The following is a 144179-nucleotide window of genomic DNA, read 5'->3' as shown; positions in this document are numbered from 1 at the left end:
AAATCTATGCTCCCAATAACTATGAAAAAAAGTTTTTTCAGCCAGTGATCCATTTTCTTCTCAATCAAGCACATGTGGAGATGATAGTGGGTGGAGACTTTAATGCAGTCTGGGACCCCTCCCTAGATAAATCAGCCCCGGGTACTTCTTCGACATATTATAACAATAAAGGCCTGCTACAGTTGAGCCAGCTGCTTGATTTGACGGATGTCTGGCAGGTGCTTCACCCGGGAGTGAAAGACTTTACCCACCTCTCGAGGGCTCATTCGACACAATCCCGAATCGATTACGTTTTAATATCACGCCAGATGTTTGGGGAGGTCATAGCGGCAGAGATTGGGCCCTATGCGGTGTCCGATCACGCGTGGGTAAAGGTGGAATGGCAACCACGGGATCAGGTCCAAAGGGGCAAGAGATGGCAATTCCCGGTAGAGTTATACACAGACTCAATCTTAAAGGGGCGTCTGCTAGCCTGTTGGGGGGCATATGTTGAACACAATCGCAAACATCAGAATGATCCGGTTCTGTTCTGGGAGGCAGCGAAGGCGGTGCTTCGGGGGGAAACAGTCATACCCACTATGTTCGGGTGTCGCGAGACAGAGATATTCTAAGATTGAGCAAGCAGCTCTGTCGCGTGCGACAACGATTTGCAGAGACACATGCGGCGGGCCATAAACAAGTGCTGGACCTGCAATCAGCACTGAATGAGCTCTTACATGGCCGTGCTCGGAAATCTCAGACCTACTATAGATACATGCTCTATAAGCATGGGAACAAAGCGGGCCAATTAATGGCTAAGCTACTTAAACCAAAGGGAGGCATTAGGAACATTCTCACACTTCGGGGAACAGGGGGTACCCTGCGAATCTCAGATAAAGGTATCTGTAATACATTTCAAGCCCTGCAAAGCAAGATTGGGTCTGACTGGGGAAACAGATTCGCCTACCTACAAATTAAGCATTACCTGCAGACATTAAATCAGGCCGTCTTGGGAGGCCATTTGGAAGACAGGTTACGGGATTTTTTTTTTACTAAGGTAGCGTTAAAGAGACATGTGGTGTCTGATTCATATGGGGCCCTGGTCCGATGTAGGCCGGCCTAACGATACGAGGGTCTCAAACTCAAATGGGAACAAGACCTAGGTCTATCACTAGTGTCATGGGATGTGGCGGCCACGTTGTGGGGGATCCGGCAATTGGTCATGGATGAAAGACAGAGAATGTGGCTACAGAACGGTCCTACGGGGCTATATGACCAAAACACAGCTGGCTCACATGCAGGGATCAGAGAATGCCAATTGTTCCAAATGTGATGGTGGCCCAGGCTCCTATTATCATGTACTTTGGCAATGCCCAAAGGTGTGTGCATTCTGACAGCGGGTTCGAGGATTCTTGATAAGGCTGGGTAATAAAATTCAGGGAAATGAAAGGCAATTTATATTAGAGCAACCCAGAGCTTTTGCCCCCTTAAAGTCGCATGCAATTCTTCTATGTAGAAAGCTGAGTTTGGTAGCCCGCAAAAGCATTATGTAATATTGGACCTCCACAGAGGCACCATCCTACTGGCACTGGAGAAACCAGGTACACTTGCTGGCTTCTTGGGAGGCTCGAGATGCAAAAAAATCTGCTAAACGCAAAAAGCAATTTCTTCAGGTTTCGGCCCTATACCTGCAACAGCTGAGCCCTAAGGGGCGAAGCCTGCTCGTCAACACCTGTTAAATTTTATAACAATATGTCATAAGCTCCCGAGGATGCCCCTAATTAGGTTTGGCTTGCTAAGTAAGGGAGGGGAGGGAAGGGTAGGGAGGGGAAGGGAGGATGGGGGAGGGTAGGAAAGGGAGATAGGGTTTGGCAGGGGAGAAGGAAAGGGGTAAAGTATTACCAAAGCTCTTGTCTGCATTGTAATGATGTTTGAGTCACTGTGTTGTTTGCATCATGGTTTGTAACATGAAGTGCCTGAATACCAGACAGAAAGCAGATATAACAGGCAGCTAGAACTTGAGGACACAGGGCACTATAAATATAGCAGTTGGCATTTATTTGATTGGTTTTCACCACAATGATGTTTTCCAAATAAGTTTATTAGGGGAAATGTTTCTAGTAACAGGCCATAAGAAACAAGGCCCTTAGAGATATATTCTAATCTTGTAGTTTGCCCCGAGTATTATGTTTTCAGTTGCTTTGTGGTTGACTTTTCCTTCTGTATTGAAAATTTAATAAACAAATTTAAACATAAAATCATGTAACGACTATATCATAACAACACTCTGTAAGCCACATTGAGCCTGCAAAAAGGTGGGAAAATGTGGGGTACGAATACAATAAATAAATAAATACACATGCAAAAGATATTCTGCAATGTGACCATAGTAATTTTTCTGAGTGAACACAATGTTCTCACCAGACAAACACAGCAATTTTTGTAAGCAATCACAGCATTTTCACAGGACCGCATCATTAGCAGAATTTAACAATTGAGCATTGCAGAACAGACTGCCTGTATTATTTAGGAGGCACCTGAATTAGGATTTTTGTATCTACATTTTGATTTTGTGTCAATACGGGGATGATTTTCCTTCTTTTTGCTTTTGTTCAAGTATTACTTTGGTTTTGATTTTGGTTTTGACATGCCAAATGCGAGTGTTTGGCGTAGCATAACGTCACAACGCCAGGATCCACCCCTTCGGGATTGTCGGGGGGGGTTAATTAGCAGAGGCGCCATTTTACATGCCGGCTTCGGGTCAATTTGTACTTTCAACTCCCAGGGTACAAGCGGACATCATTTTCGCTGTACTACTGTGTTCAAAGTTTCGGAGTGCTGACAGTAGTTTTTGCTTTGTTTTTTCAGCTCCAAAGGTCGGACGGTGAGGACCCTTGAGAAAGCAGATGCGAAATGGGTCTGTCAGGACCTCACTCATACGGCGTATCCGCAGAGCAACAAAGCACTGACAGCACAGATTACACAAAGATAAGTGACTTTGAATTATCATAGGTGGTTTTGAATTACTAAATACTAATACTACCACTGCCAATACTAAAGCCTAGTCTTCCTCATCCCCTATCTTATCCACATGTACTTAACCCCCTTTTAATTTGTTGTATCCGTTCCCTCCCTAAATTGTAACCATTTGTAAAATTTGTAAGCCACATTGAGCCCGCTCTTGTGGGATAATGTGGGGTATAAATGTACCAAAATAAATAAATAAATCAAACCGTTTGATGAGAACAATGAGAGGTTTTTCCCATGATTACTTTTTCACTGTGAGCCAATAGTATTTTTTGGTTAAATATAACTGGACATGGCCACAGCAGTATGAGGTTTTCCTCTCGTTAAACATACAAGTGTATATACACAGCAGTTGCGAATGTGCAGGAGAGATTCACTGAGTGTATAGTTTTAGAACAAAGGGCGTGAATCGGATCTTTTTTGAAACATATAAGTGTATTTTTGGTCTTTAGATCACTATGTCCAATTCTTGGAAACAGGCTTCAGCTTTTCAGCCGATTCAATGTCAAATTTGTTGGGAGACAGTACATTTTTTGGTTCCTCCTCTTTGGGAGTGGGTCTCCAGGAATGGGAAACCTTGCTGGTGAGGTTCAAGAACGCCTTCAGACTACAGTTAAACAGTTCTGCTCTCATTGAATATTGCAAAGTCGAGCGCATCCCCAGGGGTATGAGAATACAGAAAGCCCCATAGATCTTTAGAGAGGATGTTGAATTTAAAACAGATAGAACATGATTTTGAATAAATGTTCCTTGGACTTGATGCTCTTGGTGATTGAGAAAAGTAAAACCACTTTGGAAGTGGAGAAAGCTTCCCTTGATGATGAAATTAAGAATTGAAGGATAGTTGTGATCTCACGGAGTTTGAAAGACAATTTGTGCCAATTTCGCGAGTCAATACGGAAAAACAAGCTTAAAAAGTTTGACCAGGATGCAAGAGATTACACGGAAAACAGAGTGTACCAGTGGATGTGGAAGGACAACACAGGTGCATCCACGGAATTCCATCAAACAAACACAGTGGACCGAGTGAGCAGTGATGGTTCATCTTCTGGCAGTGACAGCAGGGATTTTTTAGAAGAGGGTTCTTATCGAGGACGAGGTCAAAGAAGAAGGAGAAGGAGAAGAGGCATAAATCAGGCCCCCTCGCGCCCATGGACCAGATCACAACGTCAGTGGTAGTGAATCTTTCCTCCAGACCCCTAAACCAGGAAGACAAGAGTTTATTTTCCAGGGGTTTGTCCTTTGTTCCTTCCACAAAAATTGATTTATTTCAATTCCAGATTGATCTGAAACGTTTCATTCATCAATTACAATTGTGCATTTATTTTTCAATGAAGGAACCAACAGAGGAGCAATCCAGAATACCCATATGGTCCACTTGGACTCCACAGACACCACTAGATCCAATCGTAAAGATCATTAAGGAAGTTCTATTAAGGGAAGTTAAATCTTTCACACATGCGCAGAAATGGACAAAAGACAACCTAACTAAAGATGAGCGGAAATCTTTAGCACAACTGCGCACGGATGACAGCATTGTTGTTCTTTCCCACGACAGCCTCACACTAGTTTATAACGTGATCCTAAAATGTGTGTAATGCTTTTATTGTTATTCTCAGTTCTAAGAACTATCATTGCTGCAGTTTCTCACTGCAAAGATACATGAGCAATGCACTGTGGGTAATGTAGTTCACAGGCAGTGCAACCACACTTGCTTGGCTGTGTAAGAACTGTTGCCACTGGTTGTGAGGCTGCCCAGACCTCTTCTCTCTCTCTGCCAAGCTTGGCTCTTCTGTTTTCCTGCTATCATTTACTGGTCATTCTCACTATCTGTGTCCTGGGAGGTCAGCCAGGTATGACCTTTCCCTCCAATCGAGAGCCGTCCTCTAGGACCACCCCTTGCTACCCGATGGCAGGCTCTGTCCCCATTGGTCTCTATCTGCTCCTCCCTGAACCCACGTGAAGCCTTAACACCTTTGTCCCTTCAGCCATGAGGCTTTCCCACCACCTAGCCAGAGACATGGAGCATGTACCATCTTATTCCAGGCAGCTCTGTCCTGCTGAAACTCCCTGTAACGAACCTGTTTTTTTTACCTTGAAAATATCTCCTCCCTAATGAGATATCGCACATTCCAGTCACCCAGCTTTGAACCATTTCTACCTGTTCAACTATCCTTCCCCCCTCCCTGCAATATATCTACTTCTCTTCAGATCTCCACCCCCAACAGCTCTCAGATTAAGGAGTCTCTGTGTCCTGGAGCAGCACCTCTGAACATCTATCTGTGAGTAAATTATCTGTGATTTATTCAATAAAAGAGACGTCATAAAAATAATAGAGACTTCGGGTGATTGGTGTGCCAAAGTTATACTCCAAGATATTGGGGCCTCAAGTTATCAAGCCTCAAGAGTCTTGATAATTGTCATCAAGAAAGCCGACAAGGGCGGTGCAGTAGTTATACAAGACAGAAGTGGATACATTGCGGAAGTGAAGCCCCAACTATCGGACACTAATGCGTATGTTTGTCTGTGGACAGATCCCACAGAAGAACTACAGGAGGAAATCAAGATTGTGACTGGTGAAGCAGTGGAATCAGGTTTCCTAACCTTAAAAGAGTGGCGGTTTTTGAACAACAAACATCCAAGAACTCCAGTCCTTTATGCCCTCCCAAAGATACACAAAAGTTTATCACCACCACAAGGGCATCCCATTTTGTCCTCTCGGGGATCTCTCCTGGAACAGTTATCTCAATTTGTGGATTACCTCCTCAAACCTTTGGTGGTAGGTTCTCCTTCATATGTCAAAGACACTACACATTTTTTAAATATTCTGGCTGAATTCAAATGGGAATAACACCAACAGATATTAGTTACATTAGACATCAAGTCTTTATATACCTCCATTCCCCAAGATCAAGCACTGGATGTAGCGCGGGAAGCTTTGGACTTGAGACATCGGCCCATGGAGGTGCCCACTGAGTTTTTGCTGGAATTATCCAAGTTGGCTCTAACTTGTAACTACTTTTGGTTCCGGGATGAACTTTTTTTGCAAACATCAGGAGTAGCAATGGGGGCTACTTTTGCTCCCTCCATAGCCAACTTGTACATGATGGACTTTGAACGGAAGTGGTTGACCGACTTTCCATTCAAGACACACAAAGTTGTGGAAACGGTTCATAGACAACGTCTTTCTCATATGGGATGGAGACCAGCACACCCTATCCAGATTTATGGAATGGTTGAATGCCAGGAACTCCTGCCCTCATATTTACCCACGAAGTGTCTGAAGAGCAGATCCCTTTTTTGGATGTGTGGATCCACACGCAAGATGGGAGCTTTAAGACCAGAGTGTTTAAGAAACCAATGGACAGGAACACCTTGCTACAATTTCAAAGTAACCATCCGATTGCTTTAAAGCCAAGTTTACCATTTTCACAATTTTTGAGACACAGACGGATCTGCAGTGACATCAAGGACTATAAAATCCAGGCCGGAGACCTGTTGACAGCATTAGACACTAGGGGATATCCAGCCAGGCTTTTGAGAAGCTCGTACACAAGACCTTTTGTTAAATAACAAACTCCAATCCACACGAAGGGACCCATGTGAGACTTTTGTGATACGATATGCGACGGGAGGGGAGGAGGTGGCTAATATCATACGCAAAAATTGGGACATCATCCAAACACATCAAGTATGAACATATATAACTCCTCCATATATATTCAGAACTGTCTTACTATATCTGCTTGTTATACTACTATCATGTTACCCAAGATCCTTCTGTACCAGTAACTGTATATTTTCTAACTGTATTTCCACTTATCACGATGTATTGTAAGCCACATTGAGCCTGCAAAGAGGTGGGAAAATGTGGGATACAAATGCAATAAATAAATAAAATAAGTGTTTGAGAATCACCGTCTGCGCATTGCGTTTTCACGAGGCAAAAATTTGAAGGAGATCATAAGCCCAGCAGATCTATTGGACCACAGTAAGAATGACAGGTGGCCATTTCAGATGTGGTTCCTGCCTGTATTGCAACACATCCATTGAATGCAAGGAATTTGTCAACCTTTTTTTTTTTTTTTTAATTTTTATTGTCGCCAACACAATGTATAAACACTTGTCACAGAGAACAAAATGATATTATTAAATACAAGCACATGACATTCCTGATAACAATACCAAGTAAACAAGAAATCCCACAACATAATCATTCCGTCACCATATTTGCATCGGCTTTTCAAGTATCCCTCATCTATTCATCTCATGCATACCTTTCATTTCCACACCTTTACACACCAGCCATTTGCGCATGCACTCCTGTCCCTCCCTCTACCCTTACCCATCCCTCCTCCTCCCTTAACTGAGCCTCTGTAAGCAGTCTGTCCACACCGTCGAGTATTGCTTGTTGCCTGCTTTTAGAGATTTGGCATAGATCCTGATCTCATGTTTACCCACTTCACTCATTCGTGCCTTCCAAGCTCCACTTGGTATACTCTCAGAGGATGTTCAAAATTGTAAAATAGTCTTTTTGACTAACAATAAGGTCATGTATATAAATCGCCTGTACGGTTGCAATACCCCCTGTGCTTTCAAAAGAGTTTGATCTCCAAGGAGCAGTGTTGCAAAGTCCCATTCTAGCTGTTTTTTAGTAACTCCCTGTATTAATTGGAAGGCCTCATTCCACACTGAGAGGCTCGGACATTCCAGGAAGGAGTGAAGAAAGGTTCCTCCTCCCTGATGACATCGTGGACACTGTCCATCTCCCCATAAGCCCATAATTGCCCCTTTAGCCTTAGTGATGTATGCTCTGTGCATTATTATTGTGTTTCCTGCAGATCTGCTACTTTAACCATGTCATATAATGTGGAGAAAAGCTTGTTAAACATTTGGAGTGTATAGGTCGTACCTAGTTCTGTGTTCCAATGTCCCACCAGCCTCTCCATGCCCCCTTCTGGGCTATGCATTTGGAATTTGTCAACCTAAGGGAAAGGCGCACCTACAAGCAGCAACACAGGACGTCATGTATGTTGGAATATGTGGTATATGTGTTACAGTGTCCTTGCTTGAAATGGTATTTGGGCAAGACATAGCATAAATTTTCAGTGAGACTGGGTGAGCACAAATCATGTATAATCAATAAAAAGCCAAGAGCACTGTTGGTAGCCCACTGCATACAGCTTAACCATTCTTTTGAATCCTTCAAGGGGTGGATAATTGACAGTGTCCCCGCAGGTAAGCGAGGGGGGGACCGCAACAAAGCTTTATTGCAGTGTGAGCAGCACTGGATTCACAGATTGGACACCTTGGAACCTAAAGGATTAAATTCTAGGATTCATTGGACTGCTTTTTTCACATAAAGAGACTACTTTGTGTTTTTTTCTAAAGGATCACCAGATACACATGCAAAAGATATTCTACAATGTGACCATAGTAATTTTTCTGAGTGAACACAATGTTCTCACAAGACAACCACAGCAATTTTTGTAAGTAATCACAGCATTTTCACAGGACTGCATCATTAGCAGAATTTAACAATTGAGCATCGCAGAACAGACTGACTGCCTGTTATTATTATTTAGGAGGCACCCGAATTGGGATTTTGGTATCTACATTTTGATTGTGTCAATACGGGGATGATTTTCCTTCTTTTTGCTTTTGTTCAAGTATTACTTTGGCTTTGATTTTGACATGCCAAACGCGAGTGTTCAGCGTAGCATGATGTCACGACACCAGGATCCGCCCCTTCGGGATTGTCGGGGCGTTAAATAGAGAGGCAACATTTTGCACGCCAGCTTTGGGTCAATTTGTACTTTCAGCTCCCAGGGTACAAGCGGACATCATTTTTGCTGTACTACTGAGTTCAATTTTCGGAGTGCTGACAGTAGTTTTTGCTTTGTTTTTTCTGCTTCAAAGGTCGGACGGTGAGGACCCTTGAGAAAGCAGATGCGAAACAGGTCCGCCGTGACCTCACTCATTTGGAGTATCCACGGAGCAACGAAGCACTGACAGCACAGATTACACAAAGATAAGTGACTTTGGATTATCATAGGTGGTTTTGAATTACTAAATCAAACCATTGATGAGAACAAGAAGAGGTTTTTCCCATGATTACTTTTTCATTGTGAGCCAATAGCATTTTTTGGTTAAAGATAACCAGGCATGGCCACAGCATTATGAGGTTTTCCTCTCATTAAACATACAAGTGTATATACGCAGTAGTTGCGAATGTGCAGGAGAGATTCACTGAGTGTATAGTTTTAGAACAAAGGGCGTGAATCGGATCTAATTTTGAAACACATAAGCATCTTCAAATCTAGGCCAAAAGCTCACCTTTTTGAGGCTGCTTTTAACTCCTATTTATCTGTTCAGTACTCATGTCCGATTTATCATTCCCACCTTAATTCCCTTATTTGTCCTATTTGCCATTCTTGATTAGATTGCAAGCTGTAAAGCAGTGACTGTCTCTTACATGTCTAGTGTACAGCGCTGTATACATCTAAGCACTATAGAAATAAGTAGTAGAAGTGTCACCATATTTTTTTATGATGAAAATCACTGACCATTTTAGTAGCTGCCCTTTGGACCGACTCCATTCTGTGTTAAATCTTTTTGAAGGTGTGGTCTCGACTCGTACAGAATATTCTAAATGAGGCCTCACCAAAGTCTTATACAGGAGCATCATCGCCTGACCATTCCTCTCCCTATGCACCCAAGCATCCTTCTAGCTTTCGCCATTTCCTTTTCTACCTGTTTGGCCACCTTAAGATCATCACATACGATCATACCCAAAGTCCCACTCCGCTCTTCTATTGTGCACAAAAGTTCTTCACCCCTTAAACTGTACTGTTCCCTCAGGTTTTTGCAGCCCATGCATTTTTTTTTTTTTGCATTAAATCATAGCTGCCAAATTCAGGACCATTCTTCAGGCTTCACTACATCCTTCCTCATGTTATCCACACCATCAGGGGCATCTATAAAAGGTGGCATATCAAATTCATGACCCCTTACCCTATTGCAGATTTTAATATCATCTGCAAAGAGACAAACCTTACCAGTCAGCCCTTCAGCAATATTAAGAACCAGCCCAAGAACCAAACATTACAAACCACCACTGGTAGCATCATTTTCCTCCGAGTAAGCTTCATTCCCCACTGCTGTCGCCTTCTACTCAACAAGTTCCTAACCCAGTCAGTTACTTTAGGGCCCATATTGAGGGCACTCAGTTTATTTATTAGTCATCTATGTAGAAACATGTCAAGATGAACCATGTCAAAGGTTTTGCTAAAAATATTTCACATCTAGTACTCTCCCTCAATCCAGCTCTCTGGTCAACCAGTCAAAGGAATTAATCAGATTTGTCTGACAAAACCTGCTTCTAGTGAAACCATGTTATGTTGGGTCCTGTAATCCATTGGATTCTAAAACTTTATTCTTTGCTTATCACAGAAGTCAGATAAACCAGCCTGTGCTTCCGCTTTGGTGATCATTTCTGCCCTTCTTCAGTCTACCAGGACAATGGCCAACTCCACAGAAGCATTGAAAAGGTCTGCCAACAGAGCTGCAAGAACTTCACTATGTTCCTTCAGTGCCCTCGGATGTATGTCATCTGGCCCCATTGCTTTGCCCACCATATTTTAGCTAGCTCCTCACATCATTCAGGGTCTACCACACCTCCATTCAGATTTGTGTTTGCCTTCCGTAGTCCTGCTCCCAGCGGTGAACAGAACAGAAATATTTGTTAAGCAATTCCGCTTATCTTTATCATCAGCATCTACATATTCCTCCCCTGCACCTTTGAGGCTCACAATGCCACTTTTGCACTTCCTTCTATCACTAACATATTTAAAAATGTTTTGTCTTGCATCTTTGCTTTCCTGATTACTCTACCAGCTTCTTAGTTTTTCCAGATATTTTTACCTTTCTGCTATCTTTTGTAGTGTTATGAAGGCTAACCTCTTTTTACTTAACTTTTCAGTTACTACTTTTGGAGAAACAAATTGGCCTCCTTTTCCTCTTATTTTTTTTAAACTTTCCTTACAAAAAGGTCAACCATCAAGTATTTTATATCACATTCATTTTTGATATAACCATATTATTAGCATTTGTATAGCGCTACCAGACGCACGCAGCGCTGAACACCTGATACAAAGAGACAGTCCCTGCTCAAAAGAGCTTACAATCTAAATAATACAGACAGACAAGACAGTTACAGGTGAGGGAAGTAATGGGTGAGAAGGGAGGAAGGGACAAGGGGAGGGCAATTGTGGCTAGGAGCTAAAAGCAGCAGTGAAAAGGTGTTACTGTTGGGTAGACTAGATGGATCCTTCAGGTCTTATTGTGACATCATTTACTATGTTACTATCTAACAATTTGGATTAGATTTACACCATATCCCTAAATTGGCTTGTGACTGTTTGATATCAAGTTGGATTACAGATTAACTGGTTTTGGTTTGCCTGGAGTCATGAGTCCAGACACCAGTTTATTCTTACAGGATAAGAAATCATGGGGACAGGTGATAATGGATGGTTTCCAAAATTGGGATCATAAATTTCTTGTGTGTCATGCTATGTGATGCTTTGTTCACTGTTACTTCATTATCCTTGCCATCAATTGTCAAACTTGCTATATGTTATTGTTCAGAAACTTGCCGTGTTTTTGTTTTTTTTTTTTTTTTACTTTTTTTGGATCCTGAATAAAAATGGTTAAACCTTAACTGGATCTGGTTCCAAGAGGTTTTGAGCTCCTTGTTGCAGAGTTCAGTAAGGTTTGGCATAAAAATATCATCCTTGGCATGAAGAGTGATCTTTGGAGTGAGGTATGGCTCTCAGATTGGTGAAAGACACTTGGTGAGACGTGTCTTTACACCCTGTATAGCCTACCAGAATTTCTGACCCCAGCCTCTGCCCAATCTTGAGTGAGAAAAGAAAGCTGACTTATTGGTTTTGCGGCTCAGGTCAAAGGGGTGCCCAACGCCGAGAACTAGTTGATGCAGTGAACCCAGGTTACTCTAGAATGCCTCATTCTGCCCACACTTCCAAGTTTAACCTTATCCTTCTAGATTACTTTTCCAAGTAAAAGGCTAGATTACAATGCTGTGAAGTGAAGCACAAATTAACAAGATGGTGCTTTCTATTTTACGGCTCCCACTACATGGGATAATTAACCACTTAATATCCGCATGGCTATTTGAGCAAGCTTTTTGACTCTCAGGTTTTTCTGTAAAAGAACGTAATTCTCCCTTTGTTGGTTTGTTTATCCCTTGAAGCCTTCTTTAATTGCTGATTTTAAATTTGTCTCCTCTTACTTGTTTATTGTCAATTAGTATTTATCTTGTGTGAATGTTTTTCTATTCTATGATTATTGTAGTTCCTTTCTTGTTGCTTTAAAGATTTGATTGTACACTGCCCTGTTCTGCGTGTCAGTGTGGGCGGTATAGAAAGTATGAATAAACTGTAAAGACCCCTTGACCCCCCAGCATTGCTCAAATGAGGAAATCTCTGTGTTTCTAAGTAGAGGCAGCTGCAGGGCACATTTTGTTTCTAGATGCCTTTGACCTACTAATTAAAGTCAGGGTAATTTAAAGGCTGCTCAGCTCTTCACTGCTGAGTTACAGGAGTTATAGGAGGCTATATATTTGTGCACCCCCTTATGCCACCATCATTTCAACTCTCCAGAAGTAGTAGTGAAAAGTGCATATCCTAGCTGTGGGTATGATAGCATAATAGAGACTATGCTAGCCCAAGCTTTGAATGGAGAGGCTTAATGGTTAGAGCTGGAGAGCTGCCAAGTTACCCAGTTCTAGGAAGGAAAATTCGGATCCCTGGATTTCTGCAACCCTACCCTGGCACATTATGGGATCTGAAATGCTGATTTCAACTGGTGGTATCACATCTTACATATAAAACACTACTAGAATATAAGGTAAAAAATAGGGCTGGCCAAAAATGTTGTTCTGCTGCAGTGGGCAGAGAACCAGGGAAGCTGAGCATGGGCAAGTCATTATCCCTCTCCATTACCTCTGGTACAAACCAAAGATTCCCAGGGTGCACTGTCCCAAATAGAAAAAGCAAAATATTTAGCTTTTTTGGTGCCCCTGAAAGGAGAGGAAGAGTGGCCTTATGGTTAGTGCAGCGGGCTTTGATCCTGGCAACCTGGGTTCAATTCCCACACAGCTCCTTGTGACCTTGGACAAGTCACTTAACCCTCCATTTCCCCAGGTACAGAAACTTTGATTGTGAACCCTCTAGGGACAGAGACAATACCTGCATATGTGTACAGTGGTACATACATCTAGTAGCACTGTTGAAATGATTAGGAGTAGTAGAACATAGGCAGAGAGGAGGCAGTATTAGGACAATGTTCAATGCCCAAATTGAGTAAATTCCCAGGTCTGAAAACTTTGCTTCACTTAGTACATGCACAGTGAATTCTCCATTTCAGCCCAGATATGAGACACAAACATACACAAGTGATTGAACTCTAGCTCTCTTCTAATGCTGTCCTGCTGCTCATGTACTCATTCATCCAATGCCCCCACCAGGTCTGCCCACCAGCATGTAAAGTTCTTGCATTTGCTTCCAGGTGTTTTCTTCAGCAGACCCTTCATGCTTTCCCCCATTCCTGCTCCTTTTCAACAACTCCCTTCCCACTCTCAGTAGTTCCACTAATTCTCTCCAAAAGACCCTCAGAGCTCAGGGGGGCTCCTGCAGCTCAGACTCTCCTTCCTGGATCTTACCACACAACCTCTGCACTGGAAGGGGAAGTATGTAGAATTGTAGTGAGCTGAATTCTGAAAAATATCCACACACTTAGCCATCCTTCTGGCTTTAGTTTACAACTGTTTAGAATTCTGACAAAATCTAGGCAGCTGGCAATCCTAACCTCTTAAAATCCTGAGCATATTTGACTGGGGCCCCCTAAACTTTTGTAACAAAGGCACATGCCTATTTTGCCTATGCCTTAATCCTGTTCTGGTTACAGGGTATCCCGATTTCTTTGTAAAAACATTGGAGAAAGAAGGGTAATATAGAAACATCCCCCCCACCCTACCCCCCCCAAAAAAAAAATTGCCATAGGTTAGCTAGCTTTTGGAAGAACTGCTTACACTTCTACAAGCTATGATTTGTACTGGCGATGAGAGCAAAACAGCACCCTTCCCCCTACCATAGAAAACAGCTGAACCTAAAAGACCACAATAGGAGGAAACTGTACTACTACTACTATACCAAAGTAACGCCATCACCTTACTTCAGATTTGGGAGTAAGGAAAAATAAAATAGTTATTTCTGTTATACTAATTAGTTACAGTAACATAGGATGAATTAAGTAGATTAAGGTTAGGCCAGAAACAGGAGGCAGGTAAATTTGCAGGTAAAAGATTGCAGACTCAACCTCTCTGCACAAAAGATAAGAGTAAGGTCTTGCCAAACCCCATACCTACAGATGACCCGAGGCCCAACCTGGGTTGGGAGCACAGTGGTCAAGAGGGCAAGTACTAACCACCTCCTAAGATGATGTGCATTATTAAGATAACTAACACCTACAAGTTATTACTCTTGGAATGTGCAGATAGCGGGTAATGTTCATTGTTGTTTATTGTTCTATTCTGATACAAGGATTATGTTAAAGACAGTATTAAAGGGGGGGAAGGGGGGAATTGGGAAGGAAATTGTAAATCAAATTTGATGATAATCACCGCGGATGGGTGTACATATGACTGACAAAGTTTAAATTGTTATGTACTTAATCAAATGATTGTGATAATCTGTGGCATCATCAATAAAAACTTTGAAACATAAGATAACTAACACCTGCCAGGGGACACTAAAAGACCAGGATCAATCATGTGTGACAGGTAGGTGACATGATTTTTTGTTATACAAGATGGAGAAAAACGTGTATTCATCAGAAGTAGGTTTGATCTGTCAGACTGCTTCTCATTTGTGGATCCACATACTAATTAATGAATTAAAGCTTCCCCATTCTGGTACCTTGAATATTGTTTGCATTGAATTTGTTTATTGCTGTGACTAAAGTTACCAAATTTGATTTTTTTTTTTTAATTCATCAGGAGTGAAAGAGTTGAGGGAGGCTGTGGACCACAGCTCAGAGCATTTGAATTTGGTTTCTACACAAGGGTAACCCAACTCCATAAGGGACCTTAAGATTTATGCAGGGCATGCTACCCCCAGCACGGCAGGTCTGCAAAGTGTGGTATAGAGGCTTTTTCACATAGCAGGCTGACCACTGAGCATACAACTTTCAGCTCCAGCAACTACCTGCTTCTTGCCAGCTGCACAGTGGGGAAAGCAAACTGGGACTGTTTAGTGCCAAGACTAGCTACAGTACATAAAGCCAGAGCCTCTTAGCACTGCTTGCAAAGTGCCAAGTCACTTGAATCCATCTGAAACCCTTTTCTTGTATATTGAGTAAATTACCACAACTGACATTATTGGTAAATTAAATGCTTTTCCTGTGCTGAGTCAAGAAGCTTCATTACTGATGCTGATGGGAGCCTTAAAAAAAAGGGGGGGGGAGGGGGCACTGCAGACTTAACAGTACACAGCCAGACCCTTTGCTTTAGTAATTGCTTGTGTTCTGCCCCCTTTTCCATTTATGCTTTTGTAGTTCTTTACAAAGTAAACTACACAGCAATCATTGTTCAGACTTTTGCAGGCTCAGCTCTGGAGCCTGTTAACAGATTGGATTCAGGGCTCCACTCCTTTTTACCCTCAACACCTTAATTGCTTTAGGATCCAGCTCAAGTTACAACTGAACCCCAGGAGGGAGAGGGAGGGGGGATGAAGGTTATTAATTCAACCAGTTTACTCTAACCCTTAGTTTTATCTTGACAAACCAGTTACAGCAGATTGACGCTTTAGGAGAGTTTGGAAAACTTTTCTCACAGAATATTTCCTTAGTAAAATTACTTGAGAGAGATATTCACTTTAAATAAAAGGTAACGTTTGAAAGGCCCTATGGTGAAAGAAAGCTGAGCCCTGCAGCTGCCTGAGTTGGAAACCTCCCTTCTCTCTGCTGGTGTCACTGTATAAAGCAGCACCTTAAAACTAAAACCCCAGTCTGGAAGTTAACTAAAGCAAGCCAAGTTTCCCATTCTCAGGAGTCCAGAACTTGGCTACCTGATAAAGATTTTTAAAGTGAATGCAATACATAGTTTACTTAATCCAGAGCTGCAGACAGCCCCCACCACCACCTCAGAAACAGGATCCACAAGTCTGAAAAGCACCTAGTCAGGTGACTAATTAGAAACAGCTGCCTGCTAATGAGACCCAGAGATAAGACTTATGAATAAGGAACTGCCATTTGAAAGAAAAAAATATTAAGATTTATGTCTGCTTTAGTTACTAGTGCGAATACCAGCACATACCAAATATTAAACTGGGAGAGTCCCACATGCATTTGCAGCTTTAAGAAAGCTAAGACATGTACAGTTGAGGTTCAAAAGCAAAATTAATGATTACTTCCTTAAAAGAAAGCAAGCCTCTGCAGGCCTTAAACCCTAGTGAAAAAAAGTCTAGGAATATGGAGTAAGGCTCCCACTTCCCCCACTCCTTATATCTCCAAGGAGGAGTTTCTCACAGCTCTTTAGAAGGTTTGATAAATTGAAAAACCCAGTGCCTATATGTGAAATGTTTCATACTGCATCTCTACACATGCATACTGTATAAGTCTTCCAGTGTTATGAGCTAAACCTAACTTTCTGAAGTTACACTCTGGGCTTACAAAATTTTCTTTCTTGTGGGGGAGGGGGGGAGAAGAAAAAGGAAAAACCTTTTTCAACTTCTGAACCATAAAGAAAGCCTCCAAAATAAACTAATCAGCACAAAAAATTCTTTAAAAGCTTCCATTTTTAATTTCATAAAAACAAATGTTTAGACTTTAGTAAAAAAAAACAAAAAAACTTAATTAGCACCAACTTTATTATATTAAAGCCTAACAGAACAAAACCCCTCATAACCTAAAACAAAAAAACTAAGGTGTTTCCCACCTGCCTCTTATAACCTGCAAGTCATCAATGGGGTGGCAGATCTTTGGGGGGGAAAAAAAAAAAGATGAGCACCCAATCAGGAACAAGTCTCTTCAACTTCTGAAGCACCACCTAGTGCCCGGGAGGATTTATGGCAGCTCTGGCTCAGAGGTACCTTCTCTCCCTGTATCTCTGATTTCAGTCTCCCTTTTTTCAGCTGTATTTCTGATCACATCCACAAAGGGCAATTCTATAACTTGTTGCCTATACTAATGTGCATAAATGCATCAGGTGCTGTTCTAAGGACTGTAGCACTTAATGCAAGCAGGGAGTATAAGTAAGTGGAGCAGGGCAGGCTATGGATATGTCTCCAAGTAACAAGAGATGATGTATTTGATCACATCCATTTACGCCTGCCATTAGATCCAGGAAAAGGTACCTCTGATGCCAGTCTCCCTTTCTCTCCTTGTACCTCTGATTCCAATCTCCCCTTCTCCAGCTGTATCTGTGATCCCAGTGAGTCTATCCTTCTCTCCCTGTAACTCTGATCCCAGACTTCCCTTCTCCAGCTGTATCTGTGATCCCAGTCTCTCCTTCTCTCCCTGATCCTTCGATCCCAGACTTCCCTTCTCCAGCTGTATCTGTGATCCCAGTCTCTCCTTCTCTCCCTGATCCTTCGATCCCACACTTCCCTTCTCCAGCTGTATCTGTGATCCCAGTCTCTCCTCTCCCTGTTCCTCCGATCCCAGACTTCCCTTCTCTCTCTGTACCTCTGATTCCAGTCTCTCCTTCTTCAGCTGTATCTCTATTCCAGTTTCCCCTTCTGTCCCTGTATCTTTGATTCCAGTCTTCCCATCTCTCTGTGTACCTCTGATTCCAGTCTCCCTTCTGTCCCTTTACCTCTCATTCCAGTCTCGTTTTCTCTCCCTGTACCTCTGATTCCAGTCTCTCCTTCTCCAGCTGTATCTCTATTCCAGTTCCCCTTCTGTCCCTGTATCTGATTCCAGTCTTCCCTTCTCTCTGTGTACCTCTGATTCCAGTCTCCCTTCTGTCCCTTTACCTCTGATTCCAGTCTCGCTTTTGCTCCCTGTACCTCTGATTCCAGTCTCTCCTTCTCCAGCTGTATCTCTATTCCAGTTTCCCCTTCTGTCCCTGTATCTGATTCCAGTCTCCCCTTCTGTCTGTGTACCTCTGATTCCAGTCTCCCTTCTGTCCCTTTACCTCTGATTCCAGTCTCGCTTTCGCTCCCTGTATCTCTGATTCCAATCTCCTCTTCTCCAGCTGTATCTGACTCCAGTCTTTTCTTCTCCAGTTATACGTCTGATTCCAGTTTTCCCTTTTCTCCCTGTACCACAATATCTACAATATTAGCAAAATTCGCCCCATCCTTTCTGAATACGCTGCCAGAACCCTTATCCACACCCTTGTCACCTCTCGCTTGGACTATTGCAATTTACTTCTCACTGGTCTTCCGTTTAGCCATCTCTCCTCTCCAATCTGTTCAAAATTCTGCGGCACGACTTATTTTCCGCCAGAATCGTTATACCCACACTAGCCCACTCCTCAAGTCACTTCACTGGCTCCCTGTCTGCTTCCGCATTCAGTTTAAACTTCTTGTACTGACCTTCAAATGCATCCACTCTGCAGCCCCCCATTACCTCTCCACTCTCATCTCTCCCTACATTCCTCCCCGTGAACTCCGCTCACTGGACAAATCTCTCTTGTCGTCCCCCTTCTCCTTCACTGCTAACTCCAGACTTCGCTCCTTTTCTCTCGCAGCACCTTAGACTTCCTGGACCTATACGTCTAGCTCCATCTCTACCTGTTTTCAAATCTATGCTGAAAACCCACCTTTTCACTGCTGCTTTTTAGCTCCTAGCCACTACTCAATTGCCCTCCCCTTGTCCCTTCCTTCCTTCTCACCCATTACTTCCCTCACCCGTAACTGTCTTGTCTGTATGTATTATTTAGATTGTAAGACCTTTTGAGCAGGGACTGTCTCTTTGTATCAGGTGTTCAGTGCTGCGTGCGTCTGGTAGCGCTATACAAATGCTAATAATAATAATAATAATTCCAGTCTCCCCTTCTCTCCCTGTACCTCTGATCCCAGTCTCTCCTTCTCCAGCTGTATCTCTTCCAGTCTCTCCTTCTCCAGTTGTACCTCTGATTCCAGTTTTCCATTTTCTCCCTATACCACTGATTCCAGTCTCTACTGCTCCAAATGTATCTCTGATTCCAGTCTCCCCTTCTCTATCTCTACCTATAATTCCAGTCTCTCCTTCTTTCCCTGTTCCTCTGATTCCAGTCTCCCTCTCTCTCCCAGTACCTCTTCAGGGGCGTAGCCAGACTTGACATTTTTTTTGGGGGGGGGGGGGTCAGATTTAACATGGGGGGGCACTAGGCATATAGGTGTGAGTACTGCTTGGTATACTCCTAAATAATGCATTAGGGTGAACTTTATGATGGATTTCTAAGTAAACAATCTGTTCTGCATCAACATAAACCACATTCAAACTAATAGAAACTTTGGAAACACTGACATTTTTAAATATCTTACTTCAATCACTCACAGAATACAGACCAACCCTCACTAATTACAGAATAAAGGACCCAAAATTAGAAGAGTCATATTCTCTATGAGCAGTACAGCATAGGAGAAATAAAAATGCATAATCTAACATATATAGTAACATAGTAAATGATGGCAGATAAATACCTGTACGGTCCATCCAGTCTGCCCAACAAGATAAACTCATTTTACATGGTATGTGATACTTTATATGTATACCTGAGTTTGATTTGTCCTTGCCATTCTCAGGGCACAGACCGTAGAAGTCTGCCCAGCACTCTTCTTGTACTAAGTTCTGAATCTAACGTCGAAGCCCCTTAAAATTTACACTCCAGCCCATCCCTATCTATTCAGTCACAATCAGGGCATAGACTATAGAAGTCTGCCCAGCACCGGTTTCGTTTCCTAATTACCAGCGTTGCCACCCAATCTCCGCTAAGATTATGCAGATCCATTCCTTCAAAACAGGATTCCTTTGTATTTATCCCCATGCATATTTGAATTCCATTACCGTTTTCAACATGTATCTTGTGGAGTAAGACCAGAGATTTTTTTGAAGGGGTACTTGGGGATACTGAGTACTGGCACCTTTTCCATTGTCTGCTAAAATTGACCCATGGACCACAATTTTAATGAAAGAGCTCAGGCTCTACACACCAATTCTGCCTTGTCATAGATTCTGTGACTGGTTGCATTCTGTGACTGGTTGCAGGGGGCCTGCTTATTGTGGGGTGGGTCCCTCAGTGATCACCCCACCCCTGAAGGGTGGCCTAGCATTTGAGTTCCGGCACCTTTTTAGCTAGAAAAAACGCACTAAGATCAGCTAGATGTAATTTCCTTGATGTCCAAATAGCTCTGTGAGAGGGAAAAAAAAAACATTGATTGAAGATAGCTCACTACTGAAATAGGCTTTAGGACTGTAATCCATATGGATTGAATTAAAGTATCATCAATCTTGAAGTTTGTGTCAAGTTCCCATAATGAGCATACAGAGGTTATTTGAGTATATTTATGTTCAATCATTATTTTGTAACTTGAGGAGGCGATGTCTTTTTTTCTGAAGATCCTCTAATTGAGAGTTGATATTTGGGGTGTTACAGGATAAGTTGCACAGTAGTCCTGATTTACTTAGACAATGATTCATTTGCATCCATCTATAGTACTGCGAAGGAGGAAGGGAGAAAGATTTCTGCAAACTATCAAACGAATGAAAGGTTTTGGTGGATACATTACAGATATCTGAAATAGATATTATACCTTTCAAAATCCATTCTTTCCAATATAACATTGAGTTATTTACCTTAATTTGTGGATTATACCAAAGTGAGGAGAATATTGAATTGTGAATAGAGTGAATCATAGATTTATCTAATTCCAACAAACATTTTTAGGTATTTGTAATTATAGTGTTGTCATTTTTTGAGTTCGGCAAAGTTAGGAATGGTAACATTGATAAAGGAAACGGTTTTGAAAAACTTTGCTCCAATTGCAACCATAAGGGAATATATTCTTCAGAAGGAGAGAACCAATGACAACCTTGTTGTATGATGAAGGCCTTATGATATAAAAGGAAATCTGGGAACATCACACCAAACCTTGTTTTAGGTGCCTTTAAGTTTAGTCACGAAATCCTGACGGGTTTCTCTTTCCATATAAATGCAGATAATAGCTTATCAATTTGCTTGTAGAATGTGTTGTGAAACAATAAGGGGATCATACTCAGGATGAAATTAATTTTTGGAGAGACCATCATTTTGATAGCCTCTAATTTACTCCACCATGAGATGTGGAGAGGATGCCAAGAGGAGAGGAAAGTTTTAAGAAAGGTCAGAATATGATCTCCGTTATATTTAATGAAATCCATTATGTCAGTATGTAAGTCTATACCAAGATCCTTCATTTTTTTTGGAGCCCAGACAAAGTTATATGGATGTATTAGGTCTGAATGGGCATGTATATTTAGAGGCAAAACCTCAGTTTTTCGATTGATTTGTATCTAGAGAATTCTGAAAAGCTGTTAAAGATAAAAGTGTTGGCAAGGAGATATTTGGAGAAAACATATAAAGTAAAATATAATCTGCAAAGGCAGTTATTTTATATACTACATTGTTGGATTTTACCCCTGATATTTGATTATGAGATTGAATTGCCAATATGAGTGGTTCAAAAGCTATATTGAAGAGATAAGGGGAGAGGGGACATCCTTGACGGGTACCTCTTTTCAGGGAGAATGTTTCAGATAGGTGATTATTTGCTATAATTCTGGCAGTAGGATTGGTATATAGGAGTTGATTTTGTCACTATATAGGGGGTGAAAACCAAACCAATGCATGACATGAAAAACATAGGCCCATTCAACTCTATCAAAAGCATTTTAGGCATCTAGCAGTAAAGCAAAGGCAGGTGTAGAGTACTTTTTTGCTAAATTTGATAAGTGGAAGAAAAAGTCTTGAATTATCAATAATTAATCTTCCTGGCATGAAGCCAGCTTGGCTAGGAGATATCATAAGTACATGCCATACTGGGACAGACCAAAGGTTCATCAAGCCCAGCATCCTGTTTCCAACAGTGGCCAATCCAGGTCACAAATACCTGGCAAGATCCCCCAAAAAGTAGAAAACATTATATGCTGCTTATCCCAGAAATTGTGGATTTTCCCCAAGTCCAATTTAATAATGTTCTATGGACTTTTCCTTTAGGAAGCCGTCCAAACCTTTTTAAAACTCTGCTAAGCTAACCGCCTTTACCACATTTTCTGGCAACGAATTCCAGAGTTGAATTACACATTGAGTGAAGAAAGATTTTCCCCAATTCGTTTTAAATTTACTACTTTGTAGCTTCATCGCATGCCCCCTAGTCCTAGTATTTTTGGAAAGTGTAAACAGACGCGTCACGTCTACCCTTTAATTAGGGCATTTTTTTCACCACAATTTATACTAAACCAACACCTAGAAATATGTTCCTTTATTTTTCTACCATGTATTCTCATCATTTGAACTCAGCTGTACCTTTTTCACAGTTTCGTCACTACCATCGTATTAGTAGTACAAATGAAGGGTATAAAAATGTTACAAAGACTTGTGTAAAACTTTTTTTAGCTTGAGGTTATTCCCAAAGGGTGGTGAAAAAAGACAGCTAAAGGAGTGTTTGTAATCAACAACTTTTGAATTATAATGTTTCTTTGCCAGACATTATCAGGCTTATTTTCGAAAGAGAAGGACGCCCATCTTTCGACACAAATTGGAAGATGGGCATCCTTCTCACAGGGTCGCTCAAATTGGCATAATTGAAAGCCGATTTTGGGCGTCCCCAACTGCTTTCTATCGTGGGGATGACCAAAGTTCACGGGGGCGTGTCGGAGGCATAGCGAAGGCGGGACTTGGGCGTGCCTAACACATGGGCGTCCTCGACCCATAATGGGAAAAAAAGGGCGTCCCTGACGAGCACTTGGGCGACTTTACTTGGTCCATTTTTTCTTAAGACCAAGCCTCAAAAAGGTGCCCGAACTGACCAGATGACCACCGGAGGGAATCGGGGATGACCTCCCCTGACTCCCCCAGTGATCACTAACCACCTCCCACCCCGAAAAAAACAACTTTAAAAACTTTTTTTGCCAGCCTGAAATGTCCATCTCAGCAGTATGCAGGTCCCTGGGGAGGGGGGGGGGGTATGTGTGTGTTAGCGGAGGCATAGCGAAGGCGTGTACGTCCTTCTATCAAACATTTTGGACGTCCTGAACTGCCCCCCCCCCCCCTACAGGGATGGCCAAATTTCAAGGGAGTGGAGTGGAGGAGTGGCCTAGTGGTTAGAGCACTGGTCTTGCAATCCAGACGTGGCCAGTTCAAATCCCACTGCTGCTACTTGTGATCCAAAATCCAAATAAATAAAGGGGGTGTCAGAGGCATAGCAAAGGCATGGACATCCTTCTCACAGAAACATCCAGGCATGGGTGTCCTTCTCACAGAAACATCCACATTTTGGACATCCTCAACTGCCATCGTAGGGACGTCGGCATAGCGAAGGACGTCCTTCACCCATACTAAAAAAAAAAAAAGATGTCCCTGACAAGCACTTGCACGTTTTCACCTGAACTTATATTTTTCTAAGGTTGTAGATGACAATTTATTTAAGGTTGTAGACGGCTATTATACACGCAGCTTGTCTGCATGTATGAAGCCATCTTTGGCATGCGCAGAGCAGCCATGAATAATGCTTGGCTGCTCTGCACTGGCTTCCCCTCCTTAGGAAGGAAATCGTGTGCAAATGAGCTAACAGTGAGCAGCTCATTTGCATGTGATTTCCTTCATTCATGCCCGTTCCTTTCCGAATCGCTAAGGGATCGGGAAAGGCTTTTTTTGTTCAGTTAATGCATCAGTTAGTCCACTGCAGTGCCCCCTAGGGTTCCCAGTTGGTGTCCTGGCATGGCAGGGGGACCAGTGCACTACGAATGCTGGCTCCTCCCACGACCAAATGAGTTGGAATTGGTTGTTTTTGAGATGGGCGTCCTCAGTTTCCATTATCGCCGAAAACCAGGGACGACCATCTCTAAGGTCAACCATCTCAACGTTTATGTCGACCATCTCTAAGGTCGACCTAAATGTTGAGATTTGGGTGTCCCCGACTGTATTATCGAAACGAAAGATGGCCACCCATCTTGTTTCAATAATACAGGTTTCCCCACCCCTTCACGGGTGCGTCCTGCGAGGACGCCCTCAGGAAAACTTGGGCACCCCGTTCGATTATGCCCCTCTTTGTCAACATCAGGTGAGGAAGCATGATAGTGCTACATTGGTTGATGTAAGAGATCATCGAAGTAGCATTATGATTTAGTTGGCAGTTTATATGGATGCTCATGTCAGGCATGACTTATACATTGTACTCTATCAGTCAGTAAATGTAATTTCGTTACTGTAATGTCTGTGCAGGTCGCAGTGTGTCTGACTGACTTTAAGGGCGTTGAAGACTAGGTTGATAGAGCACTAGCACTGCAGTTGAACAAAACTAGAATTAGAACCTTTGGCAACCCATTGTCCTGAAAAGAATCATTAATTTGAATCTTTCTGTTGCATAGTGTTAGAATATTTGCAAGTTTCTTTACACTGGTGAAATATACATATTTTGTTGTGAGAAATTGAGTAAAAATGCATTTATAGTCTTAATACTGTGGATCCTTATGGGTTGTTATGTGACAGTGGAATGGATGGTGTTTAACTTCATAATGGTGAGCCTTTAAACGTTAAGTACCAAGGACACAATGCAGTACTAGCTAGAATAGACGTAGGTAACCTAACACATGAAAACAGGTTCTAGCATAGGCGTTTCAAAACAGCTGTAGCACTCTTATCAGACTAAGAGTAAGGGAGAAAAGCCCTCATAAACCTTAAGACACAACATCTTTGGGTTTTGGACACTATGACACAACTGATGAATGTTCAAGTGCCGATTTAATCATAGGGCATAAAAACTCCCGGTTATGTCTTTATAATGTTGATATTTGAGCAGATGCAATTGGTTCTCATTTAAGAAGCTTGCTGAACTCAAAATCATCACTGGAGCTTAAAGCTAAGTGCTTTCTTAAATCTCACATACCACAGAGAAGAGCTGAATAGAGTTTACTGCTATAGAGCGAGCTTCTTAAATGAGAAACAATTGGATCTGCTCAAATATCAACATTATAAAGACACTAGTAAAAAAGGCCCATTTCTGAGAAATGAAACGGGCGCTAGCAAGGTTTTCCTCGGAGTGTGTATGTTTGAGAGAGTGTGTGTGAGATTGACTGTGTGAGAGAGAGGGAATGTGCGAGAGTGTGTGTGTGTGACAGACAGAGTGTGACTGGGTGCGAGTGTGTCTGACAGTGATAGTGTATGTATGAGAATCAGAGTGTGTGCCAGGGGCCCGGCCCATCACTCCCTCCTCCCTCCCAGTTCCAGGGTCTCCCTCCCCCCTCCCTGTGCACTCCAGCTGTCCTTGTTAATCACCCAGGGCAACCACTCCAGGTGCCTGAGAAAACAACTGTGGCAGGAGTTAATTGCTTTACTTGCAACTCTCTTTTCCTTTGTGTACTTGCTAAACCAGATATCTATGCCACCTCAAGTTTCCCGTTGGAGGCTTCAATTAGAACGTTGGAGGTGCCTTTTATATATAGAGATAACCAGGAGTTTTTATGCCCTATGATTAAATCGGCACTTGAGACATTCATCAGTTGTGTCATAGTGTCCAAAACCCAAAGACGTTGTGTCTTAAGGTTTATGAGGGCTTTTCTCCCTTACTCTGTTAAGACAGTGCTACAGCTGTTTTGAAACGCCTATGCTAGAACCTGTTTTCATGTGTTAGGGAGCCTTTAAACGTTGACATCTTTTCCCTAACAGCCATGTTGGAAGCTGATAGCTGGAGAAGAAGTGTGGATAGAATGCCCTGATGCAGCTGCAACATGAATACAGGGAGGCCCTGTTGGGAATTTGATAGTGATTATATATGAGCCCCTGAGCTGTCTGAAAGTGACTGTGTAATGGAGCTAATTTTTCTCCACATTTTTGGTATATTCAGTGCTTTTTTGTAGAAAAAAGGTGCCGGTACTCATTATGGGCGGGGCCACCACATATGGCTCCACCCATATGGTAGCCACACCCACATTAGCCACACCCCTTATACCAGCCATGGCGCATATAAACAGACATCATTGAAAATACACTAGTATAGGAGAAAAACAACAACTTGTGATTTTTTTTCATTATAAATCATTTCTGTAAGATGTTACAGCTCCAGTACACCCAGTGCAAAATAAGACAGCAGATGTAAATTCTCAAATTGGACAAATTCCAAACACTAAAATGAAAATAAAATGATTTTTTCTACCTTTGTTGTCTGGTGACTGTTTTCTATCCATACTGGTCCAAGTGTCTGATTCTGCTGCTCTCTATCTGTTCTCTTAACTCCGTTTCCAGGGCTTCCTTTCAATTTATTTCTTTACTTTCCTCCTTTCTTCTTCCATGTCCAGCATTTCTCCTCTCTCCCCACCAACCCCTCCATCCATCCATGTCCAGCAATTCTCCTCTATCTCCTGCTCTGCTCTCCTCTCCATCCATTTCCAGCATTTCTCCTTCCTCCCCTGCCATCCCATCCATGTGCATCTCCTTCCTATCTTCCCTCCCCTCCATCCATGTCCAGCATGTCTCCTCTCTCCCCTGCCCTCCCCTCCCATGTCCAGTGATTCTCCTCTCTCCCCTGCCCTCCCCTCCTCTCCTATCCAAGTCCAGCAATTCTCTCTTCCCTGCCTTCCCCTTCCATCCATGTCCAGCAATTCTCCATTCTCTCTCTCCTCTGCCCAGCAATTCTCCATTCTTCTCTCTCCCCTGCCCTGCCATCCCATCCAATCCATGTCCAGCGATTCTCCTCTCTCCCCTGCCCTCCTCTCCTATCCCTTCCTATCCAAGTCCAGCAATTCTCTCTTCCCTGCCTTCCCCTCCCATCCATGTCCAGCAATTCTCCATTCTCCTCTCTCCCCTGCCCAGCAATTCTCCATTCTCCTCTCTCCCCTGCCCTGCCCTGCCAACCCATCCAATCCATGTCCAGAATGATTCTCCTCCCTCCCCTCCCCTCCATGTCCAGCGATTCTCTTTTGCCCCCTCTCCTCCCCTCCCTTCCATGTCCAGTGACTCACCCCAGCCTCCACCTGCCCCCGAGATCATTCAAACCCCAGCCCCATTTGCCCAGTCCCCCAGCCCCACTTGCCCGCACACACACCCCCAGCCCAATTGCCTACACACACCCCCAGCCCCACTTGCCCACACACCCCCCAGCCCCACTTGCCCACCCTCCCCTGCCCGCTCCCTTCCGTTTGCTCCTGGCTGTGTTCCCTGCCTTACAAAACTTTTCTTTTTTACCAAAGTCGCAAACTGGCAGCCTGAAGACTGAAGAAAGCAAACAGCAGGCAGGCTCGCCTCCTTGCATCGATTCACTTCATTTCCCTGCATTCTCAGCGCGTCCCGCCCTCGAGGAAAGGAAATGACATCAGAGGAGGGCAGGATGTGCTGAGAATGCAGGGAAACAAAGCGATGCAATGCAAGGAGGCGAGCCTGCCTGCTGTTTGCTTTCTTCAGTCTTCAGGCTGCCGGTTCGCGACTTCAGTAAAAAAGAAAAGTTTTACAAGGCAGGGATCACGGCCAGGTGCAAACAGCAGGGAGCGGGCAGGTGAGCCCCCCGGACCCAGAAAAAAGGTGCCCGTACGCCGTACCGGCGCGTACCAGCACAAAAAAAGCACTGGGTATATTACTCTTTAGTAAACAATAATTTTTTTAGAGTTGGTACCCCCACCACACAAATAAAATTTTTATAACCCTGTTTTTTTCCCCGATGCAGGCCAGAAAGATGCCAGAGTATACCACTTATTTTCTATTCACAGTAGGGCCCTTTTATTAAGTTGCGTTAGGCGCAAACCACACCTAATGCAGTTTAAAAGGGCTTACCATGTAATGCACTCAGATGTCCTATGGTAAGTTTGATATTACTGTGTGCAAACCACTTGCAAAAGAATTTTGTATTTTTTTCCGTGGAGGGGGCATGTCGGAGGGAGTGTCTGAGGTTGGTGGCTCCACCACTAAACCTAATCCTCCATAACTACCTCTATATTCTATGGTCTCGGCCAAATTAAGGGGCCCTTTTATTAAGCTACGATAGGCTCTATGCGCGTGTACCATGTAATGCACTCAGGTGTCCTATGGTAAGTTTGATATTACTGTGTGCAAACCACTTGCAAAAGAATTTTGCATTTTTTTCCGTGGAGGGGGCATGTCGGAGGGAGTGTCTGAGGTTGGTGGCTCCACCACTAAACCTAATCCTCCATAACTACCTCTATATTCTATGGTCTCGGCCAAATTAAGGGGCCCTTTTATTAAGCTACGATAGGCTCTATGTGCGTGTAGCGCATGCCAAAATTAAACTACCGCCAGGCCAGTGTGCCCTCCTGGTGGTAATTTTAGATTTGGTGCATGCCCATAATGCTTGGATGAATTATTTATTTCCTCCTACACGCACCAGTTCCGCCGGTAATTGGCACATGGCGCACATTAACCGGTCACCGCGTGTGTAGCGCATGAGCCTTTACCACTAGATCAATGGGTGGCGTTAAGGGCTCAGGCCAGTTTTGGGTGCACACTGGTTTCATTTTTATCATAGGCCCTTTTCCCGTCCCATTATAAAAACCCATTTTTTGTAGATTCAGTAAAAACTGGCCCAGCGTACACTTAGTGCACATGCCTACACTACTGCAGACTACTTTTTACCGCGGCTTAGTAAAAGGACCCCTAAGCCACTGGCAAACTTCGTACATACTTTGTGCCCTCTAGGGAGGCGCTGTTGTTTGAAAAGAATGTTGGTCCCAATAACATTGCACGTTCTTTCTTGATAGAGTACAAATGCACGATGGTTCATTAGAATATAAGAATCACCATACTGGGACAGACCAAAGCAAGCCGAGTATCCTGTTTACAATAGTGGCCAATCCAGGTTACAATTACCTGGCAAGATACCAAGATCCTCTCAGAAAGAATGTGCACTAAGTGGACACGGTGTGAACTCTTTAAGAAGACTGTGTACTATAAACTCCATTTATTCAGAACTAAAAAAAAACGCAAACAAAACCAACCCCAAATATTTTCTGGCTGCCCATCCCTAGTGTCCACATGTTTAGGGAGACCCTGTGAGATGTGCTCAAGACCCAGGAGGTTAGAATGGATGGCCAACTGTCAGGCTTTTTCAGAAGTCATCAGAATGTTACACTGATGTTCAGAAGGATAGGCAATATATCTGGACCTTTTTCTTTTCTTGTTCCCCTACCCCCACACCCAATCTTGTGAATGAACTTGCACCTCTCTACGTCTATTATCAATAGAATGCAGGAAGTGCGGGTACTCACAAAGCACAGCAAGGGAGTGAAGAAATCTGTGAAGGCCAGCCAGTGTCCTTCAGCTTTGGTATCCTGAGCCATTGCCTCACTGGCTGTTCCTTAACTCGACCCTGGTCAGTAGTTGGTAATTCTCTAATATAAGCCCAAACATTGATGCATGTGTTATGCGTGTAAATAGAATACTAGCACTTGGATGCAGATCTGCATATATATATACATGAAAATTTTCCACCTAAGTGCTATTCTGCAAATATACATGCATTTTGCATACCATGTGTTTGCAAGGGGGCATCCACATGGGCGGGGTCTGGGTAGAGTATGGGCGGGACTCGCATGTATCATATACTTATAGAATGATGTAAGATAAACACATCTCCAGCACTTTTTATTTATTAGGCGTGATCATTTATACCAGGTCCGCTAGTGTAAGTGATCATGCTTAAGTGCAAATGCGCCCATCTAACATGCTTTCCTTTACAGAATAAGCTTCTACCATGCACCTTCTGTTATAAAATTGTCCTTTGGTGATTCCTCTAGACCAGGGGTTCTCAACCCAGTCATCAGGGCTCACCTAGCCAGTCAGGTTTTCAGGATATCCACAATGAATATGCATGATAAATTTGTATGCACTGTCTCCATTGTATGCAGACCTTTTTCATGCATATTCATTGTGGAGTTACATGGAAATACTTTTAAAACAAATAGGAGGAAACATTTTTTCATTCAAAGAATAGTTAAGCTCTGGAACTCATTGCTGGAGGATGTGGTAACGACGGTGAGCGTATCCAGGTTTTATAATGGTTTGGACAATTCCTGGAGGAAAAGTCCATAGTCTGGTATTATGTTAGACATGAGGAAGCCACTGGCATCGGTAGCTTGGAATGTTGCTATTATTTGGGTTTCTGTCAGATATTTGTGAGCTGGATTGGCAAACAGTATACTAGGCTAAATGTACCATTGGCCTGACCCAGTATGGCTCTTCTTATGTTCTTATATTCTGAAACCTGACTGGCTAGGTGTGTCTCGAGGACTGGGTTGAGAAACCCTGCTCCTGAAGGTCAGTAGGAAGTAGGCAATTTCTTTGAAAGGTCAGTAGATCACTACTGAGTTATTTGGAAGGTGAATTGGTAATGCATGATTTCTCTGGAAGTTCAGTAGGTCATCGGTGATTTCTCTCTATGGAAGTTCAGTACGTTGTCAGTGATTTCTCTGGAAGTTCTGCAGGTAGTGAGTGATTTCTCTAGAAGTTCAGCATATGATCAGTGATTTCTCTGGAATGCCAGTAGGTAGTGTGTAATTTCTCTGCAAGGTTATCAGATAGTCAATAATTTCTCTGGAAGGTCAGAAGCTTCTCCTTAGTACTGCAGAAGGAGGAGAAATGTTGGATCCAGTGATATTTTATGAAAAGCAGTGAAGACTGCCAGAGTTGTATATTCCACTATTATTCAAACAGATGGTAATGTTAAATATCTCTCATTCTTTCTCCTGTTTTCTTCTTTTTCAGGTTTTGACATTCAAAGTGTCTCAGCAATTAGACCTGAGGTGAATATAAATTTACGTTACCCACTGCCCCAGTGACATTCCTGATACCTAACCTCCCTATCCTCACATTCCCAATGCTCAAAACATCACCCATTCCCCAGACGTTTATTGTCATAAGAACATAAGCGTTGCCATACTGGGACAGACCGAAGGTCCATCAAGATTGTAAGCTCTTTGAGCAGGGCTTGTCCTTTTATGTTAAATTGTACAGCGCTGCGTAACCCTAGCAGCGCTATAGAAATGTTAAGTAGTAGTAGTAAGTCCAGCATCCTGTTTCCAACAGTGACCAATCCAGGCATCAAGTACCTGGCAAGATCCCAAAACAGTACATTTTATGCTGCTTATCTTAGAAATAAGCAGTGGATTTTCCCCAAGTCCATCTTAATAATGGCTTATGGACTTTTAGGAAGTTATACAAATCTTTTTTTAAACCCAGCTAAGCTAACTGCTTTTATCACATTCTCTGGCAATGAATTCCAGAGTTTAATTACATGTTGAGTGAAGAAATATTTTCTCCAATTTGTTGTAAATTTACTACTTTGTAGCTTCATTGTGTGCCCCCTAGTCCTAGTATTTTTGGAAAGAGTAAACAAGCGATTCACATCTACTTGTTCCACTCCACTCATTATTTTATAGACCTCTATCACATCTCCCCTCAGCCGTCTTTTCTCCAAGCTGAAGAGCCCTAGCCCTCATAGGGAAGTCGCCCCATCCCCTTTATCATTTGTGTCATCGTTTCTCACCCTTCTCTGTACCTTTTCTAATTCCATTATATCTTTTTAGAGATGCGGTGACCAGAATTGCACACAGTATTCGAGGTGTGGTTGCACCATGGAGTGATACAAAGACATTATAACATCCTCATTTTTATTTTCCATTCCTTTCCTAATAATGCCTAACATTCTATTTGCTTTCTTAGCCGCTGCCGCACACTGAGCAGAGGGTTTGAACGTATCATCAATAATGACACCTAGATCCCTTTCCTGGTCAAGAATCTATTTTCCACCAAATCACCAGGGTTCATGGCGGATTACATTCAAACATCCCTAAGCAATACAGTACAATAAATATATGATTTATAGCACACAGATAAATATAATTCATAGGCACTGACAAATAAACATCAGAGCACCAACGTCATAGCCTATACATACATAGCACAACATGTGCAACCATGCACAACACAAAAACAAAGGATATGTCACTATAAATGTCTTATGATAGTCCTATAGATTCAGAAGAGAAATAGAAGAACTAAAATCTTCTACAGGAAGCAGAAAAAGCGGAGACAGCCAAGGGAATAAGGGCATCACTGGAGCCACTTCATGTTAATAATGTATCGATGACCTAACAGAGCCGTGGGATTTGATTATAGCAGGATTGTTTGAGATTTTCTAAATGTGTAGAAGGCATGGCCCTGATACTGAACAAAATCTGAGCTGTGAAATCTAACGTGCCCGCCTCTAGGAAAGCTTTTAGCTGTGCCTGTTAAGAGCAGTGCCCACCAGTGGCCAGCAGATGGCTGCATAATATAGCTATGAGAATTGTAAAAAAAAAAAAAAGGACATTTCTGATTGTATTTTGGCTTGTTCAGTCTTCATCTCTTTCTTTCTCTCTTTCTTTTATGTTTTAAAAGCAGGTTCGGATGGCAGCACTCTCATACCGATGGCAGCATTTGGTACCAATGCAAAAAAAAAAAAAAAAAAAAAATATATATATATATATATCTAATATAATAAAACGCACCGTGAACGTTCTAATGAGGACAACGTTCTGAAGCTATCTGACGTCACTCCCTGAGTCCCTGGCTGTAGGGTTCGTGGCGTTCGTGGCGTTCGTGGCGTTCGTGGTGTTCGTGGTGTGAAGCCATCCAGCCGTCTCTGCCCCGCCCTCGCGTCTAAACAAACAAATCCGGAAGCGAAGCGTCAGGGAAGGAGGCGGCGCTCCCGACGTCTACCCTTCCCTTCGCTGTGTTCCGCCTTCAAAACAAGGCGGAACACAGCGAAGGGAAAGCTAGACGTCGGGAGCGCCACCTCCTTCCCTGACGCTTCGCTGCACGAACCGCCACGGAGGTAAAGTTAAAAAGAATAAAAATAAAAAAAAAAGGGATGCATGGATGCGAAGGGGTGGGGGGGCATGGATGCGAAGGGGGGGCATGGATGCGAAGGGGGGGGCATGGATGCGAGGCATGGATGCGAAGGGGGGGCATGGATGCGAAGGGGGGGAGAAGAGGGCGGGCCAGGCTGGGACATGGGAGAGAGAGTAGCATTGATGCGAGGGGGGGGGTCATGGAAGGGCGAGAGGGGACTTGCTGGAAAAGGATGAATGGAGGCGGCAGGGGACACAGGAGCATGGATGGGTATGGATTAGGAGGGCAGGGCACAGGGAGAGAGGGGAATTACTGGAAATGGATGAATGGAGGGGGCAGGGGACAGAGGAGCATGGATGGCCATGGATTGGGAGGGCAGGACTCAGGGAGAGAGGGAAATTGCTGGATAGGGAAAAATGGAGGGGCCAGGTGACAGATGAGCATGGATGGGCATGGATTGGAAGGGCAGGACTCAGGGAGAGGGGAATTGCTGGATAGGGATGAATGGAGGGGACAGATGGGCATGGATGGATATGGATTGCAGAGCAGGCCTCAGGCAGAGAGGGCAAATGCTGGATAGGGAAAAATGGAGGGGCCAGGTGACAGAGGAGCATGGATGGGCATGGATTGGAAGGGCAGGACTCAGGGAGAGGGGAATTGCTGGATAGGGATGAATGGAGGGGACAGATGGGCATGGATGGATATGGATTGCAGAGCAGGCCTCAGGCAGAGAGGGCAAATGCTGGATAGGGAAAAATGGAGGGGCCAGGTGACAGAGGAGCATGGATGGGCATGGATTGGAAGGGCAGGACTCAGGGAGAGGGGAATTGCTGGATAGGGATGAATGGAGGGGACAGATGGGCATGGATGGATATGGATTGCAGAGCAGGCCTCAGGCAGAGAGGGCAAATGCTGGATAGGGAAAAATGGAGGGGCCAGGTGACAGAGGAGCATGGATGGGCATGGATTGGAAGGGCAGGACTCAGGGAGAGGGGAATTGCTGGATAGGGATGAATGGAGGGGACAGATGGGCATGGATGGATATGGATTGCAGAGCAGGATTCAGGCAGAGAGGGGAAATGCTGGATAGGGAAAAATGGAGGGGCCAGGTGACAGAGGAGCATGGATGGGCATGGATTGGAAGGGCAGGACTCAGGGAGAGGGGAATTGCTGGATAGGGATGAATGGAGGGGACAGATGGGCATGGATGGATATGGATTGCAGAGCAGGCCTCAGGCAGAGAGGGGAAATGCTGGATAGGGAAAAATGGAGGGGCCAGGTGACAGATGAGCATGGATGGCCATGGATTGGAAGGGCAGGACTCAGGGAGAGGGGAATTGCTGGATAGGGATGAATGGAGGGGACAGATGGGCATGGATGGATATGGATTGCAGAGCAGGCCTCAGGCAGAGAGGGGAAATGCTGGATAGGGAAAAATGGAGGGGCCAGGTGACAGAGGAGCATGGATGGGCATGGATTGGAAGGGCAGGACTCAGGGAGAGGGGAATTGCTGCATAGGGATGAATGGAGGGGACAGATGGCCATGGATGGATATGGATTGCAGGACAGGCCTCAGGCAGAGAGGGGAAATGCTGGATAGGGATGAATGGAGGGGGCAGGTGACAGACAAACATGGATGGCCATGGATTGGGAGGGCAGGGCTCAGGGACAGAGGGGAATTGCTGGAAAAGGATGAATGGAGGGGGCAGGGGACAGATGGCCATGGATTGGGAGGGCACGGCTCACACTCTCTCTCTCATATACAATGTCTTTCTGACTCTCACTCTCACACAGTCTGTCTCACACAGTATCACATTCACTCTCTATGTGCCACACAGTCACTCACACACTCGCTTGGTGTCATACACTCACTCTCACAGAGAATCTGTGTCTCACACACACTCTCTCTCTTGCCCACACACACACACTCTCTCTCACACTGTGTCTCACATACACACACTTTCATTCTCACACACACTCTCTCACAAACACACTCACACTTTCACTCTGACTCTCAAACAGTCACTCTCACATACTCTCCCAAACATACACACTCCAAGGAAAACCTTGCTAGCGCCCGTTTCATTTGTGTCAGAAACGGGCCTTTTTTACTAGTATATATATAATTTTATAAATATTTACATATTTACATATAGACGTTTCAGTTTGTGGGGCCTCGCCGGTCGATACATGAAGGCAATCCAGACAAGCTGAGTAATGATCAATTTTGTTAGTCTATCTTTTCCAGATATACCATCTCAACAGTCTAAAAGACCAGTGTCAGTGGTCGGGACAAGCAGACAAGGGCGAAAGACTATGAAACAGCAGAATGCGGCCAAACAGAAGAAATCATCGTATGAGCCCAGAGACAGCCCAAGAGCCAGAAAGAGATAGCATGGAGTGCAAGAACAACCAGCCACAGACCTAGATCTTATGGCGGAGCTGAGCAAGCTGGTCTAGCAGCATGGCACACCAGCAGCAACTGGGCAACTTCAATCCTTAGGAAGCTTAGCAACGACTTCAGCACCGCACATACCCAAAGCGGTTATGGTACCAGGGTTAGAAGCGATCGCGACTAACCATGAGTCCGCACGGGGTAAGTCAGCAGACATGGCTAGGGCTAATGCCCCCATACAGCCAGTGCCAGGCTTATCCTCCCCCCCACTCCCGATACCCTCTTAGGGAACATGGCGGGGTATGGTGTTGCGTGATACCAACCACAGCCTCCAGTGGCGCAGGCGAAACGAGAGACGCGATGGGCAGCTTGGAGTGGAGATATCCCACATCAACAACAGCCTCAGGTATGTCCAGCAGGTTTGAAACAGAGCGCAACGCAAAAGTTACTGTACATGAGGGTGGTGAAGCTAGGAGGGTAGCAGGGCATTGGGACATGCGCGCCCATGATACGTTACATAGATCAAGGGAGGATAGGGCTCATACACGGGGATGTTAAATGAGAAGGGGAGTCAAAGGATGCCCACAACAGACAACACGAAGCATATTGGGGGGCAGGACAAGAAAAAAAAAAAAAGAAAAGGAAGCGTAAAAGAAAGAGGAGGAAGAGCCATAGGAGCAGCTCGAGCAGTGATAGCAGCTCCGGTACGTCACCCTCACTGTCCTCTTCCTCATCGGAGGATGAGGGAGGGGCACCGGGAAGCGCAAGGGGAAATGAACTGACGTTGGGCCTTCCTCAGAGTGATAGATGCAGCCGGTCACAATGACCCAACACAGTACAGCCCTATGACGGCTTACGCCCACAGCATAATGCAGGCATATAAGGACTATGAGGGTTACAGATGGTTGAGAGACGATGAGGAATACAGGGACAGGATAGAGGAGGATGCCTCGCTGGGATGGGGTCAAAGGATGTCAACCTTTGGTTGTACTCCATGACCAACAGAGGGGCGGCGAATAGCGCACAGGGCAGGCCCTTTCGACCAGGAGGGTTCAATGGCACAGGGAGAGCAGACGGGGACGCAAGATGGGATTTGTTGGCGTTTCAACAAATCCACCTGCTCAATGCCAAACTGCAAATTCAGGCACGTGTGTGCCACTTGCGGAGCCCCTCATCCTGCCAACAAGTGCGCTAAGAAAGCCACTGACAAGCATGGCCGAGAGGGGGGGGGACAGGGGGGACAAAATTCACGGGGCCTGGGCCTCCAAGGGGGCCCGGAGTTGCAGTCCCACCCGCCACCGGGTCCCTTCCACCCGAACCCCCACTAGCAGAAGTGCTGTCTTCTGTTCTGACTCCGGCGTGCACGGCCCACACAGACGCGCTCCTCTCAGCTGATCTTCACTGTACTGTGCAGCACTTCTGCTGGCGGGGGTTTGGGTGGAAGGGGCCCGGCCCGGTGGCGGAGGCGGGTGGGACTGTGGCGCGGGGCCCCCTCAGAGGGGGCGACGACAACCTGGGGGGTGGCAGTGGGGGCGGGGCCGGGGGCTCGGAGCGGCCTTGTCCCGGGCCCGGCCCAGTCTCTTGGCAGCCCTGCTGACAAGCCTGCCACCCAGCTGTAAGACCATTAACTCATATAAAGCTCCCCCCCCGGTCAACCTGACCGCTATGCGGCCGTGGCTGTCACAATGTTAGGAACGCCGTATTGGTGACGTGCCTTCGCCTGGTGGCTCAGGAGGAATCATGAAGGAAGTGAACCTAGGAAGGATAGTGGGCCCCTTCCCTAATCAAACTTTGAAAGATTCATAGTGTCCCCTTTAGCAATTATTCCCAAAAAGGATCCAGGCAAATACAGGCTCAGGCCACAACCTCTCTTACCCGTCAGGAGACTCTGTAAATGAATTTCTCCTCCCCCCCCCCCCCCCCCCCCCCCCGAAGCTGGCTTAGTACAATATGCCTCTTTTGACATGGCTGTGCAATTGCTGAGGCACGCAGGACATGGATCCCTCATGGCCAAGGCAGACATCGAGTCGGCCTTTCGACTCCTGCCTGTGCACCCAGACAATTTCCCCATACGGGGCTTTAAGTTTGAGGGTCAATACTGTTATGACAAGTGCATGCCCATGGGTTGTTCGGTGTCCTGCTCCCTGCTAGAATGTTTCAGCACATTTTTGCACTGGGTAGTAGAACGAGCCTCGAGGAGTAAATATCATTCACTACTTGGATGATTTCCTATTCGTGGGTCCGGCCAACAGTGACACATGCCAGTCCACGCTTAACCATTTCTGTGCTATAGCGGAAACATTCCGTATTCCCCTAGCGAAAGAGAAAACTTTGGGTCCATGCACGTGACTGCAATTCTTCGGCATTGAGCTGGATTCCTGTGACATGGTGTCTAGGCTCCCACTCGACAAGCTCAATAAGCTAAAAACACTCATAGCGTGGGCCTTGGATAAGGAAGGTCACACTACAAGAAATACAATCATTAGTGGGTAACCTTAACTTTGCATGCAGGGTGATCATCATGGGTAGGACATTTCTGTGCAGGTTATCCAGTGTTATGTCAGGGGTACGAAAGCCATTCCAGCATATTAGGATGACTAAGGCAATGAAGGACGACCTCAAGGTATGGACAATGTTTCTCAGCAACTTCAATGGCAGAGTAGTGTGGTTAGACGCACCGGTAACCAATGCCGACAGCTGTTATATACCGATGCAGCCGGAGGCATCGGTTTTGGGAGTTATTTCCAAGGAGCCTGGTGCACAGGGGAATGGCCACAGAGTTGGAAAGGAAGTCCCTTCACGAGAAACATCACAGTCCTAGAACTCTTCCCGATAGTCGTAGCGGTTTCCATATGGAAGGAGAGGCTAGGCAACAGGGAGTAATCATTTTGGTCGGATAACAGAGCAGTGGTAGACGTAATAAATAGGCAAACAGTGCGATGCCCCGGGGTGGTAGACTTGATGCGCGAGTCGATACTGTTGTGTTTATGCAACAATATTTTGTGCCGCGCTAAGCATGTCCCTGGTGCAAGCAATCCAATTGCCGATGCTCTTTCTCGATCCAAGTGGGAAGTGTTCTGGAAATTGGCCCCACATGCCAAGGCAGAGGGAGAGGCTATTCTCGAATACCTTTGGAGTTTCGGAGCCCCGAGGCCTGGTGACTGTTGAGACATTCCCTTGCGCCTCAAACATGGACGACCTATGCATCAGGATTCCAAAGTCAGCTCCTTCCTGTCTACTACTACTACTATTTAGCATTTCTATAGCGCTACAAGGCTTACGCAGCGCTGCACAAACATAGAAGAAAGACAGTCCCTGCTCAATGAGCTTACAATCTAATAGACAAAAAAATAAAGCAAGCAAGTCAAATCAATTAATGTGTACAGGAAGGAGGAGAGGAGGAGAGGAGGGTAGGTGGAGGTGAGTGGTTACAAGTGGTTACGAGTCAAAAGCAATGTTAAAGAGGTGGGCTTTCAGTCTAGATTTAAAGGTGGCCAAGGATGGGGCAAGACGTAGGGGCTCAGGAAGTTTATTCCAGGCATAGGTTGCAGCGAGACAGAAGGCGCGAAGTCTGGAGTTGGCAGTAGTGGAGAAGGGAACAGATAAGAAGGATTTATCCATGGAGCGGAGTGCACGGGAAGGGGTGTAGGGAAGGATGAGTGTGGAGAGATACTGGGGAGCAGCAGAGTGAGTACATTTATAGGTTAGTAGAAGAAGTTTGAACAGGATGCGAAAACGGATAGGGAGCCAGTGAAGCGACTTGAGGAGAGGGGTAGTATGAGTAAAGCGACCCTGGCGGAAGATGAGATGGGCAGCAGAGTTTTGAACCGATTGGAGAGGGGAAAGGTGACTAAGTGGGAGGCCAGCAAGAAGCAGATTGCAGTAGTCTAAATAAGAGGTAACAAGGGTGAGGATGAGGGTTTTGGTAAAGTGCTCCGAAAGAAAGGGGCAGATTTTACGGATGTTGTAAAGAAAGAAACGACAGGTCTTGGCGATCTGCTGGATATGAGCAGAGAAGGAGAGAGAAGAGCCAAAGATGACCCCAAGGTTTTGAGCTGAGGAGACAGGGAGAATGAGAGAGCCATCAACAGAAATAGAAAACGGGGGGAGTGGGGAGGTGGGTTTGGGGGGAAAAATGAGAAGCTCGGTTTTGGTCATGTTTAATTTCAGGTGGCGTTGAGACATCCAGATAGCAATGTCAGGCAAGCACGCTGAAACTTTGGTTTAGATGCAAGGTGAGATATCAGGGGTAGAAAGCTAGATTTGGGAGTCATCAGCATAGAGATGGTAGGAAAAGCCATGGGATGAGATTAATGAACCAACGGAAGAAGTGTAGATAGAAAAGAGGAGGGGACCAAGAACAGAACCCTGAGGTACACCGACAAGCAGAGGGATAGAAGTAGAAGAGGATCCACCAGAGTGAACACTGAAGGTGCGGAGGGAGAGGTAGGAAGAGAACCAGGAAAGGACAGAGCCCTGGAATCCAAGTGAGGACAGGGTATAAAGAATATACTGTGATCGACAGTGTCAAAAGCAGCGGAAAGATCAAGAAGAATGAGGATGGAATATTGACCTCTGGATTTAGCCAGTAATAGGTAATTAGAGACTTTAGTAAGCGCAGTTTTCGGTTGAGTGGAGAGGGCGAAAACCAGATTGTAGTGGGTCAAGAATAGCATGTGAGGAGAGAAAATCAAGGCAGCGGTAGTGAACAGCACGCTCAAGTAATTTGGAGAGAAAAGGGAGGAGGGAGATGGGTCGGTAATTAGAAGGACAAGTAGGGTCGAGTGAAGGCTTCTTAAGGAGAGGTGTGACCACAGCATGTTTAAAGGCAGTAGGGACAGTTGCAGTGGAAAGTGAGAGGTTGAGAATGTGACAGATAAAAGGAATAAGAGCAGGTGAGATGGCATTAGGAAGGTGGGTGGAAATGGGATCAGAGGAACAGGTGGTACATTTTGAGGAAGAAAGGAGAAGTGTAGTTTCCTCTATAGTAACTTCAGGAAGGAGGAAAAGGAATGAGGGGAAGGAGGCTGGCGCGGAGGCCCGGCACCTACTGACAAGAGCGAGGTAGGCAATGTGGTGGGACAAATGCTTCAGCTGGTTGGGGATCCCTGCCAGTGAAATCGGGGACCTCTGAGCCAATTTGGAGGGGCCAAGGTCTCTTTGCACCCCCACCACTGCCATAATCCAACCTTAAGAGGTTAGTGCAACAGCCTGGGGAACTGGGTTCAATTCCCACTGCAGCTCTTTGTGACTCTGGGTAAGTCACTTAACCTTCCATTGCCCCAGGTACAAAATAAATACCTGTATAGTATATGTAAACTGCTTTGATTGTAACCATAGCAAGGTGGTATATCAAGTCCAAAGGCCCATCCCCTTTCCATTTATTATGGAACAAAGACAGACCTATATTTGGCTTATAGTTTGGGGGGGGGGGGGGTTGTAGGAATTGCCCTTGCCCCACCTGTAAACACTTGGTATGCAGTTATACAAAGGTTAAAATTGTGTGGCATTTACTATTGTGCAAAATTTTATTAACTTTGTATATTAGGTTACTGGTACATAATCTGCTCTAAAAAGTACCATAAACTTGTAGTTAACTTTAGCTCTTCTGATCAGAAGCTAAAAATGGAAGTATGGAGACGTATTAATCCAGCATATGACCTTGGGATTAAGTACCCTCAATACAAAATTTACCTGGGGTGGGAGAAAGCTATCTAGCTCCAGTACTGGAAACCCAACACCCTTAGGCTTGTAATTAATACGTTCTACAGCCAACACCTAGACACTTGGGGAGTCTCCTTCCACTAGATGATTGGTAAAGGAATAGCTAATTTGTGCATTAATGCTCATTTGTGTTTGCATGTAAGTAATGCAGACCCTCAGTATCTTGGTTGGTTTGTGTTTTACATTTGATGATTTGCTCTTCTAAAATCTAAGCTTAGGGTGAGCTGTAACAAGACACTATATTCTTGAATGGATCCTAAGGAACTTAGCCAAGATTGGGTGGCAGAACCGGTGGCGGGAGGTGGAGATGGTGCTGGGCAGACTTATACGGTCTGTGCCAGAGCCGGTGGTGGGAGGCGGGACTGGTGGTTGGGAGGTGGGGATAGTGCTGGGCAGACTTATACGGTCTGTGCCAGAACCGGTGGTGGGAGGCGGGGCTGGTGGTTGGGAGGCGGAGATAGTGCTGGGCAGACTTATACGGTCTGTGCCCTGAAAAGGACAGGTACAAATCAAGGTAAGGTATACACAAAAAGTAGCACATGTGAGTTTATCTTGTTGGGCAGACTGGATGGACCGTGCAGGTCTTTTTCTGCCGTCATCTACTATGTTACTATATGTTACTATGTTACCTGGCACCGCGATAGTGAACTACATTGTACACACAAAAAAATGAGGGAGGGTCACACGCTTCAGTAGCAAGAAACTTGACTGCATTCTCAATTTTATGAAGATAGCGGGGTGGGGCGACCCAGAGAATAAGTTTGTAGTCAGAAAGTTACTAGAAGGGTGGCGGCGTGAGCGAGGAGCTAGACCAGATAAGAGACTACCAATAACACACGCCATGCTGCTTGGAATTTGGCACGCGCTGGCGGTAGTGTGCCAATCCCAGTACGAGATCAGATTATTCTGGGCAGCCTTCATGCTGGCTGGCCTTCTTTGAGGCGCTGAGGGTATGCGAATTGGAAATCCCATCCAGGAAAGCTTCAGCGGGATGCGGGCTCCTACTTAGCAGGGTTTCGCTATCAGGGAATACCCAACGGTTCGTGACTCACAGATCTAAGATGGACCAGTTGGGCAGGGGGCAGACAATCACACTGGTGCAGGTTGACTCGCTCCAGACTTGTCCGGTAGCAAACATCAAGGACTATCTAGCATGGGGGCCTGCGGGAAGCGAGACGTTATTAGTCCACCAGGATAGCTCCCCTCTTACCCCCTTCCAATTCTCGGCAGTTCTACGCAAATGCTTGATGAGGTTGGGGTACAATCCAGGGAATTTTGGAATACATTCTTTTCGAGTAGGCGCCACCGCATGCGCAGCAGCTTTGGGTTTCCCACCCACATCCATTAAAAAGTTGGGAGATGGAAGCCAGAGGCTTACAGGGCGTACATTAGAGAGGGGTTCCCCGGCCGCCGGGCCTCTGTCTAATTTGTATACCAACCATTATTTCATATTGTAGGGGGCGACCTGGGGACAAAAAGTGTGTGGATTGTCGGGCACTCCTTTATCAATGGGCCACATGCCGGGCGAAGCACGACCGTATGGCTCACATGTGGGCTGGGCCACAAAAGGCGTAAGAATGCATTGGATGGGAGTGGAGGGATGAAATGGGCTCAGTCGGTCCCACTACTCCAGCCTCCCCGATGGCCATTATCATACACCTAGGCGGGAACGACATCGGAACCCCTTCCGGCATCGAAGTGGTCCATGCAGCTCAGCGAGAACTGTCCACAATACATCACCTGTTTCCCCATACCCTCATAATCTGGTCCAACATAATCCCTAGATGGTGTCACAAACACCGGAGGCTATGGGGCAGGCCTAGAAAGAAAGTTAATAGACAAATCACGACATGGGTTATGGCCATGGGCGGATGGCAGGTGACACACGATTGGGCAGAAAAGATGTGCGAAGGCTTCTTTTGGAGAGATGGCACCCACCTATCCGCAATTGGGAATGACCTTTTTAATAATGATTTGCAGAATGTGTTAGAAACTGTAATTTGGCACAACAGGCCGCAGCTGATGGTGGGGGTGGCCCGGGGCAAGCTTTGCTGCCCTGGGCTGGTGGCGGGGTACCCAAGTCTGAGGGAGTAAGCTAGGCAGCTGGGACAGCTGAGCTTACGGTTGAGCTCCCTTGCTGTGTGGCGGGGAGCTCTGTATATGATTGGTCAGTATTGCTAATGGCGGTGGACTGGGTTGGCTCTGCATATGATTGGTCAGTCTTGCTGATGGCGGCGGACTGGGTTGGCTAATAAGCTGGAAGGTTTGATTGGCTTGGGTATACCCAGGGTAATGATGTTTGTATTTAAAATAAAGCTGCGGCCAAGTTGTGCCATGTTAAGAAATACTGTGAGTCCTGTTATTTCAATATCACGAATACCAGTAGGCCCGAGGGGTCTCGGCTGCCTATGTTAAAGACTGGTTAAGGGCTGATGATTGCTGGTGCAGTCTCTGGTAAGCAATAGCTATATATTTACAGTGCTGCCTTTGGGAGCTATTGTGAACTCCCTTATAATACACTTAAAGGAACAAGGAAATGTGTTGACACAGCTGTTTCTACAAATTTATTACAAATATTTCAGAGAAAATCATTTGTGTACTTATCTTATCTTTCTGTAATGCCTTTCCATCTCATGATTACAGGATGCAGGTGTGACATGCTGTGATCTTAAGCTACAATCTTTTCAAATCCTTCATTTTACTTTTCACATCCATGTACTTTTATAACCCCCCCCCCCCCCACCTTTCTTTTTACTTTGACCAAAGAATTTTGATGTCCACCGATTTTCTGACTTCCTCCTCCATGCTCAGATTCACCTCCTTCCAGGTGATTGGTTGCATCAGATATATTTGGGGGAGAGGGGGAATTCTATAGACATGGCACCAAAAAATCAGCACAGAAAATACCACGCTTAGGGCTATTCTATAAACTTGCTTAGAGTTAGGCACGGTTTATAGAATATGCATACGCTCATCCCCTTGACTAAAATTTAGGCACAACCATTTACACCTACTCAAACCTGATGTAAATACCCACTTAGGTGCAGATTGAGCATATTCTATAACTGTGTAATTTTAAGGAATGCCCATGGCCAGGCCCCCTTTTGAGATTCATTCTTTAGAATTTCCGTGCACCACTTTGCAGAATACACTTAGAAAAGTGCATGCATAAATTCTAATTAGTGCCAATAATTGCTTGTTATTGCCCAATTATCAGCACTGATTACCTTGATCAGGCAGCCAAGAGGTGAACCAAGACCAATCCCAACTTCCCCTCTGAGGTTCCTTTGGGATATGGGATATATCCTGTATATATTTGGTTGATTCAAAGGGCCACTAAGAATTGTCATTTAGAAAAATGTAACATTCTTCCTTAATCATTCCACATACTCCTCCCTGTGCTGCCAAGCAGGTAATTTAGAGCCATTCTGTAGGCTTAATTGCTTGAGCTTTGTCATCTTGGAAATCAGGGCCTGAATATCTTGGCTAAGCTCATGAACCAAGATTTCCCTACAGTCTGGGTATAAGGAAATCACAAGCATATGTCCTAAAGTTATTATACACTTCTGACTTACAAAAGATGAAGGCTACAGAATTCCCATAACTCGGAAAGTTAGTTGTGTTTCATATAACATTTGATTGTTCTAGGTTTGTTTTCGTTATTGAGTTTGATCATGAGTAAGAACATGGATTCTTAACTCAGTTTAAGGCCTTTATAGAGGGAATTGCAGTAGCTGAGTTGGAATATGTTGAGTGAGTGGATCAAAGTACTACTACTACTACTTATCATTTCTAAAGCGCTACTAGACGTAGAGCTGAGGAATGTAGGAGAGATCGAATGGAGCGAATAAGTCTTAATCTGAAGAAAGCACACCTTATTACTTGTCCTATTTGTGTCTGGTAGTTAAGTTTATCATCAGTGAGTACTCCTAAAATACGTGTGATCGAGTGCTGTGGGATAAGTGTGTTACAAAGGCAAATAGGCAGACAGGGATTTTGAGCGATGCAGTTGGTGAAGAGCCGAACTTTAGATTTTTCAAGATTCAGGACTAGGCGGTGGTCTTGGAGCCAGTTTGTTACTTTAAGTAGATTATCATTGAGATTTGAGACAACTGTTGGGCTGAAATTGTCTATTAGAAAAAGTAGTTGGATGTCATCAGCATATACTTATAAGGTGACTCCAAGATTGGGTGACAGTGAGTAGAGGAGAAAGGAAATAGTAAATAAAATTGGAGATAATATGGAACCTTGAGGAACTCCTGATGCTGGGGAGTAGGGGGCTGAGACAGAGTTGTTATGGTGGATACAGTACTGACGGTCACTAAGATACGATCGGAACCAATTTAGAACTACTTCTGATAGACCTAAGATATGAAGACGCTGATGTAATATGGAGTGGTCAATTAAGTCAAATGCTGCACTGAGATCTAAAGAAAGGAGAAATACAGAGCGTGATGTGTCTAGATGAGTTTTAATGTAAGTAGTGATGCCTAGAAGAGTGGTTTCGGTGCTATGGTGTTTTCAAAAACCAGATTGATGTGGGTGAAGTGTATTAGTTTTTTTTTATAAAGTCCATAAGTTGCTTATGAACTACTGCTTCTATCACTTTAGCTAGAAAAGGAAGATTTATGATTGGTCAAAACTTATTGGGATCAGAGGAAGACTGGGAAGTTTTTAATTTTGGGGTATACTATTGAAGATTTACAGGGTCTTGGGACTTCTCCTGATTGAAGGCTAAGGTGAACCATAGCGTGAATAAATGGAAGGAATGTATCTAAAAACCTTATAATCAAGTTTGATAGGAGAGGATCTAGTGGGGATGTGGTTGCATTAAGTGACATTATAGTACACCTAAGTTCGTTGATGGACGATAGGTGAAAGGTATTCATAGTACTACAGAGGGTTGAATCGATTTGTTTATTGGGTGAGAGTAGTTGTGTGAGATCTAAATTGCTGATGATTGATGGCGGCAAAGCAGGAAAAGTATTTCTAAGTTTAGTAACATTATCATTAAAGTAGTCTGCCAGCGATTGAGCTTGTAATAGAGGAGAGGAGATGACAGAGCTGATAAGTAGTGATCTTCTTCAGTAGCGAGTATAACATGGCTAAATTAGGGGCTTGTCCATCATAATTCTCTGCTCTACTATTTCCGGTTAGAAATAGAAATGGTAAGGAGATAAACATTAGCATCAATATGGAACCAGAGTGAGGGAACCATAGAGAAGCAGGAATTCTTAGAGGCTGTAGATTTGTCCAGAGTGAAAAATAACCAATGGCTAACCATGCCTCTTCTTCCACCTCCACCCTCACCCTCACCAAATGATGGGGTCCCTACACCAAAAAACCTGCCCTGAACCCACTACCATATCTCTGCCACTTGAGAAAGCATCCGATGAGCCCCATGTCCCACAACTAAACCAGCTTGGTGCTAGAGAACAATGACCCTGGTCTATAAAGCACTGTAAAAAAACGACTTGTGATGACCTGAGAGCACATCCTGGCTGGCAGCTTGAAATCAAGTATGCTCAGGTCATCACAACATGCTCTTCTAGTTATCCCTCAGTTTTCTGTGGTTTGATTTGAAGACTTTTGGGCTGAATAGTCCTGGCCTCATTAAATCTTGCTTCATTTGTTTTGGAAGAGTGGATAATAATTGTTGAAGTGTTTGTTTCAGTTAAGTGCATTGCAATGCACTTTTGTTATGGATATATTTATTACAGAGGTTTTTGCACAGCAAAGATGAAAGACTTCTATAACCCGAGAATACATAAAAGTCCTGGAGTCCTCTAACATACAAATATCTTAAAACTCTGGTGCAAAGGCAATTGACCAGTACCAGAAAAATATTGTGATGCCTGTGCTACATAGATGGAAGAAAAGGAAAATCAGTCACAGAATTCATTAAACCCTAGAATAACCACAAAGGATCCTTATCTGTGGGGGAGAGTGAGGCATAAAATATTGGATAAGCACAGAGGACCCTCAACTATGGGGTAGTGAGGGCAGAGCTTTTTTTGAGGGGGTACTGAGTACCGGCACCTTTTTCATTGTCTGCTAAAATTGACCCATGGTCCCCAAGTTTTAATGAAAGAGCTCAGGCTGTACACACCAATTCTGCCTTGTCATAGATTCTGTGACTAATTGCAGGGGGCCTGGCTATTGTGGGGTGAGTCTCTCAGTGATCACCCCACCCCTGAAGGGTGGCCTAGTATTTGAGTACCAGCACCTTTTTCACTAGAAAAAAATACACTGATGAGGGGTAACGTCTGGAATAAGCACAGAGGACCCTTAGCTGTGAGGGGTTACATCTGGGATAAGTGCAGAGGATCCTTAGCTATGGGGGAATGAGGAATACAGTCTGGGATAAGCACAGAGGATCCTTAGCTGTGAGGGGTTACATCTGGGATAAGCACAGAGGATCCTTTGCTTGGGGTGGGGGGAGAGTGAGGGGTAAGACCTGGGATAAGCACAGAGGATCCTTAGCTGTGGGGCAGTGAGAGGTAAAGACTGGGATAAGCACAGAGGACCTTGGAATAAGCACAGGTGATTCTTGGCTATGAGGGAGTGAGGATCATTAGCTATTTGAGAGTGAGGGGTAAAGTCTGGGATAAGAACAGAGGATCTTTATTGGGGAATGAGGGAGAAAGTCCGTGATAAGCACAGATGATCCTTAGCTCCGGGGAGGGTGAAGACTAAAGTCTGAGATAAGCACAGAAGATCCTTAGCTGTGGGGGAGTGGGAGGTAATCCTAGGATAAGCACAGAGGATACTTAACTGTGGAGGAGGGATAAAGTCTGGGATAAGCACAGAGGATCCTTAGCTGTGGGGGGGGGAGTGAGGGATAAAGTCTGGGATAAGAACAGAGGATCAACCAACCAGGGGCGTAGCCAGACACCCAATTTTGGGTGGGCCTGGGTCCAAGATGTGTGGGCAGAAGAACCCCACCCAGTCCTACAGGTGATTTGGTCTCTCCTTCTCTTGCCTGTATGCCATATGGTCTCAAACATCCCCCCTCTCCCGCATACCTTTTAAATAGCAGATTTTCACTGGCAGTGAGAAGCAACTAATACACACTGCTCATTTTGGCCCTACAGCCTTCCCACTGCTGCATCTTCCTGTTTCCACATAGGCGGGAATACGTCAGAGGGAAGGCTATGGGGCCGGTGTGAGCAGTATGTATCAGTCGCTTGTTGCTGCAGGTGAAGATCTGTTATTTACAAGGTATACAGGAGGGGCAGTTGTTGGGAGTTTTCAGCTAGTGGGGCTTCAGAATCCCTGCCCACCACATCATAGATGTGCTACTACTGGGTGGGCCTGAGTCCAAAGTGCCCACCCTTGGCTACGCCACTGCAACCAACACAGACGGAAAATAAAGTCTTCCAAGGTTATCAAAAAATAAATTTATTGATCCAAAGCTGACAGACTGAACCCAACACAGGCCGTGTTTCGGCACCCAAAGCCTTTGTCAGGGGTTCTTAAAAAAGAAATATAATAGCATAAAAAAATCAATCAAAACATATAAAATATCACTTTAAAAACATAAAATAATAAAAATAGACATTCAAAATTAAAAATGCTAACATTCCAAATAGGAACACACTAGATAAAAACAACAAACAGAGGATAAAACTGATAAAACATATATACAACTAACATACCTGTTGAGCCAGCAAAATATTCACAGAAATGAGTACAGAGCAGATCGGCTTATATAAAAAGCTACAAATAGAAGACAAATGAAGAATAATGCATTACACTGAAAGTTATAAAAATTAACATAAGCATGATGGTAATAGCAATATAAAAAACAACATTGGTAAACATATGTCATAGAATAACGAAGCTGGAGTTACATAGTATGCACAAAAGGATTTCTACCTGATTTAGTCTGCACCCTTAGATTTTCTATTTTATCACATGACATATGCAAAATAATATTAAAACACTGGCTTATATTACAGCAACATTCATGTTTTCAGAATATCAAACCGGTGATTGCTCATTCCCATAATAAAAATCTAAAGAATCCATTGGTACCATCAGTTTTGCCCCAAAATATTATGCCTTCTATGTTGAACACTGGTCATAGTCCTTGTGGCTTGTAAGCACATACTGTGTATCTGTCTTTGTTCAACCTACTTTGGGCAAGGAATACAAATTAAATTTTGAAAGTACATGTAACTCCAGTTTTGTTATATACATTATAATATGCCCATGTAAACTGATTTATATTGGAAAAATGAACAGAATGATAAGAACAAGAATTGTGGAACACAGCAGCTGTATTAACAGACAAGTTAAATCTGCTCCTTTGGTGGAACACTGGATTGAAAAACAACATACAATCGATGATTTACATTTTTTTGTTTGTATTCAGAAAGCTCAACCAAAGTTGGGGTAACTTGGAGAGAGCATTGTTACAGTTAGAACAAACATTGATTTATGAACTGAACACTGTAACTCTGCAGGGCCTCAATCAGGAGGTTGAAATGATTCATTTTTTGTGAAATAAGTCTTTGCAGTATTTACGTGTTTAATATTTAATCAATATATAAATGCACTTTATTCTATCATATGTCCATTTTATGGACTTTAATGAAATATTATTTTTTTGTATTTCATACTTGTATCTGATATTGTAATTCAAATCTTAAATTAAGTTGTCTTGCTAAATGAACAAGGCACAGTGAAGTTTAGATGCACCTGGGTGGGGTTTTTTTTTTTTTTTTTTGTGATTTGTGACACTCCATCTTTGCTCTGCGACTGTTATCAGTGATGCCATTTAATGCATATTGGGATATGTTTATTAAGGTGCGCCTATACATTTCTATGGGTGTGTTAGTATTTAACGAGCGTAAACCATTTACACACATTAAAAACGCTAATGCGCCCATATTGCACCTTAGTAAACATAGGTGATTGATTGTTACTCCATTTCTGTTTTGTGACTGTCATCAGTGATGCCATAGAATGCATATTCATTGTTACTAGATCTTTATTTTGAGACTTGCATCATTAACGCCATAGAATGCATATTCATGAACGTAAGTGTCAATGTATGGTGGGTTTCTGTATTGGTTTAATGTTTGCAGATTCAAATGTTGGCATCTTCCTAAGCATTTTCTTAGCAGTTTCGCTAGATTGAGGTTGGTTTGACTTTTTGTTCTATATGTGCTTCATGTAATGTAGGCAGATAAATCCTTGCACTATAGGGGCTCATTTTCAAAGTCCCATTGTGTACATTGAAATACTGCATGTTTGTAACAGCAGTATCGGCAGCATTTTATAATGGCTTTGATGTCTGCTTTCTTATCTACTGGCGTCTTTTCAATCTTAATGGCTCCGCTGATTTAGGGTTTTTTCCAGTTTTTTCAATTTTTATTTTATAAGATTTATCTTATGCCCTTATATTTATATTTATGGTGTACACAGTGGGCACATAAATTATTGAAAATATGAAGTGTGTACTTTCATGTAAATGTACCAGCATATATTATTTTTCATACCTCTTCTGTCTCTATTGTTTGCAGTTATTTATACATTATTACGCTATATTAGCGGATTAGATGTTTGATCTTTTGTGCGGTTCACATATTCATACCAATATTATGTTAGCACAGGAGTGGTTTTGTTAATGTGCGATTCTTATTTATTTATTTGGCTTCTCTTTGGCTTTCAATTATATTTGTGATAAATACCATAAATACTCCAGGACATACCCTCCCTACCTCGGACAGTTTGAAAATATTCGGTGTCACACTCGATCGCAACCTTACCCTCGAAAGCCAAGTAAACTCTGTAACAAAGAAAATGTTCTATTCAATGTGGAAGCTCAAACGATTAAAACCTTTCTTCCCAAGAGCAACTTTTCGATACCTAATACAATCAATGGTCCTAAGCCATGCAGATTATTGCAACGGAATCTATGTGGGCTACAAAGAACAACTCATAAAAAAAACTCCAGACCGCCCAAAATACAGCAGCCAGGCTGATATTCAGCAAAACATGCTTCAAAAGTGCCAAACCCCTCCGAGAAAAGTTGCATTGGCTCCTAATCAAAGAATGGATCATCTTCAAAATCTGCACCTTAGTCCACAAAATCATGTACGGCATAGTCCCAGGATACATGACAGACCTTATAGATTTACCAATAAAAAACAAAGTCAGATCGTCAAGATCCTACCTAAACCTATACTACCCAAATTGCAAAGGACTGAAATAAAAAACAACTTACGCAGCCGGCTTCTCCTACATAAGCGCACAACTATGGAATGGGCTCCCAAAAGCTGTGAAAACAATCCACGACCACTTGAACTTCAGGAAATCACTAAAAACCTACCTCTTCAAAAAAGCCCACCCCAGTGACCCCACGTAACCCTCTTCACCTACCAACACAACATGGCTATGATCGAACAGGACATCACGCAATCTTCATCCATTCCGACCCTCCACTTATACTTCATACAATCACTATACAACTTTGTATTTGTTATTCACCGACTGAGCAAACGCCTTTGACGGTACTATGTAAACCACATTGAGCCTGCAAATAGATGGGAAAATGTGGGGTACAAATGCAACAAATAAATAAATATGATAGAATTACTTCTTAACAATGCTGCACTGTACAATATGTGTTAGGCGAGAAAATCAATTACGCCTATGTTTACTAAGGTGTACTATGGGTGCATTAGTGTTTTAACATATGTAAATGGTTTACGCACGTTAAATGCTAAATGCCAATAGAAATGTATAGGCACGTTAGCGTTTAACATTCCTTAAATTTAAGGGCGGGTTAGAAACGCTAATGCACCTTAATAAACATACCCCATAATGCGTCAATCAAATCAGGGTGATTTTTATGTTTCAATCATTTTTATTAAAGTTTACACAATCAGCTGTTACATTTCACATTGCATAATTGTTTCCACAATTACTGTTGACATACCATCGTATTTGTATTTTATCTTTTATTCCCCCCTAGACTACTCCCCTTCCCCTCCCCATTCCTTATCACCCTTCCGCCTCCAAACCCTCCTCTCCCTCCCTTTCTATGCCCAATAACAAGCAGATGCAGCGGGAGCAGCAACATCTAGGATTATAGGTTCAGTATCTGGCTCCGGGCTGTTGGGGTCAAAGTTTCCCAAAAGGGTGCCCATCTGCATTCAAATTGTTTCCTCAGCTGAGGCTGATTCCGCACTTCCAAATGCTCTGTACGTAAAAGCATTAGCATTTGAGTTCGCCAGTATTGCAGTGATTGTGGTTTATTCCCCAGCCACGCCTGTAAAATTGCTTTTTTTGCTACCACTGTAGCTCTTTTTACAAAGTCTGTAAATCCTTTCGACGTTGGCTTGCTTAACCTTGGATGTCCAAAAAGCAGCTCTGGATCATAGTTCCATCTTTGAGACCATAGCTCTGTTACTTGCCTTAGGATGCTTCTCCAAAACCAGGCTACTCTTGGACAGGTCCAAAACATATGAGCCAACGTGACCCCTTCTTGATGGCACTTCCCACACGCTCCATCTGGTGATGCTCCAATATGGAACGCTCTTTTAGTTGCCACGTAAATCCTTAATGCGAATTTATATTGCAGTTCCCAGTGCTGTGCCAGTTTTGTAGTCTGCCAGAGTGTCCACACATGGTCCTTGAACATAGTCTCTGTTATCTGGCTTCCCAGATCTTGGCTCTATTTTGCCACATAGCCCGCATAGTCTGGTTCTGGCATTGTATCTCGGATGTGGCGGTGGTGGTAGGCCATTGGTACTTTCAATTGCACCCCCAGCGATAGGGCAGATGCCAGTTCCTCCCTCACATCCTCGGTGAGGTCTGTCCAAGGCAAACTGGATACATGGAGGGGCATAATCGAACGTGAATGCCTATCTCCATGGGCGTCTATGTCCGAAAACAGGTACGTGAAGAGGCGGGACAGACCGTATTTTCGAAAAAAATGGACGTTTTTGAGTTGGGCGTTTGTTTTTTTTAGCGATAATGGAAACTAAAAATGCCCAGCTCAAAAACGTCCTAATCTGAGCCATTTGGTCGTGGGAGGGGCCACGATTCGTAGTACACTCGCCCCCCTGACATGCCAGGACACCAACTGGGCACCCTAGAGGTCAGTGCGGTGGACTTCAGACAACGCTCCCACATGCATAGCTCCCTTACCACGGGTGCTGAGCCCCCAACCCCCTCCCCCAAAACCCACTACCCACAAATGTACAACACTACCATAGCTCTTAGGGGTGAAGGGGGCACCTACATGTGGGTACAGTGGGTTTTGGAGACCTCCCATTTATCAGCACAAGTGTTACAGGTAGGGGGGATGGACCTGGGTACACCTGGCTGAAGTGCACTGCGGTACCCACTATAAGTGCTCCAGGGACCTGCATACACGCAGGCCTCTAGGACTTGTTGCTGCTATATAACATTGGCACACCAGTTGACACCTGAAGACTAATCTCTCCGAAAACGTCCTTTATTGGAATAAGCACACTTACAGTTAACTGCAGATCACAGGTTGTGCCCCACTGGCAATGAGTCTCCCTGGTACTGAGATTAGCAGTAGGTCAGAGCTGGCAGAATGCTGTACAATGCCCTCTTTCAGCCACATTCAAGGTAAGAACTAAGTTCTGTAACGTGGCTAACATGTGAAAGGGATCTAAAACTGACTTACAAAAATGGCCACTACGTCATGGACTACCGGAAACAAAACTGGACACACTCTGACCCAGTTAGCAGGGGGGAAAGCACCATGGGAGTAGAGCCTACCAACTACCAACATCTTGAGCATTTGCCACAAGCTAGTGGAATCACGGAGCCCAATACCCTACACCCACCACAATGCATTGCTGATGTGACTCTGCAGTGCGCATAACAGAAAAGGTGTCACACTCACCCGAGAGCCACATCAGAACCAGGGAAAGGCTGTCACAGGATAGAACACATTCTGCTGTCATGGAGATGGGTACAGCATTTGAGGCTGGCCTAGAGGCTGGAAAAAAAGTTTTTAAAATGGTGTTTTTTTGGTGGGAGGGGGTTAGTGACCACAGGGGGAGTCCGGGGAGGTCATCCCCGATTCCCTCCAGTGGTCATCTGGTCAGTTGGGGCACTTTTTTGGGACTTGTTCGTGAAAAAAAAAGGGGCCACAAAAGTGACCCAAAATCGCGGTAAAAACGCCTTTTTTTCCAATTATCAGCTAAAGATGCCCATCTCTCCTCGGCCGATAACCATGCCCCAGTTCTGCCTTCACCACGCCTCCGACATGCCCCCGTCAACTTTACCCGTTTCCGCGACGGATTGCAGTTGGAAACGCCCAAAACCGGCTTTCGATTATACCGATTTGGGTGCCCACGGGAGAAAGACACCCATCTCCCGATTTGGGTCGCAATATAGGCGTTTTTCTCTTTCGATTATAAGCAGGATAGTGTCTTAGCTGATAGTAATGGAAATAGTCCGCTATACTTATTTTGAACTGGGCTCTCAATTCTGAGAGCGTTCTGATATGTCCTTCATCTGTGAGCACATGATGCAGATGTTCTATCCCCTTTTCCTTCCATTTGTTGAATACTGCATAGCTTCTCCCAGGTTCAAAACCTGGGTTACCACAGATTGACAGATAGGGGGTAGCTTTCGGCGAGAAACCATGCATGCGACAGATCCATTTCCACACCGCTATCATCGTAGGCAAAATATGTGACTTCTGCAGGACTTCAGGGGGGTGGTGCTTGCTACTATGCAGAAATCCTGTAAAGTTGTCCGAGCCAAACAGGCTTAGTTGCATATGGGTAGCTGAATATTCACTTGTTTTTCTAAACCAGTCATTTAAGTGTCTGATTCCACAAACTCAGGATCGCAAACTCAGGAGGCCCAGGCCCCCGTATTCTCTTGGGATCTGCAGTATCCACATAGCAATTTTCGCTTTCTTTCCTTTCCAAAGAAATTTCTGCAATAGTTTATTTATTTGCCGTTCCACTTTCCTTGGAAGGAAGAGTGGGAGTGTTTGAAACACATACAGCCATCTAGGCACGATCATCATGTTGTATAATGCTATTCTGCCAAGCAAAGAGAGCGGCAGATGTTGCCACAACTCAGGGTGGTTTTTAAACCCTACTTAACATTGAGACGGATGAGGGTATAGATTTGTGTATCAAATTATATGGATATATTATATATATATATATATTTTTTTTTTTTGCATGTTTTAGTAAGGGTTTTTATAAGAGAAATCTTTCTGCAGTTTTATGCATGCAATTTAATGTTTAAGTCATTATAATAGCAAACTGTATAAGTAGGGTATTTTCATATATATAATTTTATGACATATATTTATTAATGTTGTTTTTGATATTGGTATTACCATCATGCTTATGTTAATTTTTATAACTTTCACTGTAATGCATTCATCTTCATATGAATTCTATTTCTAGCTTTTCATATAAGCTGATTTGCGCTGCACTCATGTCTGTGAATATTTTGCTGGCTCAACCGGTATGTTGTATGAATGTTTTATCAGTTTTGGAATGTTAGGGGTGCTGTAGTGGACTTCACATAAATGGTCCTAGGTACATCTCACTGTTGCCCCTTTATATTTTATGATGAGTCCTCCAAAACCCATCAAAGACCTACTACACTCAACTAAACACCACTGCAATATCCCCTATGCCTGCAGGTGTCACCTGTATGTGGGTACAGTAGGTTTTTGGTGAGTTTTGGAGGGCTGACACATTCCACCACAGTGGCATATGGGTCTGAGTACCCTTCTGTACAGTACACTGCACCAACCACTAGGCTACTCCAGGGACCTGCTTGCTACTCTAATACGACTGGTCATAACATCTGAAACTGTCATAGAGGCTGGTATTTACTGTTTCTTTCACATCTTTGGGGGGTGGGAGGGAGTCAGTGACCTCTGGATGAGTAAGTGAGGGGTCATTCCTTAATCATCTGGTCATTTAGGTCACCTTTTTGTGACTTAGTTGTGATTGAAACAGGTCCAGACCAAAACATCCACCTTTTAGCCCTGGACGTTTTTGCTTTGTTCCATTATGGAAGAAAAGCATCCAAGTTCTGGGAATGCCCAAATCCAGCCCCCGATATGCCCCCTTGTGATTTGGATGCACTGCAGACAAACTTCATAGAAAAATGTCTTAAATATGTGTTTCGAAAACAGCGATTTTGAACATTTTTGCAAGGAAATAGTCCATCTGCCATTTTGTGCTGCTTTTTGGATGTTTTCTGTTTCAAATATAGCGCATATGTCTCGTTTGAGCCTATTTCATGAAGTCGAATAGACCCCCAGAACAAGCCCCAGTGTTGTACAAATGCCCATTCACATAGTTACACCTACTTTGAAAAGCAGTAACTGTTTGCACAGATTCTACATGTGTACTTGTGTGTCATAAAAAATACCTGTGTACATTGCAACTCTACACACAGAAACAGGCTTTGTTTGTGCAGAGCAGATGCAAAATGTGGGAAAAACCTTATAAAAGTGCCCCCCTCAGGGATCTTTGTGGTAGAGCAAGAGAGTGACAAAAAACTTGTAAGAGCTATGATAATAGATCAGGATGGACCCCGGGGGGGGGGGGGGGGGGGGGGGGGGGGGAACAGTCCTTTTCTGCTGACATTTTGCTTTTTTCTAAAAAGACATTTCATCATCACTACTCAGCTGATTTCCTCTTTCCTCTTAACTAATTTAAATATTGTCAGACTCTCAGGTGTTTCTTCCCTGTTTGCACTTTGGATTTAAAACTAAAAATGTAATGATTCCAATGTAAAGATCTTATCTACAACTTGTTTGCATTGTTTTTTTTTTTTGACGAGCTCATTCTACATCGATAAGATGAAGGGTGTGTACTGGTTCCCCAAAGCTAAGTATGATATACAAATAAAATACAGGCCACACTGAACATAAGAACATAAGTGTTGCCATAGTAGCACAGACTGAAAGTCCATCAAGCCCCTTTCCAGCTGTGGCCAATCCAGGTCACAAGTACCTGGTAAGATCCCAGAACAGCAAAACAGATTTTATGCTGCTTATTCTGGGATATGCAGTGGATTTTCCCAAGTCCATTTTAATAATAGCTTATGGACTTTTCTTTTAGAAAATTATCCAAATCTTTTTTAAACCCTGCTATGCTAACTGCTTTTACCACAAACTCTAACAACAAATTCCAGAATTTAATTACACATTGAGTGAAAAAATATTTTCTCTGGTTTGTTTTAAATTTACTACTACTTAGCTTCATTGCGTGCCTCCTAGTTCTAGTATTTTTGGAAAGAGTAAACAAGCAATTCACATCTACCCTTTCCACTCCACTCATTATTTTATAGACCTTTATCATATGTCAGCCATCTTTTCTCCAAGCTGAAGGAGAAAGGGAAGGGGAATGGGAATGGGACTCGATATACTGCCTTTCTGTGGTTTTTGCAACTACATTCAAAGAGGTTTACATAGTATATACAGGTACTTATTTGTACCTGGGGCAATGGAGAGTTAAGTGAATTGCCCAGAGTCACAAGGAGCTACATTGGGAATAGCCGCTTTAGCCTTCCTCATGGGGAAGTCATCCCATCCCCTTTATCATTTTCGTCGCCCTTCTCTATACCTTTTCTAATTCCCACATCTTTTTTGAGATGCGGTGACCAGAACTGCACACAGTATTCAAGGTGTGGTTGCACCATGGAGCAATACAAAGGTATTATAACATTCTCATTTTTGTTTTTCATTCCTTTCTTAATAATTTCTAACATTCTATTTGCTTTCTTAGCCTCTGCTGCACAACTATGACACCTAGATCCTTTTCTTGGGTGGTGACTCCTAATGTGGAATCTTGCATCATGTAACTATAGTTTGGGTTCTTCTTTCCCACATGTATCACTTTGACCTTGCTCATATTAAAAGTCATATGCCATTTGGATGCCCAGTCTCCCAGTCTTGTAAGGTCCTCTTGCAATTTTTCACAATCCTCTTGTTGAATAACTTTGTGTCATCAGCAAATTTAATTACCTCACTAGTTATTCCCATCTCTAGACCATTTATAAAATTACCCCACCAAGCTGCCTTACATCAAAACTATCACCTGCAATGGCCCCATCACCCTCCAAATTGGGGTAAGGGTAGGGGTAAGTTTTAGGGCATGGTGGCTGTGATGAAACAGGGGACTTATGTCTGTGACTTCTTATGTGAATGTATGACATATTTGTTCCCCAGTGCATTTCCCTTCTTTGGCCAGCAGATGATAACCATCTTTTTTTTGTAAAGCTGTTATAGAAGTGACCATTTGTTCCCGCCTGAGCTGTGAGGAAATCTTTAGTCTCAGTATAGGAGCACAGAGGTAAACATATCTGTCCTGAGACTCTGTTCAAGGCTTGTGAGCAGTTAATTTCCTGAAACTCCCCATGCACTACCCAGATAGTGACAAAGTGTTTAGACAGTTTTAATATTAATCCTTATTCAGTTACCTGTTATTGTCTGTTACTTTTCCACCTGTTTTATATCGTTCACTGTTCTAATTTTGTGACAATAAACCTTGTTAGTTTATTGGCTCTGTTGGCCTGGACTGACTAAGAATCCTGGTAGTTTGTGTGCTGGGTCTGTGGGTACTTTCTAGGAACTGTGGGACCCCTGAGAGTGTGGCCCCAGTAACCTAGAAATCACCGGGGAATAACTTGTGGGTAGGAGACTCACCTAGAGGGAAGTGGAATCTAGTGTGTGGGGTGGAGGGTTGGCTAGTACACAGCATGTGCCCAGGTGCAGGTGGGCCTGAGCAGTGCTGGGGACAGACCCTCTAGGTGGTCGCAGGGTTAACCCCAGGCGGGTGCTAGGTGTTCCATGACAGTGGCAAACTGTCCACACACTCCAAAGATATCCTCCTACAACTGCCCCTACATCAACACTATGTCCTCTGTAATGACCCTACTCCATACAAATTGCGCACATACCCCTAAATTACTCCCTGTCATTGCCCTACTACCCTGCCTCCCAACTGTTCTTCCTCTGCAAGTGCCCTACCATGCTACAACATGCCTCAGCTTCCCAAATCTATCCCTTGCAAAATGTATCACTGCCCCTCAAACTTCCCCAATACTACCTCTACCCCCAAATTGCTCCCATCCATAAGACTACCCTTACATCTGCCCTATTCCCAAACTCAAACTACTCCTACATCACAACTATCCCCAAACTGCCCCAACCAGCAAAATTAACTCTTTACAACTGCCACACCATTCCCAATATTTTCCCACTGCTCTCAAACTGCTGTATCCCCAAAAATATCCCCATTAATACTCTATTCTTAAAGTACCTCTCACTACTCCCAATTTTCCCAAATTATCCACAGCCTCCATAATTACCTCCAGTACTAGCTCCCACCTACTAACTACTCCCAACGCCCATCCAACACCCACCCCAACACAGGGACAGAAAAAACATAAGCCATGCTCTGCATGCTTTCCCCACTTGTTTTTTTTATTATTTTCTTTTTTATTAAAGTACACAGAATTAGTCACAATAGAAAATATTGTAGCCCAGGGTACTAAAAGAACTCAAACATGAAATTGCTGATCTGCTGTTAGTGATCTGCAGCCTGTCGTTAAAATCGTCTGTAGTACCTTAAGATTGGAGGATGGTCAATGTAACGCTGATTTTTAAAAAGGGTTCCAGGGGTGATTGAAGAAATTACAAACCGGTAAGCCTGACTTCAGTGCCGGGCAAAATAGTGGAAACTATTATAAAGAATAAAAGTACAGAACACGAAGACAAGCATGGTTCAATGGTACAAAGTCAGCATGGGGCATGGGTTCAGCCAAAGGAAGTCTTGCCTCACCAATTTGTTTCACTTCTTTGAAGGCCTGAATAAACATGGCAATGGTAAGCTGGTTGATATAGAGGGGCATTTTCGACAGAATGTCTAAATCAGAATTTGGACGTTTTACAAAAACCTCCAAATTCTGAACAGGAAAGAAGGTCATTTTGTGTTTGAAAATGCTACGGACGTCTTGTGATTTGGATTGCCTTTTTTTTTTGTCCATTTTCAAACAAAAGATGTCCAAATGCAAGCAATCCAAAACAGAGGAGGAGTGGCTTAATGGTTAGTGCAACAGGCTTTGATCCTAGTAACATGGGTTCAATTCTCACTACTGCTCCTTGTGACTTTGGGCAAGTCAAATGCACAAGGGGCATTTTTGGATACGACATCTAAGTCTGAATTTGGACATTTTTTGTAATACGTCCAAAATCAGAACAGGAAAAGTCATTTTCTACAAAAAAAAATCTATCTTTTCCTTTTGAAAATGCTGTTTGGAAAAATGTTTTGTGGTTTGGAGGAGTAAGGGGAGGTGAGCCCCGATTCCCTCCAGTGGTCATCTGGTCATTTGGGGGAACCACTTGTGTGGCGTAGAGGAGTAATCTAGTGGTCAGTACAGCAGACTTTGACCTTGGGGAAGTGGGTTCAATTCCCATTGCAGCTATTTTTTTTATAAAAACAGGTCTAGCTCAAAATGTCTAAGTTTTAGTCTTGGACATTTTTGTTTTGTTCCATTATGGCTGAAAGACATCTAAGTCTTAGGAACGCCCAAGTCCTTCCTTGAACACACCCCTAGCATGCCCCCTTGAGATTTAGACGTCCTTCTGACAGACTTCAGAGAAAGACATCTAAAAATAGGTTTCAAAAATACTGATTTGGACGTCTTTGTGAGATAAACGTCCAAATGCAGACATGTCAATTTTTGGACGTTTTTCTCTTTTGAAAATGAGCCTGATAGCATATTTAGATTTTCAGAAAGCTTTTGACAAAGTTCCTCCTGAGAAAATTAAAAAGTCATGGGACAGGAGGCAATGTCCTTCTATGGATTAGGAAATGGTTATTGGACAGAAAACAGAAGGTAGGGTTAAATAGCCATTTTTCTCAAAGGAGGAGGGTGAATAGTGGAGTGCCACAGAGATCTGTGTTGGAATGAGTGTTATTTAACATATTTATAAACGATATGGAAATCGGAATGAGTGAGTTGATTAACTTTTCAGATGACACAAACTTTTGAAAGTTGTCAAAACACATGCAGACTGTGAAAACTTGTAGGAAGACCTTAGGAAACTGGAAGGCTGGGCATCCAAATAGCAGATGAAATGTAATGTGGACTATGCAAAGGGCGGCACATTGGGAAGAATAATCTGAACTATAGTTACGTGATGCTGGGGTCTACCTTAAGAGTCAGCACTCAAGAAAAAGATCTAGGTGTCATTGTCAATATGCTGAAATCTTCTGCCCAGTGTGCAGCTTCAGCCAAAAAAGCAAATAGGATGCTAGGAATTATTAGGAAAGGGATGCAAAATAAGACCAAGAATATAATAATGCCTGCATCCAGTGGTGTGCTGATAAATGTTTAACAACAGGCTCTCTCCCCGGTCCACCTCTGCGCCCCCCCCCCCCCCCCCAAATTGCAGAGCTGGCTTTAGCCGGGGAGAGAGCCTGGGGGGGGGGGGGGGCAATCTAAATCATGTTTAATGTGGGATAAAATGCCGTAAATAAAAATTAACTTTTAATGTTGAGCACCTGATTCTCAAAGTGGACATATTCCAAACACTATAATGAAAATAAAATGATTTTTTCTATCTTTGTTGTCTGGTGACTTTGTTTTTCTGATCATGCTGGCCCAGTATCAGATTCTGCTGCTATCTGTCCTCTTAACTCCATTTTCAGGGCTTCCTTTCCATTTATTTCTTTACTTTCCGCCTTTCTTCTTCATTTCTTGCCCTACATCTGTAATTAAAAGCAGGGTCCTCCGCAGACTTGACTGTCCAGTGGATCCAGCTTCTGCCTATTTTCTCCATCCATGTGCAGTTATTCTCCTCTCTTCCTTTTCCCTCTTCTCATCTCCTTCCTCACTCTTTCCTCCCCTCCATCCATGTCCAGCATTTCTTCTCTCTCCCTTCCCTCTCCTCCATCCGTGTCCAGCAACCCTCCTCTCCCTCCATCCACCCATGTCCAGCAGCAACCCTCCTCTCCCCTGCCCTCCATGCACCCATGTCCAGCAGCAACTCTCCTCTCCCCTCCATCCACCCATGTCCAGCAACCCTCCTCTCCCCTGCCCTCCATCCACCCACCCATGTCCAGCAGCCCTGCTCTCCCCTGCCCTCCATCCACCCACCCATGTCCAGCAACCCTCCTCTCCCCTGCCCTCCATCCACCCACCCATGTCCAGCAATCCTCCTCTCCTCTCCCCTGCCCTCCATCCACCCACCCATGTCCAGCAACTCTCCTCTCCTCTGCCCTCCATCCATCCACCCATTTCCAGCAGCCCTGCTCTCCCCTGCCCTCCATCCACCCACCCATGTCCAGCAGCCCTGCTCTCCCCTGCCCTCCATCCACCCACCCATGTCCAGCAACCCTCCTCTCCCCTGCCCTCCAACCACCCACCCATGTCCAGCAACCCTCCTCTCCCCCTGCCATCCCCTCCATGATCCACCCATGTCCAGCAACCCTCGTCTCCCCCCTGCCCTCCTCCCTTCCATCTGCCTTCTTCCAGCCCCCCCGCTCCCCCAGTCATCCATTATCCGTATGCCCTCTGCAGCTCTGCGAGTCCCCGATAGCCGTTTCCTTCTTGCGCCGCAGCCCTACCTTTAAAAATTTTATTTTCCCTCGAGGCGCACTGGCGTTGAAGGCTTGAAGCGAAGGCAGCAGGCTCAGCTCGGTTCCAGGCCTTCCCTTCGCATCATGGCTCCGCCCTCGCGCAAACAGGAAATACGTCAGGCGAGGGCGGAGCAGAGGCGAGCCGGCTCGCATGGGCCAACAACCCAAGAAGATCGATTCTAGTTTGCAAAATGTTTGCAAATTTGAGGCCTTTTTGTAAAACAAGTAACTACGCATCTGTCAAAACACGGTCTGATAAATTTATTATTGGGACATTGGTGGTCTGTTGTTCCAGTGCTGTAAACTGTTCATTCTCCAGGGCCTGGCTTTCTCTCTGCCTTGGCCTTGTCCTCTCAACCAAAATTCTATTCTGTCCATCGGCTTGTAATTGCCTCTGCTTATTCTGGTTCTGTTGTTTGCATTCCATATTTTGTCTAAAAAATGGTCATGATGTAGTCCATCATCTCTTCTATCTACAAGTGTAGAATCATGTCTAGGGGTTGAGCAAGGGGATATGAATAATTCTTCAAAATCATTCCTTATTCTTTTTCATGCTCTTTTAGGAGCCGCCTTAGAGGGCCCTCCCTCTATCTGTGTATTGATCTGGTCTGATGTTGATCCATTTCTGTAGTTCATCTGTTGCTTATCCTGTTTTTGTGTCTTAGGAATTGCCCACTATTTGACAGTTTTTTGTCACGGCACCTTTTTATTAGGATATTATCATTTATTCTTTACATTTATTATATACAGTTTCACAAACCTTCACTCACTGCTTGATGTATATAAGAACACTTTGCACTTAAAACAATCTGGCACCATCGGTACCACCTTTTCATTATTTTAAACTTAAGTTCCTAATGTTTCTCTTGCGACAAGATGGTTCACATACACCTCAGATTGTTCCACATGCATGTTCAGATAAATATATGTGTACTGCTTCTTTTAAGTTTAGTTCTGTGATGTCAGCTCTTTCATTGTATTTGGTTTTTTTACAGTATATGATTTTTTATTATATTTAAGTTTAATATAGACCCCTGACACAGGCGCTTTACGCCAAAACATGGCCCGTGTTGGGTCAATGGTACAAGATTGATGTACAAGACACATTTTTTGCATTTATAGGATTTGTCCTGCTTGTGAAGGCTCCTAGTACTTTTTTTGCTTTTCAAAATCCAAGTATACCACATCTAACGCCCCTCTCATGTCCAACTGTTTATTCAAGACAGTCCACTAGATTGATGCACTTTTTATGGCCCCTAGTGTATTTTTTTTGTGGTCCAAGGTCAGTGGTCTTTGTCATAAAGTGTATGGGGACAGACTTAAAGATCTCAATTTGTATACTTTGGAAGAAATGCGGGAGAGGGGAGATATCATAGAGACATTTAAATGCCTATGTGGCATAAATGCACAGGATGTAAGTTTCTTTTAGTTGAAAGGAAGCTCTGGAATGAGGGGACATAGGATGAAGGTGAAAGGAGATAGACTCAGAAGTAACCTGAGGAAATACTTCTTCATGGAAAGGATGGTGAATTTGTGGAACGGTCTCCCAGTGGAAGTGGTGGAGATGAAAACAGTATCTGAATTCAAGAATGCTTGGGACGAGTATGTAGGATCTCTAAGGGAGTGATAAGGAGAGTCGATGGCATGGATGGACAGACTGAATAGGTCATATGGTCTTTATTTTCCTATGTTGTTCTATGTTTCTGTGTCTATGATGTGCTAACCCCTAAGTGTACAGTGCTCTGTGTGTTTTTAGAGCACCCATGTGTACAGTGAAGTGGGGTGGGTGTTTTGTATCACCTTCTCTGGGTACAGCAGCAGCCTTTGAAAATTGTACAAAACTGTAGTTGTGGCTCCTGGACTGCACAAAAAATATAGGCCGGGTCCACAAAAAAGCAAATCAGCCCAGTGCCCCATCAAACATGATCTGAGCCTTATCTGATAGCAGGGCCGTTCTCAGAGGAAGTTGGACCCTCTTACATCACAGGGTTGTGGCATAGTCTGTAGACAAGGATGTCCTCCAGTTCTACTATCTTCACACTGACCCCTACACCTGAAACCATCCCCTGTTCTAGGTGTGTCCATGGGAATGTTCTTGCAGGGGTGTGTGTGTGTGTACAGTGAAGGGAGAGGTAGGCAGAGGTATATACATATACAAGTGCAGCAGGATCTCATCACACAGATCAGGAGCTGCAGACAAGAAGCTCACTAGTGGTGCAGTCCTGTGCAGGTAAGAATGATAAGCACAGCTGATGAGTTATATCTAATGTTTCACAAGACAGCTTTCACTCCAGTAAGACTTATCACAGCAGGGCTTCCCAGGTTTATCTTATCAATCTTTTATCTGCATGGGAACTGGCACATGGGTTGAGTGTACATAGCTTAGAGGAATAGCCTAGCGGCCAGAGCAAATCCTGCTCTACCCAATATGATTAGAAAAATAAAATGACCAGACAACAAAGGTAGAACAATCATTTTATTTTCAATTTAGTGATTGGAATATGGGTTTTTTTTGTAATTTGCATGTGCTATCTTTGCATGATGCTTCTTGGCAGCAAATTTCAGACACTATTTAAGGGTTCAGAGCAGTACAAGTGCATCAGCTTGTGCTATCGGCACTGGTACTTTTCCTGAGACGTTTATACTTGTAGAAATCCAAAAGTATGCATTTTAAGTGTACTCTGCATCTAAACCCTTTCAGAGGTGTGAGGGAAAACTTAGGTATTTAATTTATAAAAACTCTGTTTTATATATCTGGAACTGCCTTTGACAGTGTCTGGTGGCACCTTAGACTAAACTTATTACAGCACTGATCTCTATGTGTGCCAAAGCTTCTGGGAATGATAATACTCAATGCATTAGGCGAGGCCTCAGAAGTATTAAGAGGGAAATAATATTATTTCTCTTCTGATCTCAGGTAAGTAAAGGCAGCTCTATTGTTAGGCAAAGTGAAGTGCTCACCTCAGAAGTCAGATTTTATGGGGGCGACAGCAAGTGCCCCCAAAACACCCCAGCAAGAGTTACCTCACTTTGCTCCTGACTAGCAGCCAGGTCAGCTGCAATGTCTCCCTTATGGCCTCTCGCCTTGCAGTTGCAGCAGTAAGAGAAACCATTGGCAGGGCCTTGGAGGTGTGCTTGTCACACCCTCTCAAGTGAAACATATGCATCAGAGGGGGTGGAACCAGCAGGGCTTTAGATTTGCTCATGTGTCTCAGATGCTCCATGCCTATGGTTTCTCTTATTGCTGCTGCTGCTGCCACTGCAGGGACTCAGGAGATGTGGTCACAGGGGAGGGAGAAAGTTTAAAAAGTGCTCCACTGGGGGATGGGGAGATACAGGACCACATGGTAGGAGAATAGGGAGATGGAATAGAGATGCTAGTCACAGGGGAGGTGGAACATGGAAACAAATGGAAGATGCTGGACAAAGCATAGGAAGACCTTGGAATGGAGGCTTAGTAGAATGAAAGGGAGAAACTGAATACAGGGCAGGGGGAATAGGAAGGAGGAGGAGGGGAAATGTTGCATTCAAGGGGGCACATGAGGAGATGGAGTGCTGGACATGGCAGAAAAATGAACAGAAGTGAAATGAAAAGCAAACATCAATGTCAAAGATGGATGTAGGGGAGCAACTGAAGACAGGAGAGAAGTGACAGATGGCCAGGATTCTGGAAGGAGAGTTAAAATAAGAAACCATTAAATCACTGGTACAGTGCTCTGGTTTTGTGCTGTCTCACAGAGGTGACATCCTGGTTGGTACTAGCATTTTTCATACGGTGTCTGGCATAGGCGTAGTTTGACTGTTTCATTTGGGGGGGGGGGGGGGCAAAGGATGGGGCGGAGCATATTAGCATATTAATTTGCATATATACATATGCAAATGAATATGCTAATATGGAGGAAGGAAGGGAAAAAGAGCTGACTTTTTTTGGGGAATAACCATAATGAATATGTATGAGATATCAAGCAAGCTCTTTCTCCCTTCCTTCCTTCCTTCCTTCCTTCTTTCCTCTTTACCCAGCACTCCCTCTTCATCTCCAGTAGTATTTCCCCACCCCCTTTCCCATATCATACCAGTGTTGACCTTAGAAATGCACAGGCTCTATATGTAGATCCTTCAAGAAGTAGTGTGTCATGATTTAGGCTCTACACCCTTTCTGATGTTTTGGTGCCACCTCAGTAAGGCCAACACACAATCTCTCCACTGCAAAACGCTATATACAAACTTGTTCAAAAACACACTCATATCCTTACTAAACCATAACAGCACTAATTCCAAGGACAGGACGAGCTACAACCTTATGCGTGAAAAGGCAGAACTGTAATTACACCAGGCTCTAAAACACCAATACACTACCTCGTGAAAAAAAGCAAAACAAAAGGGCTGCAAATACTACACGCTAGCAGAATACTGCACCTTAATCACACATGAAAAACACATGACACAACAGACATGACACAAGGAACTAGAAATAAAAAAGTATGAAGGCAAAATACTGAACTGGAAAGTTAACTCAAGAAGTCAGACTCAGCATGCAGCAATACCAGAAAAATTGAAATTTACAGGCAAAATATCACAGATGCACATTTCAAAAAGCTGACATATTTCAATTAATAAATTCTGAATAAAATACTTTTTTCTACCTTTGTTGTCTGATCATTTAGTAGTAGGCTTCCCTCTGCTCCCCACCCCTCCCAGTCCCATCATCTCTTGCTCCAAGCTCCCCACCCCTCCCAGTCCCATCCATCTTCCCTCTGCTCCCCACCCCTCCCAGTCCCATCCATCTCCTGCTCCTTCCCTCTGCACACCTCCTCTCCCAGTTCCATCCATCTCCTGCTCGTTCCCTCTGCTCCCCACCCCTCCCATCCATCTCCTGCTCCTTCCCTCTGCTCCCCACCCCTCCCATCCATCTCCTGCTCCTTCCCTCTGCTTCCCACCCCTCCCAATCCCATCCATCTCCTGCTCCTTCCCTCTGCTCCACACCCCTCCCAGTCCCATCCATCTTCCCTCTGCTCCCCACCCCTCCCAGTTCCATCCATCTTCCCTCTGCTGCCCCCCCCCCCCCCCGCGAGGTCCAGGATCGTGACTCCGTTTACCCCCTATCTTCCTCCCTCCCTCCGGCGCAGGCAACAGTCTTTTTCAGCTTTTCTGTGTTCCTGGCAGCGGTAACGACGTACACGCTGCCTTCGGTCTGCCCCGGAAGCCTTCTCTTCAAGTTCCTGTTCCCACCTATGCGGGAACAGGAACTTGAAGAGAAGGCTTCGGGGCAGAGCCGAAGGCAGCGTGTACGTCGCTACCGCTGCCAGGAACACTGAAAGAGACTGCTGCCTGCGCCGGAGGGAGGGAGGAAGAGAGGGGGTAGACAGACACGCTGGTCTCCGTCCGCTTCGCTTCCCTGCCCTCTCTGTCTGCGTCCCGCCCGAAAGGAAATGACATCAGAGGAAGGCGGGACGCAGACAGAGAGGGCAGGGAAGCAAAGCGGACGGAGACCAGCGCGTGCCTGCTTGTTGTTTTTTTTTTTTCCATTACTGGCGCCGTCACATCGTCATCGTCGTTTGGGGGGGCATTGCCCCCCCTCGCCCCCCCAGTCTATGCCCATGGTGTCTGGACATTCACAAAGGAAAAATATTCAACATTAAGGAATCTTTCACATGCTCATCTTCCAATGTGGTATATATAATTCAGTGTAAGATATGTGACAAAGGGTGCTAAATTGGAGAAACCAGTCAGATGCTAAAGAAGAGATTTAATTTACATAGACACCATATGAAAAATACTAATACCAACCAGGATGTCACCTCTGTGGGGCAGCACTTCACAAAACCAGAACACTGTACCACTGATTTCATGGTAAGAATCATGGAAGGGAACTTTAAAACAATACAGGAATGTAAGACCTTTGAAGTCAGAATTATTAAATATTTTGACATTCACCAGACAGGACTTAACAAAGATCTGGGTTTTCTAGCCCATTATAAACCATAAAATTGTACTACTTTGTCACCCTCTTATCTCCATGCATATCTCCCTGTCCCTCATCCAGCTCTCCCTGTCTCTCACCTAACCCACCCTCATCCTGTTAGACTGTCACTAAAATGCTTTGATGTTTCACTTATATATACTGTCATCTACCAACATTTGCTTATTTCCGATCTGACGAAGAAGGGCTACCTTCAAAAGCTAATCAAGAAATGTATTAAGTTATGTCCAATAAAATTGGCATCATCTTCTTTTCTTTTCCATGTTTTATTTTGTTTTATTTACCTTTAAAAGTGGACTAACACGGCTACCACATCTCTCTTCCTATTTATATCATTCTATTTTATATTCATCTCAGTAGGAGACTTTGTAGCCTTGATAAGAACATTTGTAACTTTTTGAATACAGTTATGTTTTTATTGATTTATAATATTTTAGAATCTGCTCTCTGGACCGACTCCATCCTGTTTATATCTTTTTGAAGATGCAATCTCCAGAATTATACACAATATTCTAAACTTACCAGGTCTTACCAGAGTCTTATACAGGGGCATCATCACCTCCATTTTCCTCTTGAGCATTCCTCTCCCTATACACCCAAGCATCCTAGCTTTCACCGTTGCTTTCTCTATCTGTTTGGCCATCTTAAGATCATCACATATGATCACACCCAAGTCCCACTCCTCTTTCATGCTCAAAAGTTCTTCACCCCCTAAACTGTACCGTTCCCTTTGGTTTTGGTATCCCAAATGCATAATCTAGCATTAAATCTTATTGAAGCTAGAGGAATAGTCTGAAATTTAGCAGCTAAGTCCTTCCTCATGTTATCCACACCACACAGGGGTATCTAACCTATTGCAGATTTTGGTGTAATCCGCTAAGAGGCAAACCTTACCAGACAGCCCTTCCACAATATTGCTTACAAAAATGTTACCTCTTCAAATAATACAATGTTCACAAGTACAACTATATTCCCCCTATTAAATATAGGTTTAATATATCATGTTTCGCGATTGAATGGACGAAAAGACTTCAGATGCTCGGCTGTCACTAAGTTATAAAATTCAATGTGAATGCTGGATCAGTCTAAAAACCTCTCAGTCTGCAATCTCTTCGGCTTTGACTGCTTTATATATGTTTTTTTTGTATTGTTTTGTAATTTTTTACTTAATACAATAGTACCAAATAATAGTGAAGCACTTATCTGTGTTAAAGCACATCTTCTTAGGTGAGATATTGTGCGGTTTGCTTCAACAGAGAGCTTCCGTTTCTTGCTATGCTTCTATATTTGAAGAGATTCTATTAGCAAGACACAATTATCCAATTGAGTTAATTAGAAAGAACTGGCCTAAGACAGAGAGATTGGTTTGAGGAGGGGCGAGGGGGAGTATTGATTATTTCTGGTAATAATTGAGGAAACCAAACAACAGATTGCAGTGTGGCCTGTATTTTATTTATATATCATCATATTTAGCTTTGAGGAGCCAGTACACACCCTTCATCCTGTTGGTATAGAATGAACTGTTTAAAAAAAGTAAAGCTATGTAAACAAGCTGTAGATAAGATCTTTATATTGGAATAATTTATTACATTTTTAGTTTTAAATCCAAAACGCAAACAGGGAAGGAACACCTAAGAGTCTGACAATATTCAAATTAGTTAAGAGGAAACCAGCTGAGTAGTGAAGATGAAATAATGTCTTTTTAGAAGCAAAAAAAAAATGTCAGCAGAAAAGGACTGTTTTGCCCCCTCCCCAGTCCGTTCCTGTTCTATTATCATAGATCTTACCAGTTTTTTGTCACCCCATTGCTCTACCACAAAGGTCCCTATGGGGGTTAATTTTATAAGGGTTTTTCTACATTTTGCAACTCTACATGCAGAAACAGACTGTGCAGAGCAGAAGCAATGTAAATGGGTATGTTTTAAGCCACACAAGGACATGTGTAGAATCCGTGCAAACGGTTACTGCTTTTCAGAGTAGGTGTAACTGTGTGAATGGGCATTTGCACAACACCGGGGCTTGTTCTGGGGACCTATATGCCTTTATGAAATAGGCTTATGCAAGAGCATTTTATATTGGGCTAGCTGAACCCTTGGTCTGACCCACAAGGGCAACTCTTGTTTCCAACACTGACCAGTCCAGGACACAAGTTAATGGCAAAGTCACAGAAAGCAGCAAGATTCCATGTTACTTAACCCCAAGGATCAGCACTGGCTTTCCTCTGGTCTACCTTAGTTACAGCTTATGGACTTTTCCTCCAGGAATTTGTCCAAAATCTTTTTAAAACTCAGCTATATTAGCTGCTTTTGTCACTTGCTCTAGCAATGTATTCCCAAGTTCTTTTGTTGCTATAAAATTACCTCCTCCCCCAGCAGAGGTTGTAAGAGCCAAGACATTGGCCGTCTTTCACTGAGAGGTGATGGAAGTCTAGAGGAAAGCATTTTCCCACATTTATTTTCTGTCCTACCAGTTTCAAATGATACCCCCTGTTCTTGAACTTTCCATTCTATGGGAAAAGCTGCCACCTTGTGCTTTATTGAAACCTGCTAGAATCTGAATTTTGTTTCACTTCTCCTTTTCCTTGTCGTACTTTCAGAAAATGCATCTTGAACTCCCTTGACTTCTCTCTGTAAGGCTTATAGTGCAGCATATGTAACATTTGATGGTGCATCTTTGAATAACCACTAACATACCATTGTCCTTCTACCAATTTGGTCTTCAGCAATGAACACAACCCAGGGTGGGGTCATGCCTGCAGGAAGGGCTCAAGACACTAAACTGCCTGAGGTGAAGGATGAGCTGGCACATCTCTTCTCCTGACCACCTAGGGCACTGAAAGTAGGGGGACCTCCCTTCACTCAACATTAGTCAGGTGAAGAAGGAAAAGCAACATATTTCAAGGCAATATAATACTAAAAAATGGCAACAACAACAAAATCCCTTTGTGCTGCAAATAAACAGCATTGAAAAAATGCAGCAGTTTTACATTTAAAGTCTCAGATTATATGATTAAACATAACTGTATGCTACTACTAATCATGTCTATAGCACTACTAGCTATATGCAGTACTGTACTTTCTCTGTATCTAGAGAGCTCACAATCTAAACTTTTGTACCTGGGGCAATGGAGGGTTAAGTGACTTGCCCAAGGTCACTAGGAGCTGTAGTGGGAATCAAACCCAGGTTGTCAGGATCAAAGCCCACTGCACTAACCATTAGGCCACTGGACCAGCACAGTGTTAAATGTAAATATATATCCAGAGAAAACCAATGCAAATGCAGGGTCTGCCGCAAGGGGGATGGGCAAAATTTGGGGTCCGTATGTCTCCTGTTCCTGTTGGGACCCGAGTGATTGCATTAACGCAATAACCCGGTCCTGGCACACAGGAACAGGAGAGAGAGAGACCCCGGCACCGGGCCCCCCTTGGAGGCTGGGTAGGAGCAGATGCACAGACACAGGAAGGTAGGGGGTGGCGGCAGCTGTTTCCTGAGGGGGGGGGGGGGGTTGGCTACAGCGGCAATGCCCTAAGCCTGTCTGTGTCTCTCAGCAGCCCTGAGCAAATGCAATATATGCTCAGTTCTGTGGAGGAAATGGCTTAGTGCTGCTGATGTGAACCCATTTTTGGGTGAGGGGTTTTAGCTTCTGGTGAAGGAAATCCAAAAAAGACACACCAATCTCTTTGCATCCAAGGGCCAGAGGATTGCAGCCACTATCATGGCAAGAGAGTGGGAGGCAATGCGAGACCTTATAAATTCAGTCTACCACGCAAACAGGGACACTGAGGATTGTAAAAGGAAACAGCACCAGCTCAAGAGGGATGCAAGGTACAAGGCTGGTTCCAACCCCCCTGGACAGGACACTGCAACCCTCAGCCCTATGAAGAGGATTGTCCATACCCTCCTTCCCCAGGAGGGAATATATGACCTTGGAAGCCTTAACACTTCAGCATAGCCTGATGAGTCAGGTAAATGTGGCAGGCTGAAGCGGCTAATGAGAAGCCAACACAGGGCCATCCTGAAAACTCCAGGCAAAGAAGGCAGCTCCTTTGCCTGGCCAGGCAGCTCCTGGCACACAATGTACAGCTAAAGCGAGTGTTTTTAATGAGCATCAATGGTGAAAAGGTCAAATTGGACTACTCAAATAGTAGGCAACAATTGTATATACTGTATGAAGTCCATAAAGCTCTCAGCCTTGGGTGGACACAATGTACAGCTGGCAGAATATTGCCAGCAGAAACGGCAACTGCTCCAGGAGGGGGGTGGAAGCTCAGCAGACTTGTGGCCAGAAGCTAAAGACTCTGCAGGAGGAGATCCAGGGTCTACATCAGGGTCTGCATCAGGATCCGCAGGCTCACACAGCAGCCTCACCTCCGCCAGGGTCACACAGCATCAAGCAACTGCTCCCACAGCTACAGAGGAGGCCACCGGGCACCCACCCCCAACGTCTCCATCCACTTCAACTGGGGAGCAACATTCAGCTGCCAAGCTACGTCAGCTGGGACCCTCATCAGCCCAGGACAGTGGGCCAAGCAGAAGACAGCCAGCATCAGGCACAACACCAGTTACCATCCTGGTGCCTGTGCCAAAGTCTTAACAGCACACACAGGCAATGAGGTGGCCAGACTTTGTTGGTGCAGCCAAAGCTGCAGGCTGTACTACAGCCTCAGAGGACACAGATAATCCCACAGGGGAGGACTCAGACCAGAGTTCAGCAGCAGCAAGGCCCAGCCGATCACCAGCTGCTAGAGAGGTGCTAGCCAGCATGGACGTGGGGGAGGGGGAAGGATGCGTAGATAATTCTATGCAAACCAAACATTTTCTGTGAAGGACTGTGCTGAGGGTGGTGGTGGAGGGGATGTGAGGGGGTGGGAGTTTGGGGTGTGTGCACAGAGAGGGTGAAGGTGGTGGGAGGGTGTGGTGGTGGTGGTGAAGCAACTCAAATGTGCATTACCTTCACTAGAAATTTGTCTCAATGAGTCTTTGTCAGGCTTAGAGACCCAGCTGTTATGCACTCTGCTCTGCTTTGTAGGCGGGGGGAGGGGGGCTCATCCTCATCTTGGTCTTGGGCCTGCTGCTGTGGTTGCTGTGGCTGTGGCTCTTCTGGGAGGGCCTGTCCTTTGCGCAGGGCCAGGTTATGTAGCATGCAGCAGGCCATGAAGATCATGACGACCTTTTCAGAGCTGTACAAGAGCTCCCTTCTAGACCCTGTTTTTTAGTTGGCCAAAGGTGCACTCGATGATGCCATGTGTGGTCTGATGTTTACTGTTGTCCTCCTCCACAACTGTTTGTAGGTTCACCAGTGGGGTTGTGAGCCAGGTCCGCTGTGGATATCCTCTGTCACCTGTGAGGCAAAGCTGAATGAGAGACATGAATGTGTATTTTCTGGGCTGGCTACCTTGTGGAAGTAGGCTGGGAATTGTCCACATGTTTATTCACCCCTTCAAAGAGATGTAGCAGATTGGTGAGGCAGGATTTCCCTTGGCTAAATCCATGCTTATCTATTTGTTCAGTAATTTTGTTCTTTATAATAGTCTCTATCATTTTGTCCGGCTCTGACATCAGGCTCACTAGTCTATAGTCTCCTGGGCCACCTCTGGAACCTTTTTGTAAAATTTGGAGTTACATTGGCCACCCTCCAGTCTTCTGGCACCACACTTGATTTTAAAGATAAATTACATATAAGTAGTAATAGCTCTGCAAGTTCATTTTTTAGTTCTCAGTACTCTGGAATGTATACTACCTGGTCCAGATGAGTTGCTATACTTTAGTTTGTCAAACTGCCTGTTACATCTTCCAAGTTTATAGAGATTTATTTCAGTTCCTCTGACTCATCACCATTAAATACCATTTTTGGCATGGGTTTCTCCCCCACATCTTCCTCAGTGAAGACCAAAGCAAAGAATTAATTTAGCATCTCTGCTACGGCCTTGTCCTCCTTGAGTGCCCCTTTTATCCCTCAGTCATCAGAAGAGCCCACCCAGGAGAAGCCTTTAACCTGCTTATTCAATCAGTTGTTAAACATTTCAGGTCTATCGCTCACAATAGTTGGTAAGGTTGTCTTCTAATTATTTTCTTTTATTAATTTTTGGGAGAGCCTTAGGGCTGGAGAGGTGTTTCAATTAACTTGTTAGTTCAAAACACCCTTGCTCGGGGGGGGGGGGGGGGGGGGATATGTATAGAGTTTTAGTCCTTTTGTACAAGAATTCCTGGACAAGGAAGGTTGTACCTACATAGGGTGATAACAACAAAACAGTTGTTCTCTATCTTCATCTGCTGATGGAGAAGCATAACCCATGCCTGTCCTGGTCTTGCAGTACTTCAGGTAAATCCTAATTTTTCCTTTGGTTACAGAGAAAGGAAGGGATTTCAGAGGGTGTTTCAAAGGTATGGTTAGAAAATGTATTTAAATATTGATTATGTGGCTAAAACGTCATGTATATAACGTCTCTACACAGAAATATGTAGGTTGTCAAAAGGGGGGCCAGCTAGATATGGGGTATATATTTATCCCCCCCCCCCCCCCCCCCCCCCCGCAAAAAAAATTTAAATTACTAATATAAGACATCATTGCCTTCTGTGCATAAAGGAACTTCCCCCCTCTCCCACCAGTTTCATTTACCTGGTAAAAGCAACCATTATAATTGATGGCATCATTCATAAATTCTTCTGTGTGGGAGTCTGGATTCTGTACAAGATTCAACAGAATCTCAAACCCTGAAGTTTCAGTTCTGTATAAAAAAATTCCATATTCTCCAACAATGGAGCTATTCCCCTTACAACCTTTTACAATGAGCTCTGGAGCACCAATATACCTACTATGGGAAATTGGAAGAAGCTGGACTGTTACAGATTCCTACACAGACACCACATACTAACAGAATCCTTCACCTCACCTCATATATGAAAAGCATGGACAGACCATCAGTTGATACAGAATAGGAGACTACATACAGTCAAAACCTGAAATGGAGCCCCCCTCCCAAGAAAGCCAGACATTATAAGCAGTGAAAATATGGGTAAAAGACAAAAATGCATTTTCTCCTGTATATACAAGAAATAGAACAGATGTACATTTCCCAAAGTAGATACATTCTTATCCTGAAAAAGTATTAGATATATTTTTATTTTCTACTTTTGTTGTCTGGGCACTTTCTAATTGGGTTGGTCCCAATCTGTTCCAATTTTTGTGTTATCTTCTCCTAAATTCTTTTTCAGGTCTATCTCCTCTTGTCCTTTTTCCATTTCTTCTTTATATCTGTCTTTTTTATATGTCTTTTTTTCACTTTCTTATCTCTATTTCCACCCATATACGACTTTTACCCCTCATTCTCCCTCTCACACCCTCTAGTCCTTAGTCTCTTTTTCAACTCTCATCCCTTCTCCTGCAATTTCATTGGGGAAGGAGAGACACAGAGGGGGCAAATTCCTAGTACCCCATTTCTATTTTCTGTACTCACTCTCATATTCTCTTACTAGCCCCAGCTCCGTCTTTGACTCTTCCCTTCCCTTTAGGTCATTCTATTTCTTATCCTCTATACCATCTCCTGTCTGTAGAACAGGGGTTCTCAACCCAGTCCTCAGGATACACCTAGCCAGTCAGGCTTTCAGGATATTGACATGAATATGCATGAAGTAGATTTGCATAGAGTGGAAGTAGTACATGCAAATGTATTTCATGCATATTTACTGTGGATATCCTGAAAAACCTGACTGGTTAGGTGTGTCTCAAGGACTGAATTGAGAATTCCTGTTCTAGGATAAATGTTATAAGCAGCAGTTCATTTGGCATTTGTTCTAGGAGTGGAGAGATAGGCGAGGTCTTTCCCCTAGGGTTCACAGAAAATCCTTTTCTGGAAATATCCTTTTCTTTTACTAATTTTTATTATATTCCTAATAGGAAGTGGGTGTCTGTGGAGGGAGGGGCACCATTTGATGCTTTGATGCCTTGAGGGAGTTTGGATCTAACATGCTTTTTAAAAGAGTCTCAGGATATTATTTCTACTTGGTCTACTATGTGTGTGGCTTAGCCTCTGAAGATGACAAAATATTAAATTACGAATCCCAGTTTAAGAGAAAGGATGCTGTGACAGAACAGTGGGGGGGTTTTTAAGCCTGTAAAACTGACTTAATTATTTTTGAAGTGTATTTTTCTAGTTTGGCCAGCAGGTGGTGCATGTTTATGCTTAAAGCTGCAACAGAAAAAAGACCTGCAGTGATGTGGCCAGTTTTTGTTTTTTTTTAACGTGTTGTTCTTGGCTCTGATTGGCTCAGGAACTCAATTTCATTTGGAATGTGCTGGCTTTTGCCCCAGTCTTAGCCAGGCAGAAGAGAAAGACAGATCTCTTTGCTGAGGCCCTGTGATCAGTTATATTTGATAATCTGTGAGCAGCATATTTCCTGATTTCCCCAGGTACTTTATTAGAACGTAAGTAAATGTTTAGATAGTTTTATAATTGATCCATATTTCAGTTACCTATTATTGGTTGCTGATTGCACATTTTCTGTTCACTGTTCAAGTTGTGACAATAAACTTGTTTAGTTTGTTGACTCTGTTGTCTGGACTGATAAAGAATCCTGGTGGTTTGTGTATTGGGTCTGTGAGTGCTTTCTGGGAACTGTGGAACCACTGGGAGTGTGGCCCCAGTAACCTAGAAATCACTGGGGATAATTTGAGAGCGGGAGACTTGCTCAGAAGCGGTTGTGACCCAGTTGGTGGGAGGAGGGTGCTAGTGTAAAGCACAAGTGGCAGGTGCAGGTAGACCTGAACTGTGCTGGGGATAGACCCTCTAAATGGCTGCAGGATAAGCCCAGGTGGGTGGCTAGGCATTTTGTGAAAGATGCTGTATTTTGTAGGGCTATTGGTAAAACATTTCCAGATGTCCCCGGAGCCCCTTAAGCATGCAAGAAGGCTTTCTTACCATTAAGATTTAGAATAGCCTCATCAGGGAATATGTTATTTTTTTCACATTCAAACAAGAGCTTCTCCAGCTGTGCAGGGTCAAAAAATATTTATTCTTGACCAAAGAAGCATAACATTTGCAGAGAAACCTAAAAATAGAAAATGAAATAAAGGGGAAGAAAAAAAAATTCCCCCCCAACCAAACATTAAACCGATATAACATCCTAATTCAAGATGCTGCAACAGAAACAGAAACAGATGATGATGATTATTATTATTATATTTTCCTGATTAAGATCCAAGCCTTTCATTAATCTGGACTTTTTGCAAATGCCATTTTCTTTTCTATTTTGGGAAAATGTAAATTAGATTTGTTTCTTTTTTCTTCATTTAGATTGCTAATTAAAAAAAAGTGTCCTCAGCCACACAGATGACCATTTACATTTACCACTTGTCCTGGATTCAGTTTCCCTGGGAGAGGTGGAGGTGAACAAACCTTGCCTTTCCCTCTATTAGAGCAGTGGTTCTCATAGATTCCTGGTCAGATTTGCTACTGTTTAATTCTCATATTAGGCCTGTGATGTGATTTGTTCCAGGTCTTCAGTGCAATTTATTCTCCAGAGTCCTTCAGCATTTGCTAGGATGCACTTTCCTCTCATCCTTTTGCTTGGGATCGGGGTTTATAGAGGGATTGAAGCAGATTCTGACTGCAGTCCTCGGCCCGGCGGTAAGTTGCTGAGAAGTCTTATTATCAGTCTTGCAGATGACAGAAAATTATTCAAAGTTGTTAAGTTGCATGCAGTATTACCACTAGGAGTCAGGCTGCCATATATGGGGAGTGCTTCCTTCGGGGAGGGGAAGAGCTGCCATTAGTAGAAGATTGATCGGTAGGCTGTGCCATGGGAGACGGCTGCCACCTGGACAGGGGGCTGCTGATGCTGGCACTGGGGATGAGCTGCCATGGGGGGGGCTTGATTAGAGGGGGGATAATGCCTATGAGGCAGGCAGAGACTTATCATGGGGAGAGAAGGAGATCAGGGTGCCCCAGATGTTGATATTTACAGCTGCGTCTATAGAATGCACTTAGACTTGCCTTGGAATAAATACCGACATCTGTATTTCTCAATACAGACATAGATTCCCTTTGTGAAATAGGGAAATGCATGTCATTATTGCAGCCCTGCCTAGGACACTCCCTCACTCATGCTTCTTGGTCTTCTAAATATACTGAGCTTCCCCACCATGTAAATATTGCCATTTACACATGGGGGTGGTTCCAAAATAAGGACTATAATCAGTATTGTTCAGCAAGTCTTATAAACTGGTACTTCACCCAAGCTTTTTTCATCTCTGGAATTCAGGCACTCTGTGCTCTCCATGGCTCAACACACCAACCTATGGCACTTGTCCACTCGTGGTTATAGTTTTCAACACACCAACCAACCAACATCCCAGTGTGGTATTTTTCCTGCAGATGACACCGCTTCTCTCAGCCATCTTCTACCAATGTGTCTGAATAAATTCCCAGGAGAAAGTGCACTACCAATGTGTCTGAATAAATTCCCAGGAGAAAGTGCACACTGATATGTTTCTTCAGGGCTCTATGCCTGCTACTGGGGTAAACCTTAGTTCCTCTGCAGGTTGCTCACCTTCCCAGAAGCACTGGAAAAAACAAAAGCTAGCGCCTCTGTTAGTGATACCCAAACCTTGACTATGGTTTTATTTCCAGAGTTCAAACATTTGTGAGGGAAAGGGAAATGGGACTTGATATACCGCCTTTCTGAGGTTTTTGCAACTACATTCAAAGCGGTTTATATATATTCAGGTACTTATTTTGTACTTATTTTGTGAGGAGATTAAAGGTTAGAAGCATAGGAGCCAGCTCTGTGGGTGCTGTGGGTGCTTGAGCACCCCCAATATTAAGAAAATTCCTTGTATGTGTCCAGGGAGGGGTTATTTACATTGGGCTAGGCACCCCCAATAATTTTGAAAAGTTGGCTCCTATTAGAAGTGATTCAGAAAAATTACAAAAATGATACAGGACCTGCAAAATGAGCCCACAAAGAAGAGCTTAAAACACTTGTAGAGGTGCAAGTGTCCTAGAAAAAGGGTTACACACTGAAGATATACAAACTTGAGAGAAAAAGGGGAAATCAGGGATATATAATGGGAGGGAGAAAGGATCAATTGGTTCTTTTGTGTCACCATTTACTATGTTAGTAGTATGTAGTGCCATTTACTTCAATTCTTTTCTGCCCCCATCTTAGGTTCTTGATTGCATTCCACAGCAGTGTTCCCACGCTTAATAATGACATGACTACAGGGCAGTGGTGGCCCAACCACAGTGGGCTCAAGCACACCCACCAGTGGCACAGATGTGATGTGGCTGGTAGGGATCACCAAACCCCACCAGCTCAAGACTCCCGGCATCTTTCCCTCCCCTCTCCTCCCCTGCAGATGATCAGGTCTCTCAAATCCACTCCCCATCCCCCCTCCTTAAAGCCTTCAGTTCTTTGCTGGCAGCGAGCAGTGACTGGCCCTGAGCCTCTCTCTGACACAATTTCCTGTTTCTGCGTAGGTGGAACCAGATCAAAGAGAGGCTCGGGCTAGTATGAGCAGAGGTATAAGTCGTTGCTCGCTGCCTGCAAAGAACCAAAAGCTTTAAAAGGTACCATGGGGAGGGGGGGAGTGGACTTGAGAGACCTGATTGTCTGTGAGGGATGGGAGATGCTGGGGGGGGGGGGGGGGGGGGTAGGGCTGTTATACCCATCCACTTTGGGCTCAGGCCCACCCAGAATTGGATGTCTGGCTATGCCCTTGCTACAGAGCTAATGAGGATGAAAAATATCAGACAACTACAAATTATTCTACACTATTACTGTAAGCAGTAGGTTAAGTTAAAAAAGAAAAGAAAAGAGGGTCTGGAGCAGGAGTTTAAAAAAGTGTTTTAAAAGGGATGCCAGAGTGAAAAAATAATATTGATAGGCTTACCTGGTTCCTGATGTATTGGAGGAATTCTGCTTTGAGATCAGTGGGGTCTGGTTGATAGACAGCCAGGAGGAGGGCTGTCCAGGGCTCGGGAGTGAAGGAGTGGCCTAATGGTTAGTGCAGTAGGTTTTGATCCTGGCAACTGGGGTTCAATTCCCACTTCAGCTCCTTGTGATCTTGGGCAAGTTATTTAATCCTCCATTACCCCAGGTACAAAAAACTTAGATTTGTGAGCCCTCTAAGGACAGAGAAAGTACCTGCATATAATGTGTACAGTGCTGCATATGTCTAGTAGTGCTATAGAAATAATTAGTAGTGGACACTCAGGAGCTGCAGGATGGCCAGTGGGAGCAGAGTGTGCATAAGTGCATTGCTTTAAAGGCCAGAACAGGTGTCAGGAAAATCCAGGACTGTGCTTTGGGCCTTAACAATTGCTACCAGGCATGCTTGAAGATCGAGGCATGTAAGGAGGTGACCAGGAGGCCATAGCCAGCATGGCCTCCCAACTGGGAATTGGGAGATGTGCAGGGAGAGTGAAAAGAGGCTTGAGAAAGGTTTACAGTAGTGGGAGAGAGGCCTGGGAAGTCCTCTCCTGAAGATTTTAAGAGCGGCCCCAAACTCAGAGTTGGGCAGAAGAGGAAGAGAGGCCAGGGGCATGCATCTGGCATTCTGGCTGTGCCACAGGACCAGCTCACATTTAGCAGAGCTGTGCAAAAGAAACACACTCTGATATGACAGCGCTGGGACAGAGATCCAAAGGTCTCTATTCTGTCCTCATCCTTCTCGATCTATCTGCTGCTTTTGACACTGTGGATCACAGCCTACTCCTTGCTACGCTGTCCTCACTTGGATTTCAGGGCTCTGTTCTTTTCTGGTTTTCTTCTTATCTCTCCCAGCGTATCTTTAGTGTATACTCTAGTGGATCCTCCTCTACTTCTATCCCACTGTCATTTGGTGTACCTCAGGGATCTGTCCTTGGACCTCTTCTTTTCTCCATTTATACTTCTTCCCTTGGTACTCTGATCTCATCCCATGGTTTTCGGTATCATCTTTACGCTGATGACTCCCAGATCTACCTCTCCACACCAGAAATCTCAGCCGAAATCCACGCCAAAGTATCAGCCTGCCTGTCTGACATTGCTGCCTGGATGTCTCAGCGCCATCTGAAACTAAACATGACCAAGACTGAGCTTCTTATCTTTCCCCCTAAACCAACCCCTCCTCCTCCCCCATTCTCTATTTCTGTGGATAACACTCTCATCCTTCCTGTCTCATCAGCTCGTAACCTTGGGGTCATCTTTGAGTCCTCCCTCTCATTCTCTGCACATATTCAGCAGACTGCTAAAATCTGTCGTTTCTTTCTCTATAATATCACCAAAATTTGCCCTTTCCTTTCTGAGCACACTACCAGAACCCTCATCCACACTCTTATCACCTCTTGCTTAGACTATTGCAACTTGCTTCTCACAGGTCTCCCACTTAGCCCTCTCTCTCCTCTTCAATCTGTTCAAACTTCTGCTGCATGACTAATATTCCGCCAGTTCGTTATGCTCATATTAGCCCTCAAGTCACTTCACTGGCTTCCTATCCATTTCCACAGTTCAAACTCCCCTTATTGACCTGTAAGTGCATTCACTCTGCAGCTCCTCAGTACGTCTCCACTCTCATCTCTCCCTACATTCCTCCCCGGGAACTCCTTTCACTGGGTAAATCTCTCTTATCTGCACCCTTCTCCTCCACTGCTAACTCCAGACTCCGTTCCTTTTATCTTGCTGCACCATATGCCTGGAATAGACTTCCTGAGCCGGTACGCCAAGCTCCATCTCTGGCCGTCTTCAAATCTAAGCTAAAAGCCCAACTTTTTGATGCTGCTTTTAACTCCTAACCCTTATTCACTTGTTCTGAACCCTTATTTTATCATCCTCACTTTAATATTCCCTTATCTCTTGTTTGTCCTGTTTGTCTGTCTCTGTCCTAATTAGATTGTAAGCTCTGTCGAGCAGGGACTGTCTCTTCATGTTCAAATGTACAGCGCTGCGTATATCTAGTAGTGCTTTAGAAATGATAAATAGTAGTAGTAGTAGTAGTAGTAGTAGAAATGAGGAAAAAGGAGCAAGGTATTTAGCTGAGGTTTTGTTTGTGTGTATGGAGTGTGGACTAGAAATTGCTGAGGAGAGTTGGGGCAGGCAGCATGATTGCAGTGAGGGGAGAGCGTGCGCTACCTCTTGCCTGTCACACACCAGCAGCAGCACTGGGACATTAAAGTTTTAAACTGCCAGTTTCGGCAGTTGGCTGTAACAAGTGGTCCCTGTCTGACTGTCTCAAAATGCAGGAAAATTCATGATTTGGTTTAAAAATCATTGAGATAAGAGCTATTTATAGAGTGTGTGATTGAGAGTACTTTTAAAGTGGAAAACCAAAATAAGAGACTGACTTTGGTATGTCAGGAAGGATTGCTTGATAAGAGCGAACACCATGTTAGGGGTGCTCTTGTGTAAACGTTCCTCAGGGAAAGTAGAAGTTTGAAACACTTTGCCAGAAGACCGTTGATTGAAGCAGGCAGTTAGAGCTTGGGGAGTAAAACTGCTTATGCTGAGTCTGAGAGAGAGAAACTCTCTCTAATTGGGAACCCTTATGAGTTCCTGGACAAGTGGTCAGCTATTAGTACATTTAATGCCGTTAGAGAGGGTTGCAGTCAGTGCTCTTTAATTTGTCCTAAGCTGTCTGTTAAAAAAAATGGTGTAAGTGGAACTTGAATAAGAGAGGGAGTGAGAAAAAGTACTTGTGTAATTCCCCATTATAGCAGAGATTATTAAATGCCATCATGAGAGAGCTCTCCAGAGTCTCTGAGGGGAGAGTTCTGAGTTGTGGAAGGTATAGGATCCAGCCCAAAGAGGGTGGCTTCCTGGATAAGCTGCAGAGGGAAATGTTTTTTGTTATTGAGTGATAGTATAGGGAGGATTCAGAGTTGATAAATGTCATGGATGAGGAATGCACAAGGTCTTTGGTTGTCTTCACCCCTGCCAGGACCCTTGGAAGAGAGGGGTGCCAAGGCCTTTTAAAGCTTAATATCTGTAAAGCCTTAATATCCTAGAAGTATAACCTCGGCACGCCAGCACACACCTGAAGCCTCTTTATTTTCTGAAAATTTCTTTATTGAATAAATAAGTTTACTCACAATCAGATGTTCAGAAGTATTGCCCCAGAAAGTGAAGAACCTACTCCCAGACTGTTCGAGAATACTCAGGATAAAGCCCAGCTTAACATCTACAGCCCAAGTTCGAGTGAGAAAGACTGAACTGTGTGCGAGGAGTGGTAAAAAGTTTCTTTTTTGGCCCTGGGTTGGTCAAAACTGAGATGATTGGTGAGACTCGGGTTACATAAGGGGGAAAAAAAACCAAAACAAACTTGGGTGGGAAACAGATAGGGAGACTTAATTTAATTTGTTTTTCCTGGGTTAGTTAGTGACAAAAAGTTTTCTCTGAAAACAGTGAATGTAGAAAAGTTTGATGTCCAAATTGCAAAGGCACATAAAGAATTGCATACATCAGGGAGACAGAGTTCTTTGTTACTGATTTGTTTGAGGAAATAGGTGCAGTACGTTTATCTCATCAATGCTGGAGGTACCTGGTCCCACAAGTTAGAAGAAGGTTACTGTCACACAACGTTGAGCAGACTTGGAAGTGCTGCAATTGTCCAGTTTTGTGAGAAAATTTGCTAAAGAATTTCTACCTTTAATTATCAATAACACAATAAAAATATTTTAATGTTAAATTCCCTGATTTGGTGCAAGTTATTGTAGGAAATCCATAGCAACACCAACCGTGACAACAGTAATATCTATTTCATAACGTGTAATACATTACAGTTCAGATCTTTTCTATTTGGCTTTCAGAGAAGAACATAGCATCTACTGGAGTAGCCACTCAGAGCTCCTTGTATTTGAAAGACTTTCCAAGGTTAGCCAATGATGGGATTCGATCCACCTATTACTACAAAGGTTTCTGCAGTTGCACAACTAAGGAAAGCAATCCCTGGTGGCGGCTGGATCTACAGCGAACCTGGAAAATCAGATCTGTCGTGTTGGTGAACCCGAGTGACTGCTGCATAAATCTTCTGTGGGGGGCACAGATCCGTATCGGAAACCGTTCAGACAACAACAATCCTGTGTAAGTCACTGACATTGGTCAACCAAATGTTCACCTTTTAGGCTAACAAGCAATCTGATTACTATCTGCCTGTAAGACTATAGAAAGAAAGCATGAATACAAATACAGAAGAATTTAGGAAGAGGCTTAAGACTTTTTCATTTTCACTTGCTTATCCCAGTTTTTAGGGTGAAATATACAAATAAAACAATTTATACAATAATATTACAGAGTGTCATAAGAACATAAGCCTTGCCATATTGGGTCAGACCAAAGGTCCATCAAGCCCAGTACCTGGCAATATTCTGCTTGTCTTAGAAATAAGCAGTGGATTTTCCAAGTCCATCTTAATAATGGCTTATGGACTTTTCTTTCAGGAAATTATCCAAACCTTTTTCAAATGCAGCTAAGCTAACTGCTTTTACCACATTCTCTGGCAATGAATTCCAGAATTTAGTTACACATCGAGTGAAGAAATATATTCTCCTATTTGTTTCAAATTTATTACTTAGTAGCTTCATTGCGTGTCCCCTAGTCCTTGTATTTTTGGAATGAGGAAACAAATAATTCACGTCTACCCTTTCCCCTTGTAGGATAAATCACAGATAATAAATTACCTGTGTCCAGGTTCCCCTAAGCAGAACTATCTGCAAGCAAATAATCCTGAATTAGGTCTAGGGGTGGGAACCTTGGAACCTAGCCAAATACTTCCGTTAGAAAGAACTGTAGCTGAGACTGTAGGCTGAGATATATATATTAGATTTATTATAGTATGTCAGGTAAGAAAATAGAGCTAAGGTATACAAAATAGAATTCTGCAAGCTTTGGCTGATTACAAAATTACTGACTGATAAAAATTACACTCATACGTCACACTACTAAACACTAATTCTTACTGGTTACCAGGTAAAATTACACCACTGATCAGTCACACTATGTTACGAGGTAGTACAGTTATTAGCAACTTCTCCTGATCACAAGAATGACGGCACCAGCCTTCTGCTCAGGTAAATACCACTAACTAGCCCCGACTAGTAGGAAATGAATCACCGTGTTTCTCACCAGGCTTAGACCTCAGGGTCGTGTCTCTCGGGAGCTGGCACGGGACACCTCACAGACTCAAGCTGGAATCACAGCGAGTCTCAGTCGCAGCTGGAAGGGAACTCTGCAGCAGATAAGGAGGTCACAGGTCACGCAGGGCAGGTACAGCTGAACCACGATACTTTCCTCCAGATACACAGTTCATCAGTTGGTGGACCTTATTAGGTCTCACTGGTCTTCTTTTCACCTCCACCTTCTTCCAAGGCTTCCGAATCTTTCTTTGTTCCCACTCTCCCCGTACCTCTTGGTCCGGTGGCTGCAGGAACCAAACTGGATCTTCCTCCGCTCACTGCGTGGCAAGAACAGTCCATTGTTCTTGACCTTCAAGTTGTTACATTTTGGTATGCATTTTCTGTTTCTCACCCGCCTTGCTGGAGCCAGCCTCTCAGGGAGATAAGGGGGCCTGCTTTGCCCACAGCATGTCCTTGGTGTTGAGCTTCTGCTGTAATTTTCCACAAGCTGCAAAGCTGTTTCTTGCTGACACAGAGATGTGTGGGTCAGAGTGTACAGCCTCCATTTTGCTGTCATAGGATTATACAGGCCAAGGCCCGCAAGGTGAGACACACAGGGAAATACTCCTACACCCTCCACTCAGTATTTTATAGACCTCTATCATATCTCCCCTCAGCCATCTCTTCTCCAAGCTGAAATCAAACAAAATAAAACATGGAAAAGAAAATAAGATGATACCTTTTTTATTGGACATAACTCCAACTACTACTACTACTTAACATTTCTAAAGCGCTGCCCGGGTTACGCAGCGCTGTACAATTTAACAAAGAAGGACAGTCCCTGCTCAAAGGAGCTTACAATCTAAAGGACAAAAAGTGCAGTCAATCAAATTGGGCCAGTCTAGATTTCCTAAATGGTGGTGCGGATGGTTAGGTGCTGAAGGCAACATTGAAGAGGTGGGCTTTGAGCAAGGATTTGAAGATGGGCAGGGAGGGGGCTTGGCGAATGGGCTCAGGGAGTTTATTCCAAGCATAGGGTGAGGCGAGGCAGAAAGGGCGGAGCCTGGAGTTGGCGGTGGTGGAGAAGGGTACTGAGAGGAGGGATTTGTCCTGTGAGCGGAGGTTACGGGTAGGAGTGTAAGGGGAGATGAGGGTAGAGAGGTATTGAGGGGCTGCAGATCGCGTGCATTTGTAGGTTAGTAGGAGAAGCTTGAACTGTATGTGGTACCTGATCGGAAGCCAGTGAAGTGACTTGAGGAGAGGGGTGATATGAGCATATCGGTCAAGGCGGAAGATAAGACGCGCTGCAGAGTTCTGAACGGATTGAAGGGGAGATAGATGGTTAAGTGGGAGGCCGGTGAGGAGTAGGTTGCAGTAGTCAAGGCGAGAGGTAATGAGAGAGTGGATGAGAGTTTGAGTGGTGTGCTCAGAGAGGAAGGGGTGAATTTTGCTGATGTTATAGAGGAAGAAGCTGAAAAGCCCTAGCTGATTTAGCCTTTCCGCATAGGGAAGTCGTCCCATCCCCTTTATCATTTTCGTCGCCCTTCTCTGTACTTTTTCTAATTCTGCTATGTCTTTTTTGAGATGCTGTGACCAGAATTGCCCACAGTATTTGAGGTGCGGTCACACCATGGAGTGATATAAAGGCACTATAATATTCTCATTTTTGTTTTCTATTCCTTTCCTAATAATTCCTAACATTCTAGTTGCTTTCTTAGCCGCCACCCCACACTGAACATAGGGTTTCAACATATCATCAATGATGACACCTAGATCCTTTTCCTGGGCGGTGTCTCCTAATGTAAAACCTTGCATCATGTAGCTATAGTTTGGGTTCCTCTTTCCCACATGGATCACTTTGCACTTGGCTTCTAGAAAGTTAACTATCCTTTCTTTCAGCAGCGACTGCATTATTTTTCCTACCACCAACGTGAGACTTACCGGTCTGTAGTTTGCCAATTCTTCCCTGTCTTCACTTTTGTGAAGAGGAACCACATCCGCTTGTCTCCAATCCCATGGAACCTCTCCTGTCTCTACAGATCTATTAAATAAATCTTTATGAGGTCCCGCTAGGACCTCTCTCAGCTCCTTCAGTATCTTGGGATCCCATCTGGCCCCATAGCTTTGTCCACCTTCAGATTCTTCAGCTGTTTTTAAACTCTTTCTTCCATAAACAGTGCAGTATCCACTCCATTCCCAGATGTTCGCGTGGAAGCCAACCACAGTCCTTCTCCAAGATTTTCCTCTGTTTAGCATGTTTGCTTTATATTTATCATCAATGCTGAAAAACTACTCCCTGGACTGCCTTTGCTAAATAAGCAGAATAACTTAAAAAAGGAAACTGAGGTTACCTACTTAACTGTAAGTTAAGCAATTTGAAGCAATTTACCAGCAAGTACTTAGTGATCAAGTTCTCTCCTTTTCTGGAAGTTCTCTCACTGCACCTCTTCTGGACTGAGAGCAGCTTAGACCTGGCTTCCTTATGTGCCTGTGTGGTGGGAGGCAGGGCTGGTGGTTGGGAGGTGGGGATAGTGCTGGGCAGACTTATACGGTCTGTGCCAGAGCAGGTGGTGGGAGGCAGGGCTGGTGGTTGGGAGGTGGGGATAGTGCTGGGCAGACTTATACGGTCTGTGCCCTGAAAAAGACAGGTACAAATCAAGTTTATCTTGTCGGGCAGACTGGGTGGACCGTGCAGGTCTTTTTCTGCCGTCATCTGCTATGTTACTATGTTACTATAATATTACACTCCCCTGTGGGCATCCCTGGGTCTAGACCTGATGTGGCTGGAGTCTCCCTCAAGCACACACCGTTAGGACCTGGAATGATTAGCACCTGGTGCCTCCACCGGGAGAAGAAAAGTGTTAGCAGGTGGTATTTCCCTCCTTCTCCCCCCTCCCCTGGAAATTAAAAAAACCTACTGTAAACAAGGCTGGCTGAAATTTGAAATCGTTTATTGAACTATTTACAACTTATACTATATGAAGCATTAAGACATTTGCTAATGAGAAGTATTTGTGATAATCAATTTATGTCCTCTGAGTGAATGGTGATCCATGAGCAAACTACTAACAGTACTCCTGAACCTAGTTAGTTTCTGTGACCACGGGGCAGCTTTAAATACCTCTCCCTGGTCTCTTTATTAAGTCTTTTAACATGTAATCTGAAATTCTTGCCAGAGAATATGGTAAAAGCAGTTAGCTTAGCAGGATTTTAAAAAGGTTTGTACAGTTTCCTAAAACAAAAGTCCATATTCTATTATTAAGATGCCGCTTATTTCTAAGATGAGCAACATAAAATCTGTTTTACTGTTTTGGGATCTTGTCAGGTACTTGTGATCTGGATTGGCCACTGTTGGAAACAGGATACTGGGCTTGATGGACCTTCAGTCTGTTTTACTAACAATTACTTTGAAGCTTGTGATTGTTAATTGGTAATAGCAATACCATCTTGGATATGGTGGAACAGTGTTTGTGTTGCCAAGAAATACAGTGGCAAAAAGACTAAAATGTTCCCTGGTCTATCAGGCTAAATGGGGAAGGCTGGATTCATATATATCCAAAATATAATTTGGATATATACCATGTTTCCCTGAATATAAGACACTGTCTTATATTAATTTTTGCGCCCAAAAAGGCGCTAGGTCTTACTTTCAGGTAGGTCTTAGTATTTCGGGGAAACACGGTTGGCCCGCTCACCTTCCCTCCGTCGCTCCTGCAACTACTGGTAACCCCCCCCCCCGAGGTCGCCCCCCCACCCGAGATGGCGCTCCCCCCCACCCGAGATGGCGCTCCCACCCGAAGTCACCGGACCCCACCCCCTCCGTCACTCCGAAACTAACCTGAACTTAAGCCTCCTTTCACTTTCCTTCCAGTTCGCAGGAGCAGCAGGGCAGGCCTCTCCTTCCTTCCGTGCCCCACCCTCACCTGACGTTACGTTACGTCAGGCGAGGGCGGGGCACAGAAGGAAGGAGTGGCCTGCCCTCCTGCTGCTGCTGCTTGCTGCGAACTGGAAGGAAAGTGAAAGGAGGCTTAAGTTCAGGTTAGTTTCGGAGCGACGGAGGGGGGTGGTGTCCGGCGACTTCGGGTGGGGGCGCCATCTCGGGTGGGGGGGCGACCTCGGGTGGGGGGTTAGTTTCGGAGCGACGGAGGGGGGGCCCGGCGATCTCGGGTGGGGGGGCGACCCTACTTACCGGTAAAAGAAAAACTTTGCTAGGCCTTACTTTCGGGGGAGGCCTTATATTTTCCAAGGGCACCAAAAACCTCGGTAAGTCTTATTTTATGGGGATGCCCTATTTTCGGGGAAACACAGTATAGTGTGCTGCTCTTCTTGTTGCTGTTGATCCTAAGGATGTCTCTCTAGGGAATCCATGATGTTTGAGTTTGGTCCCAGGAGTTTATTTGAAAGGAGGCACAACAGATTGTTGATAAAGCCATATTTGCAAAAGCAGCAGCCAGGTTGGAGCTTTTGCTTGGTGAATTAACCCCTTTTTTGGATAAAGGCACAATGCATGCTGTTAAGAGTCCAAGATATATAAGTACATAAGTATTGCCATACTGGGAAAGACCAAAGGTCCATCGAGCCCAGCATCCTGTTTTCAACAGTGGCCAATCCAGGTCACAAATACCCGGCAAGATCCCAAAAATGTACAGAACATTTTATACTGCTTATCCCAGAAATAGTGGATTTTCCCAAGTCCATTTAATAACGGTCTATGGACTTTTCCTTTAGGAAGCCGTCCAAACAGTTTTTAAACTCCGCTAAGCTAACCGCCTTTACCACATTCTCTGGCAACGAATTCCAGAGCTTAATTACACGTTGAGTGAAGAAAGATTTTCTCCGATTCATTTTAAATTTACTACATTGTAGCTTCATCGCATGCCCCCTAGTCCTAGTATTTTTGGAAAGCGTGAACAGACGCTTCACATCCACCTGTTCCACACCACTCATTATTTTATAGACCTCTATCATATTTCCCCTCAGCCGCCTTTTCTCCAAGCTGAAGAGCCCTAGCCGCTTTAACCTTTCCTCATAGGGAAGTCGTCCCATCCCCTTTATCATTTTCGTCGTCCTTCTCTGCACCTTTTCTAATTCCACTATATCTTTTTTGAGATGTGGCGACCGGAATTGAACACAATATTCGAGGTGCGGTCGCACCATGGAGCGATACAAAGGTATTATAACATCCTCATTTTTGTTTTCCATTCCTTTCCTAATAATACCTAACATTCTATTTGCTTTCTTAGCCGCAGCAGCATACTGAGCAGAAGGTTTCAACATATCATCAACGATGACACCTAGATCCCTTTCTTGGTCCGTGACTCCTAACGTGGAGCCTTGCATGACATAGCTATAATTTGGGTTCCTCTTTCCCACATGCATCACTTTGCACTTGCTCACATTAAACGTCATCTGTCATTTAGACGCCCAGTCTCCCAGTCTCGTAAGGTCCGCTTGTAATTTTTCACAATCCTCCCTTAAAAATTCAGATGTCATTAGGATTTGTTTTGTTTAATGATGATCCTGTGGAGGTTAAGAAGTGGTTTTCTTTTTTCAGCATTAAAAATGTGAAAACAATCTCCATGGCATTATTTGGTGAATATTTTTACTGTGGTATAAAATGTTCATTCCAATAAAGTCAAAGATATTTGAAATATGTGGATAAATGTGGCAGTTACTTGGTTATTTCCCTTAGCTGTCTCAGTCTGAGGATATAATCAAGGCACTATACAGATCACAGCAGAGTGATCTGAGGGCAGAGAATGGTAGAAGTATGCAAAGCAAAAATTATTTAACGCCAAAAAATAAAGTAGCAAAAAAAATAATTAAACAGTGCAGCCTTCAGTACACAGATATAGGTCTCTTAGGTAACTGAATTATAGCAGATTGAAAAAAACCTGTAAATTATATATGTGCCTTCATAGAAGCCTACAGCCAGTCTGCCTCCTTCTCTCTCATCTCTCTTGACCTCAGCCAGTCAACCTCTCTTGTCTCAGCCCATTTGCCCCTTGCCCCTCTTTTTCGCTCCCTCACATCTCACCTGCCCTCAACTCTTCTGCCCTTCTTTTTCTCTTTTCCCATCTTGCCACAACCAGTTTGCCCCTCTCTCATACACAGATATCTTCCCTCGACCTCCCCCTCAGAGAACTTGCTGTCTTATGAGATTGGGAGCTGCAGAATCAACAAGTTCAAACTGTCCGAGAGCTCAGTGGTTGCTCAGTGAAGAGTAGGACGGTAAGGCCTTTAGTGGCACAGGAGCATGAAGATTCCAGTGTTTGATATTGTTTTATAATCTGTTATTGCTGCACTCGAGGAAAGGAGGTATAAAAAAGAGATGTGGGCAGCACCAGAGCAGCAAAATTTAGATGGGTTAGAGTCCATGTGGCCTTCCCCTTTCTAATGCCAGCTTGAAGAGTTTCAAGTGTTTCCCCCAACCCCCCAAAAAACTATTCCCATGACCACCTAAAAGTAGATTATGTTATTGTGTACACGTCCATACTCTCTTTCTTGGTGAGCAATAGAGTGGAGTTACTAATTTTGATTCACTGTAGTTGGTTCACATCTTCATGGCCACCTCATTTGTACGAATATATGTAAGCTTAGCATGAACTCTTAGCTGGCATAGGAAGCAGTTTCTCCAAAGCATTCTTCTCACACTGCAAGTACTATAATGTACCTCATTGTTGAAAGCGGGCATCTAGAAGGCAGTAAGACATGAAACATTAACAATCCCGAAGATTGTGGTTGGTTGTTTGTGGCACATACTATGTTGTGTCAAGCAACTGTAGTACAATTACTCATTCGCTTATGCTTGTGTTGTGAACTAGTGATCAACTGATTTATAATTTACTATTTTATACTAGTTCACAACACAAGCATACGCGAATGAGTAATTGTAGAAGCCATAAAAGGCCACATGTCTAGGAAATAGATCAGCTCTGGAATTCTCTTCCTCGGGGTCTCAAATATGAAGCCTCTTATCCAAAATTTGAAATAGGCCTAAAGTCATACTGCCCGATATTGAGCCAGTAGCAGGTAGCACTTTTAATGTCCGCTACCAGCGTTAAACCTGGATATTCAGTGCCAGGCTATATCCGACCACTGGCATTGAATATCTGGTTTTATTTTTGGCTGCTAAAACCTAACCGGTTAAGGCAATATTAAGTTAAAGCTTTCAAAGATAGGATGGCTATTTAAGTGGCCCGATTTAACCAGTTATCTTATGCGGTCAGGCACTGAATATCGGCACCTAACCGCCTAAGTCCCCCAAGTTAGCTGGTTTCACTAACTGTGAATGTTCACAGAAAAAACAGGTTAAGTCCCACTGAATATTCGCGGTTAGCCACAAACAAACTATTTAACCGGTTAGTGGACATTTTTGGTTGGTTAAAGAGCTTTGAATACCAGCCAGATGTTTATTTAATCAGGCTTTTGGAAAAAACACAATTTATGATTTCCCATTTGAAGCTCTGGGACATTAGATTTGTGCTGACTTGGTAGGGACAGATGCCTCAATTGTAACCTTATCCCTTGCGTGTACCGTGTTTTGACTCAAATGTCTAAAGGAAGATAAATTGTTGTGCTATTCATTTAGTTTCTGTCAGTGTTATGTTGTGCAATTTTAGTTACTGTCAAACCATTCATGTATCGGTTACTATACTGCCTTTCAAATACAATATCAAAGTTTATCAAATAACTCAAAAATAAAATAAATAAATAAAAATTGAATAACGAATTGGGTTTCTTACCAGGCTGTGAGATGCTTTTTTCCAACATTCAGAAACCGCTTTTAAATAGTACTGCAGCTACAAGCTTCCCCATGATTTAGCCAAAGCATACAATTTTGCAGGAAGCCATTTGCATCCTTGACAGCATATCCTCTTTTGGGTCCCTCATTCCAGCTTCTGCGTTCTCTTTCTTCACAGGAATGTGTCCCTCACTAACCCTGTCTTTCTGCTCTTGCTCCCCAACATCCAGGTGTGGAACCATAACTAATGCTGCTGCAGGCTCTTCCACCAGGCTGTGCTGTGCAGGAATGGAAGGTCGTTACGTCAGTGTGGTCATCCCAGGGCGCAAAGAGTGGCTATCGCTGTGTGAAGTGGAAGTGTATCCTATGCTACAGGATGAAAGCGAGTGTAAGCAGCTAGATGTTCAGCCTGACAGCTACAACAGCATCCAAGTCTTAAAGCTCAGTGTGTGAGGTGGGGTCTCATTGATAAATAGACCAAGAAAACAGATCTTAAATCTACCTCACCCAAGCCAGCGTTTTCAGTTTGTTTCTCTGTTGTGAGCACTTTCTTTATTAATTGTAGTGGTGCGGCACAGCAACTGCCCTTCCTCTCCCTCTCCCTGATTTCTATCATAAATCATCTTCTGTATCTCACATCAACAGATTTTTTTTCCTCTTTTTTCACCGATTCCTATTATGCATCACTTGTAGTATCTTAAAGCACTAGACCTGCCCCCACCTCCTTCCCCAGTTCCATTATGCACGTGACAGCAGAGAGTTATCATGCGTGGGCACCAAATTACCTTTTTTGCAAGTAAAGTTCTACCAGCAAGGTCCCTTCCTGTTCTCCTCTGCTGACCCTGGCAGTGGTTTCTGACACTGCCATGCGGAGTGGAAAATACAGAATGCATTTGTACCTTCTCTCTACTAATTAATAATCTCAGGACGGGCAAAACCTGAGATCTTCTCTCCCTCTTATTCCTTTTTTGCAGCTACGCTGCTATTACCAGGGAGCTTTCAAGAGATTGGATCTCTCAGTCAGAGACAGACAAGTTAGTATAGAGTGAAGGGTGTCCAGGACACAAACTTGAGGAATTCAGCTTTTTACATTCTTGCACCAGTTCTATGGAATTCACTCCCCTAACCAATTCGATTGGAAAAATCTTATAATCTCTTCCATTCCGCCCTGAAATCACACTTTTTTCAGTTAGCGTTCAACGCCCCTTGATTCTCATTTTCTTTCCTCTATCAGTGAGTCTCTGCAATGAGAAATATTGAAAATATATTTTAACTGAACTCATTTAAATGCCACTAAATTGAATGTTTGATACTACTCTATCCTGAGTGACTGGTCTGGTCAATCTTTGAATCGATGGAGTTCTTTTCTTGCAACGTTTGATTATTTTTAATATATTCAAACCATTCTGACTTGCTTAGCAAATAGATATGGTATAGGAAAATTAATAAACGATAAACAGCAAGAGGATCAGTAACCCCACCCCCACACAACTCAAGGGTTCACAAAATAGAGCCATGAAAACCTAACTGGGTGCTAGAAATACCCTATGCCAAAAGAGAAACATTAAAAACAGATCACATGAAAAAACAGATGTCATTTATCAGAGCCCACAGTATAAACAAAAGGTGAACTAGCATAAGAAAATGAACAGGGCAGGATTAACCCTTTGATGGGTCCTAAGTAAACAGATGTGTTGGACTCCCATTATAATATAAATACCTTTTAAAACTGCCACACTTGCGGCCCACGTGGTTCTGAATGCAGAGGAGGGAGTGGCAGACAAGAATCATTGCTTACTAGTAAAAGAGGTTCGTTTCCAACAGAAAGGAAATGGGTGCTAGCAAGGTTCCAGGGCCCCCGCCCTACCTCCCTCCCTCCCTCCGTCCTCCGATGTCCAGACCCCCTCCCCTCCGAGTTCCATGTCCCCTACCTGCCTCCTTTCCTCCCTCCGAGTTCCACGGCCCACTACCTGCCTCCCTCCCGCTCCTCCGAGTTCCAGACACCCTTCCCTCTCCTCCAAGTTCCAGGACCTGCCCCTCCCTCACCTCTGAGTTCCAGGACTTACCCCTTCCCCCTCCTCCCCCCCCTCAGCAGACAAGAATCATTGCTTATGATGCCTCATGATGAACGGAGGAGAGTACACAGGAGGTGGGGAGAATAGACAGACCTCTGTGGACTGCTCTCCTTTTTTCTGACAACAGACAACTTACCATGGCAAAACTCTTCACTAACAGTCATCAAATCAGCACCCCAGAGAGAGCCCTTCCTAAGTATTTAGGCACTTGGCACATACCTAGATTGCCTATGTCTTAATGAATGACAGAACAGAGAGTTAGCACAATTAATACACTAAAACCTCAGAAATGGTTCTTCAAGTAGATGTGTTTCAGTTCACGTATGAGCCTGTTTCAAGGGTTTATCTTTGGTTTTGTTCTTCAGGTTTGTAGCAGAAGACACTATCCAGGGGTCCATCAATAGAGTCGCTGAGATCGATAAACTGTCAAGTTTTGAAAAAATTTAATAAATGAAAAATGGCACAAATCATCCAGAATATGTAATTATTGCCTGTAAACATGAAAGAATCCAGGAACTTTTGAAACAAACTGATTCATGCTGATCACAACATGTAATGAAATAAAACATTATTGAGAATGAAATCTTTTCTTGTTCTTTGGCTCATGTCACTGATTGCAAGGATATAGCTGTTGGGAGGGGGGGGCAGATTAATAAATGGTCAGTATCAAATAAGAATGCTTGATATAACATAGCATAACTCCTCTTACTCTCTTACCTAGCTATATATTCCATCTTTGCTTATACCCTACGTTGTCTATCAAAATGTTTTATTGCATTGACATTGTAATGTAGTATACTTTGTATTGTTATTTGGATATTTTTACTGCTGTAATTGTCTATTGCTTATGTCTGATTTATTCTTACTGTACACCGCCTTGAATGAATTCCTTCAAAAAGGCAGTAAATAAATCCTAATAAATAAATAAATAGCAATCACTTTATGTACTGCTACAGCCTCACAGTCCTGAGCAGTTAAATTAAAGAAAAGAAAACTAGAACATAATTCTGGGACTACACAATACTGTCAATTAGGATAAGTTACATTAAATCAGCTAAAAAGTATTTCTGAAAGAGCACTGTTTTTTTCAACATTTTTCTAAAATCATTTTAATTAGAGAATTGCCTCAAAACATTTTGAGATCTCCTTCTCAAGTTTAGCTGCTTGAAAAGCCAATAGCATCTTGCCTATTTGCAGACTTAACGCCTTTCAAAGATGGAAAAGCAAAAGAATTATTGTTGGTACAACTTCTCCTTGACCTAGATGAATCAACAAAAAGTGTTCCTGCATTCTCACCTTACAGAATGTTGTGTAAAATGTCCGAGAGTTTAAATAAAACCCTAACTTCTATGAGGAGCCAATGTAATTTCTTATAATAATGTAAGATCCTATTGAATTTACCTAAGGAGAAGATGAGTCAAACTTCTGTGTTCAATGTTGTTTTCAATTTCTTTAACAAAAATTTAGTACAACCTATGTAACTAATATTACAGTAGTCCAACTGGGAAAGCAATAAAGCCTGTACTTAGAGTCGAAAATGTTTTACTGCAAATAATTTTCAGATCCTCCTTAGTTTTCTTAACAATAAGAATGATTTCCTCACTAAAGGGCCATTTTACTAAAGCATGGGAGGGCTAACACCTGGGTAGCACTCTCCAAATTGGCGCATGTGTCCGGCAGTAATTCTAAGTAGAAAATAATTTTCTATCGTGGGAGTATTCCCAGTGGTAATCGGCAGTTGGCATGCTGCATGGTTACCACGCAGGTAGCGCGCTAGGACTACGGGTAGCAGTTAGGGCTCAGGCCTTAAATAGGCACGCATTAGTTCTAATGTCAGTGCATGCCTATTTCCCAGCCCATTAAAAAAAAAGCCCTTTTTCCCAGCCGCAGTAAAAAATGGCCAAGTGAGCACCCAAAACACACGCCCACACTGCCACAGGCCACTTTTTACTGCAGCTTAGTAAAAGAACCCATGAGGCATTGATTTGAGGCTGTAGGGATAGAATACAGTCTCTCTCCAACCATTAAAATTTTGGGAGTGTTCTAATTTGTTACTAATCAATAAAAATTTTGTTTTATCTGTATGGAATATTAGTTTGTGATTAATCATCCAAGATTCTGTTAACATTACATTTTTTTGTATATTAGGTTGTTCCATTTAGAGTGAAGTCACATGGAGGGGCATAATTGAAAGGGGTGCCCAGGTTTTCCTCAGGACGTCCCGGCAAAGGGGCGGGGAAACCTATATTATCGAAACAAGATGGGCGTCCATCTTTCGTTTCGATAATACGGTCGAGGCCGCCCAAATTGCAAAATTTAGGTCGAGCTTAGAGATGGTCATCCTTAGAAGTGGTCGTCCCCGCTTTTCGGCCATAATGGAAACCGAGGACGCCCATCTCAGAAACAACCAAATGCAAGCCCTTTGGTCATGGGAGGAGCCAGCATTCATAGTGCACTAGTCCCCCTGACATGCCAGGACACCAACCGGGCACCCTATGGGGCACTGCAGTGGACTTCACAAATTGCTCCCAGGTGCACAGTTCCCTTACCTTGTGTGCTGAGCCCCCAACCCCCCCCCCCATACCCAGTCCCCACAACTATATACCACTACCATAGCCCTAAGGGGTGAAGGGGGGCACCTACATGTGGGTACAGTGGGTTTCTGGTGGGCTTTGAAGGCCTCACAACCCCCTACCCAAACCCACTCCCCACAAATGTACACCACTACCATAGCCCTTACAGGTGAAGGGGGGCACCTAGATGTGGGTACAGTGGGTTTCTGGTGGGTTTTGAAGGGCTCACATTTACCACCACAAGTGTAACAGGTAGGGGGGATGGGCCTGGGTCTGCCTGCCTGAAGTGCACTGCACCCACTAAAACTGCTCCAGGGACCTACATACTGCTGTTATGGAGCTGGGTATGACATTAGAGGCTTGCAGAGGAGTGGCCTAGTGGTTAGGGTGGTGGACTTTGGTCCTGGGGAACTGAGTTCAATTCCCACTTCAGGCATAGGCAGCTCCATTACCACATTGAGCCTGCCATGAGTGGGAAAGCGCAGGGTACAAATGTAACAAAATAAATATTTAACAAGTTTTTTTTAGGGTGGGAGGGGGTTGGTGACCACTGGGGAAGTAAGGGGAGGTCATCCCCGATTCCCTCCGGTGGTCATCTGGTCAGTTCGGGCACCTTTTTTAGGCTTGGTCATAAAACAAAATGGACAAAGTAAAGTCGCCCAAGTGCTCGTCAGGGACGCCCTTCTTTTTTCCATTATCGGTCGAGGATGCCCATCTGTTAGGCATGCCCCAGTTCTGCCTTTGCTACGCTTACGACACGCCCTTGTGAACTTTGTTCGTCCCTGGGACGGAAAGCAGTTGAGGACGCCCAAAATTGGCTTTCGATTATGCCGATTTGGGCGACCCTGGGAGAAGGACGCCCATCTCACAATTTGTGTCGAAAGATGGGCGCCCTTCTCTTTCAAAAATAAGCCTGATAGTAAAACAAATATTAAATGAAAAGAAACCTCCCAATGAAATCATATCTGCGGGCTGCATCCGGTACATTTCACTCCAGGCTGGGCTGTCAGTTATATCCCAACAATCAGAACTTAAGGTTCAAATGCCTATAAAGGATACACAAATTTACAAGGGCACTGATTAATCCAACATTTATATACTTGGGTAGGAAAGAGGCAGCTAAAACCCTAAGACAGAGCTCATAGCCAACGTAGATGTGATTCCAGTAAGGGGTGGTTGAATTACTGGAGCAGCTTCAGCCCATGCTGCTTGCTCTCTGGATCTGTCAGTCAGAAGTGGCAATCTATAACATGGTTATAGCAGTGTGTGACTTGGCGAATCAGAGCATGTTCAGTGCCATGAATCCCTACAGCTCCCTCTCAATCCTCAAGTACTTTGTGAGGATGCAGGTAGGAGTTTGGGGACCATGGGAACCGGCAGCACTGAATACGCTCTGAGGTCGTTGCTGCTGGCTATGGAGAGAGGGGAAGGAGGAATGAAAACAATCATGGAAAAATGGAGGGGTGGAAAGGGTTAGTAGGGAAGTTTAAAAAAAAGTAATAATGGAGAATAATGAATGGTTGGATAGTGAGACCAAAGTTGGGAAAAGGGTAAGAACTGAGATGAGAGGGAGGGGTGTGAAACTGATGAAGGAGGGTGGGAAAGTAGAGAGGAGACCTGGGAAAAGCCACTGCTTATCCCTGAGGTTAAGTAGCTTGAATCTTGCTATTTTTAGGGACTCTACCACAGTGTTTCCCAACTTCTTCAAGTCAAGTACCCCCCCCCCCCCCCCAAGTCAAACGAATTTCAGTCGAGCACGCCTGAACTTCTATTAGCTCTGGCAGATGTACATTCTATTATACAATAGAAAATGAAATTACTTCTACCTTTGTTGTCTGGTCATTTTATTTTTCTGATTATGTTGGACTTAAGTTTTGCCTTACTAGGTTAGATCAAAGGTCCATCTAGCCCTCTTAAGTCACTTAAGCGGGGATGGAGGAGTAGCCTAGTGGTTAGTGCAGCAGACTTTGATCCTGGGGAACTGGGTTCAAGTCCCACTGCAGCTCCTTGTGACTGTGGGCAAGTCACTTAACCATCCATTGCCCCAGGTACAAAATAAGTACCTGTATATGTAAACCACTTTGAATGTAGTTGCAAAATACCACAGAAAGGCAGTATATCAAGTCCCATTTCCCTTTCATTGGCTCCCTATCCATTTCCACCTACAATTGAAACTCCTCTCATTGACTTCTTACAAGTGTATTCACTCTGCAGCTCCTCAGTATCTCTCCTACACTCCTCCCCAGAACTCCATTCATTGAGTAAATCTCTCTTATCTGTACCCTTCTCCTTCACTGTCAACTCCAGACTCCATTTCTTTTATCTTGCTGCACCAGTACCTGAATCAGTACTTCAAGCTCTAGCTCTGGCCGTCTTCAAATCTAGGCTAAAAGACCACCTTTTGAGGCTGCTTTTAACTCCTATGCACTTGTTCAGTACCCATATCTGTTTTAAAATTCCCACATCCTTCATTTGTCCTGCTCAGATTGTAAGCTCTGTCAAGCAGGGATCGTCTCTTATTCATTCAGTGTACAGCGCTGCATATGTCTAGTAGCGCTATAGAAATGATAAGTAGTAGTAATATGAGTAGTATGACCTTTCTTCCTCCCTTGCCCAGGACTTCCCTTCCCTTTTACTTGACTTAAATCTCACTCAACACGTTTCAGGAGCTACTCGTATGGAAGGCCATACTTTGGAGAGATGAGATGACCAGATCCAATCTTTTAAATCATTTTCATTTCTACCTCTGCCTTGGACTAACCATTTCATATTGTGTATCTGAATTTCAAAAGTACCTCATGAAAGACCAGAGGAAATTGGAAAGTCGAGGGATAGGAGGTAGTGTTCTATTGTGGATTAAAAACTGGTTAAAGGATAGAAAACTGAGAGTAGGGTTAAATGGTCAGCATTCTCAATGGAGAAGGGTAGATAGTGGGGTTCCGCAGGGGTCTGTGTAAGGACCACTGCTTTTTAACATATTTATAAATGATCTAGAATAACTGGTGAGGTAATTAAGTTTGCTGACAACACAAAGTTATTCAAAGTTGTTAAATTGCAAGAGGATTGTGAAAAATTGTAAGCGACCTTACAAGACTGGGAGACTGGGCTTCCAAATGGCAGATGATGCTTAATGTGAGGAAGTGCAAAGTGATGCATGTGGGAAAGAGGAACCTGAACTATAGCTACATGATGCAAGGTTCCGCATTAGGAGTCACCAACCAGGAAAAGAATCTAGGAGTCATCATTGACGATACTTTGAAATCGTCTGCTCAGTGTGCTGCAGTGGCAAAGAAAGCAAATAGAATGTTAAGTATTATTAGGAAAGGAATGGAAAATAAAAATGAGGATGGTATAATGCCTTTGTATCACTCCATGGTGCGACCGCACCTTGAATATTGTTTGCAATTCTGGTCACCGAATCTCAAAAAAGATATAGTGGAGTAAGAAAAGGTACAGAGAAGGACTACGATGGGATGACTTCCCTATGAGGAAAGGCTGAAATGGCTTGGGCTCTTCAGCTTGGAGAAAAGGCAGCTGAGGGGGAGATATGATAGAGGTATATAAAATATTGAGTGGTGTGGAATGGGTAGACGTGAATCGCTTGTTTACTCTTTCCAAAAATAATAGGACTAGGGGGCACATAATGAAGCTACAAAGAAGTAAATTTAAAATGAATCGGAGAAACTCTTTCTTCACTCAACGTGTAATTAAACTCTGGAATTCATTGCCAGAGAATGTGTTAAAAGCAATTAGCTTAGTGGGGTTTAAAAAAGGTTTGGATAGCTTCATAAAAGAAAAGTCCATAAGCCATTATTAAAATGGACTTGAGAAAATCCACTGCTTATTTCTGGGATAAGTAGCATAAAATGTATTTTGGGATCTTGCCAGGTACTTGTGACATGGATTTGTCCCTGTTGGAAACAGGATACTGGGCTAACTACATTCTCTGGCAATGAATTCTAGAGTTTAATTACACGTTGAGTGAAGAAACATTTTCTCCGATTTACTACTTTGTAGCTTCATTGCATGCCCCCTAGTCCTAGTATTTTTAGAAAGCATAAACAGATGCTTCATGTCTACTCGTTGCACTCCACTCATTATTAAGACTAGACATCCAAATGGCAGATGAAATTTAATGTAGACAAATGCAAGGTGGTGCACATTGAAAAGAACAATCCGAATCATAGTTACCTGATGCTACGGTCCAACTTGGGGGTCAGCAACCAAGAAAAGATCTAGGTGTCATTGTAGATAATACGCTGAAATCTTCAGCTCAATGTGCAGCAGTGACCAAAAAAGCAAACAGGATGCTAGGAATTATTAGGAAAGGTATGGTGAATAAGACCAAAAATACTATAATGCCTCTGTATCGCTCTATGGTACGACCTCACCTTGAGTATTGTGTTCAGTTCTGGTCGCCATATCTCAAAAAAGATATAGCAGAATTAAAAAAGGTTCAAAGAAAAGCAACCAAAATGATAAAGGGGATGGAACTCTTGTCATATGAGGAAAGGCTAAGAGGTTAGGGCTTTTCAGCTTGGAAAAGAGACTGATGAGGGGAGATGTGATTGAGATCTACAAAACCTTGAGTGGTATAGAATGAGTAGAAGTAAATGGATTTTTTACTCATTCCAAAAGTACAAAGGCTATAGGACACTCAAGGAAGTTACATGGAAATACTTTAAAAATATTTTTTTTCACTCAACGAATAGTTAAGCTCTGGAACTCTTTGCCAGAGAATGTAGTAACAGTGGTTAGAGTATCTGGGTTTTAAAAAGTTTTGTACAAATTCTTGGAGGAAAATTCCATAGTCTGCTATTGAGACAGATATGGGGAAGCAACTGCTTGCCCTGGGATTGGTAGCATGGAATGTTGCCATGGTTTGGGTTTCTGCCAGGTACTTGTGGCCTGGCTTGGCCACAGTTGGAAAAAGGATACTGGGCTAGATGGACCATTGGTTTGACCCAGTATGGCTAGTCTTATGTACTACTTTTCCATCTCTGAAAAAGATTAAATACGTAAAAGAGATTAATATACAATCTAAACACCTGTATCATATCTCCCCATCCCTCCTTTCCTCTAGGTTATACATATTTGGTCTTCTCCTATGTCTTTTGACACAAATCCCATATCTTTTCTGTTGCCTTCCTCTGAACCCTCTCAAGTTTTTTGATGTCCTTAGTGAGATACGGTCTCCAAAATTGAACACAATACTCCAAAAGGGGCCTCACCAATGACAGGGGCATTAACACCTCCTTTCTTCTATTGTATATGCCTCTATGCAGCCCAGCATCCTTCTGGCTATGGCCACCGCCTTGTCACATATTCTAGGATAAGCAGCATAAACAGGATACTGGGCTTGAGGGACCTTTGGTCTGTCCCAGTATGGCAATACTTATATTCTTAAAGTATCAAATGATGGGGTGCATGGAGATCTTCAACATCTAGCCAACTCTCTACGTAATACAGCTAGGCACGGGAAGAGCACCTTAGTCTGATCATCAGTTACCTCTGGTGGTTGTCATTGTAATAAAAATAGATTGGGATCCAGAGGAAATTGAACAGTTAACCTTGAATGGAAAATCTGAACCCAAGAGATCCAAAAACATTATATAATGGGGCAATCCCAGCAGATATGCAAACAAATGCCAATCATCCCATACTCCCTTCAGCAGTAATTAGACTGACTAGATAAAATCTTAGTCAGATGGGATGGGGTGAGGTACCAGCACTAAAGCAATTTAAGCCCCTGTTCAATTAGATTGGCTGATGTGGACAATTTTAATAAGTACATAAGTAATGCCATACTGGGAAAAGACCAAGGGTCCATCGAGCCCAGCATCTTGTCCACGACAGCGGCCAATCCAGGCCAAGGGCACCTGGCAAGCTTCCCAAACGTACAAACATTCTATACATGTTATTCCTGGGATTTTAGATTTTTCCAAGTCCGTTTAGTAGCAGTTTATGGACTTGTTCTTTAGGAAACTGTCCAACCCTTTTTTAAACTCTGCTAAGCTAACCGCCTTCACCACATTTTCCGGCAATGAATTCCAGAGTTTAATTACACGTTGGGTGAAGAAAAATTTTCTCCGATTTGTTTTAAATTTACTACACTGTAGTTTAATCGCATGTCCCCTAGTCCTAGTATTTTTGGAAAGCGTGAACAGACGCTTCACATCCACCTGTTCCACTCCACTCATTATTTTATATACCTCTATCAGCCGTCTCTTCTCCAAGCTGAATAGCCCTAGCCTCCTTAGTCTTTCCTCATAGGGAAGTCATCCCATCCCCGCTATCATTTTAGTCGCCCTTTGCTGCACCTTTTCCAATTCTACTATATCTTTCTTGAGATGCGGCGACCAGAATTGAACACAATACTCAAGGTGCAGTCGCACCATGGAGCGATACAACGGGATTATAACATCTTCACACCTGTTTTCCATACCTTTCCTAATAATACCCAACATTCTATTCGCTTTCCTAGCCGCAGCAGCACACTGAGCTGAAGGTTTCAGCGTGTTATCGACGACGACACCCAGATCCCTTTCTTGGTCCGTAACTCCTAATGTGGAACCTTGCATGACGTAGCTATAATTCGGGTTCTTTTTTCCCACATACATCATCTTGCACTTGCTCACATTAAACGTCATCTGCCATTTAGCCGCCCAGTCTCCCAGTCTCGTAAGGTCCTCTTGTAATTTTTCACAATCCTGTCGCGAATTAACGACTTTGAATAACTTTGTGTCATCAGCAAATTTAATTACCTCGCTAGTTACTCCCATCTCTAAATCATTTATAAATATATTAAAAAGGAGCGGTCCTAGCACAGACCCCTGAGGAACCCCACTAACTACCCTTCTCCATTGTGAATACTGCCCATTTAACCCCACTCTCTGTTTCCTATCCTTCAACCAGTTTTTAATCCACAATAGGACATTTCCTCCTATCCCATGACCCTCCAATTTCCTCTGTAGCCTTTCATGAGGTACCTTGTCAAACGCCTTTTGAAAATCCAGATACACAATATGGATTTTCAAAAGGTGTTTGACAAGGTACCTCATGAAAGGCTACAGAGGAAATAATGTATTATGTAATTATGTAATTCTGTTCTCACAATAAATTTGCATAGCTTAAGCATATCCTCCAATCCACACCAGGACCTTGATTACATGAATCAAATAATCTACTCCCTGCCAATAATGAAGTTACTTGTTCTCTGAAAAGCCTGTTCTGGATTTCCAGTTGGAGGCAGCCATTTTACCCTCTATGCACTTATTCAAATATTAATTTACTATAGGTTAAACAATTTTTCAGTTGAAGAAAGGAGAGAAATATAGTGCTTGTATACAACTGTCCTACCCGGTGGATATCTAGGTGCTCCCACACCTCTAGGCATCTGGGATCCCAATGTGGGGCAAAGAAAAATAAAGTCCGAAGTGGTGCAATCTCTGACGAGCCCACGGCACCCAACAGTAACTTGGGCTATGTCTCAAAGATGGATTGTCAGAGGAGAACACCAGTCAGGATCCTGAAGGTCTCCAAATTAAGTTACACCAGCACTGCAGGTTCAAAGAATGTCATTCAATGTGTTTTCAAACCTTAGGCTTAAGATCATACTAATCAAATATTGAGCTGCTCAGTAGTATATTTCTTAAAATCAGGGACACCCGATCTCCCCCCTCTACTGGCAATCTCCGCCACTTGAGCACCTGTTTTTCCATCCTAGGTGGGCGTTTTCTCCAAAAGTATGAGAATGTTCCTCTGCAATTGCATAAATTTTATATTAGGTAATGCTGAGTGGAATCATCTGACATAAATATAAGAATTTAGGGGTCTTTTTATGAAGCTGCGGCAAAAGGGGATCTGCGCTGGCGTCAGCGTGTGTTTTTGTTGTGCGCTGAGGCCCCCTTTTACTGCAGCGGGTAGAAGGTAGGTCTTTGTTTTTTCAAGAAATGGCCGTGTGGCTAATAAAGCACTTGTTGTGCAGCCATTTCGGGGGGGGGGGGGGGGAGCACTTACCACCACCCACTGAGGTGGCATTAAGGGCTCCCGTGCTAACCCGGCAGCACGTGGCACTGCCCAATTACCGCCGGGTACACACTGGCGCTACAAATATTGAAATATTTTTGCAGTGTCGAAAATGGCACGTGCTGGGGGAGGGAACTACTGCCGGGCTGCTGCGGTAGCCCCAGCAGTACTTCCCTTTTAGCAAGTGGTAAGCCCATATTGGGCTTGCCACCGCTTTGTAAAAGGGCAAAGCACCATTTTGCAAACTGCCATTCTACCAAGTCAAGTATGGTTTAGCCTGTGCCACCAATCTAGATTAAATGAAAGATAAGACAAAAGTCTCCAATAATTCAATTTAACAAGCGAATGAAAATTTGTAGTGATTTTCAGCCATAGGTACTGAATGGAGTCTTTAGCCCATCAAAATGGTGTTTTAGCCTTTAGCTCATGGATCCCCTGGGAATCCAGAGTGACATTGAGCAGCTCTGACTTAGGGGGAGATGCACTAAACGTTTTTCATCGTTAAATGAGCCCTTAAGGAAGAATTTCCTATCCTTTCCATGCACTAAAGCCTATTTTTCGACGGTAGTAGCAGCTAACGAAACTGGAATGCAAATGAGAAATTACCATTGAAATGTAGACAATTTGGAATGCACTAACCATACCGACGATAGGAACGATTCACTTACCACCAGAAATTTAACGTCAGCTCAGACCTGTCGTTAAAGCCTGAGCTGTCATCTCCCCACTGCCCCCTGCACGATGAAAAACCAAATTGCTGGCATGTTTTAAAAGAAAGGTGGCTCCCTGCTTCCTGTGCCTAAAATAAAAAAGGAAACTAAATTAAAAAAGGATCGGGAGGGGGCAAAGGCGCTCATCAGCAGCGTCCTGTATGGACGGCTTGGCCTTGCCTGCCCCCCCCCGAAGTCCCCGCTGCTCCCCGCTGCTCCGTTTGAGAAATAAAAGCTTTTAAAAATAAACCTTTGCAGTTGCTGGGCTCCCCCTCCCTTCCTGTGTCTCTCTTCTTTAGTCGGCAATGCTCCGCCTCCTGCCCTCCTCCACCTCCGTGCCCCGCCCCCCCGATTTCGTCCCCGTTGCTCCCCCCTCCACCACAATGGCCGGTGCAGCGCCTCTCACCTAAGTTTGAAGGTGCTGCACAGGATGGATCAGCTATTCTTTAGCTCTTCTGTCTCCTCCGATGTCTCCTTTGTCTTCCTGTGTACGCCCTCCTCTGACATCAGTTATCTACGTAGATAACTGACGTCAGAGGAGGGCGGACACAGGAAGACAAAGGAGACATCGGAGGAGACAGAAGAGCTAAAGAATAGCTGATCCATCCTGTGCAGCACCTTCAAACTTAGGTGAGAGGCGCTGCACCGGCCATTGTGGTGGAGGGGGGGTCCGGTGGGGGGGGGGGAGCAACGGGGACGAAATCGGGGGGGCGGGGCACGGAGGTGGAGGAGGGCAGGAGGCGGAGCATTGCCGACTAAAGAAGAGAGACACAGGAAGGGAGGGGGAGCCCAGCAACTGCAAAGGTTTATTTTTAAAAGCTTTTATTTCTCAAACGGAGCAGCGGGGAGCAGCGGGGACTTCGGGGGGGGGGGGGGGGCAAGGCAAGGCCATCCATACAGGACGCTGCTGATGAGCGCCTTTGCCCCCTCCCGATCCTTTAATGTTTGTGGAGACATGCAGGGGAAAGTGGGGAGCCACGTGTTTGTGTTTTCTTTTTTTTTCTTATGTTTCTGGCATGCGCAGAGCAGCCAGCATAACGCTTGGCTGCTTTGCGCATGCTTTACGAGCCGATTACCGACGGGGATTAGTGCATCGTTCTTTCCAATACCGCACCAAACTTTTTGGGGCTGTGTTTTTGGAGCATGCTTCGTTATTTGAGATTCGGTAAAGGTTTTTACGTTTCTGATTTTTTTACGTTTGCTTGATGCATCTACCCCTTAGATTCATTAACTCTTGGACAGCTTGAGGAATAGGTGGCAGACACAGATACATGATGCAATGTTCCACATTAGGAGTCACACCCAGGAAAATTCTGGTCACAGTATCTCAAAAAAGATATAGCGGCATTAGAAAAGGTTCAAAGAAGAGCGACCAAAATGATACAGGGGATGGTACTGCTACCATATGCAGAAAGGCTAAAGAGGTTAGGGCTCTTCAGCTTGGAAAAGAGACAGCTCAGGAGAGATATGATTGAAGTGTATAAAATCCTGAGTGATGTGGAGCAGGTGGAGGTGAATTGATTTTTCACTCATTTTAAAAGTACAAAGACCTGGGGACACTGAATGAAATTGCATGGAAATGCTTTTAAAACAAATGGAAAGAAATATTTTTTCACTCAAAGAATAGTTAAGCTCTGGAACTCATTGCTGCAGGATGTGGTAACAGCGGTTAGTGTATTTCAATTTAAAAAAGGAAAAGTCTATGTTATTGAAATGGACATGGGGAAGCCACTGCTTATCCTGGGATTGGTAGCATGGAATGGTGCTACTAACTGGGTTTCTGCCAGGTACTTGTGACCTGGATTGGTCAATGCTGGAAGCAGGATACTGGGCTAGATGGACCATCGGTCTGACCCAGTATGGCTATTCTTATGTTCTTAAGTGTCGGAGGATCTTAAGGCAGCAAAACTATCAACTCAAGGTCCCTCTCCTGGTCTGTGCTTATCAGTCTATCACTCCCTAGTGAATGCAGCTCTTTTGGGTTTCTTCACCCTATGTACATCACTCTACAGTTCTTCACATTAAATTTTAACAGCCAATTATTAGACATGAGAATCAGAATATTTGTTTTGTGTGGTGACTTCCATGGAGAAATGGCTTAATTCTGATCTGCGATTGTTGTTTGGGTGAGGGAAAGTTGGATTTTTGTGGACACAGAGCATGTTTACATTTAACTCATATGAACTGCTATTCTATGTCAGACCAAAGATCTATGAGGGTCACGTATGAAGTATGTCACATATGAGAGCATTGTCCGGCAGGTGTGTTTTAACTGAAAAAAGAACTACTGCCCTAGAGCCTCAGCAGAACATCTAGATTTGTCCAAATTTGTCAACCTTAATTTTCCTCAGATTTCTCACATTATTTTTGATTCCAATAGGTAATATTGTACTACCGATTTTATCCAAATGTGATCATTAAAAACAGAAGCTAATAATAATCAGATGCATGGAGATGGAAATTACAACCTGGTTTATTTGTTTCTCAGTTAGATATAGCTGTTGTATTGATACAGTTTTAGATGTCAAATTAATGTCTTGGGGAAGCAGAGATAGGTTCAGCTGTATGCAGAGCAGTAATACAGGGCTCACTACACAGTGACACTGGCTAGCACTACCACTGCAGGAAGAGCAGTAACACAACAGTAAACAGTACAGTGACGTTCCTATGCAAGATGGCTCCTCTGTTCGTGCTGACAATGTCAGCCTTATGATGCCACTCTAATACTTCAGCTAAAGGCAGAACTATGTACTAAATCTACAGGCAACACATTCTAGAAATGTTTTTACAGCAATTAATTAAAAACAAGTTTTGGATTATTTGGAGGGAATAATTGACTGGAATTGAGAAGTTGGGTTTCTTCTTGTGCAATGTCTGCATTTTCCTGCAACTTGTTTTGGGCTTCCTTGTGAAGCAACAACAGTTTAAAAAAGTGAAGGAAAGCGTCTTCCACTGTGAAAAATGGCTGTACTCTGATGGTGATCCTGGCTCGCCGATAGAGGCTCTCCACAAGTGCTCGACGCACGTATCTTGCTCGAATATTTGTATTGTTTGGGATCAGCACTTGTGCAATCAAGGCACCACATGTGGTCTGAATCTGGTAGTCATGGTACTGGATATCATCCACATTTGTGAAACCCTTATGATCAAGATGTAGTTTACCGTGTGCACTTGATAAAAGTTGTGGTGTATTTTCTTCATCCAGGAAATCATTTCTCCACCGGTTGATCATCATATGAGCTTCATACACATATGACTTGGAGTCAGACAATATTTTTGGTGCAGTCTGTACAATAAATTGAGCTAACATGTCGTTTCTGTCATCATGACAGATGAGTTCAGAGTTAGGAAATATCTTCTTCCCTGTCGGCACCTTGGTATAAGCACACTCATTGTTCTCCACTGGGCCACAATAATCCCAGGAGTTATCTGTGTAGCACCAGTAATAACTTTTGCCATGCAAGTCGCAGGGGTGGTCAACTCGGCAGGGCACGTTTCTGTAGGTGACATCGGGCAGTGGCGAGCAGTAATCCCATCCCCTTAATGTCTCACACCAGAAATAGTCTCTTCCCTCAGCTAAACACTCCCCCAAGCAGAGGGCTCCATAGGACCTAGTCCTGTGTGACACAACTTTAGGCTCAATCATCCCACACTTTTCATGGCTTCCTCTTTTCAAGTAACACCAGTGGTAATTTTCCCCATACTTTCCACAGGGATGGTCTCTTCTGCACTCTCTGCCATAGTAATCCACATTTACCTCAGGGGAGCAATAGTCATGAGAGATGCCAGTGTCACATTGGAAGGCTCCTGTGCTCCTTGCAGAGCACTCACCTTTGCAAGCCATGTTATCCGTTGATGTAAAATGATCCACATCATTAAAAATTAATCCACAAACTGCACGACTATTTAGGTATATCTCTTCTTTTAGATAGCACCAGTAAAAATCTTGTCCATATTTACCACAGGGGTGTTCATCTTTACATTCACGTCCCCGGTAATCCAGGCCTTCCTGTGGGGAGCAATATTGTGATTCTGCATCACCATTTTGGTTAATAATATTGCATTTGAATTCCTTTCCAGACTTCTTGCAGGTATCAGAGCAATAGCCCTCTAAGTGGGAGAAGAAGACTTTGCTGATGGCAGTTTGAAGTCTCAGAGCAATTGTCAGAGTCAGTAAAAGAAGAAACCTTGACCTCAGGCGCAGCTCCATCTTCAGACTCTGAAGTGAAGAAACAAACAACACTGTTAAATGAATGACCTGTCTGGTTGTATCCCTAGCCAGTCTGATTTCCAGGCTATCCACTAAAAAGATAATGGAGGCACTGCATGCAAATCTATCCTGTGCAAATTTGTTGTTTTTTTTTGTTACATTTGTACCCCACGCTTTCCCATTCATGGCAGGCTCAATGCGGCTTTTTTGATTATTGTTATTTTATATTTATTAAATTGTCTAACAAAAAATCACATACAAGGAAAACTACGCTCAAAGAGCACTTAAACAGGAAAAAGAGCTACCAACATCCAAATGAAATTATATCATACACAATATAAAAGGTAGATTTAGAAAAGGTAAAAAGCCAGGAAACATCAGACAAAAGAAGGAAATTCAGAAGGCTCTAAACCACCTGGTCAAACATTGCTCTTTCTCCATAAACAGGTGAGACAAACTTGAGTCAGAAGATGTAAATACTAAAAAATTGTTTTGCCTAGTGAAAGATTTGACAATCCCTTCATCTACCAGATCAGCTCAACTGAATTCTCTAGTTGTGCAGGATCTGGCTGATTATTTTGAATCTAAGGCTGCGCAAATAAGAGCTGAATTGAATGGCTCAAGGCTCATTTCTACTTCTATTTTAGCAGTTGAGATTATAGCTAAACCTATATGTGTAGATTGTTTGTGACATTATTTTCGCCCAATTGCTACAGATGAGGTCGCATTACTATTAAATAAGGTTTCTCATTCACAATGTTTTCTTGATCCAGTTCCTATGTATTTAATACCAAAGTCCCCAGTTACATCAGGGGTTAATGTGTTGTTACAAGGTTCTCTACCTGTAGATAAGGGAGTTGGCTTTGAGTCTATTCCCTCCAATTTTCCACCTGTAGCTAGTATTCCTTATTTGACTAAATTAATGGAATTTTATGTTGGTAAACTGATTGCTAAACACATGGATATATTTTATTGTTGATGTAAAACTGAGTTTGGATTTAGAGCATGCCACAGCACCGAATCTCTTTAATTGGTGTTAACATCTCATGTTAAGAAGTTTTTGTGCCAAGGGAAACAAATGGTGTTATTACAATCTGATATATCCGCTGCTTTTGATGCAGTTGATCATAATCTTCTTTTGGCTAGCTTAAGTGCTGCTGGACTGGGAGGAGTTGTACTAAAATGGTTCCAGGAATTTTTGCAGTATAGAAGTTATACTGTCAGGAAAAATAATGTTCTTTCCTGCTGTTGGTCTCCAGGTTGTGGTGTCCCTCAGGAGTCTCCTCTATCACCCGTTCTTTTCAATTTCTTCATGTCCTTCCTGGGTAATCTAAGCTTTAGCGCTGAAAAATTGCAGATTATATTCTACTTTTAGTTCTTACATTACCGAATATATATGATACCAGGGAGAGGCTATCTTTGTGCATGGAGAAAATTCAAAATCTGGCTTCCACAAATCTGTTAAAATCAGGGGCATAGCCAGACCTCAGCGGGAGGGGGGGCAGAGCCCAAGGTGGGGGGGGGGGCACATTTTGGCCCGCCTCCCTATCATCCCCCATGGCTGCTACTGCCTCCCTACCGCCGCCCTCCTGTCGCCGCTCCCTCCTCCATCGCCACTGCGAAGATACCTTGATAACACAGCATCTCTTCGATTGTCCTCCTTCCACCAGGTCTCTGAGACACCTATTTTATCTTGTCTTAAAAACTATATGTCAACACTTACAAATCCCCTCTCCCACTATCTGTTGGAGTTCCCCAGGGTTCTGTCCTTGGACCCCTTCTCTTCTCAATCTACACCTCTTCACTGGGCTCGCTGATCTCGTCTCATGGTTTTCAGTATCATCTTTATGCTGATGACACCCAGCTTTACCTCTCCACACCTGACATCACTGCGGAGACTCAGGCCAAGGTATCGGCCTGTTTATCCGACATTGCGGCATGGATGTCCAACCGCCACCTGAAGCTGAACATGTCCAAAACCGAGCTCCTTGTCTTTCCTCCTAAACCCACTTCTCCTCTTCCTCCACTCTCTTTCTCTGTTGATAACACCCTCATCCTCCCCGTCCCATCTGCCCGCAACCTCGGAGTCACCTTCGACTCCTCCCTCTCCTTCTCTGCGCATATCCAACAGACTGCCAAGACCTGTCGCTTCTTCCTCCTCAATATCAGCAAAATTCGCCCTTTCCTCTCTGAGCATACCACCAGAACTCTCGTCCACGCTCTCATTACCTCTCGCCTCAATTACTGCAACTTACTCCTCACCGGCCTCCCACTCTGCCATCTATCCCCCCTTCAATCCATTCAGAACGCTGCTGCACGTCTTATATTCCGCCAAAACCATTATACTCACACCACCCCTCTCCTCAAATCACTTCATTGGCTTCCGATCAGATATCGCATACAATTCAAGCTCCTCCTCCTTACCTACAAATGCACTCAGGCCGCGGCTCCTCACTACCTCTCCACCCTCATCTCCCCCTACGTCCCCGCCCGCAACCTCCGCTCACAGGACAAAGCCCTTCTCTCAGTACCCTTCTCCACTACTGCCAACTCCAGGCTCCGCTCATTCTGCCTTGCCTCACCCTATGCCTGGAATAATCTTCCTTTACCCATATGCCAGGCCCCCTCCCTACCCACCTTCAAATCTCTGCTTAAAACTCACCTCTTCAATGCTGCCTTCGGCGCCTAACCGCTCGAGAAATATAAAATACCCCAATCTATCCACCCTATCAGATTAACTGTTCACTCGTCCTCTAGATTGTTCACTTGTCCTTAGTTTGTTCTCTTGTCTTTTAGATTGTAAGCTCTTTGAGCAGGGACTGTCCTTCTATGTTTGAATTGTACAGCGCTGCGTAACCCTAGTAGCGCTTTAGAAATGATTGTTGTTGTTGTTGTTGTTGTTGTTATGTTCTTGACGACCAATGAAGATTTTGTAATATGGGCACAGCATGATCCCTCTTGCCTAAGCCCTCTAACACTACAATCTGTAAGCATAAGCGTTGCCATACTGGGACAGACCGAAGGTCCATCAAGGCCAGTATCCTGTTTCCAACAGTGGCCAATCCAGGTTCCAAGTATCTGGCAAGATCCTAACTAGAGGAGTGTGGTAGCCGTGTTAGTCCACTCTTAAGGTTATCAATAGAAATCAAACAAAATAAAACATGGAAAAGAAAATTAGATGATACCTTTTTTGATGGACATAACTTAATACATTTCTTGATTAGCTTTCGAAGGTTGCCCTTCTTCGTCAGATCGGAAATAAGCAAATGTGCTAGCTGACAGTGTATATAAGTGAAAACATTCAAGCATTACTATGACAGTCTGACAGGGTGGGAGGATGGGTGTGGGTAGGAGGTATGCATGGGGACATCAAAGCATATCATTGATATTCTAACAGGATGGGTGTGGATAATTGAGGGGTGGGGTGATCAACAGAGAAATACAGCTTTATGGTTTATAATGGGCTAGGAACCCCAGATCCTTGTTAAGTCCTTTCTGTTGAGTGTTAAAATATTCAATCATTCTGACTTCAAAGGTCTTACGTTCTTGTATGGTTTTAAAGTTACCTTTCAGGATTCTCACTGTGAAGTCACTGGTACAGTGTCCTGGTCCTGTAAAATGTTGACCAACAGGCGTGGGAACCCTACTGGCACCAGTATTGTTCATGTGATGTCTATGTAAATTGAATCTTGTCTTAAGCATCTGGCCTGTTTCTCCAATATAGCATCCTTCATTACATTTTTTACACTGAATGATATATACCACATTGGAAGATGAGCAAGTGAAAGATCCCTTTATGTTGAATATCTTTCCTTTGTGGATGACTTTGGGGTCCTGTGAAATATTTTGGCATAGTTTGCAACTGGATAAATTACAGGGAAGTGTGCCCTTCTGTTCCTTTTCAGTCTGTGATGGAAGTTTACTTCTGATTAGCTTGTGTTTTAAGTTGGGTGGCTGTCGGAAGGCCAGTACTGGTGGGGATGGGAATATCTCTTTCAGTAATTCATCCTCCTGGAGTATAGGTTGTAGATCTCTTATGATTTTCCTCAGTTTTTCCAGCTCTGGATTGTATGTCACTACAAGAGGGATTCTGTCTGTGGATTTTTTCTCCTTGTACTGTAGCAGATTCTCCCTGGGTGTTTTGAGGGAGGAGGCAATATTCTTGGAGATTATTTTGGGGTTGTAGCCTTTCTGTTTGAAGGATGCAGTCAGGGTCCCACAGACAGATGCAGCTACCTCCACAACTCCAGCTTCCATCCTTCACATACAAAAAGATCCATCATTTACAGCCAAGCCACAAGATACCACCGTATCTGCTCTGACCCAGGGGACAGAGACAGACACCTTAAAAGCCTGACTGCATCCTTCAAACAGAAAGGCTACAACCCCAAAATAATCTCCAAGAATATTGCCTCCTCCCTCAAAACACCCAGGGAGAATCTGCTACAGTACAAGGAGAAAAAGTCCACAGACAGAATCCCTCTTGTAGTGACATACAATCCAGAGCTGGAAAAACTGAGAAAAATCATAAGAGATCTACAACCACCAGGAGGATGAATTACTGAAAGAGATATTCCCATCCCCACCAGTACTGGCCTTCCGACAGCCACCCAACTTAAAACACAAGCTAATCAGAAGTAAACTTCCATCACAGACTGAAAAGGAACAGAAGGGCACACTTCCCTGTAATTTATCCAGTTGCAATCTATGCCAAAATATTTCACAGGACCCCAAAGTCATCCACAAAGGAAAGATATTCAACATAAAGGGATCTTTCACTTGCTCATCTTCCAATGTGGTATATATCATTCAGTGTAAAAAATGTAACGAAGGATGCTATATTGGAGAAACAGGCCAGATACTTAAGCCAAGATTCAATTTACATAGACATCACATGAACAATACTGGTGCCAGTAGGGTTCCCACGCCTGTTGGTCAACATTTTACAGGACCAGGACACTGTACCAGTGACTTCACAGTGAGAATCCTGAAAGGTAACTTTAAAACCATACAAGAACGTAAGACCTTTGAAGTCAGAATGATTGAATATTTTAACACTCAACAGAAAGGACTTAACAAGGATCTGGGGTTCCTAGCCCATTATAAACCATAAAGCTGTATTTCTCTGTTGATCACCCCACCCCTCAATTATCCACACCCAGCCTGTTAGAATATCAATGATATGCTTTGATGTCCCCATGCATACCTCCTACCCACACCCATCCTCCCACCCTGTCAGACTGTCATAGTAATGCTTGAATGTTTTCACTTATATACACTGTCAGCTAGCACATTTGCTTATTTCCGATCTGACGAAGAAGGGCAACCTTCAAAAGCTAATCAAGAAATGTATTAAGTTATGTCCATCAAAAAAGGTATCATCTTATTTTCTTTTCCATGTTTTATTTTGTTTGATTTCTATTGATAACCTGGCAAGATCCTAAAACTGATTTTATGCTGCTTATTGTAGAAGGTTTTTCCAAGTCCATCTTAATAATGGACTATGATTTTTTCTTTTAGGAAATTATCCAAATATTTTAACCCCTACTAAGCTACAAGATCGGTCTTTCGCAGCCTAGTACAATCCCTCGTACTCAGCCATCTGGATTACTGCAACTCACTATACGCAGGCTGCAAAGAGCAAACACTGAGGAAACTTCAAACGGCCCAAAATACGGCAGCCAGACTCATCTTTGGAAAGCCAAAATATGAAAGTGCAAAACCACTACGAGAGAAACTGCACTGGCTTCCACTCAAAGAATGCGTTACTTTTAAAATTTGCACATTAGTCCACAAAATCATTCATGGCGAAGCCCTAGCCTACATGTCTGAGTTAATAGACTTACCACCCAGAAACGCCAAAAGATCATCCCGAACCTTCCTCAACCTCCACTTCCCCAATTGCAAGGGCTTGAAATACAAGACGCTACACGCGTCAACCTTTTCTCACATGAGCACGCAGTTTTGGAATACACTGCCGCGCAACTTAAGAACGATCCATGAGCAAGCTTCCTTCCGCAGATTATTGAAGACCCATCTTTTTGAAAAATTTACGGAAAGAGCCAAAACACATAAAGTCCACACTCACTGTTCACTAATGCATCATACATCCACTTCTGAACTCCCATCCCCCGTAATCTCACATCACTCATACCCTTACTCACAGAAATATGCATACCATATGTCTTTATGCCTTATTATCGCCCTCTAAGCTCTCATTGTCTCCTTCCAATGTTTCAATGTTTGTGTTCCATTGTTACATTCCTTAACGACACCTCGATTGTCTCGCATAATTCTGCACAATGTAATCCATAACCAATTTGTAACAAACTGTATTTCCATCACTCATCTCATATTGTAAGCCACACTGAACCCGCAAAAAGGTGGGAAAATGTGGGATACAAATGCAATAAATAAATAAAATAAATAACTGCTTTTACAACATTCTCTGACTAGCAACAAATACCAGAGTTTAATTACACTTTGAGTGAAAGAATAGTTTCTCCAGTTTGTTTTAAATGTAATACTTAGTGGCTTCATTGTGTGTTGCCTAGTCTTAGTATTTTTGGAAAGAGTAAAAAAGCGATTCATGTCTACCCATTTCACTAAACTCGGCATTTTATAGACCTCTAATCATATCTCTCCTCAGCAGTCTTCTCCAAGCCGAAGAGCCCTAACCACTTTAGCCTCTCTTCATAGGGAAATTGTCCCATCCTCTTTATCATTTATCACCCTTCTCTGTACGTTTTCTAATTCTGCTGTATCTTTTTTGAAATGTGGACAAGTTATACATATCTGATGCAAGATGTTCCTGGACAAATGAATCCCAATCCTACTATAATTCCTGTCGTATAAAAATCTAATATAGTAAATTAGTTAATAGGACCATCAGAGGTGCGCTTCCTTGAGAGACACTGCTCCTATATATAGGAAGTGGATAACACCCAGTTCTTCATCGGTCCATTATATCGGTTGAAAATCTTTTTTAAAATATCTTTTTATAACTTTTTTATATATGGCAACACAAGTGATGGGACATTTATGGAAGGTTACCTGGACAAATGAATGCCATATCCTACAGACTTGAACTTGAATGTGTGACCTTGTTCTGTGCAAATGTTTTTGTAGTTTGATGTTTTGTTATTTTAGACTGGACACCACCCTTGATCTGTGTTTTAATTTCCCCCTCTTGGACCTCTTTCTGACTCCAGATCACACGGGGGACTAAAGATACCTATTTCACATAACAGGCTCTGTCTGATTTCTCCCACCTTCATTGTCACCCAATCACAAGGAGGTCTGCTCTGGGTTTGCATTAGGGGCTGTAATAGAAATCTAATTCCCATAACTACTGCTTTCTGTCTTCCTGGATCTAGGTATACTCTGGGCCATTTATGTTCCCAGATAATGCCTAATAAAAATCTGTCTAAGTTTCTCCAGAGACTGAGTGTATGTAATCTGCCTTGTAAACTAAATGTAAGGTAAAGAGAAGATAGAATAAAGACAGAGATAGATTTGAATAAATAGATACATTTTATTTCTTACCCAAAGACAAGTCTTCAAGTTGGTACAAGTACAGACATCAGACTTTAATCAGGTACATTCAGCAGAGAGATTCTGAGTACAACCGGACAGAGCTTCGCCCTCTGAGAAGACTCCCAGTTAAGGCACATTTTCCCCTCTTTTATACACAACCTCTCCATAGAAGTCAATGGTGGGAAACCTAGCTCTCAATTTCTGAGATGATACGTTCCCACGCGGGCTTATCAGTATGTTTTGGGAACAAGTTCTTTTTTCACATCTCATTTCTGAGACACCTGTTCCCTGTTGCAATAGTTTTCACATACTTTTCACACCATCTTAAGAACTCTGTAATAGGCTCCATTTTGTTCATCTTAAGAACTATGTAATAGGCTCCATTTTGTTCATCTGAGCCATCCTTTTTGTTTTTGTTTTCCCCAGTACAGGAGCTGAATTTGAATTAAAAATTGTACCAATTTGTAGCAGGACTCATTATTCAGAACCGCTTTTTACAGATTCTCAAATATTAAATCATGTACTTGTTATTTGGCCTAGTCAGTACTTCTTCAGTTATTTTAGGCTTCATAGCTTTGGCCCTCACTATTCCAGTGGTAGATCCAAAGCCAGGCCATATATTAACATTCCCCTCTTCACCCTATCCCATAGGGTGACACCAGGGTTAACGTACCGTGGTACCATCCATTCCAGAAGGTATTCTATGAGGCCATCAAATTATCTGAGTCTTAAGGTCAACTGGTACAATTTGTTTTGTTTACGGTGTGAACTCATCATCCTGACAATACTTCAATTATGTCAATCCTACACAAACTTATAGTTAGTACACTAATAATTTTCTGCAACCTTTTCATATGCCGGTTCTATCTTATTCATATCTATGTGATTGAGGCTTACTGTAGTGAGAGAGGTTTTATGAATGGGGCTAATCCATGAGATCATTTACAAAATCCCATGAAATATAGGTATGCGGGTATATTAACCAAGGTCTGCATGGATCTTGACATATGCATAATGACCTGGAAGTATGGGAAGTATTGTATATATCCGTTACCCTCTTGGAGCTTAGTCAAACCTACAGAAAGACATGCAACGTAAGTAAGCCTACACCAGAGTTAAACAATTGCATAACTCTTGTATCTGAGCAATATCAACTTCAATTTGAGTTACATACAGAAATAACGGGGAAACTCTTAGAAAAACAATTAGAACAATAAAGGAAATAATAGGAAAATAAAATAAAACCTTTTCTAGACAGGATTACTGCTAAAACTAAAAATAAAACAAAATATGAATCTATAATGTCCATAAACAGCAACAGTAGTTCTCAAATTAAGTATCAGTTCATGGTTGAGGCGGTGGAAGCGTTGAAGAATCTGGAAGGAGATCTAACAGGGCTGGGTTTTCAGGCTGGCTTGCTGAAGGAAGTTGCCGGTCTTGAGATGGTTAGGCTTGTAACATCTGGTTCTGCGGTTGAGTAAACCCGTATATTTTTCACATGGACCCAAGACTTGTGGTCCAGCAGTTTGCAAGGTGTAAAGATTATTGCTACAACCTTGGGGGATCTAACATCATTTGGGCCTGGATAGATCTTTATTCTAGGCATACACCATCATAATCAGTCCATCAAGAGCCAGAGGCTGGCAAAGGAATAAGCAAATAACTGTATGCCTGAATGATATATTGCTATATCTTAGTGGGCATAGTCAGGGTGAATTGAATAGACATGAAAGACAATGTAAACATGGAGAAAACAGTGCTAATTAAGTGCAAAAGCAAAAGGGAAACCAGAAGGGTTCAATAATGAAAAGCCAATTTACATAAACAACAATAGTATATATGAAATTATATCTCCTGATTGGTAGGGGTCAGAGCTTCAACTTCAACCCTCTTAATACTAGGAATTGGGATTTGCATAATATATCTACACTTCTGGCTTGCATAATGTGCAAGACAGATTGGTAATTATTACAAAGACAAAGACATGATCAAATAACAATGGTAAAGTATATGGAACAAAAGAGAAGATTATAAAAAACAATTAAAATTTAGAGATGATGGTAAATGTTCAATTATTGATGTATGGAGGGCAATGCGTTGCAATCTATCGCCAATAGATATGGAATCTTCACCTACGATGACTACCATTCACCAAGGGTTGAGCCCTCAGCTGCAGGAGGCCAGCAGGACTTACGAGTGAGATGATTCAGAAGGGTAGATTAGCAAATAGTCATATTCAGAGCAGAAGTCTAATGTGCAGAAATTTAAAAACTCATAAGTAGTCCAAGTGATGGAAGTATCTTCTGAAATCACGGTCGCTGTCCGCTGTAATAGAGAGCTCATACGTAAAGTGACATGTAGGTTCTGAAAAAGATGAGAAGCCTGCAAAAATATTCAATACAACAAATTATTTGAGAGCATAACCAAGAAAGTCTAAATTAATGACATCATTTGGACAAAAGAAAATTCTCATTGGAGAAGTTGGTGCTTCTTTTTCTTGCCAGAAGTCAGTTGCAGTAGAAGTACTAAACTAGAGGCGGTAGATCAGAAATTGGATTGACAGTCTTCACTCAACCTACAGGACTTAATAAATAGAGGTGATATAAGAAGTAAAATCAAGTGGTCAAATCTTAGCATAGGACCATTAGAAAGAATAGATTATAAAATGCATTGTTAGTTCCTTTGCGCATCAGTAGGTGGAGCATAGTGTCAATATATAATATCACAAATTACCAGTAGGAATAATAAAATGTTCTTTGTAAAGTTGATGTTGCTGGCACGGGAAGTAAGCAGAGTCTGAGGAAACATTGTGGTCAGAGTCTGTTCCAGGAAAATGCAGCTTTTAATATGATATTTAGAGAGATAGAGAAAAGCTAATATCAGAAATGTAAAAAACTATATATTTCTATGAGGCCTCCTCACGTGACCTTTACAAGGTTAAAATAGGTCAAATGAGAAGGACAATAACCTATAGTCCTCTGTAATAGGTCAGAACCAATTTGGAAAATAAAACTTATATTAAATTTTAATTTGATCATTTCTATGCTTTCACAATTTTGGGCCCTAAATTATGACAGCATATCAAGATTCACATTCAGAGGGATAGCTAAAAATAAGCTTATATATTCCCAGCAATCAATTTACAATTTAGAGTATATTTTAAATACAGAGGAGAAGCAGTTTTATAAGCAGCAAACAAGTAGAAACATTTTTTTTTTTTTTTTAAACATTTTAGTAAAATTCAAAATCAAAGATATAATAACAATTTTTATTAATGCAATAAATGTACAAATTGACCAGTATGATCTGAATTCCAAACAAAAAGTAACAAGGATAATACAGAATCATAGAATAGTTATTAAAATCTGAAACACGTAATGAATTCCTGTATCATATACTGAGTCCAAAGCATTTGTAAGATGAACTCTAGAGAAAATAAGAACTACAAGGGTTAATCTCTGTCATTCAGTCTTAAGGAAATCACGAAATAACGGTGCTTCCTGTATCTAATTTGAGTTTATTGCTCACTGCAAGCAGTGGATATTATGGTGACTGAAAATAGGTCTATACATCAGACAAAAACTGTAAGTTGAAATTTCTATATTAATACTTCATGCTGGTGTAATTAGTCTTCATAAAAGTAATACTTCAGGAGAGGAAAACAAGTTAATTACTTTAACTGGTTCCAGAGGTACGGTTCTCAATAAAAGGAAATTTGGCAATTGGAGCTAGTCTTATCTGAACATAGCTTTAAAATAATAGCAACCTTAATTTCTTTAGTTTTGATTTACCAGTTAGTTATGTTATGCAAGGGTTAATCTACAAACCCTATTGAGAACCAAAAATGCTGGAACTGTATCGTAAAACTATAAATCTTTAAGAGGCAGGGAAGGAAGTTTGAAAGTTGTAGATAAGACTTGAAAAGAAAACAGTTCGTTCATCTCAATAGAGAGCCAGGAAGTGAATATCAGCACTAGTTATTTTAAACAACATCACAAATAAACAGTGTTTTAGATGGCATATAATATAGAACCTTTCATAGTAATTTTCAAAGAACACATATTATAGAGAAATTTCAAAAATGAAGGCTTTATATTCATGAAAAAACTAAAGAAGTGAATGTCACATTAATTTAAACAGCATAACAGTTAAAGCAGAAAACATTTTAAAAATGTGCAATACACAGCTTTTATTTAAAAGGGATCCCGTATAGAGAAAAATGGCATAAATAAGTCAGTTAAGGTTTATATAAAAAAACATAAAATGAACATCCTCTGGGGATCGCTTATCCCTGCAGTTGATAAGAACTCCCCAGGGAAGGTATGCAAAAAAACAAATAAAGAACTTGCTGACTCAGTTAGGTCATTTGTATGGTACCATAAACATACACTTGCAATTAAACCTAAAAAAATATAAGATAAAGACATGTCACCTGTAATAGAAACAGAAACATACAGAGAAATGGTTTCTGGATACTAAATGAGGAGCTGAGTAGTATGAGTGACTGAGAGCAACAAAATCAAATCGGGTTTGGGGTAACGCCTAGTCATTATGGGGTGGGTAATATTGATCCCTAAATCTGTGGTCACTGCGGACGGTGTTGATCCGGGTTCCATAAAGGGAATGACTGCCGTTCAGGGGGATTTTGACGGACCTGCGATTTTCTAAATCTATATGGCTGTGTCTGAAGACATTCAGCAGCATAATGACCATATTGTTGGCAGCGATAACAGAGCACATCAGGATAGCGATCAGGGCTAGGCCGGGAACGGTAGTCTCGTTGTCGCCTAGTATCCTCAAGAGGGCCCCTTGGGGGACCTCGTTGGGGTAGAGAGCGACGACCTCGTTCTTCTGGGTAATCAATTCTACGGTCTGGGCGGTAGGGCCGATTTCGGCCATTATTGTCATAGCGTTGGTCAGCATACATAACAATAACAGGGGGAGAAGTGTCAGGAGTATTGGTATCAGGGTCAGAGCTCCTAGAGGCTCTTTTCTCTTTGAGATCTTCAGTCTGCAGCACTTCCAAGTTAGTGTGTACTGTCTTACGATGTTGGGCTTCATTTTGCTTGCTTTTAATAAGTCGTCTGCAATGATGAAGGATGTGTTCACGAATTTTAGGCCATTTTTCCAGGTGGAGACCCACGGTGTTCTCCAACTTAAGTTTAATTTCTGAAGGTAAGGTTCCCTTCAGTAAATGGTAGAATACTGGGAGGGCATTATCAGAGTCAAATTTTTTCTCTGTTTCTTCCTTATATAGGTCTTGGAGTCTGAGTAAATAAGCCTCAATAGGCTCTGAATCCATTTCCCATCTTTGGGAAGTGATAACCGAAAAGTCTTTAAGGGTCGGATACATGGTCCGGATTTCCTGAAATATTTTTGTCTGAATTTCAGTCAAAGGGTTACCATCATATTGGGTATCTGTAACAAATTTTGCATAGCCCGATTGAGTGAATATGTCAGTGACACTAACGTGTGGGGTTCTGCCCAGGAGCGCTTTCATATCGCCGACTGACAGAGTGGTCCCCAGGGTTATGTCTTGTAATTTCTTCAACCATCGATTACCTCCCTGTGCAATATCCGGGAGCTGTAGTATAAGGCTATTCAATTCAACCGCTGAAAGTGGAGTATATTCCGTATGAGGGACACCTCCGGACATTTTATTCAACAGGGGAAAAAGTTTTATTTTCTCCAATGGTTTCGTGGCGGTTGGGGGAAACTGATTCTCATACTTTTTCCAAACCTGAAAGCCCTGGATTAGATAAAGTGTTGTTTTCTGATCCCAATGAGGGTCAGGGTGATCATAAATGAGGTCTCTCACTAATGAGAGCTTGTCTGGTCGTAGGGATCCTTCACGTGGAAAAAGGGCGGACTGGGGCTGGAGTGCCTCAGACCATCCTGCAAGGTTATCAATCCATGGTTGAACATAATGCCATGAATTCTCATGTAATGCCACATATTGAGCAGGTGTGCTAGGTGGACCAGATAGGATAGGTTCTGTACTGGTATTTAGGGCGGGCAAAACTGTAGGATGATGGGGACTATCAATGACTGTAAGGCAGCGGTTAGATCCCTCATTAGTAAGATAACTTTGAGGGTGGCGTTGTCTGGTATGATGAGAAATAAGATCATGTTGTTGAGGAAAATCAGATTTTGGTGCAACAGATACCACGGTGTCCGGGGTATCAGGGCGCGGTTGTGTTGTCAGGGACTTGCGTAAGGAACGAAGTCCCTCTGAAACAAACGCGAGGCCATCTCCCATACTAGCCAATGCGTGACCGTATTGTTCTTCCGAGGGGACTGGGGTATTAGGTAACGTAAAACGAGGTGAATCGTCTGTAAGGGAAGGGATTACTTCACTATCTGAAAAAGGGGAGAAATGGAACATCGGAGGAGGCTCGTTTCGAATATCCTCTATGTCCGATTTTGTGGGGAGTTGTTGTTTTAAAACTTCCCATGCTTCGTCTAATGGGGAGAGTCTAACCTTCGGTCGCTCCTTATTAGCTGGTTTGGCTGGGAGTACCAAGGGACGCATTGGCCGTGCACCTAACGTGTCCCATCTAGGGTTCACTGGAGCAGGGGGCGGTTTAATGAAACCCCGATCATAGAGTTCCTGACAAATAGCCCGTGTCTGTGTAGCAGGACTACATGGAATGAAACCCATTTGTCGCAATTGGGATAGGATAGACTGTAGGGATTCAGCGGGCAAGGGACCAGTTTGGACAGAAGAGTCCAAACGTAGTGGTGGAGGTGATGTCTGAGTTGTGTGCCCCATATGTGGGTAGGTAGTCGTTTGGGTGGTCATGTGTGAGGTCAATCCTGATCTTAGACCAGGACAAGTGGAGGTCTGGGCAGCCACATCAATTTGATTGATGGTAGGGTGCTGGACGGTGACCGGAACCGGTGGGTTCGGGACACAAGGGTATTGCTCAATAATGGGAGGGGGTATTTCAATCTCATAGCCTCCAATAGTACGATATACATGAGGCGGTGGTGGGGTTAGCGTCTGGGTTGTTGCTTGCATCGTTGGAGCAGAGGTAACAGTGGGTAATTGGGCCGAAATCAGGGCTACTGGTTGGGCCACTGGGATTGTTGAAGGGGTTAAAGGCGTCTGAGTTTGTACTGACCCCTGAGATATTGGAATTGGGTCTTTTTGTGATGAGGGAAGAGATAGATCAACTAAACCGGCAATGTGTACGGTAGTAGGTGGGTCAAATCTGATAGGAGCGGGATGTACTGCAGGCAGCGAAGGTATCGCTGTCTGTGATTCTTGAGATAAGGGGGTCTGTGTCTGAGATCCCTGAGAAATCTGTAGCTGAGGTTTATCACAATATCCTGGGGGTATTGGTGTATATCCCACTGCACATGGTAGAAGCTTGGTAGTACCTGCAGCGGTAGCAGCATCATAGGGTGGAGGGGCCGTAGGTGTTATTGCCTCTTGGCAAGGGGTTTGATCGCAATCAGACCTTGCTAGGGCTCTGTCATGCTGGTTTTGTGCAATAAGTATGAATTTATTAATAGCAGCTAAATGCTTATCCCTAGATTTTCCTGTTTTGTTGGATTCATTGTAGCAGATCAAGGCTTGGAGCTTACCCTGATCAAATGAACCCTTTGTTGGCCATTCTAGTCCTGGGTCTTTAGCGGACCAAACAGTGTGCCAGGTCTGACATAAACGGGAAAGTTCTTTTTTATCAGCGGGGAAAAAGTTAAGAACTCTTTCCAGGGGGCTAGTGGAGGACTGAGTGGACATAATGGATTTAGGAGTAAGGGGAAAGCAATCCACATGGGGGGGGGGGGAGGTGTGCAGTGTAAAATGGCAAATTAAATCTCAAATTAGATCCTAGTTCGAAGAATTATAATAGGTACCTCTATAAATATATATACATAAATAAAAAGGGTGCAAAAGAAGATCATTCAAAGGAAAACATGCATCATGCGTATAGAAAACACCTTTATACTCACGCGTCTTCAAGAGCGTCCCAGAAGTGGAACCTAAAATATAAATTACTAATTGGCGGAAAGCCCTATGCTTTTGCCGCAGGTTATATTAACAAAGAAATGATAGCCATGAATATGAGAATAGCGCAGGAGTCAGTTGTGTCACTTACTATATATAACCTACTCTAAAAATACTGCCCTCCAGAGTATGCTTCTATAGAAATTGACCATGGGATAACACTCGCCATGAATTTTGACATGGGATAACACTCGCCATGTGATGGGACTACACTCGCCTGGGATCGCACATGGGATAACACTCGCCATGAATTTGGATATGGGATAACACTCGCCATATTGAAAACCCCAAAAGTGGGGGAAGCAAAAACTCCAAAAAAGATTTTAGCGAACAGCGAAAATAAGTTCTCTAAAATTAAAGGGCAGCGATCTAATTGGTTTTCGCCGGTTAGAAATATGGGAATACACTCGCCATATATGGGAATACACTCGCCATTTTGTCGCTAACCCCCAATAGATGCTTAAATATTCGTCTAAAAGAGAACAAAAATTTAGGGCCCCAGTCAACCTGTATACAATCTCAACCAATGCCTTAGGCGTCCCTTTATTGTCACGGCGATCATCTATACAGGTAACCCCTATATGGGCAATAATGCCGAATCCGCAGGCCACTCCGAAAATGGAATGGAAAGTCTGCTCAAATCTAATAAATGAGATACCGTCATCCATTGAAGGAGCACCCTCAATGGATGTAAGTCCCAGACATCGGTATCAAACCCAATGGTTATAGCGTGACACTGGTATATAAGAAAACAATAAAAGTATAGTATGTCCCAGGGAAAAAGCCCCTGAAAATTACTATAGAAGTGATAGAAAAATAGAGAGAGAAAAACGAAATATTCCAAAGCAAAACAAATGTAAGCTCTTTGGGAAAGTCACAGTCATAAAAAGAGCCTTTAGTTGGAACACCTTAGTCAGGACAAAAAATGTGAAAAATTCCACGTTCATCATTCACTAGACAATATATTTTCCACTCAACAAACCAGGAGAAGGAAACTCAAAAGCATTAGAGCGGAACAGTAACAATAAGAAAGCCTGCAATACAAGGGCAAACAGTACAAATAAATTCATTCATACCTGTAGTAAAAGAAGAAAACTAATTAGGAAAGATAAGTGTACATATTATATGATAAAAACTGGGCCTACCTAATTTGTAATGTAAGGCAAAAATAAGCTGTAAGGGTAGGTTGGAAGCTGTATATGAAAACAAAATATAGACTTAAACAAGACATGAAACTACTACATACTATAATAAGGGTAACAGAGGAGAACCATATATATAACTGGAAAACCGATTTCAACAAAAGGCAAGAAAATGTATATTAACAAAGACATTATAACATAACATACTAATCAGTGACTGAAATGATATGTCTAAATGATGACAAACAGAACAGCTGCAGCATTAGAAGGAAAGAAAAGGTGGATTGGGTTATAAAGAACCAACAGGAAATAACTGAAGAAGTGAAGCAACGCTGTATTCTCATGGCACGCAGTCATCATCTTCTCAACAGAAAAGGGAAAACATATTTTATATGCATATCTATTAAGGTCTTTAAAACGAGTACGTCATTAAAACAGAGCACAAGAAACCTGAACTATATGAGAATCTTATCTAGAGAGTGAATAAGATCCCCTCATATCTAGCGCAGTATAACACAAACAGTAAAATAGATAATGCAAGCAATAGAAGCTGATGGGCGGGGACAGCATAGCGCCTAGCTTATAACGGGGGCAAGATATAATCCATATAGCGTCTAAGCAAATTTCAAATAGGAAAATAAATAACAAACCTTAAGCATTAATTAAGAGTATAACATTATCCCAAAATAAATTGTAAATTAAAAGGGTGTGATAACAACTGCTAGGACAAGTACAAATTTAATAAAACAACTGAAAATAGTAGCCAAGAGACTATCAAAATTAAAATAAAATAAATAAGTGGCAGAGAAGAGAACGTAACCTTACAGACAGACTATATGTAAGAGCAGGAAGCATAGTCAGGAGAAAAGAAGGGTGCCGTTGCAGTACAGGGCGAAAGGTTATTACCGGAGATTATTAGAAACAGGATAATACATTCCAAAGCTAGAGATTAACAGATACGAGAGACAGAGAGGGCAGAGAATGGAGGGGAAGTTATTTATAAAACAGCCACAGAAAAAAAGAAAAATAGACAGCTATGCACTTGTAAATGGGGAAAGCAAAAATACAGAGAAATGAGACTGCAAGTATAGAGCGAGAAGTCTCAGTCATAAAAAGCTGAGAACTTGAAAACAGCCGTCGAGAGGAAACAGACCTTTCCTTTATTAGAGAGAAGTAAAACAAAAGTGGCTAGAGAGCTGAACGCCGTAATCGGTGTATCCAGCTAACGGTGAAAGAAAGTTATAAATAAACAAATAAAATAAGGAGACATACAAGCGGGTACGAGGAAAAAGGGACACACTCCGAACAGCAATCTTATCAGGGGTGTGCACAGAACGAAACTGTAATAACAAGAGGAAACAAAGGTAGCTGTGCAGTTTTAAATAGAATGCAGGAAGTGTGGTTCACAGCTAGAAAGGTAGCAAGAAAGAATTTTGTTTTAAAGGGAGAAAAACATGTGAGCTCTTCGGGTAAGGCACCTTAGTTTACAGTGTATACTAAGGTTGCCACACAGCAAACTATGAAAGGAAAGCTTGGAGGTAGTAGAGCGGAACAGAAAGGAAGCTAGGGCAAGCAGTACAAACTCAGTCATGCAAGACGAACAAAGCTGAAAAAGACTGTGAAATACTTAACCTTGTAGGACAGTTTTGACATACGTAACTTAGTGTTAAAGATTATAGATGGGCAGCGGGCCAGCACTGCCATTATAGAAGTAAAAGTTATGAGAATTTGAGCACAAATATTTTTACAAGAAAGAGTCTGTAGCTAGCATGCTCTGGAAATCACGCTATATTCCTGTATTATAGAGCACAAGCACAATATGATAGCATTTAAATGTAACAAAAACAGTTGCTTCTCAACAATATAACCAAAATATGCAACAGTCTTCCTAAAACACTACCGGTTGAACATCCAACAAGAAATACATGCGTATTAATCATACTAAGGTAAATGTGACATGATAGTGGAACATTAAGACATATATCTATGCAGGGCAAAAGAAAGTAACATCTGTAGGAATTAAATAATACCATTTAAAGTACGAAAACCAGGATCATATAACATAAATCATGGGGGGCCACGTAAATGAACTATCAACATAATACCAAAAACAGATTAAAGAAGCATTGCAATGTAATCACAGAAAGCCGCAGTAGGACAAAAAGGGAAAAAGCCGGTTTTGCAAGGGGTAAGTTATGCATGTTTGAAGGAAAGATACCTTTTTAACACTTTGTAGGCACATGGTATAGCACAATGAAGTCTATCAGGCTGTCACTAGCAGCGCAAAAATAAAGAAACCTGTCTCGGGTTTAAAATCATGACTTAGAGACAGAGTGAGAAAGCATTAGAGTATCTATTGTTTAAGGGAAGTAAGCTGAAATAGAGGGCAACGCACAAAAGTCAAAGCAGTATGAGCATAAATTTTGGGGAGTGGGAGACAACGTCCTAATAAAAGGAGAATGCAGAGTCTTAGACTAAGATGCGGTGTCATAATCTTAAAAGTGAAAGAAAAAGAATACATCCGTATATTGTTACATGCTCAGAGGTGCCCGTCTAACGGACTTGGCAGCATGAGGCATGAAAAGATAAGTCATTTAACAATTATGATACCTGCTAAGGAAATATACCAGAGAATTAGATATAGTTAGATGAATTTAGGAGGATAAATGACCGGTTAACTTGTACCGCTTCAGCATAGAACAGAAAAAACGGACGGAGAAGGGGAAAAAAATTACTTTCTTAGCATTTAAAAATGAACTGAGCCTCCTCTGAACTGATAAGGCAGCTAAAGTGGGCAAGCTTCCCAGATTGTCGTGTCCTTGAGATAGTGAGCTACAGCGCTTATTAGGGAAAACTCTTAAAAGTTACAGAAACATGTGAGGGAAAATAAAAAAGGGTTTAGAACTTCAGCTCCTCGGGCAAACTCAAACAGATCCACAAAGGCAGACTCGGAGCCCAAGAGGGAGCACACATGCAATACAACAACTACTAACAATGTAACAAGCTGTGTTCCAGAAAGAAAACCAAAACCCACAGCGCATGGGACTGGGAAGGAAAAAGACCAGTCCCACAGGGAATCAAAAAATGATTTCCAGTTAGCACCAGAAGCCAAAAAGGTGCATGCAAGGTGTTAAGTTACCCCAATTAGTATCGTGCGGGCCACATCCCTATAAACTCTCCACGGACCACGAACAGTCGGCGGAGCATCAGAGAAGAGGGCAGGGAGGATTAGGAAGGAATTCAGATTGGATTTAAGGAAAAAAGAAATGGCTATGGGGGTGGGGTGAGAGCACAGGACTGAGCAGCAGTGAAAAAGGACAATTAGGTGAACTACGCAGTAAATAATAACGGACAAGAAATGCGCTTCAAAGTGAAAAAGCCAAGCCAGATTTAAACAGGTGGAAGCCAGTGCCTGGTATGACAGCGGCATACAGAGATAAGAACTGAGAAAAGCAGAGACGGAACAGTATAGTTCACACAAGAATCCAAATCAGACGGAGTGCAGAGACACACACAAAGATGCAAAAGGAAAAAAAAGGACGGAATAAGAGATACTACGCAGTTATTCATAACAGCTGAAAAGATAGCACCGGAGCATAAGATAGAAACTATATATCTGTAAGGAGAAACGGAAATCAGAGGTTATAATGCAGCGTAAGGAAAAATAGCCGAGAGAAATGTAGACAGGAAGGGGGGCTGTGGGCTGTTAGAGGGAAAGCATAGTTCAGAGAACTAAAAGAACTGAATAGGGTCTTATGAGAAGTGTAATACGCAAAGATTTGGATACGGCTTGCACTTGTTCAAAGTCATGGGAGGCAGAGAAATTTAGAGATAAGGGGAAAACAACAGTTGAACGGAGGTAAGCAGCTACAAAGCTGAGCCCCGTAATTAGTGTTTGCAGCTGAAAAAAGAAGAGAGTTGTAGGAAGTTCAAGAGAAGGAATGAGGAGGAATAGAGTCGCACACACAGAGTGAAGGCAGTGAAAAGGTGGGGGCTGTCAGTTTTAAGAACAGAGAAAACAGAAGGAGTTTAGAGGAGAGCAATCTGAAAGCGTGCTGTTCTCCCAGAGTAAAGAAAATTCCCCCGATCCGGGAACATACAGAAGCAAAAAGAGCAAGGATAGACCCAGGGGACTGATAGGCAGAGGTAGGCAGAAGAAGTTAGGATAAAGGAGAAAAGGGATTGGGGAGAAAAGAAAAAGAAAGAACAGAGTGAGAACAGAGGGACAGGGATTTGAAAAGCAGGGATTAAGACTGAACACAAGGTGGAATGGGAAACAGAAAATGCACAATCTCTAAGGATTGTTAAGCGAGTATGCTAGCATAAAGACCAATCCAAAGATTTTGAACATTGAAATAAACTTACAGCAAACCCCAAATCGCAGTCGCCTGGATTCGTTGTTATGCATCTTTCACACAACAAGCACAGTCTTGCGCACCTCTCGCAAATCAAAGAGATGGACAGGATAGGAGAAAGAAAGAGGGTGAGAAAGAACAGAACAGAAAGTAGAAGTGAAAGTTAGAACTCAAAGAATCATCCCCACTGCATTAACAAAGTAGGGAAAAGAGATCAGCATAGAAAAGGGCAGAGAAGCAGGTGTGTTAGTTCAGCGCAGGGCATGAAGAAAATCAGGGAAGAAAGTAAAAAGACAGAAGAATAGAAGAGTATTTAAAGTAGGGGTGAGAACGGACAGAACATTGGTGCCCAATACCCCTGAAGTGGGCAGTGTCCGTGATAGGGGAAAAATGAAGGAATAACAGCAGGGAGATTGGGGAAGGAAAGAAGAGAAAAAATGAGAAAAAAGTGAGAGAAAGATAACATAGAACATTTGAACGCACAATACAAGTATCCCCTCTTGCGTTCAAAAAAAAAAGAAGAGAAAGAAGGATAGAGTGAACGGTCAGCATACGGCTGGTCACCACTGTTTTAATTTCCCCCTCTTGGACCTCTTTCTGACTCCAGATCACACGGGGGACTAAAGATACCTATTTCACATAACAGGCTCTGTCTGATTTCTCCCACCTTCATTGTCACCCAATCACAAGGAGGTCTGCTCTGGGTTTGCATTAGGGGCTGTAATAGAAATCTAATTCCCATAACTACTGCTTTCTGTCTTCCTGGATCTAGGTATACTCTGGGCCATTTATGTTCCCAGATAATGCCTAATAAAAATCTGTCTAAGTTTCTCCAGAGACTGAGTGTATGTAATCTGCCTTGTAAACTAAATGTAAGGTAAAGAGAAGATAGAATAAAGACAGAGATAGATTTGAATAAATAGATACATTTTATTTCTTACCCAAAGACAAGTCTTCAAGTTGGTACAAGTACAGACATCAGACTTTAATCAGGTACATTCAGCAGAGAGATTCTGAGTACAACCGGACAGAGCTTCGCCCTCTGAGAAGACTCCCAGTTAAGGCACATTTTCCCCTCTTTTATACACAACCTCTCCATAGAAGTCAATGGTGGGAAACCTAGCTCTCAATTTCTGAGATGATACGTTCCCACGCGGGCTTATCAGTATGTTTTGGGAACAAGTTCTTTTTTCACATCTCATTTCTGAGACACCTGTTCCCTGTTGCAATAGTTTTCACATACTTTTCACACCATCTTAAGAACTCTGTAATAGGCTCCATTTTGTTCATCTTAAGAACTATGTAATAGGCTCCATTTTGTTCATCTGAGCCATCCTTTTTGTTTTTGTTTTCCCCAGTACAGGAGCTGAATTTGAATTAAAAATTGTACCAATTTGTAGCAGGACTCATTATTCAGAACCGCTTTTTACAGATTCTCAAATATTAAATCATGTACTTGTTATTTGGCCTAGTCAGTACTTCTTCAGTTATTTTAGGCTTCATAGCTTTGGCCCTCACTATTCCAGTGGTAGATCCAAAGCCAGGCCATATATTAACATCTGCTAGTTAGCAAAGGCAGTATAGCAAATATAAACAAACTGAACCTAAACACCCCAAACCCAGCTAAACAGGGGTCCAATGTAATTCCCTAAAATGCAAGAGAGAGACCCAGTGGCCGATGATGGACAGAAGCAGGCCTATCTTTTCTCTCATTTCATGCAGAGTCTGTTTCTGAATAGGTCTCTATAATCTCTCTGATTCTGAAGATAGAGTGAAGAGGGTTTCCTTTTTAAAGTGTAGCAGGGCATCACACAAACTAGTTTCTTAAAATACTGTAGACACCTGTGCATCAGATACAGGGGAATAAAACAATGCCTTCAGCAAATTGATAGAATATGTAAGAAATATAGTGTTTTCGTTGCTGCCGCTGCTCCGTTCATGGGTCTGCGCGGTGCCGTTGGTTGGTTTTCCACCAGCTCCGTCCGTCTCCCTCGGGGCTCGCTAGTATTTCATCAACATTTCGGCGGCCTCTGCCGTACGAAGCAGCAACGCTGGATCCGGTTCCTCGGTTTGCACTGTCCTCTCGAATGGATAAAGCTGGTTGAGGTAGGAGAGACTCAAATGCCTATCGATTGTGCTGGGTGGGAGATATGGGGAGGTTCAGACGTCTCTTGTTGTGCTGGTGGGAGGGTGGTGAGCGGAAGGCAAGTTTGGGCACGCGGGTCTCGTTCGTTCCCCCTTGGGGAGAGGTGCAGCTGCCTCTCCCTGCTTTCGGGGGCCGCTGCAGGTTCTTTGCCCCTCCTCTTACTCCGATCACCATTAGCGTTGTCTCTAGGCTCTGTTTGCCACTCTCCTCTCAGTTCTTTTTGCGATTCGTGCGACCTGACCTGTGATCTTTTATCTGGCCCGCGATCTCATCAGGTGGATGGCCACGAGGTTGGTTGCTCCTCCAGACGGGATCATCTGCCAGATCCCACTATAATCGCTCCGTTGGTCTGTCTGGGGTCCGACTGGGGTTGGGCACCCGTTCCTAGCTGGTTTTGTAGCAGATTTCAGCTATTTTTACAGCTCATTTCAGCTAATTTCTGGCCAGGGTCTACGGAGCCAACTGCTCCGTGACCTCTAGATAGCGGCCATCTTGGATGGCTGGGACACCTTCATTCTGACTATAAAAAACTGACTGCAAAGAACCAGTCATAGTGGTAAAAAAGAAAAACACCACAATGGCATTGATCATAGAGGTGTCAGTCCCAAGAGATTACTCTATGAATCATGTGGAGAGAAAGAAGATCCTCAAGTACCAAGAAGTGCCATCTGAGACCAAGAAAAATTTGGCAGAAAGACACAAAAATATTTCCATTGTTTTGGTGCCATAGGCTTAATTGAAAAGAATTTTTAAGTACACCTGGATAGGTTACCTATACTTATTACATCTTATGAACTCCAGAGTAAGCTCTCTTTGGAACGATGCAAGTACTACAGTGAGAATTAGCAGTACATTTGGGAGACTGAGATCATATTCCATGTACCCTGGCTTAGGAGTGAGGTTCGTTCCTGTCACGGTATGCACAAAACTAACCCAATTGGAGACACTACTCCCCCCCCCCCCAAGAGATTATTATATTTAAGAATAAAGCAAACTTAAATGTAGATGTTTAGCTTGCCTTTCCAAATAATACTCAAAGCAGCTTAGAACATTATTCACATTCAGGTACAAAAAGTCCCTTCCCAGAACAGCTTACAATTTAAGTGAGTGCCTGTAGAAGCAGGAAATAAAGTGACTAGTCCCAGGTCACAGTGAGAGTCAGTGTGATTGGAAGCCTGGCTATCCTGGATCCAGTGGCGTAGCAAGGGCGGGGCGGTGGGGACGGTCCGCCCAGGGTGCATGCTGCTGGAGGGTGCAGAGAGCAGCCGTGTGCCTGTTTGCTCCACTGGTTCCCTGCTCCCTCTGCCCCGGAACAGCCAAGAATGCACCCGGGGAGGGGGTGTCATTGCGCCTGGGGGGGGGCTTGATGCGTCGAGGAGGGGGGGTATTATTGTGCCGGGGGGGGGGGTGTCGTGCTGCACCCTGGGGGGACGGACGTCGCTGCACCTGTGGGGGATGCGCAATGGCGATCCGCCACGGGTGGCAGCCGACCTTGCTACGCCACTGCCTGGATCTCAGGAGAGTACTTCAACCACCAGACCCAGGCCTAGATTTAGGTATAGGCAACAGCCCAGGGCACCAAATGTTAAAGGTGTGAGGAACCCAAGTCTAAAGAGGAGCCCTCTCCCATCTACTTGAGGGCTGCCCACTAGTGCCAGTTCACAGAGACCCACCTGTATGGATTCTTACAACAAATTACTTTCTTATGCATTATTTTTTGTTATGTAGCCTATACTGTTTATTATAAGCCACATTTAACTCAAACTTTTTTGGGATAATGTGGGATATAAATGTCACAAATAAAATAAATATACTACAAACTGGACAGACCTAGATCTGTAGACGTGTTAATGCAAAAGAAATCAATTATCTATGACTACTTATACCTCATGTTTACAGTCTCCTCTGAGGCTTTTGCTTTATAATACAACACAATACAAAACAAAACAAAACAAGAAGTGGACATTTTCTGTCAGGTTTCACACTCTAATACTCTACATTATACCTCTAGCTTCTTTCTGCTTTCTTTCACTTTATACAAACGAGGCCGACACTTACCTTTTTCTATCAAAGAAAGTGAATGTTGTAGATTTTTGTGGGCACAGTTGAAGGACAAACAGTGTGTTCATCCACCAAAAACACATAGAAGACACCAATCAAGTTAAAGACAAGACCTAGAGAGCTACTCCCTTCGTCAGGTCCCTGCAGAATGAGCCAAGGCTGTACGAGAAATCATCTGATCTGATCACTCCACTGCAATGTTTCTCTAAACTGGAACTAGATTAGATTAGAGACAGGTAAGGGTAAAGGTGGGACCTTGACTGGACATCATTGGGAGCCCTTCCAATCATCACATTTGTTCGTTTGTTTGATTTAGTAGCACAAGAACAGGACAGATGGCAGCAGGAAGCTTTACTTGGCCCATCCAAACTGCCTTGTTAACCCTTCCTACTGTGTTACCCTAGAGGCGCAACCAGGTTTTGATGTCAGGGGGAGCAGATGTTTGTAAAATAGGTGCTGGTTGGTGTTGGCCAGGCGGCAGTGCTGGTGTTGACGCTCAGGTGGGGTGGCTATGGCAGGCACTGATTAGAACAAGCTGCCTCTGCGCCTAAGAGAAACAGGAAGTTACTTCATGAGGCAGGACGCAGCAGAGGTCCTGTGACCAGCTGGAGCAGGCAGCCTTTCTTCTTAACTGCAAGTAAAAATACTCAAACTGTGACCCTCACCTCAGGAACAGCACACACACTCCTTTCACTGCCAGGCACTTTGTTAAATCAGATGGGCTTTTGTTTGTGTGGTGACTCTATGGGATGTGGAGACCATTAGTCCTGAGCATTTTTATTTTGGTAACAAGGGTGGCTTTTGGTTGAAAGCATAGGCACCCAGTATAAGAGGCTTGGGGAGGCTAAGCCTCCCCAGCCGCAAGCCCTAAGCGTCTCTCTCTCTCTCTCTTTCAGTTGTCTATCATACCTCATGGTGTTAGAGCAGCAGTGAAAAGCATTGCAGGCTGCTGGGCTCCGTGCTTTGTTTTACCTTCTCTCTCTCTCTCTCTCTCTCTCTCTCTCTCAGCTCTGGCCCGCCCTCATTTCCTGACTGTACATTTGTCCTTTAGATTGTAAGCTCCTTTGAGCAGGGACTGTCCTTCTATGTTAAATTGTACAGCGCTGCGTAACCCTAGTAGCGCTTTAGAAATGTCAAGTAGTAGTAGTAGTAGTAGTTTACACAAGGGTGGGCCAGAGCTGAGAGAGAGAGAGAGAAGGCAAAACAAAGCACAGAGCCCAGCAGCCTGCAATGCTTTTCATTGCTGCTCTAACACCATGAGGTATGATAGATGACGTTTAAAATTTGGAGGAAGCCTGGAACTCAAAGGGAGCGAGGGAGGGGGGACCCTGGAACTGTCTGTGAGGGAGGGGGGACCCTGGAACTGTCTGTGATGGAGGGAGGGAGGGGGGACCCTGGAACTGTCTGTGAGGGAGGAGGGACCCTGGAACTTTTTTTTATTTATTTTATTTATTGCATTTGTATCCTACATTCCCCCACCTATTTGCAGGCTCAATGTGGCTTACATAGATTTGTTGACATTATCGTAACGAGATATCAGATACAACTAGAATGTGTAACGATCAAGGAAGGGAAGAGGGAAGAAGGAAGGGAGTGATTAGGATAGTTGTATAAGGTGAACTTTCATAATTGAGTGGGTTGGTGAGGTGACTTAGTAAGATTATAGGTGTTCATTGTAGGCCTTATTGAAGAAGAATGGTTTCAGAGTTTTTCGAAAGATAGTTGTTTCATTGATTGCTTTCAGGTCTGTGGGTAGTGCATTCCATACCTGTGTGCTCTTGTATGAGAAGGTAGTGGCATGCATCAGTTTGTACTTCAGTCCTTTGCAGCTGGGGTAGTGCAGGTTGAGAAATTTGCGAGATGATCTTGTGGCGTTTCTGGAAGGTAGGTCCACGAGGTTTAACATGTTGATTGGGGCGTCTGCATGAATGATTGTGTGTACAATCGTGCAGATCTTGAACGCAATGCGTTCCTTAATTGGGAGCCAGTGAAGTTTCTCTCTTAGTGGTTTTTCACTTTCATATTTAGTTTTTCCCAATATGAGTCTGGCGGCCGTATTCTGGGCAGTTTGGAGTTTTTTTATTGTCTGTTCATTGCACCCGGCGTACAGTGCATTGCAGTAGTCGAGATGACTTATTACCATTGACTGTACCAGGGTACGGAAGATGTATCTTGGGAAGAAAGGTTTTACTCTTTTAAGTTTCCACATGGTGTAGAACATCTTTTTGGTTGTGTTTTTCACGTGGGTGTCGAGAGTGAGGTTTCGATCAATGGTGACTCCAAGAATTTTCAAGTTTTGTAAGACCGGAAGGGAACAGTATGGTTGGTTATGGTGTTGAAGTTTTTTGTGTTATGTTGTGAGGTGAGTACAAGGCATTGTGTTTTTTCTGCGTTAAGTTTTAATTGGAATGCATCTGCCCAGGTGTGCATTATTTGGAGGCTTTGGTTGATCTCGTTGGTGATTTCATTTAGATCATGTTTGAATGGAATGTAAATTGTGACGTCATCTGCATAAATGTAGGGGTTAAGGTTTTGATTGGCTAGTAGCTTGGCTAGAGGTATCAACATTAGGTTGAATAGTGTTGGTGAGAGAGGGGATCCCTGGGGGACTCCACACTCAGGTATCCATGGTGGTGATCTGTCCTCGTTCGTTATTACTTGGTATGATCTTGTGGTCAGGAATCCTTTGAACCATTTGAGAACAGTGCCTCCTACTCCAAAGTATTCTAGTATATGTATTAGTATATCATGGTTAACCATGTCAAAGGCACTGGACATGTCGAATTGCAGGAGGAGGATGTTGTCTGTGAGGGAGGGAGGGGGGACCCTGGAACTGTCTGTGAGGGAGGGGGGAGGGGGACCCTGGAACTGTCTGTGATGGAGGGAGGGAGGGGGGACCCTGGACCTGTTGGGGAGGGAGGGGGGACCCTGGAATTGTCTGTGAGGGAGGGGGACCCTGGAACTGTCTGTGAGGGAGGGAGGGAGGGGGACCCTGGAACTGTCTGTGATGAGTCTGACTTCTTGAGGTAACTTTCCAGTTCAGTATTTTGCCTTCATATCTGCTGTGTCATGTGTTTTTCATGTGTGATCAAGATGCAGAATTCTGCTAGCGTGTAGTATTTGCAGCCCTTTTTGTTTTGTTTCACTAGGTTGTGTACTGGTGTTTTAGAGCCAGGTGTAATTATAGTGCTGCCTTTCCACGCATAAGGCTGTAGCTTGTCCTGGCCTTGGAATTAGTGCTGTTATGGTTTGGTAAGGTTATGAGTGTGTTTTGCAGTGGAGAGATTGTGTGTTGCCCTTACTGAGGTGGCACCAAAACATCAGAAAGAGTGTAGAGCCTAAATCATGACATACTACCTCTTGAAGGATCTACATATGGTCATTAATAAAAGGAGCTCATTGTGAACACTAGCCACCCTAAAAGGGTATTTTTTGGCTCTACATGTATCATGATATTATGATCCCTTATTTCATATTGTTCACGGTCTGCATTTTCTGTATGGTGGTGTATTCGTCTATTAGGTCTGCCCAGTGTAATATTTATGGTACAGTAAGGTTATGAGTGTGTTTTTGCACAAAGTTGTGCATAGTGTTTGCAGTTGAGCAATTGTGGTTAGTATATGTTTTGAGCAACCACTTTATTCTTTGACATATGATACATATCTAATATCTAAATTTAATAAAAGGTATTAATTGTGATTATTTTATTTTTACTTATTTTTTTTCTGTGTGTTGTCAGACAATTATGGATGTAAGCCCCGCCCCTGGCCCCACCCCTAATCCCGCCTCCTTTAGCCTCCCCAGACAATTGGGCCACCGACCGCCTATGGTTGAAAGCAAAACAATTATAATTGGGCTGGTCCAAGTTTCTTTTCCACTTTCCATGTGTCAACCTTCTCCTAAATTATTTTCCATGTTGGTCTTTCCATTTCTTGTCTCTCCTCTTTGTCTTCTACCTTTCCCTCTCTATATCTGTCTGGCCCTGATATTTCATTTTATATTTATTCCTTCTGTTCTGGAATTTTCTGGCCTTTACTTTTTGGTCTGCTTATTTCTGTTTGTGTTCCTGTGAGTTTCCACTGGTAGTGGCAAGACAAGAATTTCTGGCTGACAACAAACTGACAAGACCATTGCCACCAACTGTCTTGTTACAAACAAATTAACAAGACCCCCCGTTGTCATGACATCCCAACTGTTTGTTACTGAGCAGAGGTGTGGCAAGAACACAAAGGCCCTATCACAGGACTCCTATGTACTTGCAGGATTGCTGATTGGGTGATATATGAGGTGGTCCTTTGTGATGGGAAGGGTATATAAGTAACTGCTCATCTAAAGAGAATCTGAAAAAGTCCAGATGGAAGGAGAGTTTCATATCCTTGCCACAGCCTATTTCCGGGGGGGGGGGGGGGTACTCTCTCCCTCTCGTACAAACTAATTCTCTATAGCTAAGATTTTTTCTTTCTTTCTTTCTTTCTTCCTTCCTTTCTTTCTCTTCTTTCTCTCTATTCTATGACCTTTGTAAGTTTGTATGACCGTGAGGAATAAAACTTTCCTTCCTATTGGTAGACTCTGTTCTGTAAAACTACTAATGCCAGGAGCAAATTTCTTGTGCTGTTGCTGGTGAGTAATAAAGATACCTTTCTCCTTCTAACTTAGCCTGAGTTTTTTTTATAAGAATAGCATGACCAAATGCACAGCCTAGAACACTCCCCCCCTTAATTCTATTCCATGCGTTTGTACCCACCCATTAGACTTTTCTCTCATTTTCCCTTTTTCTCACCTTCTAGTCCTTAGTCTCCTTTCTACCTCTCATCTACCTACTGACTTTTATTATTATTATTAGCATTTGTATAGCGCTACCAGACGCATGCAGCGCTGAACACCTGACATAAAGGGAGTGGGCTAGTGTGGGTATAACGATTCTGACAGAAAATAAGTTGTGCTGCAGAATTTTGGACAGATTGGAGAGGAGAGAGATGGTTGAGCGGAAGACCAGTGAGAAGTAAATTGCAATAGTCTAAGCGAAAGGTGACAAGGGTTTGGATAAGGGTTCTGGTGGCGTATTCAGAAAGGAAGGGGCGAATTTTGCTAATATTGTAGATAAAGAAATGACAGGTTTTGGCAATCTGTTGAATATGTGCAGAGAAGGAGAGAGAGGAATCAAAGATGACTCCAAGGTTACGAGCCGAGGAGATAGGGAGGATGTGAGAGCTATTAACAGAGATAGAGAAAGGAGGAAGAGGGGAGGTGGGTTTAGGGGGAAAAATGAGAAGTTCAGTTTTGGTCATGTTTAGCTTTAGATGGTTTTGGGACATCCACGCAGCAATGTCGGACAAGCAGGCTGAGATTTTGTCTTGGATAGAGGTTGAGATTTCAGGGGTGGAGATATAGATCTGAGAGTCATCAGCGTAAAGATGGTATTGAAATGGGATGAAATCAGGGCAGCAAGGGAAGAGGTATAGATGGAGAAAAGGAGGGATCCAAGGACAGAACCCTGAGGCACACCAACAGAAAGTGGGATGGAAGTTGAAGAGGATCCACCAGAGTGAACACTGAAAGAATGAAGTGAGAGGTAAGAGGAGAACCAGGAAAGAACAGGGCCCTGGAATCCAAGCGAGGACAGCGTATCCAGAAGTATAGTGTGGTCAACAGTGTCAAAAGCAGCAGATAAGTCAAGAAGGATAAAGATAGAATAGAGACCTCTGGATTTAGCCAGTAGCAGGTCATTAGAGACTTTGGTACGTGCAGTTTCAGTAGAGTGAAGAGGGCGAAAACCAGATTGGAGTAGGTCAAGAATAGGTTGAGAAGAAAGAAAGTCAAGACAACGGCGGTGAACGACACGTTCAAGTAAGTTGGAGAGGAAAGGGAGGAGGGAGATGGGGCGATAGTTGGAGGGACAGGTAGGGTCAAGTGAGGGTCTTTTAAGGAGTGGAGTGACAACAGCATGTTTGAAGGCCATAGGAACAGTTGCAGTGGAGAGTGAAAGATTAAGGATGTGACAGATGACTGGGATGATAGTAGGAGAGATAATGTTAAGTAGATAAGTGGGGATGGGATCAGAGGAACAGGTAGTACATTTAGAGGAGGAAAGAAGAAGGGCAGTTTCTTCAGTAGAAACTTCTGAGAAGGAGGAAAAAGAAGGAGAAGAAGGAGAGTAAGAGGTGAGGACTAAGGGAGAGACAGGTGGGGAGGGTTTGGATGAAAATTCAAGGTTAATCTTACGGATTAATCTTCCTCTCATTCCCTCACCAGCACATCTGTTGACTCCTGTCCTGGGCGCAGGCCAGGGCCGGACTTATTCCTGTAGGCCAAGAGTACTCTTTCTCTGGGCATTCTTGCTTTCTCTTGCACACCAAAGACTAGTCAGCAGTCTCAGTTGCGGAAAACTTCAACTTGCATTACTAATAGTAACTTTATAAACAGTTCATAAACTTGGTCTCAACAATTCAGGGTGTTTTTCTTCAGATGGTCAGCACAGCGCAAAACAGTCTCCACATGATATCAGGACTTACAGCTCTGTTCTATATTAAATCTCATCTATTTGCCACCAGAGAAACAGTGCCTGATAAGCTCTGCAATAGAATTCCTTCAGTCTTTAGTCATATCCACATATTCTCCTCAGTCACATAGTCTTTTGGACTTACAAGCAAAAGAATAGAATGTGGATGAGAACTGCACTAGTCTCTTATCCTATATAATAAAACGCAGCTCCAATGTTCTGAAGCCGAGAAAGTGAAGCCTTCAAGCCTTGAAGCATACGTGTGCTCTGTAAGGCTCCATCTCATCAATTGACGACATGTAGTTCCCGCAGCACTGACCAACCGCACAACAGCAGGACAAGGCCCCGCCCCTGCCGCCCTCGCCGCAACGCCACGCCCCCCCCAGGTCGCCACTGCCGCTCACCCCCTAAACTTCACTGAAAAGGAAAACAAAAAGCAGAAGAATCTGGCGAGAGCGGCCAGAAAGCGAGGAAACAGAAAGCTAATGAGACAGAAGGGGAGAGGATGAGCCCGGCAATACTCACAGGATCAGCTGTCGCGGGATTTGAGCAGATCCCGCAGTTCAGCTGTGGGAAATGTAGGAGGGGGCTTCGGCAGAGGGGGAGGATTGCTGATGGTCGATACTAGCCAACTGAGGTGTGAGACGTCAACTGTGCACATACGAGCGCGCAATCCAGCTCAGACACAGTGGTAACTGTAGGGTCCTGGCGACTTCATATCTGAGGCGGGGAAAGCGAGGAACTCTTCCTGGCGGTATACTGGTGTTGCGTTTCGGATGGAGCAAAAGTGATTTCCTTACTATTCGGGATAGTCATCTGAAGAGGTTTCGGCGGTGGCGGACTGGAGCGTCAAACTCTTATGAACACAAGCATGGGTAACAGAGACACTGCAGACCCGGTTGTGTGCAGTTTCAATGAGAATGTTGCAGTTGCGGCGCAGCCAGGTGTATGTGGGAAGAGGTTTTGTGCTGTGAGGACTTTTGAAGAAAACGATGATTGAGTGCATAACTCTGGTGGTCTAAAGTTGTTTGGGTGCTGACGTGGGGGTGGGATGGGGGAGGGACGGAGGGGGGCACATGGCACACACTCTCATTCTCACACACACACTCGCACCCAGTCTCACTCTCTCTCTCTCTCTCACAGTCACTCTCACACATACTCTCTCAAA

The 144179-nt window shown here is 43.4% G+C and overlaps 2 protein-coding genes across 4 annotated transcripts; one reads left to right on the top strand and one right to left on the bottom strand.

Annotated features, from left to right (window-relative positions):
• Nucleotides 1-65025: 65025 nt before the first annotated feature.
• Nucleotides 65026-96470, top strand: LOC115481404 (fucolectin-5-like). 2 transcript variants are annotated; one of them, XM_030220500.1, is made up of 5 exons: nucleotides 65026-65081; nucleotides 78327-78457; nucleotides 84614-84887; nucleotides 93893-94050; nucleotides 96103-96470. In XM_030220500.1, exons 2-5 carry the CDS (start codon nucleotides 78373-78375, stop codon nucleotides 96108-96110), a joined length of 525 nt encoding a protein of 174 aa, XP_030076360.1. In that variant the 5' UTR covers nucleotides 65026-65081; nucleotides 78327-78372; the 3' UTR covers nucleotides 96111-96470. The 2 variants fall into 2 exon arrangements, with proteins under 2 accessions (XP_030076360.1, XP_030076353.1); XM_030220493.1 differs by having other exon boundaries at nucleotides 93893-94116.
• Nucleotides 96471-109503: 13033 nt separating this feature from the next.
• Nucleotides 109504-136713, bottom strand: LOC115481375. Of its 2 annotated transcripts, none has more exons than XM_030220464.1 (2): nucleotides 136510-136713; nucleotides 109504-111267 (listed from the first exon to the last, which is right to left on the bottom strand). In XM_030220464.1, exon 2 carries the CDS (start codon nucleotides 111256-111258, stop codon nucleotides 109843-109845), a length of 1416 nt encoding a protein of 471 aa, XP_030076324.1. In that variant the 5' UTR covers nucleotides 111259-111267; nucleotides 136510-136713; the 3' UTR covers nucleotides 109504-109842. The 2 variants fall into 2 exon arrangements, with proteins under 2 accessions (XP_030076324.1, XP_030076331.1); XM_030220471.1 differs by lacking the exon at nucleotides 136510-136713 and adding an exon at nucleotides 135548-135617.
• Nucleotides 136714-144179: the final 7466 nt, after the last annotated feature.

The sequence above is a fragment of the Microcaecilia unicolor genome, chromosome 1 (genome assembly GCF_901765095.1).
Source record: "Microcaecilia unicolor chromosome 1, aMicUni1.1, whole genome shotgun sequence".
Taxonomy (NCBI): domain Eukaryota; kingdom Metazoa; phylum Chordata; class Amphibia; order Gymnophiona; family Siphonopidae; genus Microcaecilia; species Microcaecilia unicolor.
The sequence above is the reverse complement of the archived record's forward strand: the minus strand, read 5'-3'. Positions and strand labels throughout refer to the sequence as shown.

What these genes read in the sequence shown, in the direction of transcription:
- LOC115481404 (XM_030220493.1), top strand. Translation starts at nt 78,373, where the DNA reads ATGCACTTTCCTCTCATCCTTTTGCTTGGGATCGGGGTTTATAGAGGG. An exon ending in CTGCAGTCCTCGGCCCGGCG is followed by an intron (nt 78,458 to 84,613) that starts GTAAGTTGCTGA and finishes TTTGGCTTTCAG; the next exon opens with AGAAGAACATAGCATCTACT. An exon ending in TCAGACAACAACAATCCTGT is followed by an intron (nt 84,888 to 93,892) that starts GTAAGTCACTGA and finishes CCCAACATCCAG; the next exon opens with GTGTGGAACCATAACTAATG.
- LOC115481375 (XM_030220464.1), bottom strand. Translation starts at nt 111,258, where the DNA reads ATGGAGCTGCGCCTGAGGTCAAGGTTTCTTCTTTTACTGACTCTGACA.